This window comes from Heliconius melpomene, chromosome 3 (genome assembly GCF_056956725.1).
Source record: "Heliconius melpomene rosina isolate 202511_hmr_F chromosome 3, ASM5695672v1, whole genome shotgun sequence".
Lineage (NCBI taxonomy): Eukaryota > Metazoa > Arthropoda > Insecta > Lepidoptera > Nymphalidae > Heliconius > Heliconius melpomene.
In genome coordinates this window covers 4981736-5125914 of record NC_140391.1, presented here as the reverse complement: position 1 = coordinate 5125914, position 144179 = coordinate 4981736, and the positions used below count along the sequence as shown (strand labels likewise).

Below are 144179 nucleotides of genomic sequence, written 5' to 3'. Positions count from 1 at the left end.
GCTTACTGAAAATAAAAAATAGTTATCAATAGGTATTTAATAATATTTCATGTATATTGTCTAGTACAGAACCTATTTGTTTTTAAATAACAGCCTCACCCGCTTGAGCTACATATTTATTAATGCACTATCTCCAGAGAAAAAAAAAATTACAAAATCACTACTAATTTCAGGAAGAATAAAAAAATGTTTTTAACTAAATCGGTTAAGCCGTTCTGAGATAAGCGTGCACAAACACATTAAACAAACAAGCAAACAGACAAAAAACTTAAAAATCATTATTTTTGGTTACTTCACGTTATCAAAAGTCACTAATTATTTTTTTCATATGCCAGCATTTTTTTTTATATACATAATCTTCCTATGGTAACGTAATTATGAACTAGGCTTCATATTTTCTCAGTTCCGTTACGTAACGAAATATAACAAAATTGAGAATAAAATCTGAGAAATTTTAACCTTTTTAAATATTTGCTCATAAGCCACGTGTTGCATGTGCAAGCACTGAAGTTCTTTTTTGAGATTTTGTAAAAAGACGCAAATAACATAAACAAGAAAACGAAATTATAGAATACTTACCAAAATAAAAGCCGTTTATAACCCTGAGATGTAATTTCACGCATTCCCTCTAAAACATTTGAACCCCTCAACTGCTGCGAGAACACTACTGGTTGTAGTTACGACAGCATTGACTTTAAGAATTATGGTGCCACAATAAAAAATAATATTAAATATCATTCAAAATAATTGCGTTCATAATTTAATTGTACGTTACTAGCCCTGAGTAACAAAAAGACAATATTTTGGGACAAATTTACTTAACTAATATATACTATTTACTAAATAATATATCAATAAAAGTAGTTCTATTTAATATTATGCATAATGTAAAGTAATATAAACACATCTGAAATCAAATAAAACCATAAATATTCGTAACAAATCTATTTTTAAAAAGTAAAGTGGTGAATGGGACACGAAAAATTGTATGGAAGCATTTTGAAAGGATTTTTGCAACTAACAAAAAATACTATTATTAGCCATAATACATTTAAAATATTACAAAAATCTTTAAGTTAATAAGTAAATTTATCTTAAATGGCAAAATATTTAAGCTATCTTTAAAATTGTATTTTTAAAACGCATTCAAAGTAGCGGGACAAGAAAAGACACAAAATGGTCACTTTTTCTGATTATGACCCATATATAAATATTTTCGTTTCTTTGCTCTGGCTCCAAGGCAAATGCTCGGCGTAGAGTTTCGCCAAGCTCAAGCCGGAATGTGTCGAAAAATTCAGTGGTAAGTAGTGAACGGTGCCTTAACACAAGGTTCCCCATGCCTATCCTGGTAATTTCAGGATATAGAGTATTATCAAACAGAACTCTAATACAAATCTGTAAATTGCATATAAAATATATGTTTTATTTATTCAGTGACATGCAAAAAAGGACAGATTTCTACTATTTGGCTTACTTTCAAATGCCATGGGAACCACATGGTTGGTTGCTTTAGTTTTACAATTCAGTGAATCTTATAGTGCTATTTATAAAATATACAAGCAGAATACATCTGCAAAATATTGATACATAGTATTTATGTTTATGTCATAAAAATTTATATATAATTTTTGGTCACAAATCGAAACAAGCTTTATTACAGAAAAATTTAATAACTTTCATCGTTTATATAGAGAATAAACAGTTAAACACTGTATCCTCTCTATCTTGCTCTCCTAAATGCGGGATCCACCCATACTTCCCACCAAATTCTGGAGGCATTGCGCGTTAAGTGGTGGCTTTGCTTCGTCTCGACACCAAAGCGGAGAAGATGAAAATATTTCATTTCCTCGAATGAGAATCGAACCCATAACCTATCGCGTTTATAGTCACATGCTTATGCCTCTGCGCCACTATTGGCCTGAATATATGTAGAGACCTAACGTTTAAACATATTAAATAATACATAATCGTAAGTAGATACAGCAATATCTCTTTTAAGCAATTCGGAACACTTAAATATACAGAAATAACTTTAAATACTTACAAAACTGTTTTAAAGAACAATCAGTTTGGAAATATGCAAATTTCCCTTTAGTCACTTTATCGCCGCAAGTTTAATCTGATTCATTCAAGTTACTTCTACTTGAACAATTTTACCACGATACGGAAAAATCTTGTAATGAATGAAAGTATAGTCGATAATGGGGCCATTACGGCTCAGTGGCGATGGTTGTGAGTTCGATTCCCGCTTTGGGTAATGAACTACAGAGATTTTCTTTTCGCACCAAGAGACGATGATTTCTGTCAATCTGTACGCAATGTTTAAAAAAAGGGGACCATGTCCGGAGTGTCTTAACACTAGGTTATATTTGCCTTCTCTGGTATATGTAAAATACAAAATAAATAAATGGAGAGTTTATTTATATATAAAATTAAATTAAATATTCCTGAAATTGAAATTTGAACCTGCACAACTTTAACGGAAGCCAACACGTGAAAATTGTACTATGTAAGTATTTAATATAATGATTCTAATATAATTTAGTGTGCATATATGATATTCTACAGAAATTGCAATGTCGGGCGTGACGTCTACCACCTAGGGAACATCTCAAGTCATGTTTCTGATATTACGCTCAGTGCATACGTTTCCACTTCTACAACTGTTTCAACATTTTGAATCGTTATAAAGAAACGTAAATTTTAGAAGAAAGTTGCTTTAAATGGTTTTGACAATATTTAAAAATAAATATTGCATTTTAATAAAAAAGGATCTATATTATAAAGCGATGTGATACAAAAAATAAAAAAAATGAAGTGGAACTGGATTGGACACACTATGAGAACGAATAAAAATAAATGGACTAAAGATGTAACTTAATAGTAACCTAGAAACGGAAAGAGGCAAAAAGGACGTCAAATAAAAAGATGGGAGGACGATCTACCAAAAGGATGGAGGAGGTTAACTTGGAACAGAGAACAGTGGAATAGGATGGGAGAGGCCTATGTCGAAAGACAACCTGACCAAAAAACTGGCTGCTAGAATTAAGTACTTTTTAAATGGTTTTAATTTTTAAGTTTTGAATTTTATTGTATAGTTTATCCTGAAATGGTCAGTGAATAAAGGCTTATTTTATTTTTATTTTATATTACAAAGGATCTTTTAAAATTAAACCAAGAAAAAATAATGTATTTTTCCTACCTTATCTTATCTAAACAAATACATGAAAGAACACATATAGTTCTTATATATTAGATTTATTAAATCTAAAAAAAATTGCATATAAATTTAAAATGCATATAACATCATACTGAAGAAGTTAAATCAGTAGTTTTCTAGTACCGGTGGCCGCTTCCAATATACCGTTAAATTGTTCAATTAAAAGTTTTAAACTACCTTAAAGGCAAAATTTTAACGGATGTTAACTATAGTATACGAGCAAGAATTCAGGCACATCAAAATACTCTACTTTTGGGATTGGTTATTCAGCACTTGCATAATGTTTATAGATATATTTTTTTTTATTTTCACGCCGCACACAGCAGGGTAGGCAGAAGAAACTTAGTGTTAATACACTCAGTTCCCCATTTTCCGCTGATTCTGAAGGCATTGTGTGTTGGCGCAACCTAACGCCGCGTTTTGCCTCGACAGTGTCATAGCGAAGATCAAGCTATCGAATGGACGAACTATATACTTTTTAGTGTGTTAGGTGCAAGTGCAAAGACTAGCCTCAATCACTAGTCTTTTGATAAATAATGAATTACAATAATTAATTTTTCCATTGTAATATATTAATATAGTTGAATATCATCTATATATATAAAATCGAAAGGTCACTCTTCACGAAATCTCAGAAACTACATGTGCTAGAAATCTCAAATTTTGCATAGGAGTTATTTATAGGACGTAGGTGCTCGCTAAGACGGGAATTTGCAATATTCGACTTCTAAGGGGTTGTTTTTGTGGTTGAAAATTTGTATGAAACTTCGTTACTACAAATGCTAGGAGTCTCAAATTTCGACGTAGGTACTTATAGAGACAGAAATTAATAATAACGTAGTTCACGCAGGCGAAGCCGCGGGCGTTCTATTATAATATTTAATCCTAGTATAAAATAGACATACAGAAATGGCAATCAGATAGGAGAAATTAAATGAATCGTAAAAACAAAATACGGTCCAACCTCAAAGCTTTTCCAGTAAACATATGAATAAATGAAATCATATGGAAACTAGAACGAATATTAAATATTTGTCCTAATTTGTGCTATGAATATCGAAATTAATGATCCCGTGTAATATTTGCTATTTCGAAATGAATAAACATGGAGAACAAAAGGAGGGTACGACACTATATTATTTAAATAGTGGGTATGGCTTTTGTCATAGTGATTTTTTTTTGGTTATTATAAAAATTACTTCAATTCATTGTACTTACAGTTTATGCTTATTGTAATCATTATTTTCTTCTTTTATATATTCGTAAAATCAATTCTTCAGCCAAGTTTTACTAAAAAGAGACTTTTAGGAAAAAAAGTAAGTTATTAAAAAAATCCTTTTCCTTTTTTCCTTTTTTCCACTAGGCCATTAGCCGACATAAGCACGACAGTTTGTGGGTTCGATTCTCACTTGAAGAAATTAAATATTTAACGAGGCAAAGCGCGACGTTGAGCTCCGTTACTCCACAATCAATCCCAGGTTCCCTCTGCCTACCCTTCTATAAGCGGGCGACATAGTAAATCCCTTTCTCTATTTTACAAATACCTTCCTTCCTATAATTAAGAAATGTAGGCTAATACAGCGTAACTCGTGTAAATAACGCAATAGTTGATCCGATAGGGTGCAGATACGTAACAACTGGAAAAAAACTTCCCAACTGGAGCGGGAATGTTTATTGCAACATCACTTTTTCTGCTTCCATATTCTGAAGTATACTCGCGAATGGAATAACACTCGACCGAAGTTTTGAAGTTACAGTGTGAGTATGTAGAGAGCAAAGTTATCTTCGTGTTTGCTATTTATATTAACAACAATAAGTATGTTAAATTAGTTTTGTATGGAATTGAAAGTTTTGGAATATTTTTAATCTTTTTTTGTTATTGTATCGTATTTTCTATATGTGTGTTGTATTGAAAATCACTTATCATTTGTTCAAGTCTACAAAAGAGGTCATCGTGGCCCAGTGGAACTGAGTCTGACCCCCCTACCTACAAGAGGAGCTAGAACTACAGGCGGCCTTTGAAATGGAGATAGAAGAGTCGTCAGAGAGTGATTGGAAACACTGCCGCAGGTAAGCCATGCCACAGTTATGTTCCTACAAAAAGTTCTTACGAAACTGCACAGTAGTGGATCTCACGTATCTAGATGGTGTGAATGGTACTTGAATTTGTGAAGTACTGTACGATTGGAGAATTCAGGCGCAGGTAACAGGTCAAACAGTTCTCTAGAACCCCCCCCCCCCCCCCACCGTAAATGTGCTGGAGAACGCACAGCAATGAGACGTCTCTACGCAAAGCCAAAGTGTCAAGTTTTTCACAGACGATTAGGTCCCCAACGATTTGAATGGCTCTACGTTATATTCTTTAAATCTAAATAATTGTAAGCAACGAAGGAAATAATAGGAAAAATGTGTATAATACTAAATTACACTATTGTAACCAACAAATAAAATAGTCCCGAATTATTCTGTCCTCGTCTGTAAAGCTATTTCAAAAGCCAAACGCGGAAAGAAATTAAATAGGACGGAAACAGAAATAAGAGTGAGCTAGCAAATAAATTTCGATTCTAACTGCGGGTTTACGGTTTAAACATCTCGTTTAATGAAGTAGTTACATCTAGTTATTTAAGAAATGTATTTATTATAAGTAGGTATATCTTTATGTAAAATTTGACTGCTTGATGATGTACCGTGAAAATAAATTTTTTTTTACTGTATAGATTGTTTTTGTATATATGTACTATAAATATTAATAATATATATTAAACAAAACGAAAATAGGGTTACATATCACTATTATTTTGTTAAAATACAAGTAACGCAAAAGACCGTGCAAAGTGGAGTAGGTTGAGTAGGGAGGCAGACCCTGGTAATAGCCGGGATTAATGCCAGGAAGAAGAAGAAGAAGAAGAAGACAAGTAACGCTATCTATAACAACATATTAATTTTAAATTATAATAATTACAACTACCGTTTTAGTGTTTTTTATTTTTTTTAATCTTTACACAACTTGAATATATGTAACTGTCCTATAATAAAAGTAACTTCAATCAAAGTTTAAATAAAAGCTTCAGGTGTTTTTTATGTGAAAACTAAAATTGACATTTCCATCAGTTTTGTTGCGTCGAAAATCCCTTTGTAATGACCGTATATAATTCTGCTGCCTTTTCCACGGTAACTTTAGTATTTTTCTTTTTGAATATCTGATGCAATCACGCCTGAAACAGAATTGGTAATGTAGTCGTTCGGGTTCGGCTGCTGTTCAATGCAGTTTTAGAACTAACTGGATTCGACCAGGTATTGGAGCTTGAAGTAGAGAAAAGTTCAAAAGGGAATTATGATAACACAAATATAGGGTATAGGGTATAAATAAAGACTTAAATAAATAATCGTTAGTTTTGGTGAAATGATTAAGCTAAATTTGATTAATATAAAATATTTCATTTATAGCCTATTTTCTTCTATTTTAAACTTCTTATTTGATTCTATTTTGAGGTTAGTAAATACTGGGATTAGATTATCTTCCCAATCTTTTTTTTCAACTTGATGCTGTATACAGTATGTAGCAGGGTAGGCAGGAAACCAAGTGTTAATACACTCCACTAGCCACTATTCGCCGAATATTTAAAAATATAAAGCGAATTGAAATTAATGATTTATAAATATCTATATATCTATATATCTATATATCTATATATCTATATATCTATATATCTATATATCCTATCCTATCCTATCCTATCCTATATCTTATAAAACAAAGTCGCTTTTTGTGTCTGTCTGAACTTTCTAACTCTTCTTCTTCTAAACCACCCAACGGACTTGGATGCGGTTTTCACCATTAGGTCGAGTATTTCTCAGGGAAGGTTTATATATAGTTTATTATTTGTACATTCTTATGTAAATTAACATAAATACGATAAATGTGTCTAAAGTACTACCCGTTGAGACACTCTCGCGCATGCGCTGCTTTAATGGTAAGTACTACATGAAAAAAATGTACTGGAGTATTGTTCCTCTTAATAAGATCTACAAAAAAGTCAGCGATGGCATATTCGTATCTTTTAAGAATAACGTGTAGTGATCATATTTCTGTCTAAAAATAGTAATTTCAATATATTTTTTATTGTGAGGGATATTTTTCCATAATGGTATTAATCCTTATCCTTTAAAATACTTTATTAAATTTCTACGTTAAACGAAGATAAAATTTTCTTTTCAAACTATTTCGAAATTGCGAATAGTTTTAGAGAAAAACGCATTTAATTATTGACACATCACGCCGTTCACACATCAACTGTATCGAGTCAAGTTTCACTTATCCCTTACTCTCAGCATATAAATAAGTATATTAGTTACGTTGGCCATTCAATGTAGATCAAAACTGTCTTTTCTGTTTTTCATTTTAATAAGTACTTTAGAAGTTGTTACAATATCAAAAAATCCTTATTGAAACTACGAAAATGCGGGTTGCATTAGGGTTTAATTAATTTTCACATTATCTTAAGTGCTTTGCAAACATACATTATATGAATAATCCAGTAGTAAAAGCGGGCGAAGCCGCAATAGGGTCGCTAGTATATAATAAAACTGTAAAGGGGGTAAAATCTGTACATTGAATATAAACTAAAAAAAACACTTCAGGGGGACTCAATACAACTAATAGAAGGTAAAAATATGATTTTTGGAATTCTTGTCTGTCTGTCTGTTGTGACTCTTTAACTCAAAAACTACTGGACAGATTTAAATGAAACTTCTTTTGTTGCATAGCTATTAGTCTTCGGCAACATATAGGCTATAATTTATTTTGATAGTCCGAATACCTGATGTGAAACCCTAGCAGCCCGCCTAATCTATAAGAGATATCAATACAACGAATTAGGAAAAGTTATTCAACGTGATGAGCATTTTCTGTTGACATAAAAAAAAATTGGATCCAATGTGGAACCCCAGTCACCCAGCTAAACATATAATTCGTCAGTCGTCTTAAAATAAATTATTCTACGTAATAAACATTTGTTTTGACGTTTACGTAATACCATAATTATTATTTAAAATGGTTCAACACCAAATGATATAAATTTAAGTAAATATTTTTAATAAATATATACAAATTAAATAAAATTTAAAAAGAAAATCCATAAATCGGTAACATATATGTGTATCACGGATAAAAAAAAATAAATTCTCATAATTTTGAGGCCCGTTGTGGTGGCACAAGCACCGGACTGTATACACGACAGGTTCTGAGTTCGATTCCTACTTGAAGAAATGAAATATTTAATATTTTCATTACCTCACTCTGGAAGGAGGCAAAAGTAATTTTATAATATCAAAACAATATACGAAATATCTTCTTTTTTATAAAAATTAAGCGCAAATCTCGAGAGCAGCTGAACCGATTTCGGTAATTCTTTTTTTATAATATTCCTTGAAGTACGAGGATGGTTCTAACGGACAGAAAAAAATTAAAATTTACCAGAAAAGGTCCAAAAACATGACTTTTCTATATTCCCATACAAAAGATTCGTATTAATATCTACTTAAAAGTCAATTTGGACTTTAATACACTACTATAAAGTTTAAATGTTAGTAGCTGGATTCCTGGAAGGCAAAACAATTGAGTGACGTTAGTATCGTATAAATATTATAGCCCAAGAACCCAGAGCTGCCAGACCGACGTCATTTTAGCAAAGGTGAAATTTTGAGGACTATTAGTCTTACATGTAGTTAAGACAGTATGCTTACTCACTAACTTGAAAATGGGATCCTTTCAGAGGTAGAGAAAAATAACGGTATATCTCTTTTTGGAAAAATGATAAAGCCATCGGATTGATCTGGTTGCTTAGGGTCTGGGGCTAGAGGGGTCTTGAAATAGTCCGTAAATAATATATTATAAATTTTAGATTTACTTTAATGTAATTTGCCCCAATTTTAAAGAACCTTTATGACGTCTGGCAGAAGTAAAGGTCCACGTGAAAGAATGTGAAATATACATTTTTACTTTAAGACATATATAAAAACTCTCTTCCTTACTTAAGGGAGCGTTTTCAATTGACACTTCCAAGTGAAAGACCTGTACGCTCATGTGTAACTCTAAGAAAGCTTGAGTGCCCTATATTTAATACCTCTTTCTATGAAAAATCCTTCACAGTTCAAGCAGTGCGCTTATGGAACTCACTACCTAACTCTATACTGTCGGGCAATCCATCTCTAAATACTATTAAAATCAAATTAAAACAACATTTCTTAATCTCAATTAGAATCTTTAGTAGTCGCTTTGTCTTTTTTTTATTAATTTTCTTTTTCTGTTTCAACTCTTTTATGTCATTGTATATATTTATGTAGGTATAGTAATATTGATTAATATTATGTATATTTGTATGTCGGTTTATTATTATTATTAACATTATATTAAAATACCGCACCCGAATCATTTCTTTTAACATCCGCTACATTCAAGGGTTTCTGGTAGAGATCTCTATTAGAGATAAGTTATCCATTGTACACATTTTTTCTGTTATCATAAGTTTTCTGTACTTTCTTTATTGTGTGGTACATAAATAAATGAGAAAAAAAAGAGACTTTCTTCTTTAACGCAACTGAAAGTGTGCTTTAATTTGGCACTATCTCTGAAGGTTTTCTAAGTTAGAGAGTCTTAAGTACATATTAGACTATCAATCCTCAAAATTTCAGCTTTGTTAAAATGATGTAGGTCTGGGGGCCCTGGGATCTCAGTCTATTAATGTCAATATTTGTCAATATTTCTATGGTAAGATGTCAATTGAAATGTAAACGTCTCATTGTGCGTCTATATTACTAAATCTAAAAGCCACAAATTTTATAAAATTAATAAAGTGTTGTGTATTTGTGACTTACAAAAAATGCCTTCTATAAGGCGGTGGACAAATTTAGCCAGAAGAATCTAATCGTACCCAGAACGTGAAAATTGTAATGAACGTGACCACGATAGTTGACTGATAATGTTGCAAATTTGAATCGAGCTGCTTTTTGTTACGATATATCAATTGATGCCAGTAGTGCCTACACCTGTGTTGCTATTGGACCTATGAACTCTGCTTGCCAATATTGTAAGGTTATTGTAAAAACTCAGTTTGCCAATCAATTTGGTGGCGCAATGATTTTATTATAAGGAGGAGGATTGCCAGTGGTTCCACGTTCAATGCAAGCTGATGAACTGAATTCATGTTTAAAGTCCTCGAAATTGTGGAACATGTCAAGGTATTACATTTAAGCAAGAATATGCGTGTCATGTTGCAAAATGATCAATCTGGAGACATATTCTCTAAACAACTCATTGATATTGGTAATGGCAAACTTCCTGTAGATGCGCTGACTGGCTGCATCACCTTTCCTTATAGTTCTTGTCAGTTAACGTAATCAAAAGATGAACTCATTCATATAGTGCTTCCAAATGTTGCTGATTATTGATTCCATAATTGGTTGAGCGAAAGAGCTTTACTGGCTGCCAAACACACTGATGTAAATGAATTAAACATACATTTTCAAGATGGCATTCCTGGCAAAATAAGGACACATAAGTCAGTTGATACGGCAACTAATGAACATGATGTCGTGAACTATCCACCGGAATTTTTAAATTCACTTGATTTGCCAGGATTGCCGCCTCACAACCTTCAATTAAAGCTTGAATGTGTAGTTATAATGTTGCGAAATATTAACCAACTGAAACTTTGTAACGGCACACGGTTAGCGATAAAAAAATAATGAATAACGTAATAGAAGCAATCATATTAAAAGGAAAGTATAAAGGAGAAGACTTTTTGATGATGCGGGGCATCCCAATGATTTCGACTGACATACCATTCGAGCTTAAAAGACTACAGTTTCCAATACGGCTTGCTTTCGCAATGACTATAAACAAATCCCAGGGGCAGTTATTAAGTGTTTGTGGTATTAATATAGAAAACTCATGTTTCTCGCATGGTCTGTTGTATGTTGTCTGTTCCCGTGTTGGAAAACAATCTGCTCTGTTTGTTTACGCGCCAGATAACCAAACAAAAAATAACGTGTACCATAAAGTACTACAATGAAAATGAAACTGAATTTAGAATAAGTAAAAATAAAATAAAATATAATAAGTAGGCATCATAATAAGATATCGGAAATTGTTATTTTTATTATAATTTTTAATGAATATTGTAAGAATTAAAAATGATTTAAGTTTTTATTTTTTTTATCTTACTAGCTGACCCGGTATCGCTAATAGCAGAATAAAAAAAATCGACTGTTAGGCGATACGAAGTTCGCGGGTCTGCTAGTTATTAATAAAGGTATATAGAAATGGAAAGGAAAAAGGTAACAAGTAAAAAAACTACCATATTAACTCTAAATGCTCAAAAGCTCGATATAAATAAACATGGAGTCGTTGCTGGGCTCTGTCAGATTGTTCCTGTATGCATAGCACTAGAATGAACTTTCAGGAAAGGTGTGTGGCAAATATTTCCCGACTCATAGTATTCAAAGGTGAAAGTAACGAGAATCAATATTGTGAAGCGGTAAAATTTTATATTTCTCTTCGAAACAAAAAGAAGTTTAAAAATTCTATACTTTTTGTATTTTATCTTTTCTGTTCTCTTTTATTTTCTCAGGACTTTTCTGAATATAAGCATACATTTGTATTATTTATATACTTATTTTGGGAAAAGTGTCAAACTTTTAAACGTGACAATATACACATAAAAATACGTCATCCTACGATACCTTTAACATGTTTTTTTTTAATTTTTTTTAGCGTCACGCATGTATGCCACACATAGTTAGAGTAGGCAGATAGAACCTGGAAACCTACTTTTAAGACACTCCGTTTCCATTAAGGAAGCACGGAAGACATTGCGAGCTTAGTAGCGGAACTCAACGCCGTGCCTTGTTACTAAAGGAAGGAAATGAAATTTCCTCGAATAGGAATCAAACCCATAACCTGTTGTGTTTAAGAAGTCGCGCGCTTGTGTCCCTGCGTTACGATTGCTATTTTACCAAAAGAAACAAGCACTCCTAAAAATTTACTAAAACAAATGTTGGCGCATACATGTTTTTATTTAATTTCGAGATGAACTTTAAAGAAATAACATAAGGCAAAGTGGGAGCTAAGAGAAATTATTCATTCAAAATATAAGCTTATTTGTGAAATGTGAGGAACTTGCCTCCACAAACATTATGTCGGCTGTTTTGAATGTGTGGGAAAATTGAGTCCATTAAAACTTTTAAAAGCGCTTCTAGTTTAGATAATAATTTACGATACAAGTCATGTATTCTATAGTATCCTAATGTAAGTATCTATTTAAAATATTAAATAGGTACTTACAATAATATAATATTGTTAGCGTACAAGTGTAAAAGTGGGTAGATTAAGATGAAAAAGACAATAAAAGCTGTGGAATTGTATCAAACGGACACGTTGTTTGTAGGCGGAAGCCCTGATTGGAAGGTATCTAGTGTGTAGTGTTGTTATTGAGTGATACATGTCTCTTATTGTAATTACGTGGAACCTCTGTCCGAGTACGTTGGAAATATATAGACGGTATGTGTTTTTCTAACAATATATAATATATAGAATACAATGACTTATATCACAACACTTATAACTATATCATACAATTATAAATTCAAATCTATGAATGAAAAAAACAATATCAATATCTATATACAAAAGTAAAGTTGTAGCCAATTCAATAAAACTCTTATTTGTAGCATTTTTTCAAACAAAATTCTTTAAAATTATATAATTTTTTTACTTACAACCCTTGCCAAAATACAATAGTGTAGACTAGAAACAAAATCCGTTACGCCGTTTCTGAGATTAACGAACAACACTAAAATCACAGACAAACAAACAAACAGTCAAAAATTTTATAAATCAATGTTTTTGGTATTTAACATTTTTTTACAATATATATCTCCCATGTACTGACACCAATCCGTTACGTTTTTTATAATTATTAAAAACACACTCTTTTTAGTTCATTATTCAGGAGATACAGTGCCACAGACAGATTAAAATTATAATACCATTCCTTTCGCGTCGGGAGCTAACAACTAGCTACAAAATATTCCTCTTTCAACGTAATTTTTCGAGATGAACTTAACAATTTTTTCAGACATAGTCGTAACTGGATATAATTTTTATTTCAATACCAAATTGGTTCCATCAAAAGTTTTAATGGAGTACAAAAATACTTATGAGACAGACGATAAATTCGTAAAAGAAATGAGTTTATTAAACCTAATTTCTACACAAAGTATATTTAGAAGCTTATATACTTGCTAAATTTTTGATTCTTTATACATGATTTATTTTAAAGTGGGCAGAAAGTGCAGAAGGGAGTGCTCTATCACTCGGCTCTACATATGTATATTTGAATACTTTGGAAAGAATTAAAGATGCGACACCACAATGGCCCCTTTAATCTTTTTAAGCTTATTTAAAAAGATTAAAAGCGCGAGTGTAGCGCAGTATAACGTGTCTGTAAAAATGGACGAAGTTTAATCAATAAATTATATTAATTCCCTCGCTCTGGAAAGACTATATAAAGCCATCTAATACATAATGCTTAGAATCCAGGCGGAGAGCAGCGAGCGGAGTGTATTGACACTGGATTTCTCTGCTATGCGGGACATACATAGCTGCTTTCAAAGTAAAATATTATAAAATAAACAGTATATCAGTATTTCAATATCGACACTAGCTCCATAAAGTCTATTTGTCTCTATAAAATAACGTCCTTATAATTACCTCACATAAATTGGGGGCTAGCACCGACATTGCACCCTGAGTTATGAGCGTTGCTTAAACTTTTAAATACATTTAGTTAGCTTAGTAGCTAACGACCTGTGCATGACGCTATCTAGATGAATTAGCAGGTGTTTTATTTTATAAATACTGTAATAATACCCTATACCTTAAAACTGTAATAATACTACCTAAATACTGTAATAATAATACCTAAAAACTGAAAATATATATTTTTTTCAGATTCACGTTATATCCTAGAGAGAACCTAGTGTTTCGGCACTCTACTCATTATTTTTCACCGAATTCTAGAAGCATTGTGTGTTGAGTGGCGCACGAAAAAAATATTAGATACATATTTAATTTCCTCGAGTTGTAATTGAACCCACAACCTGCGTTTATAGTCACTTTTTTGTGCGACCGCACCACGATTGGTAACTAAAGACTATTTAGTTTTATTGCTAGTAAGAAATATATATTTTTTCAATTTTCTCTACATTTTAAAAACTATCATATGCAAAGTAAGTATAATATTTACTATATTACAATAATAAGGTCTGCAAAGTGCTGATTTAATAGATTTAGGCATTTTGTTTCTCTCTTACCGCCTAATCTACGAGACATTACGGGTCAAGTGTCAATTTTATGATGTTACCAGAGCATGAAAACAAAAATACTTCATTCCCCTGAGTGGGTATCGAACCTAGAACCGTCGTGTTCGACGACCTCAAATACATATTTAGCGTACACAAAGGGAAACTTTGAAATTTTTATCTATTAATTTAAATATCTAAGACTGTGTTTATAATAATTAGGCTAAAACTTTTATTTTTATTATTTTCTCCATCCATGTTATCACACTTTTAAAATTGCTTTCTCTATACACTGCACTAGAACAAATTTTACTCAAAGCTGAGTGGCTACCGTGTATCGTAAAAATCGACGGCTATCGATATCCGGGGCCGATGAAAGAAACATATTTTGAAAGAAAAATATTTTTTGCCAATAACTCCGTATCTACTTTTGTATAAGATTGCTTATATAATGTCTTAAAAAATATGTAAGTATTTTATTTATTTCATACATTATGAAAGATATAATACGAGTAGGTAAGGCTTTATACATTAACCCATATAGACCCGCCGTGCCCAAATGGGTACACCTACAATAGTACCCTTGTTTTTTTTATATTTTTATTTTTATGCAGTTTATGTCTAGAATTGTAAAGATAAGTAGTATATCCTTATGTTGTAGCCGTAAAATCCAATTAAAAATTTTTTACAATCGTTCATTTCGTGCCTTTTGTAAAGCTGTTTCACGAAATCTGTGAAGGCAAAATGTAAGTATATTTATTTTTAATTTTTTCTTCTAAATACATTTGTTAAGGTACAAAACATACTTAAGTACTTAGTATTCTATGTAATATAATTACATTTGATTAGAAAAGAAGAGTCGTAATAGGACAAATTCAACTTTTACGATGCTGTCCCCAATTGGGGCCAATGGGCACATCAGAGGTCAATTTTTATGTTTTTATATGCACGTCCATCCAAAGTTCATAATGACTCTTAGTATATTTAGCGGTCGCAATGAATATTAGGGTCTTCAAGAAGCAATCGCAGTTGTAATTATTGAAGAAAAAGACTTCGGAAAGGTATATTTAGTTGCGCTGCCTCTAAAACCAGATGTGGTAATCGACGAAGAAGAAGATGTAGATATACAAAGCACTGCTAATCTGCCTGCTTACTAATAGAATAAATGCTTCTAAGCTACTAAATGCTTCAACCTTTTGCTAAGAGACGTAGAGGAACCGTAATCTTGAGCAACCCCGTTGGTGTAAAAGTGATCCAACTACGACTAATATACAAGGTCATCTTGATAAATTTAAGAATTGTTAAAAGATGAAACTCATCAGTAAAGGATATGAAAAGAAAAACCGAGCCGATTTTGATTACTGCTTTTACCAAGTTAACTAAATTTTATTAGTGCGAAGGTTTTACAGTGTGGTATGGGAGGGGTTGATCAGGCTGATCAATCTTTTTACCTATATAGCAATGCTGTACGTGGCAAAAAATGGTGGTGGGTTTTATCCACACATACATAGGATCTTGCTGTTGCAAATTCGCGGCACCTGCACTTGTTAACTAATATAAACAGGATAGATTAGCTTGATTTTTTCGTTACATCGCTCGTCACGATTTAAGAGATGAAAACCTCAACGTATTTATGCGACCAGCAGCATCTGCAGTACCAAGTCTGCAGCACCACGGGGTAGACCACTACTCCTAAAAATTTTGCTAGCAACTGAGACGTGCAATGTGCCATAAAAAAAACGCGTTGATAGTGTAAAAAGTGTTATAAAACATTTCGTGCCGCAAAAATAGTTTCGAAAATTTAGATACTGCATGTGCCCATTGGCCCCGTTTAAGGACGGCATTTTTTTTATATTTAAATAAAAAAAAATTAAAAATTTTTTTACGTTTTTTATTTTCTTACATCGATATCTATCAATTATTACCGAAAAAACCTTTGATTTACTGCTAGTTTGGCTATGGGTCTAAATGGGTTAATACCATCTTAGCTTTTGTTGGCCTGTACACGTGATATTTGTATGGGAGATTTAAAATATTTTCGTTTTCTAGTTAAACGATATAAAGTTTGGCTATGTTTTCCACCATAAACAATTATATTATTAGCTTCTATTATGCTGTAGGCGAACTTCTATAGATGCTCCATGATGAAGACGTAAAATTATAAAATGTCATATTTAAATTAGCGAAAACTGATAAGAAGTTAAATTGGTTTTTTTTTTGTATAATTTCAATTGAAATCAAGACAAGAAAAAAAGAATTAGTTATTAATTTTAGTCTATAAGTAGTCTAATTGACACGTTGGTAGGTATATATCTAATACCTAAGTACCTTTGTGTGTGAAAATAATGATAAAATTATATTGACTAATTTATATTCTGTTACTTCGAGACAAATACATTGACAAATTCTTAAAATCTCACAATTTAAAATTGTTAAATTGAAAAATTTCAAATTTCAAGGAAGTAAATTTATAGTAATGTTTACATAGATCTGACCTACCTGCCTGCCTAAACGTACGGCTCATTGGGTATTTTGAATGCAAAGCCAAATTGACTCCATTAAAACTTTTGAAAGCACTCGTAGCTTAGAAAATTTACCGAACGAGTTATGCCCTGTATAAAGGCATGTATGCTGAACATACCAAATATTAAAAGTTTAAAGATTCTTGTAAACGAGCGATTATAGTTTTAAAAGGGGTAAGTACTTACCTAGTCTATATTCTAAAGTCTGACCAAGCTCATAGAATTGGTTTGAATTAAACCTCGAACTCACTCGTGGTGCAGTTGGTAAAATTTTAATTCATGATGGTCGTGAGGTGTGTATTCGATTTCCACTTGAGTTTGCACAAAGAGTAGGTTTATTTTGATCATACATGAAAATACATTCAGTATCTATTTATAAATATGGGAAGACTACTTTCCGCCCATTTAAACCGCCTTCCAGAACGAAATGTCTACGTTCTGTCTACCTATCATCTAATTATGGAAAGTGTATTAAAATCAAAAAAGATATATGTACTTACATAAATATAACTATAAAACTATTTTGTAGCTATAAGTGAGAAATTTTAATTATACTTTGAAGCACAGCTATGCTCATGCTAATAGAAATAGTTAGAAATAAAACAAATAGTTTTAAGATAATGACATATCTCTGATTGCGGAAAGTCTAACAAACAAATGATTACTTAAAAATGTTACAGATTTATTTCCACTTCCATATTACATTTGTCTAATGAAGTTATATACACTTATAAGTATTGGATACACCAGGGACCTACTTGTTTACTAGAAAATATTTTCCTATAAAGTTAAGTCACTGTTGAATTAGTCGGAAAAGTGCTCATTAAAAGGTTTGCTTTGTATTTGTTCGAACAGAAAAGATAAATAAGTAACATTTTAGAGAAAGGATGCTATCACAAACAGAATCGCAATTAAAAAAACTCGTGTAATTAAGCGCCGTGGTTGATCGCATTGACGTCTAGAAAATGTGCTCTACTTGTAGGTAATAATTACATGGTTTTTTTTAGGTAAGTAAAATGAATCCAATTAAATTGAAAAACCATGTTTATCTGTAATGAGATTGTATATCCCGCGTAACTGTGGAGGTTGAAGCTTTTTCAGTGTCTAGAAACCAAACCCACGAGCTATTATGTATCCTTAAAGTATTTTTTCTAGAGTGAGGATACGTACAAGAATGTGATAGCATTTGAAAAGGATCTTACTACTCCTGCCTTTGACAAAGAAATGTGACGTAGACTTGTTGTAGATACCTATTTATTTCTTTCAATCGCATATGGAAGGCTAGATTCACATGACTACATGGATTCAGCTTTTTTTTTATCTAGACCCAAAAATGTATGGAACCGTTTCAGTTTCCTTAGATATTTATTAATCCTATAGGTAATTATATTTTTAAAACTAATGTAAAAAACTATATATGTAAACCAGACCCTTTACTATTTATGATATGAAACTTTCAGAGATTATTCTATACTAATACTAGTAATTTTTAAAATTACACCTGGAAAAATATCACCAGTATTTTTTTTTTGGAACTTTTAGAAATAAAATTGCTTATTTAAATGTTTTTTTTTGTTTCCATGTTATTTCAAAGATTTATAAGCTGATACTTTTGAAATATTACATTTTTAAAAAGCCTACTATTGAGCTATATTGGGAAAAGAAAACCACGAGCGCAGACCCAATAGTCGGGCTATATTTGCCATTTTCTTAAAGAATCCGATTTTTTCCCAAAAATTACAAATTCTCAAATAGCTGCTGAACAACTGAAAATCGGCCAACATACATGGGGGCGAAACGGATAAGTATTGAGGTCCTCTATCCATAGACAACCGTTGATCCGTCGATCGCGTTACATCTTGTAGAAGTTTATTTAGACCGTAGAAATACTTTTCTAAAATCTGAAGTAATATTAATATATGTAAGTAGTATTTATATTTTTTGAGCACCATAATATAAACTATTAGTAATATTTTTAAGTCTGTGACATATTTATTATCTTTCCAAGTTATGTCTTCTGTCAATTTGACAATGGATGTTATCTGTGTTCACTGAGTTGAAGTTTGTGTTTAAAATTTAAACTTATAACACTGGCAGGCTCGGATAAAAAGAACAACTTTATAACAAGAAGCTAAAAATCTTTTTGTCGTTCCTTATTTAAATTTTATTTGGCAGTCATTTTAAATAAAACCATTACCAATACGCCACAATGACTTACGGTGATATTCATAGGTTTCTTTTGCGAACCATAGCAAATCATGGAGTGCTATCTATGGCAGAATCTGTAAAACTTATAAACCATTATACAGGTATTTAAAGAAAACCTCTTAGATTGTCATATACTAGATACTCAGTTCCTGTGTTTTTATTCTTTTTATGTTTTACAGGACAAAATGAAAACGATCATACTTCATTAATTCGTAAGCTAGTTGGAGAAATAAATAACGAAATAAGTCCGTTACAGCAAAGAATAAAAATTGTAAAAGATAAGAACACTGATTCCTGCGAAGAAACTTTAATTTTTATGATGATTGTCTCCGATAATGCCACAAAATCTCAGAGAATTTTTTCAGACAAGGAGCTTAATTATTTTAGAACTCTTTTAAAGGAAATAATTTCAAATGACGACAAACAATTACATTCTGTAGATGCTCTTCATTATGCTCAAATCACTAAACATGAGGCTGAGGTAAATTCATTTTTAAGTTATTTTTTTTGTTATTTAAACTTAGGCTGTAATAATGAATGAAACACCAAAACCATAATAATAATAACATTTCATCTTTAAGCCACCTGTAAAATAACAAGAAAAGAATAAATATATCTACGTATTATATATTTTTTATGGTAATATAAAAAAGTTTAAATTTGAAAGTTGAAATTGACAATGTTAATAAAGAAATTATTTTCCAAAATTAGCAAATTTTGTTTTGAAAATGCTTTCAATAAACACACTTAATGATTCTTTCCAAACATTTAAAATATTATGAAATATGCAACTTAAAATAAAGTATATATATAATTACTAGTGGGCCCGGACGCGGCTACGCCCGCGAAAATATAAGCCTAAATAATTAAAATAAGTTAAAAAATAATAATAAGTGGAGATTTATTATTAGAAAAAATATCTGAGTAACCGAAATGAACAAACAAAAGAAATAAAAGTAACTAAAGGAAATTCTTAATATTAGAAAAAGTACCTAAAGTTTGCCGTGCGCGCGTACTAAACATTTTTCTATATTAAATAATTATTAATTTTTGCGAACATTATTAAATAAAATCTCAAATGATTATAATTACGAAATTTTAAGTGTATAACATCGGTATAGATAACCGAACTGAGAGAAATTAATTATAAGCAGCAAATAATTACATAAAAAATAATAGTAATTCGAAAATATATAAAAATTTACAAAATCATCAAAGTCATCTGCCCGTTCGCGTCGGCCATTCTATACCACTCGTAGGCTAGGTCATTTGGAATCAGTGACATCTTAATTATTTATTAGAATGTTATACAGTAAACTATAATTTCCATCTAGATGAAATGCTAAAAGTGACTCTTATATTTATTTTCATAAGGATGAATATCAAATTATAGAAATCATCTAATTTTTGTTAATATACAAATCTATATCGGCGCACGCCATGTCTGCATTAAGCAAACTCACTTTGGGTGACGTTTTCTTAAAACAACAAATTTTGCAAATCGTTGCTTAGCAACGCGTAGCGATGATTGTTATTAACATGGCGGAATAAATTCCTTGTCAAATTAATTATTTTAATTTATTGGTATATATCGAAAATATTACAAATATGAGAAAAAAAAGTATCCTATGTTCATCCCGGGACCCTCAAGTATCTCTATATGAGTATTTTATCACAATTAAATTAGCGGTTTGGCCCTGATTGCGTAAAAGACAGACAGACAGACAGACAGACAGAGTTACTTTCGAATTTATAATATAGGTATGGATACATATTATGTTGCAGGTTCTGTTAGAAAGGTGGTGTAGCATGCATTATCTATATAAATTAATAGAGTTTGAAGAAAACACACAAACAAGTAGAAAAGGAAAACAATCAACAACTGCTGAAGGAACTGTTTATTATACAATAGGTCTTAGAACAATGTATGAATTTGAAACATATTTCACTGACAATTTCAAAGATTACATAGAAAAATGCAAGCAATGTAAGGAAATTGTGTTTAAAGTAAGTAATTTTTTTTATTTCATATTTATATACCATATCACATGCCAGTGGTGCAGAGGCACAAAATCTGACTGAAGCAACTGTTTGTGGGTTCAATCCCCACTAGAGAAAATATTATTTAAATTTATATTTCCATTTCTTTGCTCTGGTATCCAGGCAAAGAGCGGTGTTGAGATTGGCTACTCGACATGCAATTCCTCCACTATTCGGCGGAAAGTAGGGAAGGGAAGTTCTCTGCCTCCCTGCTGTGTGTGGGATACAGTGTGAAGCTGATTTTAATTTATCTTAGTTATATATAAAAAAATATAAATTTAGTAACTAAACTAGTATTTAGACATGCATTTCACTTTCATAGCTAAAAAAATACAAAAAGGTTTTTTTGTATTTTTATAAGTAAATATATAAGTTATAAAATTGGAAACATTACACTTTCAGGGATCTACTTGCACAATATGCAAAGAAGTATTGCATACACCATGCTTAGAAATTCATATGGAAAATCAACATGACAATATAAGGACCCCTGATACTGATAAGTAAGTAAATAAATAATAAATTATTTATAGCTAAGGTATTTTCTGTATATGAATTGACGCCGTCGAGGCAGGGGGGCGCAAACATTTGACTGTAAACTCGATGGTTGAGCTAAAATATTTAATATTTTCATTTTGTGACTCTGGTTCTGGCAACGTCAACAACAATACAATGTTCAAAAATTCGGCGGAAAGTGGGGAACGAAATTCTATTATCACAAAAAAAAATGTAATTTTTGTTTGTTTGTTTGTTATTAAGTGTTTTAAATTGAATGAGCGAGAAGATCTTAGACAATGAAGGTGAATTTACCCTAGGTCTCTAAGTTCCAGGTTCTGTTTTGAGCTCCTCACCCTATAAAAACAACCTTACACCCCACCCCAGCTGTATATAAATCCCATGCTATTTATTTAGAGAAAAAAAAGAGTCCTTAGTTTCTGGTTCTTATCAAGCATAGGCACAAAAGGTACTGCACCTTTAGTAAAGTAGTGATAAATTATTTGATGTTAAGAAAATAGAGCTTGTGACTTCTTATTTTGAATATTTTAGCAATATATATACTTTAAGCTGATGATCCAGATTTAGCCTAGTTTTTCAAAATTATTATTAGTATAATAACAAATTAATTGTCCCGTACATTAGAACATTGCTTAAGGTTTCTTTAAGTGTGACTTATGTTACTATAAAAACAGTTTTAATATATTCTTAAATGAGTCCACTTAGTCCCTTAATAGTAGTAGTTTTACTTTATGAAAAATACTTATTATCCTGAGCAATATTTTCTTCATTCTATAGCAGGGTAGGCTGGGATAGAACCTGTGTAATATTGTCTATTGAACTTGAGGCCAGTGGCGTAGTGGCAAAACGTGTGACAGTAAACGTTGTGGGTTCAATCCCTACTCGAAGAAATTAAATATTTAATATTAGGTCCTTACATATGACATTAGCGTTTCGTCGTACTGGCCACTTTAATTACAAATTTCTTTTTGGTTAGGAATTCTATATCAAATTTATATAGCTATTTACACATTTGTGTGGACCTAATATTTCCATTTTTTCGCTCTGGTGTCGATTCTCCAACGCTTCCAGTATTCGGCGGAAAGTGGAAAGCAAAGTGTTTTAACACTAGGTTCCCTCTGCATACATGTGAGATATATCGTGAAGCTGAAATAACCAGAATACATGGGAGAAAAAAACATTAAAAGACATTTAGTTTACAAAGGCGGACCTAGTACTAAGAATCCGTGGCATTGTATATTGACTAGAATAACAATAATTTATACCCACGAGCGGGAATCGACCCTACACCCGTCACATTACATTCAGACTGCATCACTGCACTATAACTGTGTTTGTATAATATTTAATCTTTTTTCGTGTTATTTTACAGGGAAAATGAATTACTCATGGGCTCTGATACTGATGGCGAAGAGATTTTACTTGGAAATAGTTCAAGAAAAAGAAAATGGTCCTCAAGCAACAGTAGTATGGAGGGAGTTTTATTTGAAGGTTAATGTATTCCATACATTATGTTACGAAAGCCTTTTGTAATGATAATAATAAATATTTAGTTTGTAGGTAAAATATTTTGTTTACACAATTTTTAGTACATATCTTATATAGTACACTAGCGGACGCGCGCAGCTTCGCTTGCGTATTTAGGATAGAATTCTAATAACCCATGAAACATGTGTTCAATGAAATATTTTTAAGAGTCTAAATTTCAAATTTTATAAAAATCGGTGCCGATTTAAAGATTTTTCCATACAAACTTTCAACCCCTTTTTTTGTACCCTTAGGGGGTGAATTCTAGAAAACCATGAAACACATGTTCAATTAAATATTTTTAAGAGTCTAAATATCAAATTTTATAAAGATCGGCGGCGATTTAAGATTTTTTTCATACAAACTTTCAACCCCTTATTTGCACCCTTAGGGAAAGAATTCTTAAAAACAATGAAACACGTGTTCAATTAAATACGTTTAAAAATCTAAATTTAAAATTTTATAAAAATCGGTGCCGATTTAAATTTTTTTCTATACAAACTTTGAACCCCTATTTCACCCTTTTAGGGTTAAAATTTTTCAAAATCCCTTCTTAGTGGATGTCCAGATTACGAAAGTAAACATCTGTGCAAGTTTCACGTTCATACCATCAGCAGTTACGGCTGTGCGTGCGTCTTACCTCAGTCAGTGAGGACAAGTCCTTTTATATATATAGATAAGTGAACAAACCATCTATAAAATTAAATCCAAAATATTTAACTTAGCTTTAAAAAATATATATAAGCTAAAATTATGTTACAAATATTTAAACACATTCAATTTGATAAAAATATTAGAACAAATAGACCAATGAATATGTCTATAGATGATAATAATTATAATCAAACATTTATTGCCATGAAATACACATTTAACAATTTAACAACAAGACATTATGGCAAAAGGTGTAACTCAGCTAAATGATGCTTGAGTTTTGACTCTCAAGCATCGCTGTTTTTCAGTTACACCTTAGATAACGGAAAAACAAACTCTCACAAAAAAATTAAAATAAAATAAAGATAAAATAAAAATAAAAAAGCTTTTATTGTTTCTTGCATACATAATAAGTACACTTATATGCAGGTGTTATATTTCTATTCTATGATATCTAATTTTTATTTTTAATTCTTATGACATAATGTTAATGGTTCTAGTATTACATTAATATTAATTAATGTAAGATAAATATCTACATGCATATATGTGTATATTTATATATTAGGAGACTAAATCTGCAAGAAACCCTCTTTGGGTGAAGGCCTCCTCCAAAAGACACCATGACTCTTTATTCTCCGTGAGGCCTCCCAATCCGTCTTTTACCTCTTGGACCTCTCCATGTGGTTATTCTTTTAGTCCATCTATCGTCTTGATTCGCCCCGCCCACCTCTATTTTATTTGTTCGTGCGTGACGCACATCTGTGACGTCCACATGCGTATGTAAGGCACGGTAGAAGACTAGAAGACATAGTCTTCGTTTTTATCTTAACTGGCAGGTGTTCCAGGTGCATACTGCGCTCAAGACCGCGCTGGCAGCTAATGGTTTTGTGTTTGATTTTGTTGGTGCACTTCCAAGTCTGACATGCGTATGTAAGGCACGGTAGAAGACTAGAAGACATAGTCTTCGTTTTTATCTTAACTGGCAGGTTGCTTTAAAAAAATTCTTTCATACTCCAGTATTTGTTCCAGGTAGTGGTGGTGGTTATTAAGGTCACATTCACACAGCTCTGGTAACACCTCCCTCCTCTGTACGTTTCGAAAGTTGGTATATTGCCCGAGTTTAGGACGTGGAGTTCCAGCTCTGTTGCGAAAGAGTGATACTCCGCTCCGCGATGATTTTCGGATTTGCTGCCCCATCAACGACTCCAAGCATTCACGTCGCCCGCCACTATCATATAGTTGGTGGGAATTCTTGTGGTGGCCTTTTTGATTTGGGATAGGTATTGGGATAAGTTCTGGTCGCCTTCAAAGTACACGAAGAGTACTCCCAACGACAGCGGTCCGGCTTTGAAATGGACGGCAGCCACGTTTTCGCTCACGATCTGGGGGTCATGGATCACCTCCAGGGTGTTTCCGAAGATTATTATGGCCGCCTTAACCGGTTTCTGGCGGTTGGTGGCAGTGCACTGGATGGTGGTTGTGCCTGGATGAGATTTCATCTCACCTGTCCTTCCTACATACGGCTCTTGGACAAGTGCGATTGAGATACCTTCCTCTACCGCCACTTTGTATATTTCCGCCGTCGCCAGTTTGGAGCGTTGTAGGTTCGCTTGAACGAACCTTAGTTCTCTCCCGGTCACTCTGCGCACCTTGCAGGCACCACGTGCTGAAGTGTTTGCAATACTTAACCCTGGAACGTGCTATACCATCCCATTTTTGTCTTTCCGGGCACTCTAAGCTATAGGCTATATGTGCCTGGTCCGCGGTTTCCCTTTTTCATTTTGCGCAATTTGCACACCGGGGGGTTTCTAGATTTTGCCGTTTTTGGCAGACCTTCCCCGCGTGGTCCTCTCCGCAGTAACTGCATAATTCCGTTCCGGCTTTGCAGAGAGTCCGGGTGTGCCCGAAGCCAAGACATTTGGCACATTGCACTAGTGGGGATTGATCCTCCACCGTGCACCTGCCAAAGCCTGTGTAGATCTTCTCGGCCTCGGTAAACCGATTATATATCACCGGGGAAACCTGAAGTACGGGATGGCATTCGTGGGGGTTCCGAGCGCGCTTCCTGTAACGAACCCGTATCCTCATGTCTGCCTCTTGGATGTTTTGGAGTAGATGTTTGTTTTGAGATGTGGTGTATTCCAAGAGTTCCTCGTTTGTGAGGCAGCTGAGGACTCCCCTCACGCACACTAACGGGTCTTGATTGGTGGGCTCTTCTATTGTGAGGTTTTGTGACTTTTCAATTTGGCTTTTTACAATGTTTTTGTCCTCTTTGGTAGGGCACCGTACCTTCTGATCCCTGGCCTTTCGGACCCGATCCACTTTTGCACCAGTAGCCCTGAGATCGAGTGCGTCTCTTATCCTCGTTATGACATTGTCACTCGTCTCTGTTGGCAATTTTGACGCGATGATAAGTGTGTGGTTCGGGTGGGGAGCCTTTGGCTTGGCAGAGACCTGTGCGAAGGTCTTCGGTCCCGCCACTGGTTGTTTCTCGCAGCTCGCGAGATCCGTTACCCCCTTCTTGATGGTGGCCAGGGTCTGTTTTACCTCCTGGACCGCCAGCTCGGTGTCTATCGACGGCCTCGGAGGACTGCTGTCACGGCGCCGCGTATCGAATGGTTCGCACCTCAGAGGACCTTATTTCTAGTTTTTCTTTTATCCCGCATATCTGGAGTTATATCTTTGGGTATGGGGGGGGTTGTGGCATGTTGATTTTTTCTTTTATTTCTGTGAGTGTCGTTTCGATCGCCTGCAGGGACTCCGTCAGCCTCGCTCTTTCCTCGGTGTCTTTGTCGTTATCGGGGGCATGTGTCTCCGATGGCCTGTGCAAGTTTTCGGACACACGGGACGCCAGGTTGTCCACGTCCCGCCGAAACATTTCAAACCGGTTAGCCAGAGGTGTCAGGTGGCTTTCTATTCTTTTTGTGGCTTGTTCCAGTTCCTCACACTGAGTGGAAGGAGTCGCCTCTGTGTTTGTTTGTGTCACGACAAGCTCCCAACAACTTTCGACAGTGATGAGTGTGTTTCTTTTATCTCCGCTATCTATAGGAGTACTAGCTATAGTAATTGGCGTTAATGTTTAGTCCTTTTGTTTCCCAATTTAATTTTCTCATTATTGACTACAAAACAGCAATAAATATTGTCGGTGATAGAGAGTCTCCCTGTCTGACGCCTCTTTTTATAGGGAAAGATGGGCCAGTTGTTTCTAGTTTCACTCTGCCTGTATTGATGTTATATATATTTTTGATAGATAGATATAAAGATATCCGGAAATGCAAATTCCGGTGTTGAGCACATTTAATGCAGAATTGTATCTCTCAAGCTCTGAAGGAGACATTTCAACATCCTGCTTCATCACTTCCATTATTGCTCCAAGATGATCTTTAAGACCATAGAATGATTTGAGATTTTCCAAATATACAGTAGGATCTAACAATTGTATAATTTTCAACACTGCCGCATTACTTTTCTCTTTTTCAGCTTGTATTCTCTTCTTTTGTTTCCTGAATGTTCTATTTGAACGCTTAGTGTACGTAAACACATTTCTTGGAGCTTCAACTATATCCATAATTAGCTTCTCATGTTCCTTGGAAAAAGTCATCTCCTCTTCTAGTTCTTCTATAAAAGGAGACTCAGGATTCATTATTCTGTAAAAATATTCTTTTTCTTCATCTGTGGTGATAAGTCTTCTTATCATCCCTATCTCACTCAAATGACAATTCACACAGTTCTAAAGATTCTTCCCTCCATCTTCTATTAATTGGACCTCTAAAGATATACCATGCCTCTGGTTAGTTCCTGTATTTTTCATTCTCCATAATCTCTTACAAGCAGCTATAACTAATCTCAGTCGGATGGAGGCCCCCATATGATTTATTGTCAAAGTTTGGATGGCTGTTGCTGTACTTTTTGCTACAAAATATAAATCATCAGAGGGATTCTTCCCTTGTGGTCGTATGCTTGGTACTTCGGTGCCATATTGGGACACAAACTTTGAATAGAAGTACCAGGAAGTATATTCTCCAATGTTTTCAGGGAAAAAGAATGTTTTGTCAGGACTCAGATTTATCCCAGCCAGGGAAAGATTTTGTTTGTTCATTATGACACATCTTTTATTGTCTTTATGGCAGGCCAGTTGCAGAACGCAATGACTAAAATTTGCGACGCTGCAATGCCGAGAGCCAGGCGGTGGTCAGCCCGTCGCAAAATGTACTGGTGGTCCCTTGAGATTGCTGCCCTGCGGTCTTCTTGCATCCGGGCCCGACGGGCGTATACAAGGTGTAGGAGAAGGGACGGTCTCGACCCTGCACTTGAGAGTCAGCTGCAGGGCATATATAAAGAAAGAAAGGCTCTGCAGCACGCTATTAGCTTAGCAAAGCGTGAGGCTTTTAAGGAGCTATTAGCAGGTCTTAACAGATCCGTGGGGGCGGCCCTATCTGGCTGCCCGTAAAAAGGTCCGTGTGCAAAGCGCTCCTCTAACGGAAACTCTGTCACCTGACTTTCTCTTACGCCTTCTGGTGGACTTATTTCCGGAGCCGCCTAGGCACATCCCCCCTAGAATGGCTCCGTCCTCTGAGCATGAGGAGGTGTCGGTTATCCCTCTCATATCTGAAGGAGAGATGAATATGGCACTCGAGAGGACTATGCCTACTGCGCAAGGAGGGTCGTCCTCTGGACTCTCCTTCCGCATATAGGCCAATAGTGCTGCTGAATGAGATGGGCAAGATCTTAGAGAAGATCATTGTTGCCCGCCTTCTTCAGCACCTAGAGGAGGTAGGTCCTGGTCTTTCAGACTCAGATTTTCGGATTTGCTGCCCCATCAACGACTCCAAGCATTCACGTCGCCCGCCACTATCATATAGTTGGTGGGAATTCTTGTGGTGGCCTTTTTGATTTGGGATAGGTATTGGGATAAGTTCTGGTCGCCTTCAAAGTACACGAAGAGTACTCCCAACGACAGCGGTCCGGCTTTGAAATGGACGGCAGCCACGTTTTCGCTCACGATCTGGGGGTCATGGATCACCTCCAGGGTGTTTCCGAAGATTATTATGGCCGCCTTAACCGGTTTCTGGCGGTTGGTGGCAGTGCACTGGATGGTGGTTGTGCCTGGATGAGATTTCATCTCACCTGTCCTTCCTACATACGGCTCTTGGACAAGTGCGATTGAGATACCTTCCTCTACCGCCACTTTGTATATTTCCGCCGTCGCCAGTTTGGAGCGTTGTAGGTTCGCTTGAACGAACCTTAGTTCTCTCCCGGTCACTCTGCGCACCTTGCAGGCGACACGTGCTGAAGTGTTTGCAATACTTAACCCTGGAACGTGCTATACCATCCCATTTTTGTCTTTCCGGGCACTCTAAGCTACAGGCTATATGTGCCTGGTCCGCGGTTTCCCTTTTTCATTTTGCGCAATTTGCACACCGGGGGGTTTCTAGATTTTGCCGTTTTTGGCAGACCTTCCCCGCGTGGTCCTCTCCGCAGTAACTGCATAATTCCGTTCCGGCTTTGCAGAGAGTCCGGGTGTGCCCGAAGCCAAGACATTTGGCACATTGCACTAGTGGGGATTGATCCTCCACCGTGCACCTGCCAAAGCCTGTGTAGATCTTCTCGGCCTCGGTAAACCGATTATATATCACCGGGGAAACCTGAAGTACGGGATGGCATTCGTGGGGGTTCCGAGCGCGCTTCCTGTAACGAACCCGTATCCTCATGTCTGCCTCTTGGATGTTTTGGAGTAGATGTTTGTTTTGAGATGTGGTGTATTCCAAGAGTTCCTCGTTTGTGAGGCAGCTGAGGACTCCCCTCACGCACACTAACGGGTCTTGATTGGTGGGCTCTTCTATTGTGAGGTTTTGTGACTTTTCAATTTGGCTTTTTACAATGTTTTTGTCCTCTTTGGTAGGGCACCGTACCTTCTGATCCCTGGCCTTTCGGACCCGATCCACTTTTGCACCAGTAGCCCTGAGATCGAGTGCGTCTCTTATCCTCGTTATGACATTGTCACTCGTCTCTGTTGGCAATTTTGACGCGATGATAAGTGTGTGGTTCGGGTGGGGAGCCTTTGGCTTGGCAGAGACCTGTGCGAAGGTCTTCGGTCCCGCCACTGGTTGTTTCTCGCAGCTCGCGAGATCCGTTACCCCCTTCTTGATGGTGGCCAGGGTCTGTTTTACCTCCTGGACCGCCAGCTCGGTGTCTATCGACGGCCTCGGAGGACTGCTGTCACGGCGCCGCGTATCTCGAATGGTTCGCACCTCAGAGGACCTTATTTCTAGTTTTTCTTTTATCCCGCATATCTGGAGTTATATCTTTGGGTATGGGGGGGGGTTGTGGCATGTTGATTTTTTCTTTTATTTCTGTGAGTGTCGTTTCGATCGCCTGCAGGGACTCCGTCAGCCTCGCTCTTTCCTCGGTGTCTTTGTCGTTATCGGGGGCATGTGTCTCCGATGGCCTGTGCAAGTTTTCGGACACACGGGACGCCAGGTTGTCCACGTCCCGCCGAAACATTTCAAACCGGTTAGCCAGAGGTGTCAGGTGGCTTTCTATTCTTTTTGTGGCTTGTTCCAGTTCCTCACACTGAGTGGAAGGAGTCGCCTCTGTGTTTGTTTGTGTCACGACAAGCTCCCAACAACTTTCGACAGTGATGAGTGTGTTTCTTTTATCTCCGCTATCTATAGGAGTACTAGCTATAGTAATTGGCGTTAATGTTTAGTCCTTTTGTTTCCCAATTTAATTTTCTCATTATTGACTACAAAACAGCAATAAATATTGTCGGTGATAGAGAGTCTCCCTGTCTGACGCCTCTTTTTATAGGGAAAGATGGGCCAGTTGTTTCTAGTTTCACTCTGCCTGTATTGATGTTATATATATTTTTGATAGATAGATATAAAGATATCCGGAAATGCAAATTCCGGTGTTGAGCACATTTAATGCAGAATTGTATCTCTCAAGCTCTGAAGGAGACATTTCAACATCCTGCTTCATCACTTCCATTATTGCTCCAAGATGATCTTTAAGACCATAGGATGATTTGAGATTTTCCAAATATACAGTAGGATCTAACAATTGTATAATTTTCAACACTGCCGCATTACTTTTCTCTTTTTCAGCTTGTATTTTCTTCTTTTGTTTCCTGAATGTTCTATTTGAACGCTTAGTGTACGTAAACACATTTCTTGGAGCTTCAACTATATCCATAATTAGCTTCTCATGTTCCTTGGAAAAAGTCATCTCCTCTTCTAGTTCTTCTATAAAAGGAGACTCAGGATTCATTATTCTGTAAAAATATTCTTTTTCTTCATCTGTGGTGATAAGTCTTCTTATCATCCCTATCTCACTCAAATGACAATTCACACAGTTCTAAAGATTCTTCCCTCCATCTTCTATTAATTGGACCTCTAAAGATATACCATGCCTCTGGTTAGTTCCTGTATTTTTCATTCTCCATAATCTCTTACAAGCAGATATAACTAATCTCAGTCGGATGGAGGCCCCCATATGATTTATTGTCAAAGTTTGGATGGCTGTTGCTGTACTTTTTGCTACAAAATATAAATCATCAGAGGGATTCTTCCCTTGTGGTCGTATGCTTGGTACTTCGGTGCCATATTGGGACACAAACTTTGAATAGAAGTACCAGGAAGTATATTCTCCAATGTTTTCAGGGAAAAAGAATGTTTTGTCAGGACTCAGATTTATCCCAGCCAGGGAAAGATTTTGTTTGTTCATTATGACACATCTTTTATTGTCTTTATGGCAGGCCAGTTGCAGAACGCAATGACTAAAATTTGCGACGCTGCAATGCCGAGAGCCAGGCGGTGGTCAGCCCGTCGCAAAATGTACTGGTGGTCCCTTGAGATTGCTGCCCTGCGGTCTTCTTGCATCCGGGCCCGACGGGCGTATACAAGGTGTAGGAGAAGGGACGGTCTCGACCCTGCACTTGAGAGTCAGCTGCAGGGCATATATAAAGAAAGAAAGGCTCTGCAGCACGCTATTAGCTTAGCAAAGCGTGAGGCTTTTCAGGAGCTATTAGCAGGTCTTAACAGATCCATGGGGGCGGCCCTATCTGGCTGCCCGTAAAAAGGTCCGTGTGCAAAGCGCTCCTCTAACGGAAACTCTGTCACCTGACTTTCTCTTACGCCTTCTGGTGGACTTATTTCCGGAGCCGCCTAGGCACATCCCCCCTAGAATGGCTCCGTCCTCTGAGCATGAGGAGGTGTCGGTTATCCCTCTCATATCTGAAGGAGAGATGAATATGGCACTCGAGAGGACTATGCCTACTGCGCAAGGAGGGTCGTCCTCTGGACTCTCCTTCCGCATATAGGCCAATAGTGCTGCTGAATGAGATGGGCAAGATCTTAGAGAAGATCATTGCTGCCCGCCTTCTTCAGCACCTAGAGGAGGTAGGTCCTGGTCTTTCAGACGCGCAGTTCGGGTTTAGGGCCGGCCGCTCGACCATTGATGCCCTGAACGCCCTGAAGACACGGTCGTTGGCCGCGACGGCAGATAAAGATGTTGATCTTGTTGGACGTGGTCAACGCCTTTAACAGTCTGCCGTTTGAGACGCTAAGAGAGGCACTTCGGTACCATGGGGTGCCTTTCTATTTCCGGCGGCTGTTAAATGACTACCTCCAAGACAGAGCAGTCTTATGGATTGGGGGAAATGGCCAGATCGGTCGACGAAGCGTCGGTTGCGGGGTTCCACAGGGGTCGGTTTTGGGCCCGATGCTTTGGAATCTCGGCTATGATTGGCTCCTGCGTGGTCGTCTTCCTACTGGAATGAGTGTCATATGTTATGCGGATGACACTCTAGTCACGGCCAGGGGAACGTCTTACCAGGAGGCGGCACACTTGGCTGAAATCGGCACCTGCCTTGTCGTCGACCGTATCGAAGCTCTTCGTCTGAGAGTCTCTATGCCCAAGACTGAGGCCCTCCTATTCCACGGCCCGCGTAGGGGTCCCCCCCGTAAGGCTACTCTGCGCATCCAGGGACAGGACGTGGAGGTTCGGACTCAGATGAAGTATCTGGGTCTGACCCTGGATGGACGGTGGTCATTCGCTTCGCACTTCGCTCAGCTTGCGCCGAAGCTAGTAAACGCTGCTGGGGCCCTCGGCTGGCTCCTGCCGAATGTCGGAGGGACAGCTTTATGTCGGCGTGTTGAGATCCATGGCTCTTTACGGTGCCCCTGTGTGGGCAGATTCTCTCACCGTTCGCAATAAGACCCAATTGCGGAAAGCGCAGCGTTTCATAGCGGTGAGAGCAATTCGGGGATACCGTACGGTGTCCTGGACGGCGGCAACTTTCTTGGCGAGCGGATCCGCCTTGGGAATTACAGGCGGAAGTGCTTGCCAGAGTTCATGCTTTCCGCACAAGCGAGCGGTCGCGAGGCGTACAACCATCGTGTGAGGATGTCGCACGGATCATGAGGAGAGCGGATGAAGCCCTGATCCGGCGATGGAGGGGGGACCTGGGGTCTCCGGCGGCAGGCCTGGCGACAGTAGAGGCAGTTCGCCCACACTTGGATCGCTGGGTTAAAAGGAGGTTTGGTGTCCTGACGTTCAGACTGGTGCAGGTTCTGACGGGGCACGGTTGTTTCGGTAAGTAAAGGTAAAAAAAAAAGGGGAAAAGATTAAGCGAGTTGTAAAAGAATAATGGACAATTGTTCAGACAATACAAATCATTGTGCCTTATGAAGCAAATTATAGTTAAGACGAAATCATCCATGATTTTAATCTGTAAATTACGTAAAATTACCAGTTATTTAATTTATCGAATTGGTATGTAATAATTGCTTTTGTTGTTTAGATATCAAACATCACAAATTGAATAGAAATGATGAAATAGTGTATGAGCGCCATCTGGTATGTATGTAAGCTAGAATTAAGTCCTAACAAAGTTATTAAGTAAATTTGTAGTATTAGGTAGGTATACGCTAAAATCATAGATGACTTTTTAAAACTAAAATTATGTTTTAGTAAACAGTATATAAAATGTTAAAAATATTTTTCGTCTTATAAATAACTAGCGGACGCGCGCAGCTTCGCTTGCGTATTTAAGAGTGAATTCTAATAACCCATGAAACATGTGTTCAATGAAATATTTTTAAGAGTCTAAATTTCAAATTTTATAATAATCGGTGGCGTTTTAAAGATTTTTCCATACAAACTTTCAACCCCTTATTTAAATCCTTAGGGGAAGAATTCTAGAAAACCATCAAACATGTGTTCAATTAAATACTTTAAAGAGTCTGAATTTCAAATTTTATAAAAATTGGTGCCGATTTAAAAAAAAATCTATACAAACTTTCAACCCCTTATTTGCACCCTTAGGGGGAGAATTCTAGAAAACGATGAAACACGTGTTCAATTAAATACTTTTAAAAATCTAAATTTAAAATTTTATAAAAATCGGTGCCGATTTAAAAATTTTTCCATACAAACTTTGAACCCCTATTTCACCCCTTTAGGGTTAAAATTTTTCAAAATCCCTTCTTAGTGGATGTCCAGATTACGAAAGTAAACTTTTGTCTAAATTCCACGTTTCCACGCACAGCGGTTACGGCTGTGCGTGCGTCTTACCTCAGTCAGTGAGGACAAGTCCTTTTATATATATAGATATTATATTTTATGTACTTGTAAACAGTGAAATTAGAGTGGCTGTGAATAAATGGTAAAGTAATTTTTACATATGGTTTTTATTGTTTTGTTTTCCCTTTCAGGGAAGTGATTTGTTTTCATATCTTCACTTTGGTAAGATACAACACTGTGTTGAGTTCCGTTACTCAACACACAGGGTCTCCAATGATTAGACAGAATGGAGTATCTCGTCACTAGACAAAGTTGCATGTATGTATTTCTTTATATTAAGGTTTAGTTTTTTATTGCAATATTTATTTAATACTGTTTGGTTTATTTCTTTAATACGAGATATCTTATAATAAAAAGAAAACAAACTACATATTTTTAAGATTTTATTGAACTATTAACGTAAAGCATTAAATGAACACTATATAGCTAGATAAGCATTTTCTACTTTTCTTCGTACGATTTTCGCAGAATGTGGATAAAAATCTAATAAATACTTCCATTCATCCAATACTAAATATACTATGTCCACAACAGTCCGAGCTCGGAATGAAAAATGATGGGTGATACCCACAAATAATCCCTGAAAATAATTTACAATCTAAATATATACTGTTAGCGTACTCGTGAAAATGTGGGTAGATTTAGGTGAAAAAGACAATAAAAGCAGTGGAAAAAAAGTGGAAAAAAGTGTCAAACAGACAGTTGCTTGTAGGCGGAAGCCCTGATTGGAAGGTATCTAGTGTGTAGTGTTGTTCTTGAGTGATACATATTACTTATTGTAATTACGTGGAACCTCTGTCCGAGTACGTTGGAAACATATAGACGGTATGTGTTTTTATCGTGTTTATTTTAAAAACGTCAACCGCTTCCATTTTCTAACAATACTTAAAAAATAATGAGAGGCCATGGTGGCTCAGTTGTACAGTGTTTGACCTTAAAGGCCATGGTTTTGGATTCGTTCCCCGAGGCTCGATCCCCACTCGGGGAATTCATTATTTACCCTTATTTGGTCTGACAAGAGAGAGCGCAAAGATGAGTACCGCAGGAGTGGCAGAATACCTTGAGTAGGTGGAAAAATAAAACGTTTTGACGCTTATTTTACTGAAAACTTTGGTTTCCTACTCATTAATTGGCATATTTATAAAATATTTACATTTTCTTAGGCGTTTAAATAAAAAAAATTGAGAGTGGAGAAAGCCAAGATAGAATTTTAACTTTAACTTTTCTAACTATTAAGCATTATACAGATCATTCAGTTTTGGGCTATAATAAAAGGAACATAGGGTAGAGTGCTTCAGAGACAGAATATGAAACTCTAAATTCAGTTTGTAATTTATAGAAATATATCGGCTTGTAAGACATGATTCTGAGTCAATTACTATTTATCTATATTTTTTATGCATTTTTTATTACTAGGTATAGAAATGGATAATAAATACCTGTGCTACACCAAAACTGTCCTCTGGTCCCAGGACATCGTAAATAGATTCGGTTAAGTTTTGATGAACTGTTAATACCTCCACCTGGATAGTTAATCATCGAATCAAATTTAAAAAAAATGTAAAAATAACATCACAATATCTTCATACCCGCTGGTATTTTAGGAGATCTTATATGTGTAGGTCTATACAAATAATATCTACTTATTTATTAAAAAAAAAATCAGCTTCTAGCCGCTTGAAAGACAAAGAGACCGTAGCTTGCTGTCTGACTAGCCTGGTAGGGGTAGACTAACGTGAAGCTTAAAAAATATCATTCCCCCAAATGGGGATTGAACTCATAACCATCACTTTTACTATTAAACATTGTCTTCTTACTTCCCCTCTATGTATGAAGTAAATGCACTGGTCGGCGTCTCCCCTCTGCACTATATAGTTGCCAGGGAAGAAAACGCAATGTTTCAGCCATTTCGTCAACATCCTTTTGAAGTCATCGTTTGTTTTACTAAATATTAAAGATTCACGTAAATGTATTCCGTACACAGCCTGCTTCACTTGAATCTGTAGTCTACATGGCAACTTGCATACAAGCTTGGGCATCTAAACCAAGAGAAAATCAAACAAATATTTGCTATAAATGTAAGTTCTATTTTTATTTATTTACATTATTTATTTTGTTTTGTAATAATGTGGTGCAAAGGCAGGCAAGGCTTGGGGGCAGCAAATTGCGTTTTTCATTGTATAATTTATAAGATTAAAATATGATGGATTAGACAAATGTCAAATAAGAAAATATACCTATGCTCGTATCTTTTGATCGCGATGACTTAAAAGCTTAATTTTTTCTACTTTAAACCTAAATATTTGATATTAACTTCAGTGTTTTACTTCTACGCGATCTGGAGATAAATTGTCTAGAGAGACGAACGCAAGGACGACAAAGCGTAGGGTAACAAGGGTTCCAATTTTACCTTTTGAGGTACAGGACTCTAAAATGTCATTGGCCATTGTAGCCCATTCAGCCTGTGCTTTATTGGCCACTATTATAGCCATTCATTTAGTTAAAAAAATTGAGAAATTGATTATAGAAATTAAAAAGCTTTCGTAGCTACCTGTTTCCCTTGTTGCCTATTCCACAATTCCCGTACGTAGTCCCACATTTTGTTCATTTGATGGTCACTCAGGTCGGTGTCTCTGAGGCCGTCTCTTAATTCATTGATTCCATAGTCATATTTGATTCTTGAAGACGAATGTGCAGTTATCATAGCCGACATTTCAGATATAAGTAGACCTTAAATTTTAAGCTTAAGATTATTATAGGCTTTTGGATAGCAGTTACAACATATAATTTAATATATATATATATATATATATATATATATATATATATATATATATATATATATATATATATATATATATATATTTTTTTTTTTTTAATTTATAAAGAAAGACTATCTTCAAAAGAAGTTTTTCAAACATTTGAAAACTTACCTGTACAGAATTTTATTATAATAGTTATGAATACGGTTTCAATAACTTCAAAATCATTTTGTGATGAAACATCGCCTGTTCCGGTAATCGTTAGTAAGTTTATCATGTACCATAACGATGCGATGTAGAGTGAAAAGAATTTTTTCTAAAATATTAAAATTTCTGAATTATTTTATCATAAAACCTACCAGTTTTATTTTTATTATTAGAATAGTTAATATAAAAATATTAATATAATTATATTTTTCAATACTTTATTAATATTGTCAATCTATATAATATATGTCGTATAGTAGGGCAGGCAGAGGGAACCTATTGTTAAGAAACTTAAAGCTTATTAAAAATTGTACCAACGTTATGAAAAATAAATATTAGGTACTTATACCTATTTTTTATTTATTGTATGAAGATAAAAAAAATATTAGCTTACTTGTACGTAACTAGCGCTCAAATTTAATTCTTCCTTAGTCATCCAATTAGCTGAAGTGCATTGTACCGGAGTGAGACAAGACATTTTGAAAAATAAACACGCGTTTACATGAGTTAATAGGGAAGCCCATATTCCGATTGTCCTTTAATATTGATATTTAATAATTAATTTGTCATTTTATTTAAATTTTTATTGCTTTTTGACTGAAAGACACTGTTTTTGAAGTAGTTTTCACGTTGTCAGGGGACTTAGTGTTACATCACTCCGTTCCAGACTTTCCAGTGATCGAGGCATTGCGCGTTAAGTGGAAGAACTCAACACTGTGCTTTGTGTTCTTATAAGATCGAAGAAACGAAAATACCATTTGCTGTTGTTAATATCGTTCGATTTTAGGATAGCCAAAAAATATATTTTTAACTTCATGCTTAATTTCGCAAGCTGGTTAAGCAAAGAAAACTTATTCTAAGTAACTTCTAGCTTATTTTAAGATAATTTTCGAATGTGGAGAAAGTTCAAGATATTCCAAAATTCAAGATATTCAATGCTGAATAGCGGAGCACAACACCACGATTTGAACCGACACCCTTCGCATGTAAATGGGATCCAATCACTGTACCATTAAGCCAATAAAATAATATTAAATAAACTTACGTCAATTTTAAAAATAAACTCGACGATCCAATATTAATTTTCCGGTGCTGTCGATATGTGAACAAATAGCTGATTCTCAATAATTGGGGTGTCCGCATGTAACAGAATAGCGCATTTTGTATTGGTTGACGCAAAGGCAAGGCAAATGCTAAATAGCAAACTAGAACATTGCTTAAAAAATCTCGTCTCCGAAGGTATACTTTCGAAAAATACCTGAAATTAATTAATTAATATATGCATTTATTGAGTTCAAATATTATTGTAAACGTACAAGATTTTGTTATATTATGTAGGTGTGGATGTAGGAACTGAATAATTTAATAAATATTCGATTTACTTAAAACAATCAAAATAGCACTTGCATTTGCTAAGATAACTTTTGTTTAAAATTTTAATATTTATCAGTAGATATCCTTATTATGTCGGAAAAAATATTATGTAATTGATCAAAATCAAGACTTTAATTAAAAAAAATAGTTTATAAAACTTTAAATAATTGTTAAATTTGATTTCTTTCAATTTAAACAGCTTTATCTTCGCAAAAACACAGTACATTTTAGTGGATCGGAATCCGAATTATAATACCATGAAACTATACCATAAAAGCTTTAAAATATTTTTCGTATAACAATATCAAAAGAACTAACAAAATGCTAATTAAAAATACAATGCATACTTACATATGGCGAACTTTTTTCGGATTCAATATGTAGTCTCCATATCTGTTCATATAACCGGTATGAAAGTCTAAGAAGTTTTTATAAAGAAAAATAACGTCCACAACAACGCATATATAAAAGAAATATGCGTTAGACAGAAAGGCCATTTGATATACGAGGATCATAAAATCCATGTATGACAGGAAGATAATCAGATAATCTGTAAAGGAAAAGAAAATTTAATTTTAAATAGTTTTTTGGTCAGCTTCGCACCGTATTCCGTACATAGCAAGGTAGGCAGAGGGAACCTTTCACTCAAGTCAACTAATAAGTATTGACTATATTAGACAAATGAACGCAAAGTAGTAATAGGAGAATTGTATCACTTAGGTTCAATGTAAGGAACGCGTGAACGGAATAATTAATCTTAATAAATTATAAAATGATTTCTAAAATATTTCGAACTTAAAAAAAATGTTTATGTATTAAAATATTTAATAAAAATTCAAAATTCAAAATTTAATAAAAAGTACCAATTAATATAACCCATAGACAATCTGGCACGACGCTGCTGCGAAACCATCTGTAATACATTTGTGTGAGTAAATATCTCAATAAGAGGTCATCGTGGTGCAGTAGGAAAGCGTAAACATGATAAATGTGGGTTCGATAACCACTGGGGGGAAAAAATATTTTTATTTACTCGCTCAACCCGCATCTCGGCAAGAACTTGAGCGGTTTTTCTGCTAGTCTTTTCTGCTTTCCTTCTAAATGCGGCTAACGGCGTAAGAAATTATATGAATGAATAGAAATACTTTTAAGCATTCGATTACACAGAGTTTTTAATATTTTAGATTAGTAGTGTAAAAAATATATATAAAATAATTGTATTTTTTTTCACTAACCTGTGTGGTTTAAATATTAACCAAACAGCAGATATATAATCAGCATTGTCAGCAGATGTAATGGATCTGGAACCATGAGATTCGGCGATACTTTTGTCAGGGCTCTATTGTGAGGAAAAAAATATTGTTAATTTGATCCAATTAAATAAATTACTATAATCAGCTTCACGATGTATCCTGCACACAGCAGTTAAGGTGAGAGAACCTAGTGTTAGACCACTCCGTTCCTTCACTGTTACGTGCGATAAAAGCTACATTAGATCTCTCCTAAAAAGCACATTTGCTGTCCTTACCTAACCAAATTTGAAATTATCCTACTAATGCCGCCTTCGCAAAACCGTTTTAGAACAAACTAAAGTAAACTTTGTTATATATATAAACAAACAAAAAAATATATATTTTCATTTCGTGGCTCTGGTAACTTAGTAAAGAGTGGCGTTAAATTCCACCACACAACACGAATTGCCTCAAGAATTCGCCGTAAAGTGGGTTCCCTCTATTCTGCTACATGCGTAAAACCTACTCACCATTTTAAAAATCTTTTGATTATATACAGTATTTAAAAAAACTCATTTATTTTTAAACTTTTATGCTTATTTTTTGTTTTATCTTTAATTTCTATATATATTTTAAATATTGTATTTACCTCTAAAAAAATGCTTGGATCAATTTCGTCATTTTCATCTTCATCTTCTTCATATGTCAGAGGATAAGGTTCTAACTAAAATAAAAATTTTAATTTAATAAACTAATAGAATATTTTTTTAAAAAGTATATAGTTATATTAAAAAAATATACTTCTAAACTAGACTTTTCGGACATCACCGTGGGAAGTACGTAATCTTTAGTTGCAGATTTAACTGAATACTTCACTTTTCTTAAAACTGAAGGATAGCTCTGAAATGAAAAAGTTCTTGGCGTATAGATGCTACAAATTATTAAAAGAAAACATTAGAAAATATATTATTTATCTGAGTTAAACGTTAACGTTTAATTGAGGAGAAGAGAGAAAAGAAAGAGAAAATATTTTATTTATTTAAGTAGTTTTATTAAAATGTTTACTGATGGTTTTAATATTATTAAAACCTATACTAATTTACATAATAAGTTTCCTAAATTAATAATTAATGTTTTTATCAAGTAAGAAAAGTTTTTCTATATACAACAACCAATATCTTACTTTTAAAAGTGCATAAAATTCTGCTCCTTTTATGTACAGCAAATCTATATTTCTAGAAGCAACTATATTTGACATAGTTAAGTACCGCGTCGCACCATGAATATTTCCAAATATACCTCCTGGTCCCATGCAAGCTTCCACTTCATTAATATTCGTTATAATGTCCACCTTAAATGCATGCATGCTGAGTATGCCAATATGGTGACCCAAAAAAAAATTTAAAATGCAATTTACATACTTTACCGCGGTAAATTATGTACATGTTGCTCACGACCTCATTAGATCTCAGAATCATATAGCCTTTTTGAAAATATCGTTCCTTAAGTTTCTTCGCGAACGCTCTAAAGAATGAATATTCTACATCTTCAAATAGCGGTATTTCCCGCAACGTTTTTTCGTACATATATAAGACGGCGTCTTCGTTTAGGTTGGCATGTAGTTTACCCAAAATCTTTTGGTGCTATAAATGGATAACGTGGTATAATTAAAGTTTTTACAGAATTACAATGCTTACAAAAATCATATCGGACACTTGAAAAATAATATACTTCTACTTAATTCGATTCGTCATTTCATGATTATTTTTTCAATGATTTGTTAGTCCTATTTTTATTTAGCTTTGGTTCACATTCGATGAATGTACTTAAATTATTTATTTTAGCCAGAAAAATGAATTAATTTTAATTATTCTGCTCTGGTAAAACAAAGTGTTGCAATGAGAGCGCATGTATTAAATCTGGAATTTTGGCAGAAATTGGAGAATAGGTTATCTTTACAATAGAATATTTTCTTCTTCCCTGCCTGCCTGTGGAACTTAAACTTAAAAAGCCTATTACGCGAGAACCTTACCGACCAACCACCAGTTCTTTTCCATTGATATTTCCAATAGTCAATAATATTCTTTTTCAAAATGTAAGGTACTCTTTCTCTGTTCAGAAATAGTTGTAAATGTTTTAAATTTTCTTGGAACATGGTAACTACTTGATCGGCCATCGCTTTTAAAGATGCTATCCGAGCATACACATAGCTGTAAATAAATACATTGCTTAAAGATAATCTAATTGCTATGGATTTCTCAAATATTTGTAGAATACCTACTTAGGTGGCATTGATTTATAGGAAATATATAAAGTTTTTATGAGTTTTTAGATAAAAGTTACCTAACAATGTCATATTGATATACAAACAGAGAAAACTCACCTAACCAGCATTTTGGCCTCATAATTTTTATTAGTGAAAAAACAACGAAATTACACATATTGTATTTTTTCTAAAACCATTTCTCGTGCAATGTCAATGAAATTTTCGTATTGTAATATAGGAACTGATAATGAAAATTGTTGTTGAGACAAGGGCAGCAAAAGTTTGACAACCTATTTATTGAACAAGTCTATGTCCGCTACTGCCTATATTAAAAGCTTTTTTACTACATATTAATAAAACAATATTTATTTTTAGAAACTTTAATTTCATGATTAAAATTTTAAAAACTTTTAAATTATTTCAAGATATGGATTAGAATACGTTAATAAATAAGCCTCATGTATTATTAGGTGATTTGTGACTGTGAGAAAAGGTCGTTACCTAATAAGGATAGGGCAACAATCTATGACGAATCAAATCACCCACCCGAAAAACAAAACTCCATGTATGTTGATGCAAATTGAAAGTATCATGTGGGCGCTGTCCTGGGCCGTGATATCTCCAAAACCAGCGCCAGTGAAGCTCGTACTTGCCCAATAATAAGCAAGTAAATAAACCTTTGTTGGGCTTAAATAAGATTCCTTGATAATTTTCCCACTGTCTATCCATGAACCTGTTTATAAGGCAAAAATATGCGAAAAATGTTTATGTATAGTATTGCAACCCCGTTTACATGTAAAATAGAAGAAGAAAGAAGTTTCGAGAAATTTTATGTCACTCATATCAATTAGTTACTCAAAGAAATTAAGTTTACCAAGCTTGCAGACCATATTTCCATCAGGATGAAACTTCGTGTCCATATAATGTCCATCCTCTGATAATTGCTGAATTTTTCTAAGAAAATCATCGTTATCGTAAGCTACGATGTATCTGCATGACATTATTATCAGTACTGAAGTGTAAAGGTTCAAGAAGAAAAGCGTAAGAAGAAGAAATTGGACTACACTCATTAGGTATGCCTATAGAAAGAAAATAAATTAAAACATAATCAATTTCTGTAAAAGTATTTAGAATGATTTATTAGTTTCTTGTGTGGATATTTCAAAATATTTCTTATATATTTTTTAAAGCTAAAAATTAAATCTGTGTAAATTATGACATGTGACATCACATCTGGAACTGGCAAGCAAGTGAAGTGGTATAAAAAATAATTTCTGTAATAAAAAAGTTATTTAAGTCTCGGACTGTGTCGTTAATGTGAAAGTAATATAATTAACAACCCTAAATGTTATTTATTTGATGTTTAATGTATATGGATAGTATGAAGCGAAATAAAAAATATGGATGTAATGAAATACCAAATATATATTTGTACGTTAAAAACAACATAAAATATTATTGTAAATAATTAAACAGTTCTGTTGAGTTCTTAGTTTATGGCGTTCCAAGCGTGCCAGTTAAACACTAATCAATTCCCCAAAGTCACGTTGTATGGAGAACACACGAAAGAGATTGTATGGTAAAAAAGAGAGAGACACAATAGGAGAATGCATGTCATAAAGAGAGATCCACTTAAAATAATTAAACCAATAACTATAAAATAGATATGACTGTGTGTGATATCGTTTGTAAATGATTTTTTAACCGACTTCTGTAAGAAAAGGAGGTTATCAATTCGTCTGTTTTTTTTTATATTTTTTTTATAGCTCTATCATGCGTGAACTCTTAGACCGTTTGTCTCAACTCAGTAGTTAGCTAACAACAGGATATTTCTAATGATCTATTGTTAAATGATTTTCCCGTAATGGTTGTATTGTTCTGTTACTTCATATTTGATTTAGATGTCATGATTTTTCAATAATTAATGTCTATATATAAATATTGTTGGATAATATTTGCATAACAATTGCCAAATAAAAATTATTAAAATCATTTTTTTTTTGCATTTTGTGTTAAAAAAACGTTTACCTAATTGTTTCATGTTATGTTATTTTAACAGTTTACTAATTCCTCTAGATACACAACAATAATCAAATAGGCTATTATATAAGTAAAATAGATATATAAAAGACATTTACAAAGTCGAAATAGTTTTTTTTAGATATGTAGGTACTTAGTTACTTCAGCTAACGTATGATGAATGAATGTGAGTTATGACTCACACTTAACTCATAAGTCTTATTTCGATTAAGTTTGGCAATTTCTATAAATAGATATGATAGCATGTATAAATAGTCGCTTCCAGTATAACATCATATGATCAAGGGCGCCCTTTACTATAAATCTAATATTGATTGACAAGGACAAAATGCTACTCTACCAATGAAGACTATTAAATACTTTCTAGGAGTCTAAGGCCCGTATTGATACATCGCTCTCAAGTCTAAAATCAATCTTGAGATACTGTAGTTGCCCTACCTACATACAAACGCCATCGATCTAGTTGAGTTACAGCAAGGGATAATCTCTACTCACTTTTTGCAGAATTCTGGAGGCATTGCCTCTTGAGTCAATGCAATCAGTGGGAAGTCAATGCCACACTTTGCCCAGATACCAGAGCAAAGAAAGGAAAATAACTCATACAAAAATACATACATAAATATAAGAAAAAGTAGAGTGGTACACTACCTTCGCTATAAAGTCTTACACGACCAAAAAAAAAAATGTAGTTATTATAACAAACTTACTCGTTTCAATGCTCCTATAGATTCCGCCCAAAAAGCAGAATATAGTTTATAGATTTGCAAAACGTTAGTCATTCTGATAATGCAGTGGTACATGTGGAAACTGATGACGTGATCTTCCTCACTGTGGTTTTCATTATGTTTTGGTACAAACAGCTTCCATATAGCATACCATGGGAAACATGTAAGGATATCAGCTGCAAATGTTCTCTGAAAAATAAACATTATTAAGCTTCGCCCATGCTCGCTTTGCTCAATGTAATGATAAAAAAAATCTAATAATTATACTAAAATTCCTCATGGTTTTATTAAAATACTGACATAGTTTTTATTTATTAAATTATTTTGTGTAAATTTAAAAGACATTTAAATCTAGATATATGAAAAGATATACTTACTACTTACATAAGTATGTTAGCAAATTATTTAGCATAGCATAAACATGTGCTGGATACAAGCACTCTAGATTTCGAACATACTACATTTTATACTAATTTTTAAAATCTAAATGTATAAATAAAACAATTATGTATATTAATAGAACTCAATGTCAAAACACTCTGTTATCCATTTTTCGTAAAATTTTCGAGATATTACATGTTGGATGCCGCAACTCAACGCCGCACAGTCTACCAGGGCGGAGAAATGAAAATAGCTTAGTTTAAATATAATTTTCATATATTTACACATACTGTTAGATAATTTTTTGCAGTTAAATATGGATGATAAATAAGCTGGTTCTTGGGGCCATAAAATGCTACATGCAACATTACATATAAATCCACGTAACATATAGATTCTAATACAACGATTGCTGTATTAAATTGTTTACACGTAGGCGCCATTGATACCACAATCTGTAAAAGGTGAATGCGGAAACAAATTAAAATCAATAAATCTTGTATTAATTAAACGACGGAATAAAAATTAGAATAATGCTTATATAGATAATAGTTAATTGAATGTGTGGGCTATAAATTGATTTCTATCTTAGGGCATAATATAAGTCCTGCTCCTCTCATACATGTCTCTCTCTCTCTCTCAGCTTCATATCCTGGACCGGCATATAGCTGGACCGGCAGAGAGAACCTAGTGTAAAGAATTGTTGTTCCATTCCCCACTTTCAACCGAATTTTCAAGGCATTGCGTGTTGACTGGTGGAACTAAAACTACACTAAGACAACAAAATTACTCACTGGTATAAGAAGGCTCAATACATAAGCAGTACAAACTCTGAGAATCGCCCAAGTTTTCAAAAATATTCCATTAGGTCTTATAATAATAGGAACCAATAAATACGGCGATAATGTATTAAAAATGTTGAATTGTTTATAAGATTTTATGTAATTTTCATTTTTTTTCTTATAGTCCTCTAAAACGTTTATAAATGAATCTACAAATCATTATATTATATTATAGTTGATTATAATTATATGTAAATCAATAATTATAATATTACATATGAAAATAAGGCCAGTCCAGCTAGGTCCAGTGGCGCAGGGGCACAAGTGTTCGACTGCAATCGCAACAGGTAGGGGGTTCTATTTTTTTTAAAAGATAAACAAGATTAATATATTCCACCTACTATTAAAGAAGTCTTGTAGAATACTTGTAATATGTTTTCGCTGACTCGCCATAAGACGATTGTAATGTTTCAAGTAGCCATCAGTATTTTTAGTTTTAGCGAGAACTTCAATTTGGTTTAATTCCTCTTTTGTCAACAATCCTTCATGTTCTCTCATATCGGGGAAGAGGTTCAGGGCAGACGTATATGCAAAATGATTAATGCTGATCAGCTGAAATGAATTTCATATTAATTGAATTAAATAATCGCAAAGTTTTTGGGGAAAGAAATTGAATATTATTAAATATATTCAATTTCGTCGAGTGGGAATCGAAGCCACAACCTGTTGCGATTACATTCACAGGCTTGTCCTGGCGCCTCGACTGGCCTCAGAAGAACTTTAACATTTAAATTAAAACAATTAAAAGCAATACTTATCGAGAGTTCCTTTAAGAATTATATTTTAGCTTCGAACCTTTATTAAAGCAAATATTTATTTAATCTATAACCTCAAAAGCGAAATACTTGAAAGAGCACGCTCACTCTTCCATACGATCTTCCTTAAGAAAGGATCATTTGTTCACTTCCCATAATCCGTAACAGATGTTAATTCACTGTAAAACAACTTACTTTGCAATGCGTTAGAGTAATTACAGTACTGACAGCCGGCACGCCGTACAACAATACTAATAAACCCAGATGGTTGCCGCGGCCAATGACTCGCTCGGTCTTCGTTTCTCTCATCTCCTTACTGGTCACCAGGCAGTAACCGCTTTCGATGATGTAGAGCTCACGGGTGACGGTTGCTCCGTAGTAAACGATTTCTCCAGGTGGAAGGATTATGTCTCGTGCAGCTTGAAAAATGTTTTTTTTGTTATAATTTTCAAGGAAATTTGTTTTGTTAGTATTATTTAGAATACAATTTTTCTTATAAATTTAATAAACTCTAAATTGAGGTCAGTCGTGGCGCAAGAGCACAAGCGTGTAAACGTAAACGCGACAGGTTGTGGGTTCGATTCCCAATTGTATTTGAGGAAATGAAATATTTTCGTTTTTAATTCTTCGCTGTGATGCTTCCAGAATTCGGCGGTAAGTGGCGAACGGAGTGTCTTAACACTAACTTCCCTCAGCAGGATAGTGCTTTGCGGGATACAGCGTGAAACTGAAAAAAAATCTTAATAAAAATCTCAACTAATTTTACGAGCACACGATTATGAAAACGTAACGTTTGATCCATTTTGGAACCGGCAGTAATTAGCTTGGCAGACGCCAGTTTTATTGACACAACTAGGTCGGGCGAGAAATGTTTTACACCCCAATAATTACATTACTCAAGATAGCAGTGCCATTCATAAATACGTACTTTCTGTTAGCGTATGAATAAAAGCTTTGTTCTTCACTTGAAAGAACTTTATTGAAGTTAGCGTTTTGAATCTGGCCTGGTGAAGAACTTTCTTGCGAAGCTCCGAAGGCACCACGGTTTTTTCGAGCCAATTTTCTCCAGTTAATTCCACGCCCTTTAATTAGTAATCAGATGCGTGATTTTGATGTTTATAATTTATATTTTTAACGGTTTATTTGAGGACGTTGTGGCTCAGGGGCAGAAGCATGAGACTGTAGCGCGATGGTTGTGGGTTCGATATATTTTAGTTTTTTGCTCTGGTCTCAAAGCAAAAGCACAGGTTTGAGTTCCCCCCTCAACGCGGAATGCCTCGTAAATTCTCCGGAGACTGGGAAAAAGAGTGCTTTAACACCAGGTTCCCTCTGCTTACCTTGCCAAATCCGGAATACAGCGTGAAAATGAAAAAAAGGCTATTTTAGAAATATAATCTTACCGAATTATATTGCCATTGTAATTCATAAAAAGCCATTATTCTAGATTTAATAGCCGGATGGATGTTATTTTCTTTTATAAATCTATCTATAGTTATAATCACTTCTAAGAAAGCTGTTTTCGTACTGAAATAATTGAAGAAAATCTATATTATTATAATTTAATGAAATTTGGATTGTTATTGCAAAAATTGGTATTATAATAATATTTTTATAGAACAAATGTCTTCTTAATACTAGGTTCATTCTACCCCCTAACCTTCTGTGTGCTAATAAATGCGCTGATTCAAATTCAAATTCAAATTCAAAATATTCTTTATTCAAATAGGCAATTATTATAAGCACTTTTGAATCGTCGAATGAACATATGAACAAAAAGCTACCACCGGTTCGGAAGGCAGTTCTGCTGAGAAGAGCCGGCAAGAAACTCAACAGTTGCTCTTTTCAAAATCAATGGTACAATCTATTACATTAGCTGGCAGCTATCCTGCATTACATTCAATAGACATTAATTCCATACATGCTTATCCTCTAGATATTCTTGAACAGTGTAATACGCTTTACTTGTTAGAATTTTTTTTACAGATATTTTAAATTTTTGTAGTGGCAAACTAAGAATACACATTCATTCATGTATTCATTCATTCATGTATCATGTCTTTTTCAATAATTTTTAGTAGGTAAGTAGTGAAAATCTCCCTACAGAGATGCTAACAGAGATGTTAATGATTGTGGTTGAAACCGTTGGACGATTGTCAAGAAGTGCGGGCATAAGTGTCATGTTTCAATTCAATTTTCTAAAATGAAATTTTCTGATTTTGTAATTATTTAATATAGAATTTAATTTCAATCTATTCAGCAGTAAAATGTAAGATTAAATTAAAGATCAGTCAATCTTTTGTTTTTTTCTTCTTTTATATATTTAGACTTCAAAATCAATTTACCGTGACCAATGGGTGACGACTGCTGAAAATTCAGAGACGCAGTAACCTATAAGCAACACTCCGTATAAACTCAGGAATCCAACGAACGCCATGTCGAATTGATCTCCTGGTGCGAAATCTCCGAAGCCAACCGACAACAGCGTGGTTGTTGCGAAATATATAGCTGCTAGAATATTATACTTCGTCCTAGAACAATATGTAAGTATAATTAGTGATTGAACTGTTTTCAATAGTTATAGATTAATAGTTAAAACAGTCGTTTCAAGTGCTATTCTAGCGGAATCTAACGCCTACATTTCCTTCCAAATTTTCGAGACAAAATGTCGAATTGTCAGAGCTAAACGTCGTACTTTGTCTACCATAGCGAGGAAATGAAATCAAAAGTGAGAATGATTAAATTAAATATAATCACTCTAAGTGGGGAACGAATCCGCAATTTTGTTTATAGACAGACGCTGTTGCACTTCGCTACGACGGTTTCTAGTTAAATGGTTAAATATTTAATTAACTTTATTTAACACTTGAATATTTGATATTAAATTTCTATTATTAGTAATTATACTTAGTATTAACAAATGTAATACACACTTATTTGATGTCAAACTGCTTCTTTGATCTTCCCACGTCATAGCTCTCGCGAACCACGAATTTTGAGAGCATCTATTCACGAAACAAGATTCCATGTATAAAATAACGCCAGCCCAATAACCTATGAATCCTATGTAGATGCAATATTTTATAACCTAAAAGCATATAATCTTTATTTAGCTCTTGTAAAGTGTAAATGCTATGAGATATTTATTTAAATAACAATACTTAACCTTAATTATAATGGAATTAGATAATAATTTTCTTTCTAATTCATCGAAAAAGTTCGACAATCTCCAAACAAGACACAGCTTTGTGCCTTTACACAAGTAAAATAGATGATTTCTGTAATTATCTAAATAGGAAGCGTCTGTGTGAATCGTAACAATATATTCGAATGGAACAATTGAGAGCACGTCCAAATAAAAGCCAAGAGTATTCATTCGATAGTTTAAAATACCCACAAAATTGTTTATATAAGATTTCTTTGTTTTAACAGCCGTTACAATTGATATCAAAACATTTAATGTTAGAGAAACTGTAATTACAATCTCAACGTAAAAGAAAGCTCCACCTGGAAACTCTCTATTAAAACCAATAAAGTATGGATATACTATACAAATGTAGAAAACAATACAAAGCATATATAGTTCCCAAAATTTCACCAATTGACAATTCGATTCCAAAATCCAGGGAAATTTGGAATTTAAACAAGTAAAACTATTACTTGGCTTTTTTATATGTTCAGATAATATATAAAGATCTAAGTACGTCTCATCTAGTTGGTCGTCTTTGCTTAAATTTTCAGTTTCCGAAGAACCTAAAATAAATCAAAATAAATTTAAATATTGAAAGTTAATAATAATAAAACTTAAATATAGTAAATATTTCTAAAAATGTTACTACCACCTTGTAAATATCGCAATTTTTCTTTCAGACATTTTATGCTGCTCTTTTTCTTGTCCTTACTAGCATATATATTTAAGGACAAATGATTTTGAAATTTTTGATTTGTCTTCTTGACACGGCTTCCAGAAATTCTGTCCTGGACTTCCTTTCTTATTTGATCCATTAAATCCGGATAAGTTATCATCAATTTTATAAAATCCGTTTTATCCAAAACTTGGCACTCAACATATGCTGCTGCTTTTACTGTACATCTTGCTATAAACAGATATTTTTTTTAATTATGCACACGACTTATCTAATATAGTATTAAAAATATGTGAATATATTTAACACACCAGGTATATTATAAATAAGTGATATTTCTCCAAAACACGTTCCTTTTGCAAAAGAAATCATTGGACTTTCATCATCTTCATCAGATAGTAGTTCTAAGACGCCGCTTGTGATGCATATCTTAAATAAAAACAAAGAAACATAATATTTACATTATTCCTTGCTTGCATTTCTGAGCAAATAATAATTGATTGAACGTATTGTAAATATTTAGCAATGCAGAAATATATTATTACCATAATTGTTTTGTTTTGATTATGATTATATACAATGTCACCAGGTAAATAAAATCGGTGAGTCATTGTAACTGATAATCTTCTAAGGAATGCTTCCGGAAGCTTTCTGAATATTAAAGAACTGTAGAGAGGTACTGCGTTAAGGTCATAGCTTATTTCCATTTGTAATGGAAATGGTAGTAGCCTCATATACTTAGGTTTGAATACTCCGGACTTTTGATACCATAGATCTTCATAATACCTTAGAGTGATGTAATTGTTTAATAAATTTTTTTGTTAAGAACTTTTTATAATTAAACAAGATAAAAACTCAACACTCAATGCCTCCAGAATTCGGCGAAAAATGGGGAATGATGTGTCCTAAGTAATGTCTTAACACTAGGTTCCCTCTGCCTACCCTGCTGTGTGCGGGATACAGCGTGACACTGATTTTTTTAAAACATGAAACGTATAACTATAATAAAAGATTATTTAAAATTACCTAAACAACGACTATTATTATTAAAATACTTAATGCTTACCTAATTATACGTTTAGTTGTATCACTATCCATATTTATTAAAGATAAATGATTTTGTATTTTCTTCAATTGCCGCACATAATTTGCTCGTCTTGTGGTAATCGTTATAAAGAGAGACGTTAAAGAACCAACGAATACAACTGTAGTTAGAAGAAACCCTAATAACACGCCTATTGCTGCCGTAATTCTTTCAATTGTGGTCACCGGATAAATATCTCCAAGTGAATTTGTAGTGAAGAACATAACCGACCAGTACGCTCCCACAAAATACCAGTCGAAGGTGGTTTCCGTTGGTAAATTTACTGCTGAAATTGCCCAGGAGGAACGTATGTGATGAATATTGAAATCCCTATAAGCGAATAAGTACCATATACAAGTCCATGTATGTACCGACAATAAAAACAGTATTAGATACTGAGCGAGGAAGGTTGTCCATTGATTTGTACCAGCTTGGAACGACTTGGAATAGGAATATTCAATTATTCTGTATACACGTGCTGTGGCCATAATTGGTGCAATAGCATATATACTAAACGAAGAATGGTCTTCTGCGTGAATCAAATAAAGAAACGAGTACGGCATCGCTAATATAGCATCTATTACGACTCGTTTCGTTCCCGGCTCTACTATATTTAGTATTTTTCGCCATTTTTCGAAAAATTTTAATCCAAAAATCACAAAAACATCCATAGTAAATATGCAATTTAACAAAAATATGAGTATAATAATCCAGATAGACCTTTCTGAGGGTTTAGTGAATGTATATAAACATGTTTCTAGAAAATAAGCAATTAAAATCGCTGAAAGATTAATGAGGTTCCATATGTGATTTGTATAAATAAGTAAGACATGTCGTAACTTGTTGTTCGAGAACTCTGATCTAGGTTCCTGTAACAATGCGTAAGTTTTTTGGCGTTTTTGTTCATCGATTTCAATTAAAACATTATGGGACTGGTCGCCTGAAAGCCCTACTGATGGGGCGTTTATAAAAACATTTAAATTGTCTTTCCTACGTCTGTATTTGTATACAGTTAGACTTGAGCTATCGTTATTCATTTTATCTGTAAACAAACGAACGAAAGAATTTTTAACAGATAGATATGTAGAATAAAGTTATTATAATAAACAAAGGAAAAAAGAAATAGAATAACATTCTAATTTTACAATAAATTAATGTACCTATGTACGGCGCTTACAATTATTAGATTAAAACATTTAATAATAAATTACTATTGGATTACTTACATCTCAGTTATATTAAAACTAAATTATATTATAATACGAGCTAATGCCCAACCTTAGAAAATCTAGTGGGCGTATATCTAATTATTTAAACCTACTAGTTTCAATGACAAACAAACATATATCAATCCTACGCACTATAAAAAAAGTAGAGGCTTTCGATTGAGTATGACATAAAAAGGTTTAAAGATTACTTTCGAATAATCAAGTTCTGATGGCATTACCAAAGATGTAGCATTTTGCAGTAAAGGTGACGCAATGTTTTCCTCGTTCAACTCGTAGGCAGAAAGCCGGACATGTCGACTACTACGCAGTACGAGTACGTGCACACGGCACTCCAACCTACATAAAGAAACATAAAAATTTTGATTTCAGACTTCTCGTTCTTTAAATTTACATGTTCTATGCTTAATGATGCAGCTAGATCCATTTGACTCATTTTTTAGTGACTCATTTTTTAGTTTGTCTAGCCATGTTATATTATTTGGATAAAAGACCAATTATAGATATGCAGGATGCTAGGAGAACATTTTTTTAGTTTCAAGCTGTATTCCGCACATAGCAGGGTAGGTAGAGGGAACCTGAATACCTAGTGTTAGGTTCCCCTTTTTCCGCTAAATTCTGGAGGCATTGTGTGTTGAGTAGCGGAAGTCGCGTAACAACGTCACAACGCTTTTCTTCGTTACCAGAGCAAGGACATAAAAATATTAAATATTAAATTTCCTCGAGTAGAAATCGAGCCTATGACCTATCGCGTTTATAGTCGCACGCTTTTGCACCTGCGCCATAACTGGCTTCACTATTATTATGTTAATATTTGTAACTCTTTCTTTGTTATCAATAAAAATAAACAAAATCTTGGTGAAAGTGTAATTTCCGACCACACTAAGTCGTTCTGCCGATCAGGACCTAGGTAGTACCGGCGCCATTTTATTGCCATCTTCGTATAATCAAGTTCTAAACGCTTGGATAATTAAGCTTAGAGCGGGTTACCTTAGGAGGCTCGGGGCCGCGTATCGCCGGTACATTTATGGTAGCCAACGGCGTTTATTTGTGAAAAATGTTGTCATAAAACGATCTCAAACGCCTCCGCTATGTATCAGCTCTTTGGATTACGTTAAAATTGATAGAATAAGGCAGGTGTACCTCGAAGTTTAGCAAAATATTCAGATCAAATATATTTAGAGTAACATAAATTAATTGCTATGTTTTTAATATTACAAATTAATGGGACATTTAGAATGTGAGACAACTTACTAGTTATGAATTTCAAACACATTTCATGTTTATCAAATAATAACAGAATATCAAATTCTTTCTAAACTAAAATATTAAAAAGAAAGAAAGCTACTTAAAATATCCAATTGGTAAATTCCAACACTATCAAAATATATGATATCTATTCTTTATAAGAAGAAACATAAATATGCAATAAGAAAACTGGACAAGCGCGAGTCGGGTTTGCCCACTGAGGGTTCCATACAAACAAACTCCGTGTAACAATACAGAGTGTCTTAACACTATATTCCCTCTGCCTATTATGAAGTGAAGCTATTTTGTAGTAATCTTTTATATTTCTTTTTCATAAGCGGAATAGTCTGTTGAATCATAATATTATATGATTCATGATGATGCAATGAGTTAATGATGTAAATATTATATGCATTTTCTTCTGAAAGACATTCACAACAATTGTTTTTTTTTGTTCAAGAACGGGAAAATACGATAATAGACGTAGATAACGCTATTAAATTGAAATAAAAATATAAATATTTTTATATAGGTAATATTTTATCTTTTAATTTTAAAATGAACTTATCTTATACAATTAATAGTTTGAAAATACTTTTTTTTTGTTTAACTCAGTTTCTAGCTATGGCAAATTGTATCTTTAAATAATAGATACTAGTATTAGTTGAATTCATAAGTTTTATGGATAAACACTATTATTTAATGTATTTCTAATCATCAAGTTTTAAATAACAATTTTAAATATAGAAAAATATTATAGTTAAAAATAATATCAATAAATATGAATAATAATAAATTGCTGATTTTTAATGCTTATTGCTTAGCCCTTGAAGTGTGTTCGTACTATGTTTTACAATAAAATATTCTTGCTATTTGCAAACGCCCGACTGAAGAATCGCTAAAAAAACGCAGAATAATTTACAATAATCAATATAACTTGTGCATAAAGTAAACAAGATTTTTAATCACCTTGTTTACCATCACGTTTCACATAAAGTACTAGATTTGTAGTGCTTTGTAAAGCTGTCTCGCAAGACTAGGTTAACAACTAAAGTTTGAATATTATATACACTCAGAATGCTTACACAGATTATTTATATATAGATTAAATTATATTATTAGCATTCCACTTTATTGAAAGAAAATATATTTAAAAAAAAAAAAAATTCACGCTGTATCCCGCACACAGCAGAGTAGGCAGAGGAACCTATTGTAAAGACAATACGAATAATCAACAAGATTTAATAGGTAAGTATTTGAACCCGTCGTGGCGCAGGAGCCCAAGCGTAAGACTGTAAATACGATGTTTGTGGGTTCGATTCCCACTCGGGGAATGAATTATTTAATATTTTCATTTCCTCACTTTCTAAACGCGGCAAAGCTTGGTTGTGTTCTACCACTAGACACATAATGTCCTAAGAATTAGGAACGGTGTTTTCAGAGTTCTAAACATTTTTATTTTATTTGTTTGTAAAAACTAATATAAATGAAACAATCAATTAACATGAATTTAAATCCCCATAAGATTAATCTATGTAATTACTCAAGCATTTTGTAAACTAAGGAAGATAAAACTAACACAGGAACTTATCTACAACATTTTAATACAATTAAGAAAGAAATTGTGCTTGATAAAAATTTTATCAAATAAAAAAAGCTTATCAACACAAGAATAATTTTAATGATAAGGACCAGCCAGTATTTTGGAAATAGAGCGTGGAACTCGGTTTAATCCGTTTAATTCGATAGATCCCAGGGCATCGGATAGGGGTCAATTGTCCATTTATCCTTTTAACGAAATTGATAAAACGAACGCTCGGGTGGTTTTAATTGATCGTATATAGTCAGTTAAAAACGAATTTGGCTGTACGGTGTACAGTTTTTAAGTGAGCCAATTGCCTTGCTTGAATAGTGTATATGTTTTTTCTATACATTTAGGTATGTTTCTTTTTGGTATAGTGTATTTATTTTTTTTATTCTAGCGTTGTCTATATTCTACTGTAGGTGCTATTCCTATTTTGGGTGTTATTAATATTTAGCATATTTACTTGTGTTTATTAAGTAGATGTAAAGATCTTATAAGGATACGCATTGTACTGTGACCCTACAATCAAGACAAAAATAGTAGTTTCTCTTTAATGCAACTTTTGTAATATCTTCGTTATCAATCAATTACGAACGAGAACTGTGCGATTATTTGACCCTACAACATCTCGCATATAATAGCTGATCCTAGGCATGTTTACGTTTAACCCCCTTAGTCATTTCATACATATTGCATAATATGTATTACATATATACAATTTTTCTCAGCCTCACAATTTTTCTCACAAGATAGAGAATTTTTTTGTTGAATGACGGAACTCAGTAAGTTGGAAATTAATATAAGACTTTACCTCGACATAGAATCGATCTTAAAATCATCGAATCTACAGTCAGACACCACGCAACGGTGGCACAGATAAGCAAAGACTCAAACAGATGTATCTAGTGGTTTAACACATATACCTTTATCTATCTTTTTAATATATGTCACTCATAGCACGGTATGATCATCTAATGTCTAACCACTAACGGAAATGTATGTAACGAAAACAAAGGAACATAATGCAATTGCGTAATCGAGCGAGGCTCCGCCTTTCGTAAATTGTCAGACCATAACGCTATGGAAACCAATTCTACGTTCGCCCACTACGTCCTCTTTTATGGAAGGTAAAAAATAAATTATTTTCTTCTAAGCACGTTGGTGGCATAAAATATATATAGTGTTTATTTAATTCAGTCTAATGTTATTTTAAAAAAATAATTAAATATTTTATTAATCATGAAAATAAATTTAAAATATTGATTATTGTGATTTACGCGCTTTTCCCTATGTTTACGTATAACTATAAATGACAATCCGGAAATAAAAGTAAATTTATTAGATATTTCCAAGACAAAAAATATTGAATTGACATGATAGTAATAGATACCAAAAGAATTCTAAAGCTAAATTACAAAACTGTATTTATTATAACTTAATCTATTTGTCACGGCCGTAAAAAAATAATCTAACAGGATGATAAAAAAATATTATTCCCTAAAAATTATTTAATTAAATGTCTTAATAATGATGCTTATTCAAAATGTCTTAATAATGTTAAATGAAATGTCTTAATAATGAAGCTTATTCAGAAATAATTTTGCAATAAATATCGAGTATGGAAATTTAATAGTGAATTTATATTGAAATTTACGTAGGTACGCTAAAGGTCGTATGGCTTAGTGAGATGTCAAATAGGCTACCTTTAATGATGCTAGCCTGCGGCTAGAATGTACTTTTAAGGAAATTGATTTTTAATAACTACTTACTCATCACTCACGTTTTGTATGAGGCAGGTTCTTTACAGTAATACTTGATGTCATTTTAAAAGGAATATATTTATAATTATTACTATTTGTATATTTATTTTTGTTTTTTTTTATCAGTAATATATTTAACATGTGAGATTAATATGTAAATTTAACATAATTATGTTACAATAGGATAAATAAAATTAGAGTACGAATTAAAGATAAATCTTTGTTAATTCTTTTGATATGAAATTTGATATTATTTTATTAAATACTATTATTTATTATTATTGCAGTTCAGTATTACGAGGTAGCATGTACTATTAACCTAATATTTTTTATCTATGCTATTCAACGAATACCTACAGATGAAATTGTTACTTGTACATAGCTACATATTAAATGTGAAGTTATGATAATTGTATTTACATAATACAACAGATTTAAGATTTAGATTGTACGTCATCGGTATAATAAGCGGTTGTTGTTATAGTTGTAAGTAGGTTAACTAGATGGCGCCTCCTTGATCACAGTGATCAATCCTCTTTTAGACGAGAGGGACGGCGATACGTCACCGCGTGAGCGCGAGCGGGACGACCATAGGTTATTATTACGCCTACATGCGGACAGAAGGCGCACGCGCTTACAAAAAATCCATTCGACGATAGCGCAAGCGCAGCTCTCCATTCGCCCACAACTTCAGTTCGGTCAACTTCGTCATTCAGTGGTGACCGAGACTTTGATGTGTGTGGTTGTGAAGTTAACTTTTCTAACATAGATCATCTCACTAAATAAAATAACCAATTACTAAAGTACAGTTTCGCATTGAACGTGTTCATTAAGACATTTAACGTGTCTCTAGTTATATAAATAGTATTCAAAATGTGTGACAATACCAATCCTTCGACACAAAGTATAGCGGACTACTTAGCACAGTTGCTCAAAGACAGGAAGCAACTGGCTGCGTTCCCGAATGTTTTCATGCACATGGAGCGACTTCTGGACGAAGGTAGGCGTAATTTGTATTCGCTTATCGATAATTCTAATAAAGTTGGCCGCCAGCATGACTGCATTTCCATTTCGAATCGCTGTTTCTTGTCACCGGCGCTGCCACAAATCGGATGCGTCGTCAAACGCACACGATATTAAGTTTATTTTTGTCTTCGCCCCGCCGAGTTATGGTCCAGTGGTGTTTGTAACGCGATCCTGCATTTCGGAGAGTGAAGTAAAGCAGAACGTCGCCGCGGTGGCGATATGCGGTCAGCATCTGTCGCCGTGGAAAGAGATCAGCGAAACGAATGTTGCATAGCAGCTAGTTGTTAGCTAATTGACATACAATCCATCTGGTTAGTCTCTATCGTTGGTAATTAACAGCGAGTACGAAATGAGGGCGTACAAAAGAGAAGGATCTCAAGTCCTGAGCTTAACCTGTTTGTAGGGCCGTGTTACATTCCGCGCGAGTGGTGGAATGTCGCCACTTGGTGTACCGTCCGCCGTTTTCAGTCATACGAGTCAGAATTGTACTCAGCAACGCAGGCGCAGCTTTACTCGCCATAGCCTCGTTATAGCCGCACCTCGCTTTGATGTACTCATGTGCTCATGCCTTATCTGCTACTAAATGTATTAACTATTTGTAGGTTTATCTTTATTTTATTTATATTTGCAATCTTTTTTACTTTTACTATGATATAATCAAAACAGTTATCTTTTTTTTTCTGTTTGTAGCAGTATATTTAATTAGTCATCGAAATGTTAATTAATGGGTCGTTGAATAAATATTATAGCATCAAGCGCATTTTTGTGCTATTTTAAATATTTTACATGATTTATTTTTATTTTTTAATATGAAAACTGTATAAAAAATATAAATATTATTGACGATAATTGAGGAAAATATATGAGAATATACGTATTTATATAAAAAAAACACTAATCAATGCGTTTTAATTATCCATATGTGACAGCTTGTTAGGAAATAAATCCGGTTTGGAATAGCAGAAAACTTTATTCGTAATTCTTGGCACACCTGATTTGAATTTGAATAATAATTTTCTTACATCTTATTTAAATTAAGTACGAGAAGGAATGAAGGGTTAGGCATAAAATACATATAGACTAACCTATGTCTACCTGTATATACTCACTAAAGTACTTATTATTAGAGGCCAGTTGTGACGCAGGGGCTCAAAGTGAGATTGTAAGTGTAAACGCGAAAGGTTGTGGGATCGATTCCAACTCGAGAAATATGAAAATATTTCCGTTTTCTTCGCTCTGGTGTCGAGGCACACTCAACACGCAATTCCTCCAGAGTTCAGCGGAAAATGGAGAACGAAGTATCTCAACACAAGGTTCCAGGACAGAGCCTCCCCTGCTGAGTGCGGGATACACGTGTTATAAAAAAATATTTATAGTCAGTTCCTAGTACAAGCAAAAAATACAAAGTTGTATATGAAAATATTATAGAATTTGTGCCAGATGAATAGACTCATTGAAAGCAAGCAAAGTACCTATATGACGAAAATTATTAACTCTAGTCACGTCTCAAGCTGAAGCAAGGCCTGTTGGCGTGACACCTAAATACAACATGTCATAATACCGTGACAATTTACGGTCAGCTTTGACGGCGTGCTAGAGCTAGACGAATTTTAAATTATTTTTGATACTTTAATTTATGAGAGAAAATTAGAAAATATCTTTTTTTGCTCAGGTTATTTTCACTTTGTAACTTTTTTCTTTTCTTAATTTATTAATTTATGGATATGCAACTTTAGTACTTACTTGAAAAAATAACCTAACTTTATTTAATTAGCCTATTGTATACAAAATAGTTACTGATGAGAGAATGGTGATAATAACGTAAATAAACAAAAATATTATCAAATAAAACATAATAAAGTCATCAATCAAAAACGACAGAAATTGCCCAATTGAAGATAATGTATCAATAAGTTGTAGTTGTATAATTTTAAGACGATTTTGTAGTAAAGAGTATCTGTAGTGGAGTATCCGATTTTCTGATAAGCATTATCTATGAAATGCCACTACATACATACTTGTGGTACATTTTTCATTGCGATAAAAGATAACGAGTTTAATAGCCTTTAGACATCTGTTTCTTGCTAAACGAGCAGTTATTAACTTATATAACTTACATAAGATGACAATTACATTATAATTTCGAAAAATTTTTACCATATGTATTATCAGATACAATTATACCAAAAAAAAACTGACCAGATGTTCTCACGTCAAATTTCGATTGTGACATAATTATATTTAAATCAATTTCAGAATAACAATATTGTAACCAGTAAGAGATGCGTAGGCGCAGCTTAACTTTGATATTGAACGTTCTGCAACCCTGTCGTTAGAATAACTCTTAGCAGGGTCATTATAAGGTTGCTTAGTTCGTGATTAGGTGTTTGCGCCCACATGAATGACCAAATGAGGGTAGCCGTGGGCAGCATGGAGGTGTAGAAGCCAAGGCTGTTCCAGTCGCTCCACGTAACATGATGTGGGTGCTTAATTAATACATCTCGTATAATAGTCATCGGGCTATAATAATAACATGATATGTTAATTGGTCAGCACTATTGCGAAGTTAAGAAAATTAAATCCTATTAAAATTAAATCAGCTTCTAGCTGTGTCATAGCAGCTAGGCTGAGGAAACCTAGTGTTAAGACACTTTGTTCTCCATGTTTCGGCTATTCTTTCAAAACATGGCGTGTTGAGTGGCAGAACTTAACGCTGGAATTGCCTGAGCGAAGAAATAAAAAAAAATTGTCACACCTTTTTGCCCTTGCACCACGGTGGCCTCTATAATAAAGATTTTCGTAAAAATAGTTTACTTTGAAGTGTCTTTGTTGCGTGAATACATGAAGGAGCAAATATTGACTTGCGATTCATTATCTGCCGACCTCGATAAGGTTGCACTACATATCTTGGAAACTGGTTAAACTAAGACACCCATTCTTCACTATTCCCACGGCACCGCTTTATGTATCTACTCTTGATCTTTACCTACGTGGTAGTTCAGTTAATGAGAAAGTTTTGTTTTTATAATATAATGCTACTATTTTTGAAAAGGATCGGAACGAGGTAAATGATAGCAAATACAAGTATCTGATAAAAATGCTGAAGTTTCAAAAATTGATGATTGCAATGATTTTTGTAGAACTAATAACCTTTCTCAATTTAATTGAAATAACAAAACAAAGTATATATTATCTAAAAATATACTAAATGGAAATATATATATATATATATATATATATATAGCTCGCTAGCTAGCATTTATGAAATATAATTAGGACCTAACGAGAAATAATAAATGTGTGATGAATTGAATTTAAATAGAATTTTTATTAGGTACTTACAGAAGAAGAAATATATCCAGATAAATAAGATTATACAATTTTAAAATTATAATAAATCTAATACTAGAATAAAGAAATGACTACTTTACTTACTAGTACTTAGTAATATTGAAAGTAAGCGACCATCGATGCCTACTTTGAACGACTTAGAATGCGTACAAGAAGCGTGGGTAGCTTCAATTTGTGATGAAAATCGAACGTTTCAGACCACCGAGGGAACCTGTCTTGTGGGTGTAAGGCCTACGCTTAACTCACTAAAACGCGTATTTAGATATAACCTTTTCATACTGCAATATTTGGAAACCTACGCAACTTTTATGATTTATTGAAAAGAAAACAACTTCTTGTCTTTGAGGCCAGTCGTGGTGCAGGGGCACAAGCGTGGGACTGTCAGTGCGATTGGTTGTGGGTTTGATTCCTACTCGAGAAAATAAAATATTTAATATTTTAATTTCTTCGCTCTGCTGTGGAGGTTTCTGTCATTCAATGCCTCCAGAATCGGGTGAAAAGTGGGCACCAGAATGTGTCAGCACTAAGCTCCATTTGCCTATCCTGCTACATGCGGGATTCAGAGTGAAGCTGAAAAAAAACCTTGTCTAAATTTATTCATTGTTTAAAGAACTCTGCTCTTGTGTGAAATAGAAAGTAAGCAATAAACATATTGAATCAACAAATCTTAGCTATATACTAAAACGTGCTAATGGAAATGCGTGCCGAACATATTCCGTCCGATGAATTTTAATTGATGACAGCCACCTTTAAATGTTTGAAGAGTGTTAAGAAAATGTAAACTCGAATTATATTGAAAACAAAAGATGTCGAACCAACATTTTCTGTGTTCAAATACACCAGAAAAAAATTATAAAAGATCTAAATTCATATCTAGATTAAGCAAATGTATGGCTTAAAAGTAACTAAATTTAGAGAGAATTTGAAAACTAAAATGAAGTTATAAAAATTTTAGATAAGTAAACATATAGTGCAAGTCCCTGTTACCAATAATTTATATTTATACTTTAATTTATACGTCTACTAATGATTCATATAATACAAATCTACTTCGAAAGGAAGTTATTATAGTCAATTCCTCTATAAAATCATTAAATTGTGCAACATTTATGCATATAATTTATTAAATATCTTAGCTTAAAGGTCGAAGCTGAAGCGTGGGAGCCCACAGCCCACCACCAGAGGTGACATACGCATTGGGTGGACTGGATTTGATAGATTACTTTATATGAATTTTAACTATTGTTATAATTGTTATAGATTTGAAATTTTTATTGCTTCTCTATTGTTTTTTGGATTTTAATGTTTCTGATAAAAAATATATAAATGCCTATTTACTGCCGTTCAAAAGAAGAGCAGTAACCTGCACTCTGTGAGCAATACGTCTAAATTCGTCGAAAGTATCGAGCCCGGGTATCCCCCTTCTCGTTATCACACGGTTTTTTCCACTTTAAAATATATTTATAGAAAAAAAGTGCATTTGAGCTTGACCGTACATATTATATTAAAAAACGAAATTAAAAACTAAGAAAGAACTAAGTCTTTTAGGACGGAAGTCTCGAGTACTTTATCTTAGCTAGGAAAACAGTCATGGGTGCGTTGAAGCGGACGTTTGTATACCTCGTCTTTATGAGCGAAAAACTGTGAAGGGAAGAGTATATTTATGATAACCATAATAAGCATGCATATGGGCGTATCTAGAGATATTTTCTAAGGGGAGCCTAGACTTTACCTTTGAACAGATATTATGTTCATGAAATATTGTTTTTTTTTATTGTCGCAATTCTTTTGCTTGTAAAATTTCTGGGATGGCCACCAGACCATTCTGGGGTGGGCACGGACTATCCGGCCACCCCCTATTCCTAGAGCATGCATTGAATGAAAAATAGTATTATTTTTTTATAAATGTTTATTATTATCCTTTTAATATTAATATTAATAAAAGATAGCGTATTTAGATTATTTGTCATTTTACAATTTTACATACTGTAAACTAAAGCTAAATCAATTTCCTCCACAATGAAATCCCTTACGAAAACAAGACTTCCAGGTAATTCAATATATTTCTAATAAAAATATTTTATATTCAATTCAATTCTAAATAGTACTGACTCATCATGGGAGATAAATTGTATGTATGTAGTAAACGCAATAAACGAACGCGCGGGCTAAACTAACGATGTAAAACTGTTGACCCACATAGAACAAAAGGTAAATAAATCTGACTTTAGACAAAAACTAATTTATTTTATTGATGACGAGCATTGATATTGGACACCAGTTTCTACTTGATAGATTTACGTACTAATCTTCATCTGACAGAGAGTTAAGTTACAATTTTATTGTGTAATATACTCGAATGTTGTGTTTTTACATTCTAATTCTGGTAAGAATTTGAAAGAAAATGGGAAACGGAAGTGAACACTATGTTCCCAGGTTCCCTCAGGCCACCCTGTTGTAAATCAAAAAACACTGAATGTGACTTACATCATGAATTACGTCTTAAGTTTTTTTTTTTAATATTGCATCGATTTATTTGAAAAGTCTCATGAAGCGGAACTCATAACGTATTAAATATACTTAAGATATCTTTCGATATTCAAGGATTATATTTGTCTAAACCGACAAAGCTATTAAATATCACATTGCTTTGCGGCGCCAACATTTTTTTTTATAGAAACAATATACTTAATTCTTTAAAAGTAATAAATATTTTTGATATAAATGTAAAATACAATAGAAACAGATATTTATTATTATTCTTATCCTGTTGCATTCTTTCATGATTCTGTGACAAGGTCTTAGATGCTCTCAAGACCAAATTACTAATGCACAGTTACTTAAGGACTTTGAAAATATAATTTAGTGTTAATAAAATGTAAATATCTATTTGCCTTTTATTATTTATTTTAATAATTGTATCAAAACAAAAATTAATGATTTTCTTAATTATATTTATAATAATTTTCCATTGAAATAACATTTCTATTACTAAATCCATTAAATATGCATTAAATGGTGATTTCGTAAAATGCCTTTTTATAACTCACTCAGTATATTGCATATAAAATTCAAGCTAACATAACTGCAGGATAAAAGGACATAAATAAACGGATTCGATTGAAATTATATTAGCCGTGCACCTTTTAATTGGAATGATATCTGACGCATTCTAAATCAGTTCTATATTGGAAATAACTTGGATATTTTAATTAGATTCATGCCGTATCCCGCACACAGTTTCCTATACAAAGGGAACCTAATGTTAAGTCATTCTGTTCATTTTGTTCCTCATTTTCCCCTGAACATTATGTGTTGAGTGGCGGAATCAACGCCACGCTTTGCCTCTTGGGAATCGAACCCATAACCTGTCGCCTCATGTCACACTTTGAGCCTCTGCGTCACGACTGCAGGATAAAAGGATAAAAATAAACGGATTCAATTTTAATTGGAATGATGTCTGACGCAGTCAATCAGTTTTATATTGGAAATAGCTTGGATGTTTGGAACGAATTATTCCACGACCTATTAATTTCTTATAATAAATCTAGAGGTATTTCGTTCATCTATATATTAGCTTCAACGACGTGATATTTCAAGAATTAAATAGCTATTGTCGCATTAGTAGGTGATATGTGAATATTGGATATTATTTTATTTATATTGTTTACCTTAGTGCCACCGATATCGCATCGGCCTTCATGCTTTAAACTAATCGCGATCCACGCACTGCTCGGACGTGGTTCGACTTGTTGGATACGAGTGTGTTTGTATGAAAATTATGTATATTATTATTTATATATAAACCTGTTTACTATATTAATATAATAATGCTAAATAAAACACTGTTTCCCACTTTCCACCAAATTTTTGAGGTGTAGCGTGTTGGCGGAACTCAACACTTCTATTTGCCTCGAAGCAAGAGCGAGGAAATGAAAATATTAAATAATTAATTTCGTCGAGAGATAATCGAACCCATAGCCTTGTAGCCTTAATGCCGCTGCGCCACGAATAACCTAATGTAATTATGCTTTATTTTCATATCAATATTGTCATTTTTCTGGTTTTAATTTGTCATAAAACCGCTAGTAATTAGCAATACTGTTATAATCAATTCCTTATTAAAAAAATCAATAAATATATAGTAAATATATTACATCTGAGATAAGTTTTTTTATATGAACTAAATTAAGTTAAAATAATAATTTACAAAAATAGTATTATAAAATTTGCATATTCGCTTTTTGCACGTCTTGGTCATTGACCGCGGCCCGTTCTTGAAGCTTTAGCTTTCTTTCCACATGTATGTATAACTTCCGCTAAGTGAAAATCAAAACAGTTCGAACGATGTCGTTATCGACCAATCTGGGCCAGTCTAGTTCTTCAACTTTCTACCAACATGTAGGTGGCGGTGTTATAACTTCTGTTGATTCTATTCATATCTTTAAAATTATAATAGATGCTTACGGATTTTGTGTTGATGCTAAAAAATATGATGATGATTTTTTTTTTAGATGATTTTTACAACTCTGAGATCATTTTGACCATTAAGTACGTATATAGGTACTACAAAAATCAAGATAAATACAGGACACAGCATCCATAGATGACGTTATCTTTACAAAATAACCTTATGATTTATATCTTAACAATGCTTTTTTTTCACACTTCTCAGAAGATTGTGAGTTCGATCCCTCGGGGAAATTAATTATTATTTATGAATATTATCAATTTTTCGCTTTGGCGTCAGGCTCGGCGTTAAGTTCCGCCACTCAAGACGCAATGCCTATAGAATTCGGCGAAAAATGGGGTACGGAGTGTTTTAACACAAAGTTCCCTCTGCTTAATGCTTTTGTTATCACACATCTCCGAGATTCGCTTTCAATAATCGCTAGAGCAAGTTTTACTAACGACCAGTTCAAACAGTAAATGTTGAAAGTGCCTCTGTTGCGACACATGTGTGGGATGCAGCGGCGCCGGTCGGCGGTCAGTCCACACCGCTATGCTTATAGACTTAAGGGTCCCATTACTTCCATTCATTTGAAGTTAAGCAATTTGGTGAACGCACAACGTTTACCGATTCATTCATGCGATTGCGAAACCGAACTCGAATTTAACTAAGCGTCGTAAATTTGTCAATTTGGGAGTTAATATTTACTTATTTCTTAAATATCTTGTCGTTTTACGATGTCCATATTACGTTATTTTAATTTTTATATGTATTTTAGCCTAAGCATGTCAAAACATAGTCAAAATTTTGTTCACGTTTAATATATTCGTTATAATATTATCCAATAGATGTCTTTTTTAGACCGTGACTAAAAATGCCATGCGTGAGTCAGTGAGTCACCGGAGAGAAGTTAGCCGTATGTGTCTCCTCTGTATGGGGCTAATTAACTCTTATCATCTCACTCGTACATACCAAATCCAGATGCTGCTATCACCTTCTAACATGTCTTGTACATCAAACGTTTACTTACTCGCCCACGTCGCGACGACATGTGTTAATTTAATTATTTCTACCTACTTTGCATCATTTGTAAATACACAACTGTACTTAAGAAATGTTAGATAAATATATCTTGATTACATATATTTGTTATTATTGTACAAATTCCTTCTAGAGGTGAGTGTAATTGTAAACGTGACTGGTTGTGGATTCGATTCCCATTCGATGAAATTAAATATTTATTTGAATTTATATTTCGATTTACCCTGCTTTGTGAGGGATAAAGCATGAAGTTGATTTAATTATTTTTTTAAATCTATCAATCAACCATTAAAATTTAAAACTAACTGTAATTTAGTTAACGACGGAGTTTACACATATTTTTTGTGAGAATGTAGAAAAACCCCCCGCATAGAGACAAAAGTTGGTACGAACAAGTTCAGTGTGGTATGTTATTTTAAAAGTTAAATTTAAATATACACCGACTTCTGCCAAAATTATAATAATTTACGCTATAATAAAATCGTGACATATTAAAATGCTAACAAGAAATAGAATAGATTGTACAGTCGTACTAGTAAGTAGTGGATATACAGTAGTGTATATGAACTAATGGAAAAATATATGTAAAAATTGGTTATGAATCTAAATAGCATAAGTAATTTTTATATTCCAAAGAATTAAATATCAAAATTTATACCAATCTAATAAGATTTTTTTCAATTGGACAGACGCCAAAACGGAAACCGCGGCAAAATTAGAAAAATTTTAAAACTTCACTCTCCTAGCACAGAATACATTATTTTATAGTACAGAATTCAATTTTAATTTGATAATTCGTTTTATATTGCTTTAAAAAGCGAAGTAATAACCCGCATTATATTATCGACCGAATGCAGGAGCATTTCATTTATTGAGCGGTGCTGCGGTGCGCTCCATTGACTATTGTGAGAACAGCATTCCCCTATTCAATATTATTTACATAAATAAATGAAAATATTTAGTAATTGTAAAGTGTTTACAATAAACAATTGTTTATGTTGTATTTTATAATTATCTGTAAGTTTTGTCGTATAAGTATTATTTTCAATTATCAATTTTTATACGTTTTTAAAGAATATTTCACGCAGGACCATTGTAGCTCTATTGTATTGTATTAAAGTTAAACAATAAAACCTTTATATTGAAAAGAGTAACTTGTGTTTCTTGCCAACTTATTTCAGCAGAATTGTCTTCTGATTGGCAATAATTTTGTGTCAATTTGACGATTCAAAGTACTTGTAGAAGTATATTTGAATAAAGATTGTTTCGCTATTTTTATACACGACCACAGTTCTCTAATATCTTTGCTTTCTCATCTTCTGTCTTGTAAGAAAAATAAAATTCCAAATCTTCCAGCGTCGGTATTCAAAGAGCCATTTAAATTTAAACCCTATTCTTCTATTCTTAATAAAACGTAAATCTACTTTGTTTCTTAAAAAAACGTAAAATCTACTTTGGTTTGGTCTGATATATATGTAAGATTACACCCGAATTAATCTAACATTTTTCATAAGTGATAGATATTTTTAAAACATCTGGAGCTTGCGGATGATACAGAAATAGAAACTGAACATGTTTCTGTTTGAATTCAGTAGAATATTATACATTTATATAAGAACATTCAATAAAACTTGTTTTTATTATTGCAGGTACGTTTCAACAATCAGGGCTTACTGTATATACAAGCAATCTGTGTCGTGCTCGTGAGTAATTAAAATATCATTAATTTATGTAAGTATTTCCTTGAACGTAATTATTGTAGGAATACATCTAATAATTTTCTCAGATATTTAGCCATTGTTAGACAAAAAACTATTCTTTTATCTCGATTGATGCTTCCTCTAAGAACATGGACAGTTACTTAACTCATTAGGGTCTATAACAATAACAGGCGCGGTTGTCGTAACATATTACAAGATGTCCAGGATGGGAGTGTCTAAGTGCTTACCCACTAAGTCATTGAACCAGCCATTGAATAGGTAATCTACGAGCATTTGTGTCACGTACAGACGTACAATAATTCTAGTAATTCTTTGTTATTTACAGCCGTTTTAATGTTATATACGCTATGCCAAAAGAACATGTTGACCTAATTTAGAATTCGGAATCTTGTCTAAAATTAGATAGTTCGTACGCTTCCAACCTAACGTATGAAATCAGTGGAAGTTTTGATTAGTAAATGTTTATGTTTATTTTAATCATTAAGGTTCAATCCTTATCTTGATAATACAAATAACAAACTGATTATACCTGAGTATGAATGAAGCGTCACGATCGTAGCCAACTTTTAAAATAATTAGGGTTGTCGGTTATTGGTTTTATTTTATAGCATTAACTAGGAAAAGCATTGATTACAATTGTAAAACTATTGTAACGTCGTCTTTTATTAATTCTATCAAAGAATAACAATTGAATTGTTTGTCTATAATAGTCTATATTTATCTATAATTTGAACGTTTCCATGTCGAGTTCTGTACAGGTGACACCCCTGCCGTACACGAGCCAATGACGCGAGGTTCCGGTGCTTCCGCCGCGCCCGTACCGCACTCGCACGTAAACAATTCAGATTTGTGTCGAATGTCCCGCTTTAGGCCTGTAGAGGAAATATACCACTAATTCTAACATGGTTGATAACTCACTCACTCACTGTGTCACGGAATTTTGGTGGTCAGGTTTCCTTATAAAGTATGGAGGTTCATACGTAGATTGTTTTCTGTATGGTCGAATATGATTTAAATATCAATGTTAATTATATTTTAGTTAATGATTACATATAGTTATTATATTGGTTATTATTTTTCCTTAATTTTTCATTTCAAGACTAATCTTTGTTTATTTGTTATTGGAATCGTATTTAAACCTAACCTTTAATTATACATTATTTGGAAGAATCGATCTAGTTCAGGTTAGCTTTACTTAAAAATATTTCAACCGGCTGTAGCTGTTTTCTTAAATAACACTGTAGAACATCAAATGCCGTTTTTTCCTGGATACGAATTCGGAAACGTCTGCACAATTTCGTCACCGCGGAAAACGCGCTGGCCCATTAAATTGTTTTATTATGAACTCGTCGCCATCTTGTATATTTTTGGCTGGAGTTAGCTGTTTATCTGCTGGGACTGCGTCCAAAGAGTAATTAGTAAGCTTAGATATTTTGGGATAATATATGAATGTTTACGAAAAAAACAATAATACTTGCAAACTTTTGGTAGAATAACATATTTTTTTAATAACGTCGATGGATTGCTGGCAAATAATGCACGATTTACTTTACAAATGTCGTCGGGACGTTTTGACAACTTGGTGACATAGCTATTCGTGAAGCAAATCGACGTGAAAAATAATATTGAAATTAGGTTACGCGTACTCGAATTCGTTCGTATTACACGAAATTTATAAAGTTCAACGGCCATACCGCGTTCGTGATGCCAGTCTTGCAAGAATGTCTGTCATCTATTTCACCTGATTTATTTTACACTGCTGCAGCCGACGAAAATAAAGGTTATTTTTATTCGAAACTCAGGATTATGAATGAAACATCATCGCGGCCGTTTTCATTAAATATCATTTGAATGTAACGAATAAATATAATATGCTTTTTCTTTTATTCAAACTCTACAGTAGATGATTTCTTTTTAATACTATAATAGGCATTACAAAAGTACAGCTTTATAAAGAAAACGATAATTTAAATTTAATGTAAGTATTTTCGTTTTCGTATTTAAAATTATGCAAACATGGAGAGCTATAAAAACTTGATCGAAGTCAAAGAATTTGTAGTAATTTACATACATAGAACGTAAGTTCTTAAATACTGAAATTAAATATATATTTGTTATCAAAGAATTAAAAATTTTCACACTGTCCAATTTCATTAATAATAGACATGGGTTTTTTATTATACAACTATAATGACAAGACGAAACTACAGGCATATAATTCCATAGAAGTCGTGTGTTGTCGTTAAAATTAACACAATGGTAAAACTTAAATATTTATTAGCATATAAAATAATCACATAATTTACCCATATGGGGAGTAAATACAATGATTTTTAGATCAATATGAATAATTTACATATTAATAATGTTTCGTAAATTGTGTAAAACCACTGGCAACACACGTGGTGCAGTACGACAGTGTCTCAAAGTAAACGTTATGATTTTAGGTTCGATAGGCCGTCGGAGTAATAACTTGTTTCATCTCTGCTCTGGTAGTCAGTGCGGCAGTCTTGAATTAGATTAGATATTAGAACGTGAAGATCGGAGAGTATTTACACTGGGTTCCTTCTGCCTATTCTGCTATACGAGCAAACAGCGAGAAGCTAGCGAAGCGAAGCGAAAATAAGTTTATATATAAGTTCGTTTATTAAATATATACTATATCTACTGTATGTTGTATAACCTACTTTTTGGACAAGGGTCGCAGAACGCACAGCCATGTCCATAATAGGCGTTGCACGAATCGTCGTTTTATTAGCGGACCCACTTACCACGTTTCCAATTCGTCTTACTTACGCATAATATAGCTTAATTTAGCTTTTTATTAAACTTTATTTTAAATATAATTATAATTTAAATAGTGTTTTAAATAAAGTTTATGTCTTTTAGTGATAATTAATTTTTGCAACAGACTTCTTTTTTAAATTGATATAATATTATTTCTGTAATAATGTCTTGTTTAATTCATAAACATTCATCATTGATGCCAGTCCAGAAATAGAAACTGTAGAATGAGGAGCGGAGTGTTTTAACACTAGTTTCCTTTTACACTCGTTCAAGGGCTCAAAAATATTTTTATTTCTTCGTCGTATTTTTGCCTTGTATCAACATAATGTCAATAAGGATAATTCGTTAATTAAACCTTAACAATTGATTAGTCTTCTTCTGTTTAAAGGTCGTTTGTATTAGTGACCCCTAATATTGAGTATGAATACTGTAAGCTTATCTAATCTATTCTGTAAATTTACGCTAAAATGAACGGAATTTGAGAAAAACGGGAAACGGTGTATTTTAAAACTAGGTTCCCTCTACCTATCCTGCTGTGTGCGGGATAGAGCGCGAAGATAAAAAAAATATATAAATTGTCCTCCTAGTTTGTTATACTATGTTAGTCATATTAAGTATTGTCTTTAAGTTTTATTTAAGATCTACATTGTGCAAAAATAACATTTATCTAGTGACAATTAAGTTTAGAAATCTTGTTGCCCTTGGACTGAATTGACATGACGTAAAGTTTAATATTGTACTAAATCAACACATAATTTTGTGTAAAATTATTCATAGGAAATGCATTTTTAATATTACAACTAAATACATAAAAATATATAATTAGTTTTATATGTCAGAAGTCACATTTTCCAAGGCTTTTTCAAATAACACGTAGTATTTCATTTATGAATGACAGAATACAATAATATATATATATATATATATATATATATATATATATATATATGTGTATGTATATATTCAATTGTTATTATATAATAATAGTATTTTCAATACTTAATTTACAAATAATTTATAATTAGGTATCGAAATTTATGAGATTTAATTCACTATTTTAACTAATCTATCATGCCTAATCATTATTTAACTTTTTCTATTATATACATATTTATATTATTATTTTATTTATTAAATAAATAATTCCGAAGTAACAATTCTACCAACATTTACACATCAGTTTTTCTTTTATAACCAACAAAGAGAAAGAAAGAAGAAAAGAAATTCCTAAATGTGAAGCTTTTACTTTGAAAATAAAAATTCTAAGTTTTTAAGGTAATATGAAATATTTAAAAATTATTTGAAAATATGAATAAATTTGTTACTAAAACATTTATTATTTATTATACGATTATTATATGTTACTCAAACGTTTATTATATGAATGAATTTTACAACAAAATAATGCACACCATTATCTATGTTAAACTATTCAGAAAATTTGCATTATAACAAAAATATTCCATATTACGTACACGTTTCACATATTAATAAAATATAAATGTGAAAAAAAAAAACATTTATATAAAGTTTTAGTACATTTAATTCACGATTATTATCTTAAATAATTTATCAAATTAAGCCTTAGCGCTCCATACACTCACGTCATTTAATTGTCGATATATATATACATATAATATTATTAAAAATCAGGAATAAAATAAATAAAATTAGTAAGTTATAACACTAGATTAGCAAGTCTTCGCGGCGTGGGATATACGAGCGTCGACCCCGCGTGCAACTATAAATATATCTAATCTACGCATCGGGAACTCCCTACCCCGCTATTTGTGGCTTTCAGGCTTAAATACAGTTTCACTTTCTATTACATTGACATTATTATTTTATTGTCTCTCTGTCATTCCATTGTGATCGTCCATTGCGTTTATTGATCTGCGAATGGCATTCAATTAGCAATATGTAAATATTTTACATTCTAGATATATGTGTGGAGACTTCTCGTGAAAATTCATTGATGATGACCTTTTGTTTTTGATATAGTAGAGAGGTGGGCAGAGATAATCTGTGTTAATAGTGTCAAGACACTAATTTCTCCGCTTTCTGCCTGAGTTCTAGATGTTGTGCGTTGATTGACTGAACTTTTTAAGCCTACTAAATATACGATACTTTGAAAATTGTCATCAAACTAAGCGTGATACACTAAAGTTAAGGATTATAAATAAATAAATAAAAATCTAAGGCTAAATCCAAATTGCATTTGTAGCAAAACCTCTGTAAATGATCTTTAATATTTCGTAAATATATATATATATATATTCCATATATCTACTAAAATAATAAAAATAAACAGTTATGCAGTTAGAAAATTCTTCGGTTTTCGAGATTATATGAAAAAAAAAGTATTTTAATTGTATAGGTAGATGACTAATTCAGTCAAAGGTTAATGAATATTCTTATATTCATGTTATCATAATTACTTTATCTTCCTCATATTGTCAAAAACGAATATAGTGTAAAAGATATATTTCTGATACAAATTGTTTCGACAAAGGTCATTGCCATCTGTTAATGGTGATAGCAATTGAATCTGTTCCACTTGCAACAAATTAATGTTCATTAACAAGAAATAATTTGACACGCTCCAGGAGAAGAAGTCTTAAGAAATATCAAGCAGTCGGTACTTCTATTATAGTTCAACGTTCATTAGGACATCCTGTTCTATTCTTATGAATGACATAATTTTGATTTGCAAGTGATTTTATCGTCATTTGATGACCCGTTGCATTAAGCAGTTGTTCTACAACGAGCTCTTATTAAGGAAGTCAATATAAAACGGTGGGATACTTTACAGAGTTATAAAACGGAACTCGGCCGTCCCTGATAACTTTCCCGGCACTAGGTCAGTTCTGCGCGTCTCAGTTAACGGTACAATCAGGTTGTTGCCGTCCACCGCTACGTAACAATTTGTGATTGCAGTTTTGAAACGTTTATTGTAGCGATGCGGAATTGGTGATGCGAATGAATTTAGACTTTATATCGTCGATGGTTGATTCAAAAGGGGGAGCGCCATATTGGTGCCTTCTCAGATATTGCCTTGAACTTGCTATGGTGACAAGTTGGCGTGCTTGCAACGTGTTATAATGTATGAAACTCTTTAATATCATTGGGTTTTAATCACGAATTCGTTCTGCAGTATGAAATGTTGCTATAACTGTATGTTCCCCCTCCCTAGGCTCCCCCCCACTCTGGGTGCAGTTTCAATTAAAACATTTAAAAATGTAGTTAAGGTTGTTGTTGTAGATGTTATAAAAATTATATTTCTTAATATTTTTTTTAAGATGGCCATGGATAAATAAGAGACGGTTATAATAACTTTGAGTGGCCTATACAATTTTTTTACCTGGACAGATATATAAATTGAAAACTTGTTAGTACAAATATGACATCACATTGCGCCTAAGATTAGTAATAAAGTAAACATTACGTAAATCATCATTATTGATCATCAAGTTAATATTTATTTTATATATTTTTAATATCTTCATTATTAAATACTTCATGTTGATAATATTACCACGTAGTTTTATGAATCGACATCGCTTGCAACTGTGTTTGTGTAAAAGATGTAAAATGGAAAATTCTTTCATCTCTTCTTATTTCTTTTGCATCTATTTATTTATATTTTTAGTATTTACTGACACTATGACAAAAATAAAAAAATCCTGGTGATAATATACAATAATCAGATATATTATAAGAGCATTCAAAATACTTTTTAAATTTTTATTGTTAGTTTTTGTACTCGTATGCCACACAACAGGTCGACTTTTATATTCTATGGGTCCCTTCTTTTCTTTTTTTTTTGGACGAATACCTGAACAGGTGAATCTATTGATGAGGGTTATAGTGTATAATACAATTCTTTTAAAAGGAGTTTATTTCAATCTCTTACATCTTTAACAACAGCGAGGTTACAAGGTTAATATTGCTTGTACAGAGACGTTTAATATTTCAATACTACATTTAAAGGTATTTTAATACATAAATCACTTTTTTTTTTGCTTCACGTTTTATCCCGCACACAACAGGATAGGCAGAAGGAGTGTTAAGACACTCCGTTCTCCTGTTTTCGCCGAATTATAGAAGCATTGAGAGTATTGAGTGGCGGAACCGATATCGTTACAAAAGCTAACAAATTAAATTATTAAATATTTCATTTCCTCGAATGGGAATCGAACCCACGTCCCGTCGCGTTTACAGTCACAGGATTGTGCCTTTGCGATTGGATATATTTTTGTGTTTTCATTACAAATTTATTTTTATCACTACACATTAACCCTCATTTACCCTTGCAGCTCGCAAAACGTCTTTAAGAATTAAAAATAATTACCACTATTGTGTTATGCAAGTAATTCTTCAGCGACTAGACAAAAGGACGCCCGTTACTTGTTTCTTTTTACCATTCGTTTTTCTCATGCGATGCATACACCTTGTAATTATTTCCGTATTTTCTTTGGTTTTACCATTATTTATGTCTTTATTGTCTATTCTAACGGATCGATTTCTTTAAATATGGTTGCTCTTTCAATTTCCAATATGCCGTTCTTATGGGATTTTATCATGTTGTTTGTGGTATTCAATTAACTTGTTTGTATAGAGGCCAGTCGTGGCGCAGATTGTAGGTTCGATACCCGCTTGAGGACATTAAATATTTAATATTTTCAATTTCCTCGCTCTGGCAACGAGCCAAAGCTTGGCGTTGAGTTCCTCCACTCACCACGCAATATCTCCAGAATTTGGCGAAAGGTGGAGAAGGAAAGTGTCTTAATGGGAACGGAGTTCTGAATACTAGGTTCTCAAGCTCCCTCTGCATAGGTAGGCTAGGTTATATAATAAAAATTGTACGTAAATGGTAAAATAATTTTGATTCTCTAAATATTATAATACAATACGCTGCATCTGTCTGCATAGTCGTATCTGTCTCTTAATTTATTCCTTTAGAACTGCGCAATAGATTTCCATAAATGTTTTAGTGTCATTTAGTAAAGCGTGGAAAATTTATATTTATAATTTTCTTAAATAGTAAGTATATAATAAAAAAATATATATTTTTAATGATGTAGTGTAGATTAAACTATTATTTTTTTTCAAAAAACCTATTTTGCCATCAAAGTGCTATAAATTAAATAAATTGTAAATTTAATTTACGCATTAAACAGGTACTTACGGAATCTTCAATTTTATTTCAGGTAAATTATCTTGTAGTTGTATAAATCTAAAAATAAACGAAAATCTAATGGCACACAACCAAGAGTTCATGTTTTAGGAAAAACATAATAGATATAATACAGAAATCGCATGAGACGCGAAAATCCGTGTACTTTGCAAAAAATGTAGGTACAGTAAAATAAATCTTATAACTTATTCGGTCTTAAAATCAAAATATTTGGTTATATATATGTGTATAACAGTATTTACAGTTTGTGTTTGTCTAATTGAACGCCCTAATCTCAGGAACTAATGGTGTGAACTCTTTTTGCCTTTGATCCATTAATCCTTATTAATCTATTCATGACTCAGGCGATGAATATAACATAATATACTAAGAGTTAACTCTAGCTCTTAGAATATGTCATATACTTTAAACAACGTTAAGTTATTTTCATTTGACCGTGCCATAACGTTTAACAACTCTGTTGATTACTTTTATCTGCAGAAACATTGTAAAAAATATTTTAAGAAAACATTACACACAAATTTCATAGATGTACCATAAGTTTTCTAATTAAGATTCATATTTCCACATAATCATTGGATTTTATCCTAATATTTTAATCATTGTTCCGACATTAAATTGGCTTTCATGTTAAAATCTATATTTGGAATTCCGTTTCTAAATAGCTACTCTCGAGTGCGTAGTTAAAGTGGTTGCATCAAATTCCAGAAGCATGGTATGTGTTTTAAGATCCATCTGCTTTGTATGGAAAATTAAAAAATATATTTAAATTATTTATATCATTCAAAAGTATTATATTGCTTGTATGAAGATTTTCTTTCTTTTATATAAATTAATATTATAATTTTAGATAGGACAAGATTATTATACAACTACTTAGTACTTAGTAATTATATCTACTAAAGGAATATTTAATAGATTAATCAAAGTTCAAACTTTTCCGCAACTTATCGAGCGGTAAATCCCACTTTTCTAAGAATTTACCATAATAATCAATAATATTTTACTTGGCACCTAAATTAATATTTATTTTTCAAACCAAAAGCAATAAGTATTTAGATCATGCTATATTGACATTTGTATCCATGTTTACATTTATCACGGCTGACAAAACCTGGCCTCGTGTTGTCATTACTGATCCCTTTATCTTCATCGTACAGCAGTGACATAATCTTTAAGGTATTTCGCTCTGAAAACAATGCGAAGCTTATTATAATTGAGGGTCTGGAGGCGAGCTGGGCTGTTAAGACAACAATCTGACTAGTTTATGAGATTGTATTATATTTTTAGGTCAACGATGTATGCAATGCTATCTGAGCCATTTAAGATTCCTGCTACGTTTGATGATGGATGAATATTAGATTTAAGTTTTAATATTGTTGAATATTCTAATAAATCAAATCAAAATCAACTCAGCTTCACGCTGTATCCCGCACAACTCAGTGTTAAGACACTCTGTTACCCACTTTCCGCAGAATTCTGGAAGCATTGGGTGACGAGTGGCGGAACTTAACGCCGCGCTTTGCCTCGATACCAGAGCGAAGAAATGGGAATATGAGTTTAAATAAATATTTCTTTGCCTCTAGTGGGGATCGAACCCACATTTTGTGCCCCTGCGCCACGACTGGCCCCATAAATAAAAAAAAATCTAATAAATTATACATCTAAAATTGATTTTATTTTGGTGGTTACTTATTAACTTTGTAACATTTTTTTTCTTCAAAAATATAAATTATAGTTATATTTAAAAAATATTTTAACATAGAATTAGGTTTACAAGACGTACTCTAGTATTATCCAAATAGATATTGTTAGTATAATTTGTCACAGAGCAACCAACATACAATAAGCCATATTGCGTGAAATATAGCCTTTTGCGGCGACACACCGTTAGTCCGTATCGTCGTTTCATATGATTTCATTGTGCTATACGAAATCATAATATCTTCATCTTATTTATATATGAATACTAGCGGCTCGCCCGCGGCTTTGCCTGCGTGAACTAAGTTATTATTAATTTTTGATGTCTCCATGAGTACCTACGTCCTATAAGTGACGTCCATGCAAAATTTGACACTCCTAGCATTTGTAGTAACGAAGTTTCATACAAACTTTCAACTCCAAAAACAACCCCTTAGAAGTCGAATATTGCAAATTCCCGTCTTAGCGAGCACTTCCTAGCACTTACAGTTTCTGAGATTTCGTGATGAGTGAGTGAGTGACCTTTCGATTTTATATATATAGATGAGAATGTGCAATCAAAATGAATAACTTAAATATGAAAGTTTTGGATATAATTTTGTAAGACAAAAAGAACTAAATATGCACCTTAGTTTTCTATAGTTCTATATTTTTCACAATTTCTTTTGTCTATGTATATATATAGAGAAGCATATATTTTTATTAGCTATCTATCATTAAGATAGCTTACTAAATATAGATTGAAGTTAAGCATTTTGTTAAAGGAATATACAGGGTGGAATTGTCAGCACCACTTTAAATTAAACCACAGTTTTAACTACTCTATAAAAGCCTAATATAATTCAGAAAAAAAATAATTCCCAATAATGAAAAAGTTATTTTTTCAAACAAAATAAATAATAAAATTATCGTTTTAAAATAAAACGCCATTTGTAAAGTATAACATAGGCACGCACACACTTACCTGTCAAAGCGGCAACGTCGCATACGTATGTGTGCGTGACACGAAATACAGGTATGGATAAAAATCGTGAAATGAAACAAAAATCCTACGTCTAAACTGTTGAGGTACTTTGATTATTTTTTTTTATTCTGGGTTTGAAATATTTTACCCTATATGCAGTTTCAGTAAAAGAAGCGCTGCCTCTTCCACCCTGTATATGTACATTGATATCTACTAAGAATATAATTATTTTATAAACTGCCGTCATAATATTACAAAAGTAAAACCTAAAATTATATTTCTAACTTTAAACAACATAATTGACATTCAAGTATTAATTTTATCTAAGCATCAGCCACTTGTGCCTTCAGAACAAAGAACTTAGGTATCTCTGGCCATATAAAGTGATGGGCCTGGGCTGGCCGGCGCCTCCTACACTTGCAGTGTTTAAATGTCCATATTAGTTATTATGGGCGTACCGACAACATAACGACGAATCGGATACTTTTATTAGAATAGGTATCGATGACTAGTTTTTGCTTTCACGTGGGCGATTAATTTACCTTTGATTTTATTATAAATGTAGATGTAGATGGTGGTGTACTTATTTTTGAACTTAGCTAAGAATTGGAAGAACTGCTTTTAAATTGTAGGATATAATTGTCTCCAATGATATTATAAAAACATCAATTTAAAGTAATTATAACGTCACTATGTCATAATTGTGGTGACTACAAAGAAATCATAATAGAGTACGAGTATAGTAATCAGTTTTAAATAAAAATTTGTACTGATAATATTTGCATATTTAAAAATAATTTATTTGGAGTAATATTTCATATTAATTCGATTCGAAAAACTGACATTCGTAGAATAATTTATAACAATATATGACCTGATTAGACAATCATAAATCTTTTATTAAGAAACTTCCTGCGGATTTGATTGAAATAACGAATAATTAATTTATTACTTCATCAAAATAATGTATTCTCATGACCTATGAGGGTTATGACAAAAACTGAGAAGTCATACGTTCTAGCCTTTGACCTTTCCTGTCTATCGAACAAGCATGATCAATTAATACGTTCTAGGCTCGTGGGAGGTCTTATTCGTTCAGCCCTTTATTATAAATTACCATTTACATTAATTAAATTATTTAATGTGTATGGAAATTTAGAAAAAAATAGATATGGCTTCCGCCTTCGTTCCATGTTTTTATGTCTCAAAGAAAAGTGTGCAAAATATGAAGAATATGATAAGATAAAATCTGAACTATTTCCAAATTTAATGTTTTCTTCTATTTTAAAATAACGCCATCAATATTATATATATAACCTCTTCAGAAATATATAAATAAAATAAGATGTCCACACCATAACTACACCTATAATAGTTACATTACATTGAAGCCATCATAGATGACATTTACAAGAAGTACCTCAGCTAGTTATTAGGCAAACGGGATGACAATACTATAATAAAACTCGCAAGTGAATACGTCTTAAGATTATTCGTCATCTGTCCCAAGATGATCTTCGAAGGAGACGAACGATGATGTAATTCTAACATAGGTTCCATTTGATAAATTGAAATGTTTTAGCATATTGAAATAAGTTAATAAAGCGTAAAATTGATCTTTGATTTATATTATTGTCAAGCGTGAACAGATATTATAAAATGTACATAAGTATTTAATCGTATATAGATATATTTTACCAGATATATCAAGGAAGGCAGAGGGAACCTAGTGTTAACACACCGTTCCCCACTTTCCGCCAAATTTAAGGCATTGAGTGTTTAATGGCAGAACTCGACGCTGAGCCTTACCTTGTTACTAGAGTGAATAAATAATATTAATATTATCATCATATTAATATTATGATGTGATGAATTGTTCATCACCCGATTGAGAATCGAACACACAACCCTCGCGTTACACTCACTCACCACATCGCTACGGCAATGTCGACATTTTGTCGTATATTTAACTACTATAAATCCTACGAAGGCAAAACTTACCGAGATCCAATTAAAAATGCATTAAATACGATCAACAAACGCCATATTCTATAAAAAAGATCTCCATATATCTGGTTTAGCAGAAAATATTTCTGCCAAGGATAACGTTTACATTAACATAATTTACATTCGTAAGTAAACGCTTAGTAAATGAATTCAGCTAGCATTTAATGAACACGACAAAATGGGTTCCAAGATGTGTCTCGTTGAATTATAATAGCCGGGATGCTGGCCAGCGTCACCCGTGGTAATATATGCTGGTGTTAATGCCAATATAAATAAACTTTTACATTTCTAAATAAATCTCGAGAATTTGATGTTTTTTTTATATTTCTGCTAAAGATTCTTTAGATATTCTTAATAATTTTCTTACTAATGTCCCTTCTGACTTATTTGTCATTTTGTGGGTGACGTAGAGAGAACCTAATGTTGTCACATCGATTCCACCATTTCACCTATGTAGAAATTATGTTATAGGTATTGCAATAGCAGCGTACGAACTAAATGGTGAAATTTATCTAAATAGAATAGTAAAATAATATAAATATTTTTCTGGATGTAATTTATGTTTAGAACTACCGCATTCAATCAGACACACCTCAAAGCACTACGGCAGTAGCGTCAGTATAATTCTGTAATTATGCGTGATTACTTTAAAAAATATATACGTCTAAATAACCTCCTATGGTTTTGTGGTCAGCTTTCGTTCGTTCGATATTATGAAATTTCACATAAATATTATAAAATATCAGCAACTAAAATAAATTTTCTATTAATCCGACAGTTAAATGATATTAAAACTAGCATAATAACAGGTTTTAACACTACGCGATTGAAACGCAATTGCTCATCTAAGAATAATGATTCACAGAGGCGGCAGTTAAAAGCAATATGGTGACCCATTAAAATAACTGACGGAGTGAATACTTACAAGTATTGTCACAACATCTACGTAGGAGTGTACTGAGATAAACATCTGGACCACCTTCGCATATATTAAGTGAGACAACACTATATTATACATTCATCAACAGTAAACCTGACATCTCTTAGATAGGCGTCGCTGGTTGATAGTTGTTATTAATGTTTAGGTCGACAGGCATTTGATCGTTTGGACGTGCCAAACGGTTGGGTTGTTTTAGTTTGTACTAAGTAACTAATTATTAATATTATAATGAGCTAATTATTATTTATATTTTAATACATTTTATTTGTTATCAACATTAAAATTGCCGTCATGGCGTAGTGACACGGGTGTGACTGTAACGCTACGTTGGGGGTTCGATCCTCACTCGAGGAAATCGAATATTATAATATATTTTAATAGGAATCGGCAGAAAGTGGGGAACTGAGTGTCTTAACACTAGGTTCCCTCTGCCTACCTTGCTGTGTGCCGGATATAGCTCGAACCTGATAAAAAAATAATAATATAATTGCCTTTCACGATAAGTAACTTACGCTAATAGTTCCTAAACTAAAAGAATATTTATAATATTTTCAATATTTATTCAAAGCAATGACCCAAAAAATTGATTTATATACCGTCCAACTAAAATATTCCGAATTTACACTGGATGCCATATATTTTCTATTGTCAATAAAACACGCGTTTATAAAACCGCCTGAAACTTATTAAAAACATTAACGACCGTCGTTAAAAACTAGGTAACGAAAATTTGCTACCGTGAACTCTAAGTTATTATCATTTGTTTTACAAGTAAACCGTGAAAATAGATACTAGCCTATAAAATCGGTGAAAATTACAGATTTACTCTAGCGATTTTATAGCTATAATAAAAGAAGCGTTATGTTCGAGGAATATATAATATAGTGTGTGACCTGCATACTGGTTACACCACCCATAACGTACGCCTATTACTTTGTCTTCAAATTCGACACATTTAACACTTCAAACATAAACAGTAAATATATCAACAGGAATATATATTCGGCCGTAAATATGTATATTTTTTGAGGCCAGTCGTGGCCCTGGTGAACAAGCGCGTGCCCTCAAGCCCGACAGGTTGAAGGTTCGATTCCCAGTCGAGGAAATCATTTTTTTTACATTTTCTTTTCTTTGCTCTCTGCCAATGTCTCCAGAATTAGGCGGAAACTGGGGAACGGAAGTGTCTTAGGGAGAATGCAGAGTTTGCCAGGTTCCCTTTACCTATCCTGCTATGTGCGGGATACAGCGTGAACCTAAAAAAAACATGTACCTATTTTATCTAGACTATAATATTATAGCAATTCTCTTTTTAATTGCATATGTGAACATAAACACACAATGCTTATATAACATTAAAAACTTAGATTTTATTATTATTGTTTGCTATTAATTTATTGATTTACATTAATAGTTTTTGTGATATTTAATTATCAATTCATTGTATCGGAGATTAATACAGGCTGCCACGTGTTTTGAATAAAGTGTCATACTAACAGACTATTAGATAAAGTCGTTTATTGATTTTACAAATTCTAAGAGAAAAAAATCATTCTATATTGTTAATATGTACAAAACAACTTTAATTACTTCTTTGATAATAGTTATTAAATAATGTCCATAATATATTGTCACGCAATCGGGAAATGTCTATCTTAGATTTTATTTAAAAAAAAAACCACTTTTTTATTAATTAAAATCCAAGCAAGGATTGAATTTTGTTTTTAGTTTAAGGAAAGATAGCGACAGTCATAAAACTAGATTGTATCCTCGTTATCCACTATATAAAGGAGAGAGATCCTTGATTTTTTTTTTAAATTTTGCTCCATAAACATAAAACTTATGTTTAAGTTAAGCTTAAACATAAGTTTTATGTTTACTCATTATAAAAATATGTTTTAACCAACATTCTCAGAAATTTCTGACTTGCATTTTGCAGTATATAATACAGCTTATATTGTTACGCTTCAATTTTCTCTTTATTAATTAGTAATTCTCAAAAATCGTTATTATTATTGCGACATACAATTTTAGCTTTATTTATTGTTATCAAATTATGGACGTTATTTTATAGTCCATTAGTACTTTAATTTACTTTATTTATAAATATCAAAAAGAAACATATCTAACATAAAAGAAACAAAGTAATATAAGATATTTGTAATAATAATTGAACTATAAATCTATACAGAAATTAATTATTTATACCTAGCGAGTAATTCAAACGATTTTTCTTTAAACCTTCCTGGTCATTGTCAATTGCATTTAAATGTAATGCATAATTCATCCTAACAAGTCTACTTCTGTTGACTGATAGCGACTCGTGTTGGAATAACTAAAGAGAAAAAAAGTTATTAGAATTCAAAATGGGGGTGTATAATTATAAGATTTTATTATTTCTAATCCTATTCAATTCTAAGAAAATGCTGATTTCGTATTTATTTTACATATATTCTGTGTAGATGTTGTATTGCAAAGATTTAATCAGAATTAATAAAATAAGAAAAATATTTATACAAGCAACAGTTACATATATACATTAGGGCCGTTTATCTCACCGTTAGTTGATAAATAATTAAATAAAATAAATACTTATATAGATAGAAGATAAATGTACTTAAAACAACTTACTGTCTGTCTAATAGCTATCCTGTTCTCATTCATCACTCCGCTTCTAAAGTGCAGTGCTTTCTATTTATTTTTAGTTGCTGTATCTATTGCTCCCATATTAAGTTGATATGTGATTATTTTAAATTATAAGATAATTTATATATAGACAGTATTTATAAATCATTTAATATTTTTATATATACTTATAAATAATTAGCGAACCCGCTTGTGGCTTCGCCCGCTTCGACTACATAATTATTTGTATTAAATTAGTGTTAATTACGATATCATTTTGAAGTCAATGACAATACATTGATATTGATAGATATCACCATCATATCAGCAGATATCACCAGATTTCTCACATATCTTCCATATTCACGTGCCATCCAGCGATCCACAGTGGTTCCACATTTTGGTCTGATTAGTCAAAAGGGCGGCCTTAGTACACAAGTTTTCCAAATTAGCGGAAATCTGATAAAAAGAAATGAATGGATGAATGTGGATTCTAATTTTTTATTTATAACTAATTGGATATTAACATTTGTAATTTGCTGCACTACAATTTGCACATTTAATGATGCAAAAACGTGGACTAGTGTGTCATTAATTATGGATCTATCGAATAATTTGATTATATGAATTGTAATTCAAATGATACACTTAAAAAAGTTGTCGCCAGATGGAAATGTTCATTATAATGAGATCTAGCATAGCATATTGCTATAGGTATGTAGAGGGAATATAGTGCTAAGACATTCCGTTTTCCACTTTCCACCAAATTTTTCAAGGCATTGCGGCAAAGCAAGCGGAATTCAACGCCACTCTTTGCCTTCTTCGAGGTGTTGAATTTCGCTACTCAAGACACAATGCCTTCAGAATTCGGCGGAAAATGAGGAACGGAGTGTTCACTTTCGTTACCCTGCGGTGTGCCAGATGTAACATGTAACATGGCATAGCAACTTGAAGCTGCTATGCCATGTTACCGGAGCGAAGAAATGAAAATATTACAAAATAATAATTCATTCCCCCGAGTGGGGGATTGAACCCACAACCGTCGCGTCTACACTCACACGCTTATGTTCATTATGAAAAAATAAATAGAATTTCAATTAAAAAACGTAACTTTATAGCTATAATACTAGCATTACGTATCAAAGTTTGCGTGATACAAGCCACGGTGCCAGTCTGCAAGTAAACTGACCGTAGCGGTGCGTTAACGCGTCGCTGCCTGACGTGAGAAAATTCCTTTTACATCCTCATTGTTCTTATCTGTACCCTTGTATGTGCTTTGGACCTAAATTTTAGTTGTACCCACTTTCATTAACAAGTTTCTAAGTGACAGCGGTATTTCGTTTTATTGAAACTGTTGTTTACAGCTTTTGATAAAATAATAGAGTTAGTTAAATTTCTGTTTTTAGGATTGCGTACACTTAAAAGAACCCTTATAGGATCACTTTTGTCCATCTGTCGCGTAGAGGTATCAAGTTAAAATAATATCATTACCATATTTAGGTTTATTGTCTCTAAGAGCACAGAAAACATCAAGCTTCTAAGTCAACGCAATCAAAAGATACGAGCAATTATGCGTAGTTTTAATGCGTTTTGTATGAAAGCTTTCTTACTTGTACTAGCAAATTTCATAACGGGTCGGCCGTTATGAAATTTGCCACGAACTACCAACTTACAATACAAATAAAGGAAAAAAACCGAAATGTGTAAATTTTTAGGTGTTTCATAAAACGAATCATTACAAACTTATATTTATAGTCATTTTTTTATGCAGTAGGATAGGTATTCCTACTGCATACCTACTTAATCTATCCTATATATAATAAGAAATTAAAATTATTAATTAGAATTTTGAATATTTACTACTTAACCGTCTTAAACAGTCAGTAATTTAAACACGTTTTGCCCACACTTTCATAACAGTATGTAAAACACCATTACTCATTTCTATGACAAATGCATTACATTTTCTGGTATGTGAACAAATATATTTTACTCATTTCTGCTCCAATTGTCACCGTCATGTATAATTAAAGCATATTGTATAATTTCACTGTCTAGACTTCACCTTCGCTTACTAAATCTAGGCTTCGTGTAAACGATTCTAATGAATAAACACGAGTAATTAAATTTTCCTAACAGAGATTCTAAAAACAAAAGTGATTTTGAGACTGAGTGTTATGGCTTTCGCCGTATTATATGTCTATATGTATTGTATAAATTAATGTGGGTATTATAATAGATTTTACGTTCATAATTAGGTACATATATAAAATTGTCTATATACTTGATAATAGATTTTTATTATTTTAAAATAATAAAAATCTATATTTGTTAGTATCAACTTTGCATATACAGAGTGGAAGAGGCAGCGCTCCTATTACTGAAACTGCATATAGGGTAAAATATTTCAAACCCAGAACTAAAGAAATTAATCTAGATACCTCAACAGTTTGGACGTAGGATTTTTTTTTCATTTCACGATTTTTATCCATACCTGTATTTCGTGTGACGCACACATACGTATGCGACGTTGCCGCTTTGACAGGTAAGTGTGTGCGTGCTTATGTTATACGTTACAAATGGCGTTTTATTTTAAAACGATAATTTTATTATTTATTTTGTTTGAAAAAATATTTTTTTCCATTTTAGGAATTATTTTTTTTCTGAATTATATTAGGCTTTTATAGAGTAGTTAAAACTGTGGTTTCATTTAAAGTGGTGCTGACAATTCCACCATGTATATGTAAAAAAAATGTTTTTTAAATCTAGCGGGCGAAGCCGCGTGCGCGTCGCTAATTATTAATATAATTTCGATCGAGACTGCCTACTATATGACTAAGGAGGAGTTCGCAAGGTTAGAATTACCGGCACAGAGTGAACGTCGTTGTGGTTATTGTAATTCAAGTAATCAGAAAACTAAACTGTACTGATTGTGGTTTTCAACTAGTTTGTGGAAAAGAATGAAGAAACTATATAATAAATAGAATTAAGATTATGAATTTTAAACATATTTTAGAAATACGAAGTGATACTCGTATTTTATATTATTTCCTTAATCACTTTAGATATAAATGTTATGAACTATAATATAATAAGCAATTTAAAACAAATAAATACTAAGTTATTATATTTCAATATAATTTATTTTATATACTCCTTGAAATATTAACCTATTCTATTAAAACAGCTATAAAGTTCACAATTACATCACATTACAAGACATATTTAGATCTCACTATTACATTACAGTAATTACATTTTTTATTACCGTGCCATGGTCAGTTCTTATTCTTTTAAGGTCTCTTAATAAAACTCTTAAGTTTCTATAACCATAAAATAATATATAAGATTACATAATCTCAAAGAACAATCTTAAACTAGTTTAGTTACTTCTAAATATTAATCATAGTCCATACACGGCGTCAAACAGACAGACTGACAAACTGACTTAAGATCACCTGCCTCTATTATAATATACCTTTTGTTTATGTTTTCATGTCGCATTTGTTAACAAAAGAGGTTCTATTCTTTAGATTGTTACAAGAGTTTCGACAGCCGTCAGTGTTGAGACTTGAGTTCTCTGTGACAAGTTTCAAAGATTTTTTACCATTTTCGACCTTGTCATGTCATTAAAGCGTAGTTTATAAGTAATGTTTCTACGATTTTTATTAGAGAATATTTTTATTGTACTAGTACTATAAATGTTATAGTTTTTGATGATGTTTTTTCACTTTCACGCAAAAACTACTGAACGGATTTTGATGAAACTCTAATAGTAATATAGCGTATATATCAGAATAATACATAGGCTACAATTTATGTAACCATTTTGTATAATTTGTATATAATATAACTTTAAGCGGGCGAAGCCTCGTGTAGGCTGCTAGGCATTTCAATATGTCAGCAAGCATTGAAGCTGGATGTATCATATTGTAAACGCAACAGGTTGTGGGTTCGATTCCTACTCAAGAAAATAGGTTCCCTCTGCCTACCCTGCTGTGTACGGGATACATCTTGAAGCAAAAAAAAGAAAAAAGAAACACATTATAATCCAGTATTGAATATACAATTCTGTAGCGGTTAATGGCTTGCTTATTCACTTAACTGACCTTATATGGCGTGAAAGCTCCGCTACATTGTCGCCAGTAGACGATCAACTTAATATGGACAAGCGTACGCCTTGTATAACATTTGATCTCTAAAAATATGTTTATATTATACTAGCGGCCCGCCCGCGGCTTCGCCTGCGTGAACTACGTTATTATTAATTTCTGTCTCCATGAGTACCTATGTCCTATACCTAAGTGACGTCCATGCAAAATTTGAGACTCCTAGAATTTGTAGGAACGAAGTTTCATACAAACTTCAACCCCCTAAACAACCCCTTAGAAGTCAAATATAGCAAATTCTCGTCTTAGCAAGCACCTACGTCATATAAATAACTCCTTTGCAAAATTTGAGATTCCTAGCACATGTAGTTTCTGAGATTTCGTGATGAGTGACCTTTCGATTTTATATATATAGATGGTGGTTCTAATTTATGTGTGTTGATAAATTACTATACTATACTACAATTCTTCGTTTAATAGAAGCTTTACATGTTTTATAAGAGTCTTTTGTACTGAAAATTATTTTATTTATTATTACGTTTAATTAAGAAAATGCTAACTGGAGCGCCCAAGGTACATCAATGAATTTTTTGAACTATATTTACAGACTAAATATTCCATTGAGACGTACTTACATAGTATTAATGTGCTGTTATATGTGTGTTTTTTTATTAACAATTTCATTCCCCGGAGTGGAAATCGGACCCATAACAGTCGCCCTCTGGTGCCCCATGCACTACGACTGCCTTATACGTGTCAAAGTAAATATGCTGAAAAACTTTAAAATATTTATCTTATATAACATTTCATAATATGTACAATTATATTATAAGTGAATTATAAATAATAATTTCCTATTCAATTAAGTAATTATAAAAAGTCATATCCCTATAAGGATTAACTGGAATCAACTTTTCAAGATTTTGAATCATAATATGCATGATTTCTGTTATGTAACATTCTCGACAAATAAAACACTGGACAAGTGCGAGCCGGTCTCACTTCTGCATTCTCAACTTCGACACCAGAGCGCAAAAATTAAAATCTTAATTATTGAAATTTTATTTTATTAGTAAATATTGATATTCTTTTTGATTTCCTCAAGCGGGAATTAAACTCACAACCTATCGCGCTTACAGAACGCTTGTACCCCAGCGCGACGACTGACCTCAATAATGATAAATCATATTAAATTAAACAACAATAAAAATTTTGCAACTTGGCTCGTATAAATATAACTCTCTATTTGATTTTCTGCACACCCAGCTTTGTAGGTATATAGTCGATCGTGAATATGCATTAGAACCTGACATACTTTTTATGCAAGCGGTGTTGCAAAACCATATGGTGGAAAATTGTGTACTCAGGATGTGATACAATGAGTAATCAGCTCTTTTATCTTTACCTGTTTAAGGAAGATAAAGGAAGATAAAGATAGGAATTTAGTCCCACTCTTACGATATTAGTTTTGTATAAGCACATTTTTTTTCAACATGTTATAGAGGTAGTAATTATAACGCTGTATTCTGTGGGCATTGTTTGTTGAGTCGCGGTACTCAACGCCGCGCTCTCGAATAGGTATATAGCATTCCGATATAAGCACCGGGAATAGCGGTGTTTAAATTTATTGTTCTCACATTTTGTCGTCTTGACTTTTATTGTTTTGGCAGTGATTTTAAATTCAAAGCTCGATTGTCCCGAATATTTGGGTAATTGACAAATTTTGAACACATGCAAATTTAAATCTGCAATTTTACTTGTGTGCTGAAATAGAATAACGCTTACAAGAAAAATGCAAAATACATTAAGTTCTTTTTTTATTACTTTTGTTAAGTTGCAATTTATTTTTATAAGTATGACATAAAAACTCGAAGGCTTCAAAGCTCATCCGCTTTGTCATTATTGACGTACCTACTAGCATCATCAATAATACCAAATGGATTAAATGATGTCATAAATATACCTAAGCTGACACAAAATGGAAACTAACTAAAATATAATTAGAAAACACACAAACAAACTGGAGCATATTGGCAGGAAGGAATTTCGTGTGTTTTCCCGAAGCCGTAATAAAATTCTCGTAAATGTAAATTTTCAACGGCACATTAGCTTTTATCTTTCCTAGTAAACGTTTGGGCGAAGATCTAAAATTATCGTCACTAATATGACAAGCTTAATCTACGAAATTTATAGAGCCAGGCGTTTGTGCTGATGAAATATTTTTTTGGTTACAGAAATAGCAAAAGTTCGAGCCAGCTTATTCCAAATAAATGGAGTGAAAAAGGAACCACTCATCCTACCAGAGCCAGAAGGCATGGTCACCACACTCACAGAAAAAGTATATGTACCTGTAAAAGAACATCCAGATGTAAGTCTTTTTACTTTTCTTTGGCACTAAGATAGGTATTTTATTCTAATATATATTTGTGTCCCACATATGTTATTTAATGTTAATTCTAACAATAGTTCAATATAATTAACTATTGTTTGTCGGTTTCAAGTTAAAGATTTTCCTTTATACCAATGTCGTTCTATTGACATAAATTTTAATTTTATAAATATTAATTATCTGTTCAGCTATTTTTTATATGTTTTCACTATAATACAATACTACTTTGATATTTCTCTCTTTTCGTATCTTTCTATCCTGAGATAGACAGAACCACTGAGATAACATAAACGTGTTATATTTCTTTTTATATTAAATCTGAATTTAATATAAAAAGAAATATAACACGTTTATGTTCATTACAATACTAGTGTGCGCTATTGGAAACCGTCCAAGAGGCGCGAGTTCAAATCCCGCTACGTTCAATTTTTTATAAGTTTTCTACAAAAGTCTTTTTAATGTTAAAAATCATAAAATTAACAGAAATTTTTAAAAGTTACAATTAAAGTCAAATATACATTTGTCAACACAACTGGAACCTACCCGGAAGGTTTATGAAATAACAATAAATTACTGCACTACATACTTATATATAATGAATGGACTCTAATGAATGAAACGTAGCCGAGCCTTGGAAATAATAATAAGATAATTTCGACATCAGTGGAGCATACTGTACTTTTAATGGATGACAAAAAGAAAAAACCTCTTGTCAGACCTGTCGCGCACACCCAGTCCGTGTAGAACTATCTGACAAAGGCGTACCTACTTGAGCTATTACGTATAAAAATTTGAACATAGCGAGATTTGAACTTGTCCAAGAGGCGCGGATTCAAATTCCATATTCTTCTTTCCTAAGTATGAAATAACATTTTAAAAAAGTCAAAAATAGTTATTTTTATATAGGTTTAGTCAATTATGACATAAATAGAGATAAAGAAACACAGGTTTTAAGTTTTATTGAATGTTGTTCATATAAATAGAAATACAAGGTTGGCAGCTTGCTGCATTTGGTGACTTGTGTCAGGGCGATCTCGTGTGTCGAACTCGGTGACAGAGTGAGGTCCACCACCTCACCTATGCCGTCCATTCATTAGAACTAACATTATACATTTTCTATTAGAAGCAAAGGCCATTGACTCGAATGATTCAGTTTTAAAAGTTCTCTATATTAGCCAATATCAGATGTTAATATAATATGCCAGTCGTGGCGCAGGTATAGGTTGTAGGTTCGATTCCCACTCGAGGAAATTAAATATTAAATGTTAATATTTTTGCGCCTTGGAGTCGATACAAAACGAGGGGTTGAATTCTGCCACACAATGTCCGCAGAATTCAAAGGAAAATGGAAAATGGAGTGTTTAAACACTATGTTCTCCCTGCTTTGTGCTGGACACAGTGTGACGGTAAAAAATATTTATATATGTGAACAATATAGATTCGATGATGAAAGTTTCTTGTATATAAATTGATAGAACATTTTAGTTGGCAATAAACAAATTGAATATCAACTATTGATAGTCTAATATTGCTTTTTAAGTCTTCTTTATTTCTTTAGAAAGGCAATGACCTGAATAATGTTTTAAATATATATGTACCAATAATATTTGGATTTACTGGTGTTCTAAGCGTAATATATATTTAATAGTACCCTATAGTAATGTAGATTTAATCAAAATGGATTATTATTAAAATTAATGACATGCTATTAAAGAAAAAAAAATAACAAAAGTTAGATATATGCTTTAAATAATATTTTTAAATACAAATTATGACTAAAGAGGGCTACTGAGTTCTCATTAGTGATCGATTGTTGGCGCCATTCAATGGTAGTTTCCTAATATGGCATTGTAAGTTTGTAGATCTTCTGAATTATTAAATTTATTCGCGAGATTAAATAATTCTACATATATTTTACGTGAAGCCTCTAAATGTTTTTTTCAGATTCTATAATATTTATGATTAGTCTAAAAAGAATAAGGAAATAAATACGAAAAATAAATATTTTCCATACGTAGAATTGCACAATGCGCTTATAAATCGCGGCTTAAATTGCATAATATGGTAATTCATTGTAGATCAAAAGAAGCGTTCCGAGATATAATTTTATATGCAATCATTAATATATACTATATACATACATACATACATAAATATACTTAATGATCCTAGAACATTGACGTCATTACGGTTTTCTACACTTGCAATTTTTATAAATATTTTTTTTTAACTTCACGCTGTATCCCGCATATAGCAGGGTAGGTAGAGATAATCTAGTGTTAGAACACCGCCTGATTCATGTAGAGTGGTGGTCAAGGCTACGCTTGCCTCGACAACAGAGCTAAGAAATGAAAATTATAATATTTAATTTCCTCGACTGGGAATCGAACCTACAACCTATTGCGACTGGCCTGGCCTGGCCTGGACTGGCGAATGTTTATAGGTAAAAATAAATAGATAAGTAAAATTTAAAATGTACATACAAACGTTAACTAAAACAGAAATAGGATTGGCGTGCCATTCATATGTCGAACACACTGTCGAAACAATGCTACAAAATTTTAGAGCCTCGCTTACAGGAGACCATGACGAATGCACCAAAATATTTTTCAGTAACGACACCACTTCTTACATGCTATTTACATTTCTCAACGTTCCATATAGTTTATTTAATGTTTTCTAAATATTAGTGGAATATTTTTTTACGTTTACATTTCGCTATGCGATTTCTCAACACTTTGAAACAATTTTAATCTCACATTTTTTTCATCTTCACTCTGTATGTGTATGTTCCCGCAAATAGTATGGTAGGAACCTAGTGTTAACACACTCCGTTCCCTATTTTCCACTGAATTTTCAAGGCATTGCGTGTTGAGTGTTAGAGCTCAATGGCTTTTGCCATGGTACCTGAACCAAGGAATGAAAATAATAATAAATAATAATTCATTGCTCGGAGTGGGAATCGAACCCATAACCATCGCGTTAGTTACATGCATGTACCCTTGCGTCATAACGGTTTCAAATAATCTTATTTCAATTTGTAATGATTGGATATTTGTTATATATAAATTGCGTTTATAACATTCTTTCGTATGTACGCTTCCCTAATTCTGTTTTAATGACTTGTTTGTACTGGCAGCTTAACTTGCGTACGTACTCTAATGTACGATCTCGTTTGTCCTATATTTATTGTTAATGGTTGTATGATGTTCATATAAAATAAAAATATTATAGTGTAATACTACGCTATAAAACCAAAGTTCTAGATATTTTTGTTAAAAACCATTCTTCTTACTGTCAATGTCATCTTTAGTTTTTTAATGTGTTGTAAAATCTTTATTATTTTATTATTCTAATATTACTCTGTTCTCTACTTAATATTCATTTTAGTGATATAGTGATTTGCGTGACGAAACTTAACTTATAAAAAAACAAAGAAGAAAAGAATATTCTTCCCGTCGGAGATCTAATTTATTGTGATATATCCAAACCCTGATACAGTCAGTCAATATTGAACTGAACGACTAAAAATAAATATATGTATTTTCTACATAACTTGGAAAAGAAATGTATTAAATTCAAATTCTAATTCAAAATATTATCTATTCAAATAGACGAGATATATTGTAAGCACTTTTAAGTCGTCGAATGAACGTACAAAAAAAGCTACCACTGGCTTGGAAGGCTCTGCTGAAAACACCAGCTCGGAAGAATTAGAGATCCATAAAATAAATAATGTTAGTATAAAAAACCTGAGAAATCTGTAATAGAAATATAATGCACCTAATAAAGATCATAATTCCGCATAGATTACATTACCTCTATATTACATGTACGTTGGGGACAGGCTCAATCATTTCAACTAGTTGAGATGTTGCAAGTACTTAACCCGTCTCACTGGTTTCTCTTGTTGATACCTACTGGAGTCAATGGTTTTGTGGTATGTTTCATATATTTTCCTTATTTTTTGCTATATATATATATATGTTTTTTTTATATTAATAATTGTTCTCTGAAAAATATTAAAAATCTGTAAACATTTTCAATTGTATTGACTTAATAAAATGTAAACTTTTCCACTTTAACCGTTTATCCCGCGTGTATAAAGCTAGACATAGAGTCTGGTCTCTACTTTCCGCCCGAATCTCTAGGGTTAGTTCGGCATTCATTTATTTAGGCCAGATTTATTTTGAAAATTCCTGCCGAATTGGATCCTTTACAAGAATTGCGCCCTTTCTGCCAGCCAGTCAAGGCATGAATTAAACATTTAGTACTGAACACTGCGGACTGCTCTCCACCTTCCGCCCGAATTTGAGAAATTGCATAGTGAGTGGTGGATATCAACGTCCTACCAGAGAGAAAAAATGAAAAAAACAAAGACAAACAAACAAACAACAAACTGTAGATGTAAAACGACTGGTTGTGGGTTCGATCCCCACTCGAGGAAACGAAATATTTATTTAAATTTATATTTCCATTTCTTCTGTCTGATGTAGAGGCGAAGCACGATGTTGAATTCCGGCATTCAACACTGCTTCCAGAATTTTGTGGAAAGTGGGGAACAGAGTGTCTTAACACTAGGTTCACTCTGCCTACCCTGCTTTGCGGGTATAGCGAGTACAGCGGGATACAGCGGGTACAGCGGGATACAGCGGGTACAGCGGGATACAGTGTGAACCTGATTTTGATTTATGTGACTAAATATAATAAATATCCAACAGTATCTAATGATCTCAATTCCCCCCAGTACGTACCTACCATCAGCATCGATCAATATCCCGTTCCATGTCCTTATAGGGTCGCGTTATTAAATCTCACCATACCGGTATGCTCCGTTACGAAGTTTTTCTTGTGTCGTTAAGATTCTCGTTGATGCACTTCTGCTTTAAGACCAGTTGATGCAATAAAATGTTAAGAAAAATATTTTTTGCTTGCACCCAAGAGTTTTTATTATTATGCCCTTTTCGCTAACTAGTATGGCAAAGAGAAGTAATGTATGAAATTATAATAATCATGAGACAATCCATACCTATATTATAAATTCGAAAGTAACTCTGTCTGTCCGTCTGTCTTTTACGCAATCAGGGCCAAACCGCTAATTTAATTGTGATAAAATACTCATATAGAGATACTTGAGGGTCTCGGGATGAACATAGGATACTTTTTTTCTTATATTTGTAATATTTTCGATATATATCAATATATTAAAATACTTATTAATTTGACATGCAATTAATTCGGCCATGTTAATAACAACCCACCGTTGCTAAGCAACGATTTGCAAAGTTTGTTGTTAGAAAACGTCACCCAAAATGATCTTGCTTAACGCATCTCTCTATTGAAAACTGAAAATAATTTCATAAATATTCGTATAGTTCAAGCGGGCGTAGCCGCGTTCGGGTCCACTAGTATATCTATATTTAGTATGCATTATATATGTAAATATTCATAAAGCAGATTTAAATCCACATTTATCGTTTATATTTCAGGCACTCTTTAAAATTTAAATTAAACTAAGTTTCATTTTGCAATGTTTTTGTATGCACTTTAATATTTAATTAGCATTTTCTATTCCTCTTCTCCATATTTATGAGGGAAACTGCTACTCACTACGCAAAAACGTGATTGAACTCGTATAATTATTACAAACTACAGCGACTGTTGTCAATTTTACAACGCGATGATCATAAAAATAAAAATATAAAATAAAACATAAAATCTCCTGTTTTCTTATGCAAATCATAAATTTTAATTATAATTAGTAAATTTGTATACTGCGTTCTACATTTTTATTAAGAAAAAACAAGTTATATCTATGCTTTTCATAATTATTTTTATATTTATCGGAAACGCATAAAAGATTAAACTATGAATATATTAGATACCATTGTAGCGCAGTGGCACACTCTATTATTTTTATTTCTCTGCTCCAAGAAAACAGGATAAACATAGTGTATTGACACTAGATTCTACCTTATCTTGTTATGCGGAACAAACCACCACCTTATTCTGGAGTTAATGCATGTTGAGTGGCGGAACTCACCGCCGCGGTGCCTCAACACCAGAGCAAAGAAATAGAAATATAAATTTAAATAAATAGAAAAAAACCTGTGTGTGTGTGTGAAGCTGTTTTTTTTTATCTATTAAACCATGTTAATGTTAATACAAGCAATATGTGCTATATCATTCACGAGAGGGAAATCAATAGCCAAGTAGTTGAATATAGAACAGTTTAGACTACAAGGAAATCTAGAAACAAGCAATAATAATTTATGTTGGATGTATAAGCGTAAATAAACATTTTGAATACTATTTTTAGATTGTTTATTTTGCTTATTCTCAGTTTTAAGTCTAATAACATTTATTACATTAAATACTTAATGATTAAAGTGTTTTTTTTTGTCAATATCTACCGAGATTTAGCATTTTGAAACTTTTTGACAATTGAAAGCTAAATTAAATGGTTAAAAGTACATAGTGTATTTGTAAGTTTGTCTATTTGTTCGGATTAGCCATAGATTCCGAAATATTATTATTCATACAGTCAAATATCTTTAAATTTAGTTATATTCTTCAGTACCAATTCCAGTAATATGATATTTAAAATATTTTATACTTTTGTCTTATTTATTTTTAATTTTAGGTTAACCTTTTCACATTAACGAATACCGCGTTAACGAACTTTCATAAAGTCTGATGTGAGCCATTAACTTTGCAATAAACTTTGAATATGCGTAGGTGTGTCTAATTTCCGTCCTATTTATTATATACAGTACAGTATGATCTAGATGAAATGGCAAGTCTTGAGTCATCCGTACTATTTTCATATGTCTTGATTCCTAGATCTAAACTCGTTTTATTACATCTTATGTTTATGTAACATTTAAAATGCTCAAAATGATATAAAGTTTACAAGTTTCTTATTTGAAATGTTAGTGTTATTTTTGTAATAGGCGGCTGTCACGCTCCTCTCACAGTTCACTCACCTACCGTGAGACATCTCAGAGAGCCATAAGGGAAATTGGTTGGTGTAGAATTTAAAAATGTAGAATCGAAGGTTGAATGAAACACGTGTAAATGAAAACGAAAATAAATATAGTAATTTTCACATCATTGACAGCTTTAATTAAAATCGTTAAAATAGTGGATAGCTCGCAAAAAAACCCGTTACTCGTATTCTTTTTACCAGCTGTATAAAATTTTGTTATATTTCTGGATGAAACTAGCAAAATTAATTAATTGGTACTGAAATTTGTGTTATTAACAAATTAATAATAATAGGTTCTTATGTACGGTGTTGAGTTCACTCAACACGCAATGCCTCCAGAATTCGGTGAAAAGTGGAAAACGGGAGTGTCTGTACACTAAGTTTCTAGATACCCAACTTAAAGCTGAAAAAAATACGGACGGATCATCCCCCGTGTAAAAGTTAATAATTTTGTCCGTCTTAGTTTAGCCTATTAGCGTTATTTACATTTCTTTTTTCTTTACATTATTTACATTTCTCTTTACTTTCTTCGCGAAGTTAGGTAACCAAAAATTGTTTTTATAACAATAACAATTGTTATTATAAGCAATATTGTAAATGTTTGAGGTAACTTTAACCGCACCGCCGGTACAGTAAAACAATTAACATGTTATAAGCCTCAGCTTTCCTCGATAAATATACTATCCAAAATAAAAAAAAAAACATTTTTTTTCGATCCAGGAGTTTCTGAGATTAGTGCATTCGTCCAAACAAATTCTTCAGATTTATAATAATAGTAGGTACTCATCTATTACCTACATATATAATATTTATCCTGATAAATAACAAATACAGTAAGTACGATTAGATTGCACTTGACAGGTCATGGACCATAGCACCGTGACAGTAATTCTATACTATCATAAATAAATAAAATTACACGATCGCCTTTGTTGCGTAAATCACGTTTGTATATGATTTTCTTATATAAAACATAATATTCTTCTATGGTCATATAATAATAACATACTATTAAGTAGATCTTAGGAAACGAAGAAATAATAAAATGGAAAAACCATACTTAGGAAAAAGGTAAAAAGCCCTATGGTGATAATATGTATGTCCGAATACTATACTATAACTATAAACTGTATATTTTAAAAAAAAATCTCGATTAAATGCAAAGCGCGGCGTTCAGTTTTGCGACTCAACACGCAATGTCTCCAGAATTCGGCAGAAATTGGGGAACTGAGTGTTTTAACATTAGGTTCCCTCTGCCTACCCTGCTGTGTGCGGGATACAGCGTGAAGCTGATTTATTCTCGATTAAAACATCGTGGGTGCCTTTTTTAATAATCTGTTATAGATTTAAAGATATTGCGGTTATAATTGAGTCTACCGCTAGCTGATTCTACCACGCAAATGCATATGTACTTCTAGTGTAGAGAGTTCGAGATTGTTTTAAGTGTTGTATAGTGCTTATTTTATGTGTTCCACTGATTGCGTTATAATTTATATAATCAAAAGTTATCAATTACTTATTTTTTTTAATAAAAAGTGTCCTATGTCCTTTTAAATACCTGTCAGAATAGATATACAAAGTTTCATCATAATCAGTTTAGTAGTTTTGGCGTGAAAACATAACAAACTTATATTCACATTTATGATATTAAAATTGTTAATAAGCATTAATATGCATTTATTTTAAACTTTTTTATTTTTTCTATTTTCTTTGAAATTATCCAATAGTTTTAATGTTTATAAACTAATTTAAACATAGCTATAGTGTAGACAGGAAATGTTGTGGATATATTATTTTCCCTCACAGGTTAAAGATGAAAGGTTAAACATTGGACCTGGGTTACTCTAGAAGTGTGGCATTTCTCATGATGTACTCAATTCTTAAGTTCTTTTGTGAGGAGGAAGATTATATATAAAATATATTAATGTACACGTTTATAATCAATTAATCTTTCTTTAAACAAATTAGTAAATTCAATAAATATCATTATAGGTTCATCAGTTTCAGTTACTCAATACAAATATAAGCATATTTTTTGTTAGAGATTAAATTTTACATAAATATAAACAAAAAAACAATAAAATTATATTAACTATTTAAAAAAAAACGTTAGTTCTATCAACAAATTTGGTAATGAAGTATTAAAATAGTCAACCGTCTATTATTTATAATATCTCTAGATTTACAAGATAAATATAATATAAGATGTGCCAACATCGTCTTAAAAGGTTACTTTATGAAGTCATAACGTTCAATAGCACATTCCTAATAGCAAATTATTTTCGACATTACAGCAGTTAATAGTCAAAATATATCAATCTTCGTTTTAACGACTTTAACACTTACATAAAACTATGTAACTGTACGTTTCTTCATCAAAACCATCTGGTGATGGTGATTATCACAGAGGACCTCTTAAGATGGCTATAAAAAAGCAATTTCTGATAAATTAAAAGACCTCGTTTCTATATATTGTACCGAAATAGAGACATGTGCTATGTACTGCCTGTAACTTTAGACGTAAATTTAGTTTTAACGCAACCATAGAGTAAATTTTAGGTTTTTTTTCCATTTGAAATTGACAAAGAATTAGTTATAAACTAAATTTATTGAATCTTTATATGCTTGTTTATATGTATTAGTTTATATCCTTGAAGTATTGAAGTTTTATATCCTTGTATACTATAGTAGTAATGCTTTTACATAATGTCTAAGTAACATGAGGTTTTCTCGTTAATATGACAATAAGAAAACGATTTACATAATGATTTATTTATTTTCATCTAAAATTTCTATTTTTTTAAATAAAGTTCTAATAGGTTGGACTTACAGACTAATTTAATATTTTTATACCTAGTTGTTTTCAATTTTATTTATACAATTAAAACTGTCAGTAAAAAAAAGGCACCGACAACATTTTTTGAAAGATGGCAAAGTCCATTTAATATATTTTTCTATTATTATAAAAACATTAAAACGTGCCAGTAATTAGGTTAGCAAATACAGACGCCGCGGCGGGCACACGTGGGGTTCGTTAGTGTGAATGAACAGTATTGGTGCCAAAGGAGCAATCAAAGACGCGAGAGTACCGTCACTACTTTTTACAGCTTCGTAGTTTATTTTCGGACACTATGTTTATGACTGCCACGCTATGTGTATTAAATAACAGTGATTGACGCCAAAACGACGTTAGATGTTTAGATGGCCTTATGTTTTCATAACTATTTTTCACAAGTAAAATATTATAAAAACTCAGTTTTTCTTCAAATATATAAGTAATTGTTGAAAAGTTACGCAATTTCAATTGCTTTAATATTAAATTTACTTTATTAGATATTAAATTTATCAATTTTCTTTCATTGGTATGCTTTAGAGCCATAAACAAGAGAATCTAATTATAAATTACTGCTATTAAATGCTATTGGCTAGAGGATGGAACTTAAAACAATATTAATTCGTAATTTTACTACCTTTAATTTCATTTCAATACAAATATTTCCATAGATTCATCTTGAATATACTATAGGTAGGTATTCTAAAAACAAATACGAATCTAATATATAAGATATATCTAATATATCTAAATATATTAAATCAACTCAAACTACAATCACTTTAGAGACATCAACGTAATGACATTAAGCCAGATCGTGACAGGCGCCAGGACAAATATCTTATTGTACTTGTACCATTAAAAATGATTTATCCCAAGAAATGTTTATGACGTAATGCCATTTTGTAGTTTCACGCTTTATCCCGCACATAGCAGAGTAGGCCTAGAACCTAGTGTTAAAACACTCAGTTCCCCATTTTCTGCCGAAATCAGGAGGCGAATTGAGTGGTATTTCCTCGAGTGGTAATCGAACCCCTAACCAGTCGTGTTTATATTCACCAAGTAAACATTAAAAAACGTGTTATTTGTACAGTTCTATCGTTAAAGCCTAACATTATATGGATTATGTATGTGTGGTACATAAATAAATAAATTATAATAAATATTAGCAGACACACCTAAGTTAGTCAATTACAGATATTATCGAGAGATATACGAGTATTTACATATAAACAGTGGTGATAAAAGAATTAATTATCACTTATTTGTTTGCAGCTATATGAACTTGAAGGTACAGAACCTACTAGTTATTGAACCTACTAGCAATTAGCTATTAGCTATTGTCTATTTATATTTTTTAAGTTAACATTTTAGAGGACAGTCGTGGCTCAAGGACAATCAGCGACAAGTTGGGGATTTGATTCCAAATCGAGGAAATGAGTGAGAAAGAGAAAAGAAAATGAGGAGCGGAGTGTCTTATCGCTAGGCTCCCTCTGCGTATCCTGCTATATGCGGGATACAGCGTGAAAACTAATCTAAACCTCATTTCCAAAACATTTTCATTAGAGACACCAATTGCATACAATACATGTACACTCAGTACAAAATTAACAGAAACAACTTCTATCGCCACCGGCAACTATCGGTAACGCACGTCGTGACCAATCTATACATTCCTGAACTACTAAACAATAGAACAACCTATTTGGGGGTAAAACATGCTTTATTACAATACTATAAAGTTTAAATTAAGTTGTAATTTCTTGCTGGCGTGACAGATCATAGGACAATTATGTTGGATTTAGCCCATCAAGAATTGCTGTACGAGCTCGTATAGATTTGAAATGCAGGTGTATTCATATGGTACAAGTAAAGTAATAGCTTGTAATCAATAGCGGTCAATAGTTCACACAGTAAGCCTTTGATCTACAGTAAGTGGATAGTTGGTTTACAAAGCAGATGATTCTCTTAGCAGCAAGTAGTAAAACTGACATAGTTTAAAAGATTTCATTAAATTAAACCAGATTCACGCTGTATCCCGCACACAGCAGGGTAGGCAGAGGGAACCTAGTGTTAAGACACTCCGTTTCCCACTTTCTGTCGAATTCTGGAGGCATTGCCTGTTGAGGAGCAGAACTCAACGCCGCGCTATGCCTCGACGCCAGAACGAAGAAATTCAAACATAAACGTAAATAGATATTTCACTTCCTCGATCCTATTATAAAATTAAACAACGTGGAATACAATAAACGTTTAGGCCAGTCGTCTCGAGGAAATTAAATTTTTGACGAGACAAAAACGAGAAAAAAATTTAATATTTCTTTTTCTCGACACGCAGTGCCTCCAGAATTCGGGGGAAAGTTTAGAACGGAATATGTCTTAACCTTTAACTATGGACGTGATTTTTTTATAACATACATATGGACGTCGGGTCTGTCAGACCAGTGTATTTATTGGTCATATTCCGGCTGTTTTTTAAAGGAAGAAGACAATTTTATGTTTTAGTTTACATGAATAGCCTCAAATCAAGCAAAATCAATATAAATAAAATCGCTTTTTATTAAAGTTTACGCATCACAACGATTTAAGTAACTTAAAGTCACAATTTCAGTCTTTGGCCACATGGGATGACTCTTAAGAAAATAATACTATAAAAAAAAGACAGATAATAAAATAAATATTTTTTTAACAAAATATAAAGTCTAACAAATAAAAAAAATAAAGAAATTACATCTTATGTTATAAAATAAAAATTTTGACAACACCTCAAGATAAGGTATTATTGAACATCGATACACAATGGCTTTCAACATTGTAGGCTAACAGGACGATTGCAGTCAACATAAGTATGTGTTGTCTTTCTATATATCTTTTGGGGGCAAAGTATACATGTTTTTCAAGAACCCAAAACTATTTTTTTAGCTTCATGTTCAATAAATGATAGATCAGATCGCGAAACGCGAGTCAAAGTCATTCTCAATTCTTAGAGTAGTTTAGTATACGAAACGCGTCTTTTTATTTGATAAAGTGCTATTTTCTTCATAAAATGTCGTCGTCCAATTCTTTTGTTTGATGTTGATTATAAAGTACCGATATTTTTGTCCCTGACGTGCTAGGTCGATCATTTTTTTCCATTTTATCATAAAAACTAAAAAAAAATAATCTTTTTTAGGTAAATAATATTTATATTACTAAAATATATAACAAACAATGCCAAATAATATATTATATAAAACAATAAAAACATTTGAATACAAATAATACAATTAAAATATTAAAGTATATTTTGTAATATTATAAAAATATATGGCGTTTTGAAATCATTCATGTATGGGAAACATGGACGTCGGGTCTGACAGACCCAGGCTTCGTTTAGAAAGTTAAATACTCACGTGTTTTGAACCCAGAGACACAACCACTGCTATCTTCATTCATTTTGTCATTAACACGAAAGGTACTGAGAGACTCAGTGGCGGAGATCACCGAGAAGTGGCCGATTTGTAGAATTCGTAGAACTGTCTGGTCTGTCAGACCCGACGTCCATACTTAAAGGTTAATGAGAAAGGAGTATTTTACTCTTGGTTCCTCAGTTCTCTCTGCCTACCTTGATATATGCGGTATACAGCGTGAAGTTGAAGAAACCATCTAAGAAAACAAGTGTTTTAAATGTTTATTTTTTTAATATTGTTTTTATATTCAATAATAATATAAACGGAATATTCACATGCGATTCTTCCTTGCGCTTCATCCTAACTGCGGTAGGTGATGCCATAAATTGAAATAAATCACCACATAAATTTAAATCTGTTTTCTTTTCAAAACATAACTTTGCAGAAGATCCAATCTGAGAAATCAAAACAGGCTGAGTAAGTGCATTGCATGTGTGGAGATAAGAATAACTGAAAAAACAAAGAGCTTTTAAGTCGCTTCAAACAATTATGGCATTAAGATATAGGATGAAATGTTTACAGAAATAATATAATGTACGTTTATTATTACAATTTTAGTTATAATTAATAGGGAATCGTCATTGATAAGAATTTCTTTTGATATGCCGATGAAAAGAAAAGGATGTTATTAATTAAAAAGAAATATTTTCATTTTTTTTGTGTGATTTGAAGAATTCGGTGAGAAAAATCTTTTTTAGAAAACATAAAATAATTAATATTAATAAGTTATGCCAAATTTAATTTTAATGTTTCGACACAGCTTGATGAGAACGTACAACTTAGTGGTAAGAGCGCTTGTACAGGTTTTCGAGAGGCGCGAGTTCATATACTGCTACGTTCAAATTTATATACCTTTTCTTAGTAAGTAAAAACAAATATTATTTACTTTTCTGATACGTTAGTCCAGGTTAAGAATATTAATTGAAAAAAATATCCAATGCGAGTGCGTTATCAATGGCGGCTTTGTATGTTATTAAGGTACAAAAGTACTAATTTAGTACAAACTATGAATCTCTATTGAACTATTATGCCAATGTTATACTGTTGTGATAATTTTACCTCATACATCCGGTGCCTAATAACATAATATTACGCGACCACGTTATCTCACCATATATAGTATATAAAATATTATTCTAATTGTTATGGTTAATGATATTTTACTTCAAGCTTTATTATTTAAACATATAGGTCTTGTCACCTTCAACTCTATCTCATTTCTTTAATTTGAAATCATTTTTCGTAATTAGGTACTACAAATTTTTTTTCACCTGTATCCCTCTTGTAAAAATCTCTCTCTATCTCTCTTAAAAATCTCTCCTTCCCATTTTCGGCCGACGTCTTGAGGCATTACGTGTTGATTCATGGAACTGAACGCTGCGCTTTGCCTCGACAATAGAGCGAAGAAATGAAAATATTAAATACTAGCGGCCCGCTCGCGGTTACACCCGCGTGAACTATGTTATTATTAATTTCTGTCTCCATGACTACGTCCTAGTGACGTCTATGCAAAATTTGAGACTCGTAGCATTTGTAGAAACGAAGTTTCATACAAACTTTCGACCCCAAAAACAACCCCTTAGAAGTCGAATATTGCAAATTCCCGTCTTAGCGAGCACCTACGTCCTATAAGTAACTCCTATGCAAAATTTGAGATTCCTAGCACTTGTAGTTTCTGAGATTTCGTGATGAGTGAGTGACCTTTCGATTTTATATATATAGATAAACCATATTAAAATTATAAAATCTGAGTGCAGCTATAGAGCAGTGAGTGTAATATATATTCAGCTACAAAATAGTACCGGCTTGTGCAATTGCAATTGATGTTTATCGATTAGATGCACCGACAGCGAGGGCGTTCCCGCCCAAGAAGTCATTATTCATGTTCGTATACAATATACGAGTATATGTACTTAGATAATATGAATAAGTTGTTTTTGTTAAATTAACCAGACGTGTAATTATAGACGCAACCGTTGCGTTTGGGTGGTTGCTAGTTGTGTAGATATGATGGTGGTGGGTTTGTTTTTTTTTTGAAACATTTACTTCTATTCTTTGTATTTTCCATTCTTAAATATAGATCTAAATTATTTTTTTTATAACCTTAAAAAAACTGGATTGACAAACAAATATATTTTGGGGAAACTTAAGCTTTTAATTTACATGTACGTCGTTTCCTCCATAGCCAAGTCCATAGCTTGTGCTTCTGAAGTACATCAGGAATAACATGCAACTACTTCCAACTAACTGCATCATCGTAACTCAGATTGAGTTATGATCGGCTAGGAAGCATTTAGAATGTCTAACCTACATTCTGTTGCGACCAGTGTGTTAATTGGTACGAGCACTCAGCGTTGACCGTGGCGACCCCTTTGCAGGAACATAATTTATTATAATATCAAAGAAATCGTCTTAATATTATTTTTTTATATTAATTTTAGTTGTTCCTATTCTTAAATATAATAAAATTAAATCAGCTTCACGCTGTATCCCGCACATAGCAAAATAAGTAGAGGGAACCTAGAGTTAAGACACTCCGTGGCCTCAAAACTTCCAATTCTTTATTTCGATTTTATTTAAATCTAAACTTTTTAAAGCTTAAATTTAGATAAATTCGGTCAAACATTTCATTCGGTCAAACATTTCATTCGGTCTGACATTTTTCTGGGATAATCTAATATAAGTATTTATAATAATCACGCAATAGCTACAGCAATTGTTTTTGTACGTGAAACATTGTTCATTTTTGAAAATACTGTAATCACTTTTGTCATGAAAATATTAACGACTAGTGGGAAAACGAATGTGGGCAGTACGCCAACTAGTGCGACGTTATTTCAACATGGCGGTGCGTCCGGCCGAGCTTCGTTCGCACTTGGGAAAAATAAAATCGCATTATTATTGACGCCTGACCGACCGCTGAAGAAATCCAAGCATTTAAAATGTGTACGTACATTTTGGATTCCCATGATATTTTTAAAAGTGAACGAGAATTCTCGAAGAATTGTAAAGCTTTTAATGTTATTTAAGTTCAACTCTTCAAATTTGATGATTTCATGTCTATAAATCTGCCTTAGCAGGCAGAGGGAACCTGGTTGTAAGACACTCCGTTCCTCACTTTTCAATTCGGAAAGCATTGTGTGTTGAGTGGCGGAACTTAACGCCGCACTTTTATCTCGATACCACAGCGAAGTTTCGAGCCACGACTGGCCTCTGTCTATAGGTACCTTTGAAATAAATTGTAAAAGGCTATGAATGCTAAAGTAAATAAACATTGTTTTAAGTAATACTATAAAAACAATTGTAGTGTTCCTGCCATGGACGAAAGTAGCTGGACTGAGACGAAAAACAACTATATAGAATTTTAGACGAAACACCGAAATGTATTGTTCTGTCGTTACCACGTCTCATATTTCTTCCTAAATTCATATAAGAATCGTATTTCTTTATGGATTAATTTACATATTATATCAACATATTTGAAACTGATATAATTTAGTTTTTATTTTAACATCAGTAAATCTCTATGACATTAATAATTAAAATGGACATGCGAGACAAATGTGTAGGTAAAATTTCATGCATCATTTATTAAAACGAAATTAGTTTTTATTCAAGCGATATAAGCTCGTCTAAGAGTATAAAAGAAAATAGTTGTTATGATTTACTGTTAATATTTTAGTTGGCGTTCTTCCAATCATTTCATTTCTCACTTTGTACGTAGAATGATTCCCGTTCAACGTACCTACATGCGATAGAGCTATAAAATGTTGTTAGAATTTTTGGTAATTGTATTGCAGTGAAATTTCCAGATTTTACGTTTTGTGTTCGTTGTAAATCGTATTTACATTTTACATCCTTCTTTATTACTCCGAAATTGGTATGAAATCCATACAAAAACATTAAACAATATTATTAATATATATTGGAGCTCTTAAAGCACTTGTTTGTACATTTTGAACTAAGCTTGTTTTGAATTATTATAATAATATTCCATACTAAAATAATATTTTACTTATTTTACAGTTCAACTTCGTGGGACGAATTTTAGGACCCAGAGGTATGACTGCTAAGCAGTTGGAACAGGAAACCGGATGCAAAATTATGGTCAGAGGCAAAGGGTCAATGAGAGACAAGAAAAAGGTAAATTTTGTATATTATATCGTTATTAGAAGAATTAAATAACTATAGATTGAGCTTTTTGTTATTTGTTTCATGCAGCTCTTCGTGGAAAATAAATCAGGTTTACTTTATATAATACTCTTTCTAAGACAATTCTTATGAATCGTGCGTCAACTAATTCCATGAAAATTACTATACATCCTTGTGTGAATGTGAAGAATTTGTAAAACTTAAGTAATATATTTTATAACTAAATCTAATTTTAAGTTGTATTTTACTTTTAATTTTCATAAGTATTTCACATTTACGAGCGTATTCTAGACTGTAGACATTCTTGGCACTGGTCTTCCTTTTTCTATCCCAATAGTTGTTCATATAAATTGGGATAAAGCTTCTCCTAAGTATTACGTGTCCAGTGATTTATTGCTTGGGTATATTCCAGGAGGATGCGAACAGGGGTAAGCCAAATTGGGAGCATCTGGCTGACGACTTGCATGTACTGCTCACAGTAGAAGATACAGACAACCGAGCAAAGCTAAAGCTCGCTAGAGCTGTTGAAGAAGTAAAACGTTTGCTGGTGCCCGTAAGTTTCCAATTTCAATATTCCTGCCTTTTCCATATTTTTAAGATAGGAAGAACTCAATTTTGAAACACGCTGTTCTCCTACTGCGCCTTAAGCAACGTTGGTAAAAATTAGGTATACTCATCTTATAAGCTAAAACAAAAGTCATCACAGTCAGTCAGACATATCACAACTGCGCCTCGTTGGCGTCTAGTTTATTATTAAACTTTTGGCAATGTTTGAAACATGGTTTTAAGAAAATCTTTGGTTATTTTGTATACAATGTATGGTTCTTATTCTAAATTATTTAGTAAACAATAAAAAAGATTTTAAATTAATATGTTACTAGTTTTTAGCACTTATATAATAAGTATCTAGAGGCAACATACAAAAGAATGATCTCAGTTTGAAACATCTTTGATCTGGGAAACTTATGTTTTGAAATACCCGACTAATATTTTTAAACAAGCTTCACGAATATATCATAGAGAAAAGAATACAAATTATAAGCATTCAGGTCAACAATTAAATAATTTACCGACATAAATATTTTTTAGACAGAACTGTTTAATCGTTTAAATTATAACTGCGATTTGTTATTTAGAAGTAAATGTTTCTTTTATCTCTTGTAATATTGAAATAAACCATAGTGTACAATTGAATAGGTTTATATAACAATTATTTAATTCCGAAATCTGGAATTAAATAACAAATAGTGTCTGAACACTAGAAGAGAGGAAAAAATATAGTAATTAAAATTGTTAGTGTAAATCAAAATTCTTGTTAGTTGGCTGGAAATTTATTTATTTAACAACCAATGCATTCAGATTTCAGCAGAAATCTGCTGTGCGCGAAGCTGTCTTTGTTAATTTAGTTCATATTTTACCAACAATTGTATTTTGTCTTCACAGCAAGCAGATGGGGAAGACGAACTGAAGAAGCGTCAGCTTATGGAACTCGCCATTATAAACGGCACCTATCGCGACTCTAGCACGAAAGCCGTCGTGCCCGTCAACGGTCAGTGCCTAATAAGTATGGTCGCATTCATGTTTTGTCACTAACACTAACATACAATTAAGTAATTATATTTTATAAGTGGAAAAGGAATGGAAAAAGCGGTATGCCATTGAAGTTGATCTCAGAAGCAACCATTTGGTCTTTCTTCTTCTTTTTTATAAATATGTCTGTTTATTTATATATAAAGAGTTGGAAGATTTTTAATATTTTCTTATATATTTAACTTTATAAAGCAACACTGAACACGTTTTCTTTGTTTATCTTCTAACCATTTTCAAATTTTACTAGTTTTTCATTTGTGTGTAACCTTTTTGATCAGAAATGGGGTTTTGTCTGATGTAATAGTGTATATATTTATATTTTTCTAACTAATATTGAATCTTTAATGGAAATGGAGTTTCTTAACACTAGGCTCCCAAGTTCTCTCTGCCTACAATGCTATAGTGCGGGATACAGCGTGAAGATGGAAAAATAATAAAAAAGTTTTTTTGTTATGCAATGTGTAATTAATAATTTTTTTAATGATTCTTATTGGGATGGAGATATTTTTTAATATTTAAATGAGATTGAAATCAATCATCATCAATCTATTATATGTAATGTATATAATCATGTCTCTCACACCTTCGAATTATTTCATGTGTTTGTTATTTAACGATCATTTCTGTCTTTTGTCCGCAAACATGAGTCATCTAACTTGAGATGACTAACTTAATTGATTTGTGGCATGCTACGGTCGTTAACTATTAACATGGGTGACTTCATTGCGACCAACACCATAATATTTCGTTTTAATTTTGATTTTAATTTATATTTTTTGTGTAAAGTAAAATTTTGAAAATATATCCCTATTCTGTTTCTCTATTAAATTAAATGCTGAAATAAAATTAATTTATTCACATTAAATTGTAAATTTAAGGAAATTTCATCTGAATCAGTCCAACCAAATTATTAGTATGCCCTCAAAACCATCAATGTGCTATGTAAACTTAAAATAACAAACAAACTTTAAAATCCAATCAAAAACATAATCTGGGAAAGGCTAGTATGATAATATAACCATTGATAATAAAGGTGACTCCACAGCGGACGAAGAGTGGCGTCGCGTTGCAGCTGAGACCCAGCGACTGTTGGCACCAACTGCAGGAGTTACCGGTGTCGGGAGTGTCTTACGTACTTCCGCGCCTTTGGGAGCTCCCTTGATTCTATCCCCACGTATACAAGCGAGTGGGGCTCAAGCCGGGCTTATTAATGGTAATGGAGCTGCTGCAGGATTGATGTCTCCAGGGGAACCAGCACATCAACTTATATATTCTCCATATGCTGAATATGCCAACTACGCTGCGCTGGCAAACCCACTGTTGACTGCTGAGTACGCGGCTGCTGACCATACGGGTGGGTTATTCGCCCGTTGATTTTATAGTATTTGATAACATCTATACTTTAGGTACCGATAGCCAAGATTTTTTTAATGTATAAATAATATTTTTAAAGGAAAATATTTATGCAATTGTATTGGTTATATATATTTTTTCAATCGTATTTTTTAATTATATGTAGTTGAAGTAAATTAATTTATTGGAAAAATATATAATTAGTTAACAATTTCAAAATAGATGTTATCAATTATATTGATATACTAACGCTAAAAGGTATCGGGTTTTTGCATACAAAACGTCCAGTAGACTCAAATGTAGTCAATATCGTTATAATTAGGTTAATATTAGAGAAATTTCAATATGAGATTTAATTTTTGTTATCGTAAGTGAACTAACCGCACGTTTTTGAGTTTATTTGATAAAAATTATTCAGTTTCTAAGCATGCTTATTGTTTTATACAGAATTTGGCTTTTCTTGCCTTTAACCTCTACTTACAATGTTACCCCATTAAATATATACCAGAATACTCTTATTATTAGATTCTTAGCTGAAATAAAAATTAGTTACGGGCTACATATAAAATACGGTACGTGTTGTTTAAATATGAGCTGTTCTTGAAAAAACCACTGTGTTAATTTAAAGCACTGTCAGTACTGAGCTAAATTTGAAGAAAAAATATAATTAACATTATTAGCATTCAGAAAAGAAAATATTTATAAATTAATGAAATAAAGAATATAATAATATTTAAGCTCTCTTTTAGACCAATTAAAAAAAAACGAGATATTTAAAACAACAATGTACCATATAACATCGACATATTTGAATAAACTAACAGACTAATAAAAATGAATAACAAGTTAAAATTGTATTTTAAATTTTTTAATGGGGTTGCAGCGTCGAGATATCTACTCGCTGGCTTTTGACATTGGCCACAATTGCCGACCGCAATAAGATACGACAGTTCAACTACATCGTTTCGGCCATCGCATCATTATTAGAAGCTGTCAAATACCTTACCCCCCTTATTACAGACCAGTAATACATCACAGATAAATAATATATCACAGACAACTAGCAAAAAGGTGTATTTAATAATTATTAGGAATAATTATTAGGAATAATTATGTTTTAAGATTTTTAAAATTATGAAAAAAAGATATAAAAATGGCATTATTTATTAAATATACCTTTTTGTATTTGAAACGCTAAGTCTGTTCGAAGGTTGTTTAGACACGGATTACCGTCCTTGACAATTTGTCTTTAATGATCACTTCTGAAGTCATAGGAGCCATTAACAACGTAGATTAAGTTTAAATTAAGGTCGATTTAGCTTAGTTACTTGCGTATTGTACCTACGTTATGTTTTTAATTTTAAACCAACTTTGTTTTCTTTAACGTTTTGTACAGTCAAACGAGAGTATATTTTATATCTGAACAATCAAAGAATAATATTTTTATTTATTATATAGATATATAAATAAATTATTTACATAAAGTAATATAAAGAGAATAACTATTTATTTAAATTACATTTTCGTATGAAACATCTAAAGGCAGTGATTTCGAACAAAAACTGTTATTGTAGTTTTACATTATCGAAACTGCCACTAGAGCTGTTTAAGTTACCGACTCTATATACAAAGATATACATTTAATATATTTATTATGCATATTTTAATTTCTAGTTGCACACAAGTTTCAATTCATTCAGTATAGTTTTTGTGATAACCCTCGCTTGTAATATAACTAATCTATTAACAAGATGTACACTTTAATCTTTAACTTTTTTGGATAGACTCATGCATGTCAAACTTCGAAACTTAGTTTTTTCCGAATGTGATTAACATTTTTTTTTTAATTAACTACCAAAATCTCTGAATGGCGATAAAATAAACAAATGATTCAGTGATTACAAGCAAAAGGGACCAAATACAAATTTAATTGAAATTATATTATTACAAACAAACACAAACGTAATATTTTAATTATTAACAAAACTGACAACTAAATTTTCTATGAACAAACATTTTAGATTGATGATTTAAAATTCCCATTTTATAATAATATAGCAACATTTGTAAAATGGCGAATTGATTGTTATTATTATTATAACGATGTCGTATTTTATTAAATTATTAGCCATATTTTATACATTATTATTATTTATAAACATACCATAGTTTTAAGTATAATTTTTATCTTTTAAAGATTTTTTAGCTAGTTTAGAAATGAGTGAGCTTTATGAAAAATATATAAAACGACCGTATTTATGAGTATAGGTTATTCATTTATTTGCAGTTTATGTTGTCGAGTCAGATTATTTATTATGTTTAAGCCATCTCTCACCTGTACCTTGATCGGGTAAGATCCCCTGAGATTTTTGTTTTACTTTTCCAAAGCAATAATATATGTTATAGATAAAATATAGGCGTAGGTAAGCATAATACAAATTTAGTAAAACTGCCAAAAGTTAAACTTGGCAGTATTGTAAAACTACAGCTTAAAAATATTTATAAGCATGAGTTAATTAATGAGATTAAATTTCTTTTCAGCACATAGTTTTGTATCGACTCCATGGATTTTATAGAAATGTTAATTGTACTTTGACAATACTTTAGATTTTAATGTCATTCCAAAAAAGTGAACATAATAAGATTCTTACTGTTTTGGAAATATCGGAGTTTTGGTTTGGTGACCACAAATTATTGGAGGCTGACTTTTCAGATTTACAAATAAAAAATTTTAAAATAAAAAAAATATATGACTTACAGATTAAAATACAAAATTATACAATTACTTTTATTTTAAAAAAATGTGAAGAATCAGCCAAAAATATAATATTGGGTCCAAACACAGATAATCAATGTGGTATGCCGCTAGGTATGGTGCGGAGGGCGAGTCGGCTGACGCAGGTGAGGGAGCACCCTTACCAGCGCACTGCCTTACCAGCGCCTTAATTCCCGCCAAAACGCTCTCACGCCGCCATTTTGTCCAAGGTGAGATGCGCGTGCACGCCCTTTCATGAATGTGCTTGCTATAAACAAACAGATTTCATCGTATTTTCTATTACACAATTTTATAAGCATAATATTTTAATAGTGTTATTACTATATTTTTTTCCAATATTACGATGAAAGCTGTCGCTGTCAGTAAAACGAACAATTGTCTTAAAATTGAATCTCATCAACGGAAACTAACGGTAGTTGTTCGTTTTACAACCTTAAAAAACGTAGCAATCACATTCGTTTGTAAGAATGCGTGAATGAGTGCTTATTCGTCTCTCTGTGTCCTTTTCTATGTACTTATTAGTTATGTTTTCGAATGTTATGAGGAAATGTGCCCATCACTACTTCGTACCGGATCTGAAGTGACACTGCATAATTTAAACTGTGATTTTTTCTTTTTTTTTTTTATAGATTTTTAAACCTGTTAGATGTTGTGATGCGAGGCATTACGGTTTTATATTTTATAATATTTTCAATTTAGATAGTGTTACCAAATTGTTCATTTCTATAAATGCTTCAGTTATTTATCGCAACATGTTCTAAGAGTCACGTAAGCCTTCTCTATATGAACAATTTTTCAAGTATTGTTTAGTGTGAAAGGAAAGGAGGATTGGAATAATAACTTTAAACTAGATACCTCGTTTTATTATAATTCAGTACCTTTATTATTATTTAGCGGTTCCCGTTGTTACGACGTCTCTGCTGGTGCTAGATTCGGGTTGTGAGATCCTTCTTTCCTCATTTTCGCCCAGTATTAGTCAAAGGGATGTGCATTTTCAGAATTTGTGCCATCGCTCCAGTATTAATCAAAATGCCCCACTCTTTGACTTAACAATTTATTCATCACAAGATTTTTAGTCAATATAAGGTTTTTTATATGAAATTTTTAAGCTAGTTGATTCTATTTTGCCTTAGGTATTATTATATTTACTTTCTTATTTGAAAGTTTTTTATCGTAAGATTTTTGCACTTGTGTCCTTGTGGATTTTAAAGGCACTCAGATGCCGATTACGTATTTTCACGCTTTATATGAACCTTGAATCTGAACGCTATCCATAATATTATGAAGATAGTTATGTAAAATGATGATGTTTGTGTAAAATATGATTTCGATTGTTGAATGTAAATATTAAATGCATTTTCAGAAGGTATACCTAAATAAAATAAATTGTCTGAAATTTTCAATAGGAGTTTTTTATTTATTAGCTGGAATAGGTTCGCGTATTGGGTAAATATAATAAGATTTAATATTGATATGAGCAAAAACAAAAAAGTTAATAAAGTTGATGACGTGACGTCGTTCTGGACAAGTGTAGCCTCACACGACTAACCTGCAACTCCACAAGGCCAAGTTCCCGAATATTGACATATATAATATTTACGAAATGCACTGTCATAACTGCTACTGTCACTACAGATTTATTAGCAACTATTTATTTATATTATATGAGTCACTAACATGCAAATATGTAAAACATTGTCGATCACAGATTATTAACAACTTAAAAATGAATGCTGCCATATAAAATATATATAATAATTGAATTACTGCAATGTGTTGAATAACTTACATACTTGCATTGGGGTGCTATGGTTATATATAAGTGATAAATTTATTATACCTATGCTTGTTTGTTTGGGCAGTGTCTGAAGTCTCCGCCTACAGTGCTTCAGGCACTGCTCTCTGGGAACTATTGGGCATTTAATCCTATAGTAGATTATCATTATCATACTAAATTAATTTAACATTTTCAACCATTAACTAAGTAAACTAATTTAAGTATACGTTGTATAATTTATTAACAGGACCATAGCAAAAATCTAATGTCGCGGCACGAATGCCTGATAGCCTCCCTCGATATTATTTTAATTAATTTTATATATTTTTTTTTATTTGAATCCGTACACCATAGACATCGATCCGAGATCCAGTTTGATCGCTTTTATTAGCTGCATGTGTTGCCGGTTCCCATACATGGTTTCATATGATTAATTTTTTACTGTCCCTTTGAATTTTTGATCCGTGGTTTTAATTGTTTCATACCCGTCGAAAAAAGTCTTGGCTTAAAATCATATAAATATATTTATTTTGTATATGTTTCTTTATTAGAATGTTCTAACACTTGAGAACGCGGCGCGAGCAGCGTAAAGGCGTTGAAGCGTTCGATCTCGCGATTGAGGCTACGTGTAGTCGGACCATGACATTTTGATATACTAACATTCTGTTTTTCTCTCTTCTTGATAACTCGGCTAGGTGAGTGCTAATGGCGTCGAAGCACTAACAGAAGAAGCGGTGCCCGCCTCGGACCCTAGGTCGCCGTAACATATTCACCGGAACATCGTCCACCATGTAGCTATATTGGGCCTTTCACGATAACATGTAATATGTATTTTAATAGTCTAACTATTAACATTATATGCCTGTTATGTTTATAACAATATGAACTCTATTAACATATTTTTTTGGCACACGCCATCGACTATATTTACTGTATTGTAACTTTGTACTGTTGTCGCTTGAACGTGTTGTTGATGGAGCACGAGTGTTGCTAGGTTACCCCTCCCTAATTATTTATTAGCTCTAGATTATTATCTCGAAATATATTTTTTTATCTAAATCAAATTTGGCGCCGTTGAATTTTATGTTGCTAGTTAAAAAAAATCAAGTTTACAAATTTAAATCAATAACTTATATGTAGTGAGCGACGAATTGAAGAATTATATTTTTTTGCTCTTTGGATGCATGTTATTTATATAATTTTATTTTTACATAAAGTAAAAGATATTTTTTAAGTATAGTACAAATTACATAAATATTTGAAATCTGGAGACATGAAGCTATCGTCACTCCACTAAGCAAATGAGGCAGGATAGCGGTAACGCAGGTGTAAGTATCAGGAATCTTATTTTTCCAAAATTATATAAAAACACAGTATTGGACTGATGAAATTGTAGTCTAATGTGTTAAATTTCATTTACTTATTGACTCATATATGTATGTAGTTTGGCAATACCTTCAAACTAAAAACCAAAGAATAATATAAAATCGTTATCATAAAAATTTTTGAAAGCGCTTTTATTGATCAAAATTTAATGATGTCTTCCTTCCAGAGTAAAACAGTTGATGAGTAAATGAATCAATATTTTTCGTGTTACATTTATAAATATTTTACAATATGTAGTGCTTAATATTTATATATATATAAATAACAAATGAAATATTATGCACCGTAAGTGCCTTATTCGTACAATGTTTTCATTTTTGTGGTTCTATAAATCTGTTACATTGATTATTCTATATAATAATAAAGTTAGAAGAGATTAAATTATTGTTAACTATGCTAATGTTAATGTTTATATTACTTTTTTAAATATTAATTTCAGCTTGGAGGGCTAATATTTCGCTTGTAAACATATTTACATAAATATCTTTTTTTATTTTTACAATTTTTTACTGTTTCATCTTTTCAATTATATAATTACTTAATTTAGATAAATTGTTGTAATTATTTAGTTATTTTATGTATAGTTTATAATTTACTAACAGATCAAACTCATCAGTTTTGCTATAAGGCGCTTTATATTAGCCCTCATTATTATATGTAATTGTAATTTTGAATAGTTTTGAAATGGATATTTTATAGTTTTAAGTATTCGTTGCAATCTCCCGCAAGAATCTCTAGTAAAATGATGAACAGATCATATTTTATTTTCACAATTTTTAACAATATAAAATAACTAAATCTCGAAATTTTAAATTTGCGGCAAATATTTTGACGTAGTTAATTGTTATGTATATAGCTATCTTAGATTTGTTAAAGCAATAATTTACAATGTTTCAGTAATACTTATTCTATATTAAAGCTAGTGCAATAGAAGTTATTACAAATCTATATTTTATAGAGAATTCTCAACTATTTTCGATCGTATTTGAGTTTAAGATCTGATGTTGAGATTAACGATATATTATAAAAGAAAATATAATCATGTTACTTTGGAAACGGAAATGTATGATAATACATTATTTTATTTAGAAATAAGCGTAAATATATCTTCGTGTAGTTTTGTTTAACAATTTCATTCATTTTGGTTAATTCTATATAAAATATACAAAAATATTGTAATATGGAAATCTCACGTAAATTCAGAATAATTTTGCTTTTTCATTAAGTTTTATTAATCTTTGAAGTTGTTAACACACTCCGTCCATGATTACTTCATTATATAAGTACTTAATGAGTTGGTCTCTCGCTACAGACAACTGAAATATCATATAATTTTATTTCTGTGTTAACTTTTCAATTTTATTAACAAAATATATTTTGTACGCCAAAAATTATAAAAGCCACATGATAATAGTTCCAAAATTAAATAGGTATAATAATAATTTTATCTATTTATATGATTTTTCTTTTAAACTATTTAAAACGTAATTGTTAATTTTATCTGTAAAAACAAGTTTGTAAATTATCTATGTTCAAATGATTTAATTTTCATGCAAACTCCATAGAATGGTGCTGTAAACAAATTTACTTATCTTTGTCCAATTAATGAAGTAAAAAAAACTGCTGTGGCATACTTTCGTACAAAAATAGCATTTAAAATAGATGCCATAATGAATGAATTCAACACAAAATCTATATATATTATAGTATCAATAATAGATTTAAATATAATAACGTACAAAATTTTTTTGAAGGTCTGTTAAAAATAGTTATTTATAATGTTTCTTATACAATATTTATATTGTTTTTAGAAACATTTCTGTGCCATCATCAGACGGACTTTCGTTTTTTTTTTTTAATATTATATTTGTACTTATTAAACCTACGGCAAATCACAGAAGTGCCTTAAAATAAAACGTGTAAATATTTATATACTATAATTTTTCAATGAAGTATTATAAAGGAGAATAAATTCATAAAATTGTTTTCCAAAAACAAAATAGGTAGAGTATATACACTTTATAACTTAGTTAAGTGAGATTGTGCATATTACTTATGTCTGTTTTGATGTGTGTTTAAGATTGATTTAATATTAGTAAATATATTATTTGGAAAAATTGTACTTTTTTTTCTTTTATTCGTTCTATTTTTTTAGATTCACGCTAAATCCCGCACATAGCAGGGCAGACAGAGTAAGTGTCTTAATGGGAACGGAGTGTCCGTTCCCATTAAGACACTTCCCACCCCCACCTTACGCCGTATTGTGGAGGCATTGCATATTGAGTAGCTGAACTCAATTCCTCGCTTTGCCGTTTATTAAAGTTCCTTACTATATCTTCTAATCTATCTAGTCACATTGAATGGCAATAGAAGTAACTGTTAGGCATTTGAGTTATTTGGGTAATTAAAATGCTATGTGTAATTAAAGATGTGAAGAATTTCATGTAGGATTTCTTCGACATAGCTTACTTGTGAGTCCTAAAATCTTAATAATTTGAATATATTTGGATGGATAATCAAAAATAAGTAAATAATAATAATAAGTCCAAAAACATAACAATATTTTTTTAACTGAGCGAACTTTTATACCGCATGTAACATGGTAGGCAGAGGTCGACAGTGGTCTCCACCGTCGAGTTCTGGAAGCATAGAGCTATCTCAACGCTTTGCAACACACCAGAGCGAAGAAATGAAAATATGAAATGTTTAATTTCCTCGAGTGAGAATCGAACTCACAACCTGACACATTGTTATTGTGCAATAATATTTTCAAATGTCTTTCTATTATAATAAAAAAATATAAGAAATCTTAAAAACTCCTATATTTTTTTATACAATGCCATCTATTATCATAAATTGGTAACACAGAGATAGGAACTGGTAGGCTTTCAGAAACAAAGATCTCACATGGATATTAAAGTAGAATGTAAATATTTACATAGAGAACTTAACATAAACATGAATTAAATAAAAAAAGTTTCAAAAATTTTTCCAAAGACGAAGAAAGAGATTAGATACAGTTCCTAATATTTTTATTGTTATGTAAATTCGGATTTTTCGTACAATATCTATTTTTTTCACTGTTTTATTATTATTTTTTCTGACATATTGTATATGAAATTTATTTCTATAAGCAAGTCAGAGAGCAACGCAGATTCGTGGTGAGTAAACGTAGCATTTTTTTCGACACCAGACTAAAATGTAGTGACATCTTGTAGTTTTTCAAAGAACTAAATTAGTTCTACAGTCATAATATGAGTACATAGCACCATTAATAGATGACGCTTTTCAGGAATTTTTAAAAACTACCGGTGTAAAATATGCTATTCTCGGAAATAAAATATAAGATACAAATTGGGATGAGAATAAAAAAAATTGAAAAAACATTGACCTGCCCACGTATACGCACAGCTTATAGATTCTTTCCTAAAGAATATATAGAGATCACAAGCCAGTTATGGCACAGTGGCACAAGTGTTTGACTGTAAACGCTACAGGTTGGGCGTTTGATTCCCACTCGAAGAAATGAAATATTTAATTTACTTAATCATTTTTTTGCCCTGGTGTCGTGATAAAGCGCGGCGTTGAGTTCCACAACTCAACAGTGTGAAGTTGAAAAAAAATGTCATTAAATGATAAAATTGGAATTAATAAAGGTACATATTTAACAATAATGTAAGAGAATGTGCTCATAAATTTTCATTACAACGTGTAATTATTAGGTACATGATCTTTGAATCCATTGTTTTAAGTTTAAAAATGCTTACACAAATTTACTTTACTGCAAGAATAAATGTAAAAAGATAGTAAAGTAATTTTAAAAATATTAATAATATAATAAACAATTTTTTTTTATTATTATTATTAAAATGTTTTTTTATTATATAATTAATATTTTTAAAATTTCTAGATTTGAATTAAGTAGGTATAACGACCTAACCAATAGGTATCTTAGACAGAACAAAAGATAATTTTAAAAAATATAATTACGTATTTATACTTGTCACACAGTATAATATGATAAACATATATTTTTATTTAATAAGCACTTTTAAAAAAAGTCAGAGTTCAAAATGTCAGTACTTTCAGTAGTCTAAAGGGATTTGCCAACTTAGAGAGTAATTTTACTGAAAAAAAAATAACAAACAATAATAAAATTACTTAAACTTGCATCCCTTTACTATCAAACTAAAGCTTTCTAACTTTAACAGTGAAACCGGAATATTTCTTTTTCGTACAAGCGACAGTAGGCAATGGATGAATTTAACAGCAATTTGAACTTTTCACAAATGGAAATAGCGGAAAATGGAATTTTAAATTCGCCATCGCCAGAGCCCGGAGGCACGTGGGAATGACCAGCTGGGTATTTGAGTTCCACATTTGTCCATGCTTTGCTACCCTACAAACATTGTCGGAACGTTCGTGCACAGTAGAATTTTGAAACTTAGTTATACATAAATTTATTGTATAACTGAGTTTTACAATTTTTTACAATATTTATTTTGATGTCTTTTGGATAAGCCGTTCAAGTATTTTAGACAATTACAATTATAGGAAAGTAAAATACATATATCTAAACATGTGACTTCTATGGCCGTCATAGCACAGACACTAGTGCTCGACTGTTATGGGTTATGGGTTCGATTCCCACGAAATATTTAATATTTTGATGTCCTCGTTCGTAACGTGTCAAAACGCGGCGTTGAATTACACCACACGGCACGTTAGAGTCTCGAGAATTGTTAGTTATATTTACATAAATGCTAGATATAGATATCTATAATAAATATCCTTTCTAGCTTAGATTATCCACATCACTGTCTAGTGTCGCTAGTCACGTCCACGTCGGCCTACCGCCCTCTCATTATAAAACGTAGAGACGTTATTATTACTTTGATTTATATGCAGGAGCTCCAATAAATGATGCATAATTGACTCGATATTTTTATCGTTTATAGGCCGTCGCATAATAAATCTTCGTCACGGAACCCATAAACCCTAAATGATGAATGGGTATACGTATTTAGGCGTATTTAGTAAAGATTTTATGCAGATAACCTTAAGATACGTGGGATTCTTGTTTCGCAAGAATCTCAAAATAACTTAGGCTGTAAATCAGTTTTTAGTTGTGACATAAAACGCCCACGTGGCATTCCTTCTTTACTACTTAGTTGGAAAATTTTATACGGTACTTCGCCTGTTCTTATATTGTTATAGGTGGTACCGAATGTTATTAGATATTTATGAAAGTACTTATGAAATGATATAAAAATGTGGCAAACTACTACTCTATTATACTTATTAATTTACTACAAGCATTTATATTCTATTTTTATATAAAACTAGCGACCCCCTTGCGGCTTCGCCCGCTTTTACTACTGGATTATTCATATAATGTATGTTTGCAAAGCACTTAAGATAATGTGAAAATTAATTAAACCCTAATGCAACCCGCATTTTCGTAGTTTCAATAAGGATTTTCCAAATGTTTTACACAGCAAGGATTTTTTAGTAGTTCTATTAAAATATTTTTAAATGACTATTTTTAGATAGTTAAATGACTATTTTTAAACGGAAGAAATTATAAACAAAAGCCTACCCCTACACTACAAAAAATATGAAACCAAATATATCGCGCTGAAATAATACATTCAACTCCAATTATCCAATACGTGCAAACGCATCTAAATCTTCGTTGCTATAAAGGCAGGCGGGTTTTTTGTTCGAGCTTGTGGTTAATGCTGAAGAGGGTATTCTGTCCCTGATGAAAAGCAAGCACTACGTGGCTGCCTGTTAGGAAAATTAAATAGAATGCATTGGCCGGGAATCGAACCCGGGCCGCCCGCGTGGCAGGCGAGCATTCTACCACTGAACCACCGATGACTGCTCATGACGCGCTTGTATAAGCAAAACGTCGCGGGGCGCGTTTCGCAGCAAGGATGTTTTGATATTGTAACAACTTCTAAAGTACTTATTAAAATGAAAAAACAGTAAAAGAAAGTTTTGATTTACATTAAATGGCCAACGTAACTAATATACTTATTTATATGCTGAGAGTAAGGGATAAGTAAAACTTGAGTCGGCACAGCTGATGTGTCAACGGCGGGATGTGTCAACAATTAAATGCGTTTTTCTCTAATACTATTCGCAATTTCGAAATAGTTTAAAAAGCAAATTTTATCTTCGTTTAACGTAGAAAATTAATAAAGTATTTTAAAGGATAAGGATTAATACCATTATGGAAAAATATCCCTCACAATAAAAAATATATTGAAATTACTATTTTTAGACAGAAATATGATCACTACACGTTATTCTTAAAAGATAAAAATATGCTCTCGCGGACTTTTTTTTAGATCTTATTAAGAGGAACAATATTCCAGTACATTATTTTCATGTAGTACTTACCATTAAAGCAGCGCATGCGCGAAAGTGTCTCAACGGGTAGGACTTTAGACACATTTATCGTATTTATGTTAATTTACATAAGAATGTACAAATAATAAACTATATATAAACCTTCCCTGAGAAATACTCGACCTAATGGTGAAAACCGCATTTAAATCCGTTGGGTGGTTTAGAAGAAGAAGAGTTAGAAAGTTCAGACAGACACAAAAAGTGACTTTGTTTTATAAGATATATAGGATTAAAATAAATCATATTTAAGAAAAATTAATAAAATTGATTAAAAATAAAAAGCTTTGAAAAAAAGACTAAAGCTATATTTTCTTAAAAATATACAGAAAAAAAATCACGTTATTACAAAATAATCGTTGAATCCAGGCGAAAATAAGTCACCAGAGGTGGAAACTTAATATGTCGGCATTGTTTTTGTTGTACGCACGCACGACTGACGTAAGGGAGTCCTAGATGGCTAGGGGCAACCGGTCGTAAAATTGCACCGAAGCTTGGGGGGACGTCTCAAGACGGTCGTGCATTCTTATTTATATAGTATACTTAGAAATTAGGATGCAGCTAATAATTTAAATGTATGAGACCAATCTTGGCGCAGACAGACAGGTGTGACTATAAACGGCAATGGTTGTGGGTTCGATTCCCACCACAGAAAATTAAATATTAACACGCAAAGCATCTAGAATTTAGCAGAAAATGGGTAACGAAGCATCTTAACACTAGGTTCCCTCTGATTACCTTGCTGTGTGCGGAATACAGCATTAAGCTGATTTTTTTATTAGTACTATTTATTTAAAATATTGTTACTTTAAAGAACTTACAAAATATCATAACGTTAAGACATTACACGTGGAATAAGTCCCACTTTCCATATAAAAAAGCTTCATCTCAAATATAACACAGTACTGCGTTATCAAAGAATCAACCCGGACTAACCTAACAAAGTCGAGGGCGCGGGGTCGTAAACTACTTCCCCTTAGACTTATTGCACGCCGACACTCACTCTCTTACTTTTACACACTCAAATTCAATGCGAACGCGGTGCGGTATAAGAAAAATTGTATCACTACGTCAGAGATTTTAAATGTATCTACTGTTTTTATAGTTTTATTTTTCTTTTTAGAATTCTTATAAGATTATTTTAGATATTTACATGGGTTATCTCGTTTTATGTTGTTTAAATATTTCTAAGTACTTCATCTTTCACTAGTTATAATGTCAAAAGACAAACAAAAAAGTATTTAATAAATCTTTTAAATATTATTATTAAATAATGATTATTTAAAACTAATTAATAATAAAATTTAACAGAGTGACATATTTAAACCAATTCATTTAATTTTTAACTAATTGATTAAAATGGTTTTTACTGAAGTAAATTTTCAAGCATGTATGTGTAAATACAGAATAAACTCATTCGTCGTTCAAAGTTAACTACAATATATAGCCAATATACGTTCTCGTTTGTTCTTCACATAAAATTTAATTTAAACCATGGTAATATCCAGACGTGATAAATGTCTTCCCAGTTCGCCTACTTTAATTTCAATGAAAATTTGAAAAATTTCCCAAGCGGCCGCTGTCAGATATTTCAGCACAGGACAAAAGTTTTCACACAGGGGATTTTTATTCTTACTTTTTATTATTAAGGGGAATTCTAAAACAAATATTTTTAGCTATGTCTAATTTTAGTTAGATTTGATTTCCATCCATCCATCCTGATGCATAAAGTGTGGACCTTAAAAGGATGATGCCTTTCCATCCATCCTGATGCATAAAGTGTGGACCTTAAAAGGCTGATGCCTTTTAAGGATGCCTGCTGGACATAGGCCTCCCCACTCTGTCCGGTCCTGCGCCCTTTGAATCCAGCGGGTTCCCGCTGTCTTCTTGAGGTCGTCGGTCCACCTGATTGGAGGGCGACCTGTACTTCTTTTGCCGACACGTGGTCGCCATTCGAGGACGACCACGACGAGACGAATGTCGAGACGAAATTTGATTTACAGTTTTGTAATACAAATTGGACTTTGAAATTATCAGTACCTAGCTATAATTCTTAATGGTTTGTCAGCGATCCGTAAATTATAGAAGCGTTGCATTTTAAGTAAACTTAATACAGTTTTAGGTGCAGCATGATGAGCATTTTCCATTGACATCCAAAAATTGCTGATCTGTCCAGCTAAACTATAAGAAATAATGAACCGTAACATAGATTTCCAGGTGGTTCTTCAAGCATGATAGAAATTTCACGTTGTGTGGTAGAAATTTTATTTCTGTTGATAAATAGTTGAGAAATCACGCTCTAGTCTAAATTCTCACTTAATTGACCTATTTAAATATTGGTATAATAATCAGACAAATATAGTTAAGTGGGATAATGCGTTTAGTGACCCGTACAAATTGAAGTGTGGGGTAAAACAGGGGGACCTTACATCACCTAGGCTATTTAATTTGTACATAGACCCACTAATTGAGAAACTGAACAGAGCTGGAGTAGGGTGTTCAGTCGATAGCATTTCCATGAACAATATAAGTTATGCAGATGATATGGTTTTATTGAGTCCGTCAGTCAGTGGGCTTAAAAAATTACTGAAAATTTGTGAAGAATGGGCGGAGGTGAATGGGCTCAGGTACAATAGTAAAAAGAGCGTCTTTCTTTTGTTTAGAGGAAATATAAAAAATACTAATTATAAGCCAAATTTCGAATTAAATGGTGTTCCGCTTAAGCAAGTACCTGAGTACAAATACCTCGGCCACATTGTAACCGAACGTCTGATTGACGATAATGATATGGAGCGGGAGCGCAGGGCGTTGTCAGTTAGAGGAAACATGTTAGCGCGTAGATTCGCACATTGTACGTTACAAGTAAAGTTAGCCCTATTTCGAGCCTACTGCCAATCTTTTTACACTTGCAGCCTGTGGTCTAACTTTACTCGGCGAAGCTACAACGCCTTGCGTGTCCAGTACAACAATGTGCTGAGGGCGGTGCTAGGGAGGCCTCGTCATTGTAGTGCGTCAACGATGTTTGCAGAGGCAGGTGTTGATGATTTTTACGCAATCATTCGGAAGCGGGTCGCTTCTGTAATAGGTAGATTCACGAGCAGCACTAACACTCTCTTCAGCACATTGGCATGTAAAATGGAAGGCCCGCTATGGAGGCACTGGAATATCCATGTTAATACAAACAAAACTATAAATAATAAATAATATCAATTACTAACGTAGATTAAGCAAATGTATACTAACAAAATTTTATATGGATTATGGATGTCCGAAATAAAGATTTATTATTATTATTATTATTTTTATTCTACTTCGTAGTCTCGGTAAGTTAATACCGGCATATTGACAGTCACGGACCTAAGTCAAGTGAAAGCCAAATATATAAATATATATATACATATAAATAATGATTAACTGTTTGTGATGCTTAAAAATTTCCTAACAATCCTGCACGTATTTAAAATCGCTGCTTTTTGTAGAAGGGCATAAGTATATGGGGGCAAATCTAGTGTTTTAATGGATTGGTGAAGATTTTTGGGAATGACACCTGTGCTAGAAATAACTACTGGTACTATTGTTACTTTTTTCAATTTCCACATTCTAATGATTTCGTCTTTTAATTCTTCATATTTAGTAAGTTTTTCTGAAAAATGTTTTGTAAATTATGAGAATTCGGTATTGCAATGTCTATAATTTGTGCAGTTTTATTAATTTTATCTATGAATGTGATGTCCGGTCTATTGTATGGTACAGTTTTATCAGTCAATATAGCTCTATCAAAATATAACCGATAAAATTCGTTTTCCAATACACATTCTGGGGTGTATTTGTAATATGGTACTGGTAATGCAGAACTCAGTTTGTATTTTAGTGCTAATTTCTGATGAATTATATGTGCAACTTGATCGTGCCGGTGTTTGTAATCAGTCTGAGCGATTGACATACAAGCACCGGTTATATGTTGTATCGTTTCAGAAGCCCTATTGCATCGTCTACATATATCGGTATTTAAATTGGACTTTTTTATAATATATTTTTGGTAGTTTTTTGTTTCTATCACCTGGTCTTGGATCGCCATCATGAACCCTTCGGTCTCAGGGAAGAGTTCACCGCGTCTAAGCCATTCGTTCGACGCTGTTTTGTCGACGTAATTCTGACTTAGTTCGCTCAAATGTCTTCCATGAAGAGATTTCCGGGCCCATTCCTGAATTTTAGTGCGTCTTTCTGTGTTTGGATCATTTTCTACTAAATTCTTATCCTTAAGATTAAGTGTACTGAGCTTCAAATCATTTTCTACTATAGATTCATGAAATGTGGATGTGTTACTTTTAAAATGGAAATATTTTCTTAGGTTTGTTATCTGCTTGTTGTGTAAGTTTACTATATCTATTAGCCCTCTGCCGCCATCAATCCGCTGTAATGTCATTCTCTGCACACACGACCTTGGGTGATATTTACGATTTTTAGTCAAAGTTGTATTAATAATGCGTTGCAGATTTTTTAATTCGGTCTTGTTCCAAGATATGATTCCAAATGAATACGTAAGAATGGGGACTGCATAACTATTAATCGCTTTTATAGTATTTTTTGAATTAAGTTTCGATTTAAGTATAGAATTAAGTCTATGCTTGAACTGTCTAGTTAAATTTGCTTTGACTTCTTTATGATGGGTTAATTTTGACTGAATATACCCCAGATATTTGTATGTTTCATTTTCCATTAATGATTCTATATGTTCCCCATTCCTCAGTAAATACTCGTGCATATAATTTTGTCCTGCTTTACATGAATTAATTTTACATTTGTCTATTCCAAATTCCATACAAATATCTTCAGAAAATGTTTCCGTTAAATTTACTAGATTATTTAGGTCTTCTTTCGTTTCAGCGTATAACTTAATATCGTCCATATATAGTAAGTGATTTATTATCTTATATTTAGTTTTGTTTAAATGATTATTGAATTTTAGTTTATATCCAGCTTGCACCGAATTTAAAATATTGGACAAAGGATTCAAAGCAAGGCAGAACCATAAAGGGCTCAATGCGTCGCCTTGAAATATACCGCGTTTGATTTTAATTGGAACAGCATCTATCGTGTTATCTAAATTTGTTAATTTTAATTTTGTTGTCCATTGGCTTATAGTATTTTTTAAAAACTGTTGTATAGTTGGATGTATTTTATATATATCTAACACTTGTAATAACCAAGAATGTGGAATTGAATCATAAGCTTTCCTGTAGTCAATATACATAGTAAAAATGTCTTTTTTCTTTTGTTGAGCTTGTTTTAATATTACAGAATCTACTATTAATTGTTCTTTACAACCCTGGCTAAACTTTTTGCAACCTTTTTGTTCTTCTGCAAGGATCTTATTATCTTCTAAATAATTATAAATTATTTTTGCAAGGCAAGATGTAACTATTTTGTATATTGATTGCAAACAAGTGATGGGTCTATACTTTGAGGGATCATTAAGGGTATTTGAATCTTTCGGGATCATATAAGTGATTCCAACTGTAATATATTCAGGCATATCATGTGGATTTTGAATGAAGTGATTAATGTGCTTAAGAAGTGTTTATGTATATATATGTTTATGTATATATGTAAATTTCTTGTACCAAAAATTGTGGATAAAGTCGGATCCAGGTGCCTTCCAATTACTTAATTTTTCTATTGTTAATTGCAACATACCAAGAGTTATTTTATCGAATTTCATATCTGTTTTAATCTGATTTTGCTTTAGTTCATAATTAATCCAATCTGCACTGAAATTATGCTCAACGGGATTTTCCCAGATTGAGGTCCAATACTTATGAAAATCATCTGCTGTAGGTGTAGTTTGTACTGAATTTTCAATATCATTTTTCGTTGAATTTTTTAGATTCCTGTAAAACTGTTTCTCATTAGATGAAAACTGATTATTTTGGGTTTTACGCAATGTACATGTTTTGTATCTTTGTAATCTACTATTTGTTAGTGTAAGTTTTTGTTTAAGGGTGTCGAGAAAATGGAATAGTTCTGTATTTGGTTCTTCGTGCGTAGAATGGATTTTGTAATTACTTTTTATTAAATTTACATGATGAATTAATTTATTACTTCTATTACCTTTTATGAATTGTGTTAATCGAGCTATTTTAGTTCTCAAATCTTTTACTTTTTTCTCGAGTCGGGTCTGCCATTTTGGTTTCTTTACTTTAGATTTTGTAACAATAACATTTGGTGTAGTTCTTAGTTTTGCACCATTCATTTTTGCTGCTGTCCACGCAGCACAATATATCGTGGTTTGAAATGATTCAAAAGTTGTATCATTATTAATATATTCTGGTAACAATATTGTGTTTATATATTCTATTATTCGCGCCAATTTTTTGGATGATCTCTGCCTAGGTATATGGTTTCTTTTAGTGGGTTCAGTATTCGTAAAGTACGCCAAACATTCATTAAATGTGTTGTCTATTTCTATAATTCTTTCTAAATTTGGTTGATCTGGATTGCAGTTATTTGTATTATTTAGTAATTCATCAGTGTAGTTATCAAAGTAATTTAATTCCTCATTGTTGGTATTATTTGTATTAACAACATTAATCTCTGATTGATAATTTTGAACATCTATTTGTAATTCTTCAGCTATTTGAATTCTAATATCTTCTATTTTTTCGGTGGATAAAAGTTTATTTTTGACAATAGATCTCCTCTGGTCTGCTATTCTTTGCTCTGAAATGTGGGGGATAAATGCGGAAATCTGGTAATAAAGTCTTGGTGAAGATATTTTCTGTAGGCAGTCTTATTCGTTTCTAAACGTGTTATTTTAAAGTACGCTCTCAGTATAGCTTCGTTGTATTGTTCATTCCATTTCATTCTTTGCCCATTTTGCGAATTTAACATGTTATTATTTGTTTGAATCTGTTGTTCTGTACTAATTATATTTTCTAGTTCTTTTTTTACTTCTTGATAAATTTTGTCTATTATATTTTGTGGCAATAATTTATTACGTACTATAGCCCTTCTTTGATCTCCAACACGTTGACGTGTTACTTTCATATGAGGATATTTTTCTATGAATTTGGTAAATAACGGCAAAAGGTAGGTGTTAGTATGAGTTTCTAGTAATGTAAGATGTAAATATGTACGCAGGATAAATTCGTTCATTTCTCTACTCCATTTATTGCGTACTTTAGGGATCATGAAGGTGGGTACAGATATATTGGCATTAGCCTCCTATACAACATCCTCCAAAATCATATTACGTTCTGAATGAGAAGATGAAGATGTAGGTGAAGATGTGTATGAATAATTTGATGAAGAAGGCGATGAGAAAGGATGAAGAGATGAAATTGGTGACAATGATGATGATTGTTCGGCTGTCATATTTTCGGGATCTAGCCCGATGAGGGCCCGCCTGCTCAGCTCCTCATCGCCGACGGCCCGTAAGCTGAGACACCCAGCGTCGGCTCCGGGTGCGCCCCGACGAACTCCGGGAAGCGGCCGTAAATTATATCTGTGATTACTTTTCTTCATAGTACAAAAAGGGGTTTGGGATCGTTGGTTTGGATATGGTTAGCCAAGTTCTTAGTGGCCTTCTTTAGTGATTACATAGCATAGTTAGATGTTATAACATTAAATATTAACCTGTACCTAATATCCGTAAGCCCCCCCACCACGACAAGGTGATCCCTTGGGGGGGTTATTATTATTATTATTATTAAATAAAAATAGAAGATCTGGAACATCTGATATATGCACTTAATTATTGACAAGATACCTTAGTATAAACATAAACAAGTTTAAAGTTTTTATCTATTTTTTTCTATCTAATGTTTTCTTTATCAAATTTTTCTATTAAAACTACGATTCATGCAAACAAAATCAAATACTTAGAATTGAAATACGAGTAAATCCAAATTATGATGTAATACATGTAGATGACCATACTAAAATAACCAATTGATTCTTTGTAAATACAAAATCAAAATTAAATAATAAAACCCTTCAAAAACTAAGAAATTAAAAATGATTAAATTGTATATGTAAATATTGGACTCGATGGTTTCTTAATCCAATTTTATCAACCAAAATTGATATTTTCATACTGTAATTAAAATGTTTAAGCTTCAAACAGCACTTACATATTGAATATAGCTATTTTATCCAATACCGCCATTTACCGAGAGATTCATGTTTATTACGAAACATGGAATATATTTCTTGATTATATTATTAATTAAAAGCCCGTAAAAGCCACCCGAAGTGGTACACGGCCCGTCCTTAATTAAACTCTAAATAGGCCTATTAAATGGATGCTTGCTAATTACTTTAGTAACATAGTATTTGCCGTGTCTTTGCGATAATCTAATACAATTAATTATTATTTTAATTATAATACTATCATATTTTCTAAAATATGTAAATTTTCAGCTTTACACTATACCCCACATACAGCAGGCAGAGGACGGAGTCATTTAAGGTTCCCTCTGTTAACAGGTTCCCTCTGTCTACATTGTTTCTCTTAAAAAAAAACAAATGTAATAAAAACTGTTGTATATTAAAAAGTCGGCACTTCATACACAGGTACAATGGGGCCAGGTTCGTGCTTGTTAAGTTAATTGTCAGCTTTTTGGTAGAAAAGTGACAAGAAAGGTAGAAAGGTGACAAGAAAGTTCTTAAAAGCAATTTCGAGCTTCCTTGCCGCAGCCCGCAAGGCCTTACAGTTTCAAGTACGAACATGATTCGATTCTCGTGTTAAAGTTTAAAGAGTATATGTTAGACTCCGAGATAACTTCAAATATACAATATTAAACAAAAAAAAATATCTATAGTTATTTAAGTACGGTAAATTACTTAGAAAATATGTGTACAGAACCTTGCCCCCTTCATTGCGAATCCAAGACATTATTTATTAAATAACGTAACTCAACGCTGCGTTTTATTTTATCAAAGCGAAGAAATGAAAATAATTAATTCCTGAGGATCAAACCCACGACCCTGTGCCACTATGCCACGATCAGCTCGAATATGTACAAATTATAACTGTGAAAATAACTTGCTCAAAAGCAATAATCTCGTCGCGTGGGTGTTTATTAATAACGTTAGTCTCGTAGAATTAAGAAATTACGTAATTTCCGTGTTCCGAAAAGTTGACATTAATTATACTTATTCACATCCGTACAGATTTCAATATAAGTATAATAAACGAAATAGTTTAGAATTGTAGATTAGATTACCCCAAAATACACAAAAACTAGGTATATGGATATAAAAATAATTGTATTATTTTGAAATCATCTTATATTTCTTTGTAATATCTCAATTATACAATTAATTGCGGTTAAGTTACGTAAATAACTAGTTAAAGGTGTTTTTATGACTTCACGCTGTATCCCGCATTTAGCAGTGTAGACAGAGAGAACATGGAACCTTGTATTAAGCCACTCCATACCCATTAAGATACTTTCGATGTCCAGATTCCAGAATTCTGAAGTCATTGCGTGTTGAGTGGCACCACTCAACGTCGGGCTTTGCCTCGTGGCACTAATCTGGTGACTCTACTCTGGTAGAGTGAGAAGTGAGGAATCGAACATAAACTCTATTGAGATTTGTGCTTTTGCCCTTGCACCATGACTAGCCTTGAATGTTTCTTCATTTTTGTATTTTAATAAAAGTACTTCTGGTTATTAATGAAAATTCAAAATAATCTAATTTAGCGATATATAAAACTACGACTTATAAAAGTTGTTTCTTTAAATTTCTATACAATTAAGCCTAAATAAATGTAAGAACACATATATTTTTTATTTTTATCTTAGGAACTGCTTTTTTAATATTTCCATACATTTACGCTTGACAATTCTTAAAGTATATCGTTTAATGCGCTATCACGCACGTTTCGTCTAGACGTCTAATAAACGAGCGTTTAGTGGATATTATAATGAAAGGAGATTTTTTTTTCAATTATTAAACATGTCAAGATTAATATTTAATTATATAAATTTATTCTGCAACTAAAGAGTTAGGGTTATAATCTATATCTTTACATTTAAAAAAATTGTTCCTGTTCCGTTTGGGGAACGGAGTGTCTTAACACTAGGTTCCCTCTGCCTACCCTGCTGTGTGCGGGATACAGCGTGAAGCTGATTTAAAAAAAATTTGAATAATCACTTTCTATACAATATTAGAGGTATTTATCAGCAGTAATAGTAATAGAACCAAAAATAATTAATTTCAAAATTTCAAGAAAGGGCTTAACCGATTTAAATGCTGTTTTCATATTTATATCAAACTTAGACACGATCAGACTACCAGTTAGCCCTTTAAGTTACAAATTTCATTTTAAAATATATAACCAAAAATAGCTAAATAACACATATAAAGTTAAAATAACTCATAACGTCGTATATTTAGTTAATTTCTTCCTAAACAAATACCGATGAAACTTTCCAATAATCTTGATCAAAGTATTCTCGTTTTCTATACGATACATATCTAATAACTTATTAATATTCGTTTCAACAGATTCTATTCTCGTGCGTGCAATTATAAAAATGTCATTCCTAATTAGAAACGCTTTAGATGCTGTTACAGCTGCCACTCATCTTTTTCTGGCTATCACTTGTTTTTTATGGTCACGAGTTATGGGTGGTGTTAAAATATGTTGTTATGGTTTTTTATATAATGTCAGACGAAGATATTAATTTTTTTAAGGTAATATTAATAGATATATGTATTTTTGGTTGTTTTTGTGTTTGGTTTTGAGTAGGGCAGTATAGATATTCTGTATTGATTTCAATAATAATAATAATAATATTTTTAAAAGGTGTTTTTATAATTTTAAATGTATTTTTTATAATAATTTATATTTAAAAATGTAATATTTATTCTCTAATTTAATAAAAGTATGATATATAGTGATAATTCAATGAAAAATAGAAAAAATCCCCTTCGAAAAAGTGTAATAATTTATTTAGGTGCGTTTATACTTCCAGTTCCATTTCTTCGCTCTGGTGTCGAGGCAAAAATCATTCAATTTTAGTAATTCAATAAAAAATTGTTTAGCTTTGTTAGTCGTCATACATTTCTAGGAAAGTAGTTAGAAATCATTACTCGCGGGTTTCCCTGGTCAACGTCCCTGTAATACGATTGCGAACTTAAAAGGTTTATTTTATCAGCTTAAACGTAGACAAACGGAATGTTTTACCCAGTTGTGTATAATAATAAATTTAATTTGTACCTTTTTGTGAACCTGGGAACCTAGTGTGAAGACAGTCCGAGAAGCACTTCTGTTTCTCACTTGCCGCTGAATTTTCGAGGCATTGAAAATCAAAAGTTGAGGGAAGTGTCTTCTTGGCTAAGGAGTGTCTTATCACAAGATTCTTCTGCTTATCCTGCTATGTAAGGCAGCTTGAAGCTTAATGAAAAAAAGTTTGAGATTTATTGCCGACAAAAACAAATACACTTCAAATGGTAATTAGTGAAATATATTGCTTACTTTTGCTATTATTTTTTTTTTATATTTAACGACTCATATTTTTCACCAAACTTTCGGCATAACGATATTTTATTTTCCACAAGAACACGTTTCATAAATGTTAACACATTTCCCTGACCAGGCGAGCTTAAGATCGTTTTTCTTCACTCATATAAATCATTGTAAGCCGTTTCCTTCGAACATATTCTCACCTTTTTGTTGCGAAGTAAGAAATAGTGTGGTTATTTGGTCCTGTCTACACTATGATGGAAATTGATTGCGAGAAGTTCTAAACGTAAGCTTGTGTTGTTTGTAATTAACATTTTTTAATTGAAAGCAAGTTTATTTTTCACTTAAGTGTTTAGTTAATCTTAGTTGAATAATATTTAAAATTATAGTTATTAAGTAAATTTTAATGATTCATGTTTTGCTAACAGTAAATATATTAAAGTTTATTTTTAGATTCACGCCGTATCCTAAATATAATGAGATAAGAGGAGAACCTGGGAACATATTGTTAAGATACTCCGTTCTCATTAAGACACTTCCGTTCTCCACTTTCTCCCGAATTCTTGAGGATAGCGGACCTTAACGCCGTGCTTTGTCTCGTTACCAGAGCAATTTGAATTGATTACCTACTTATTATTAATTTATCTATAGTATAAGTTAATAAAAGAAAGTAATTTAATAATAACTATTATTAATTACTTATACCATAACTATTATTAAAATTCCATTAAAATATGTCGCTTAAATTCGTACCCGTTGTTTTTGGACAGTATACAAGTACCTACCGCTACTTTCAAAATATTAAATATTTAAATAATACCACAAAGAATTACAAACTCTACCTACTATGGCTTGTTTACGTTGGACAACAAATTTTCCTTAAGAAATAAATTTCGAATATTTTCTATAAGTTATACATGCCGTTTGCCGTCATTTGTATGTAGGGGAGGCATTCGTTACTGGGGTACATTCCCCCAGCAAAAAGCCTTCGTCAAGTTTCATAGAGTGCTCCGTGATCGTACTGCAAATGTGCTCAGCATCTTCCTAAATTATAATAATTACATTTTGGTCAGAATATTTACCGTTTTTCATAAATTTTGCTATTTGAAGTATAAAAATATTATTTTTTATCTTTATGTTACATATCAGTAGTTAGATAAATAAACTTATATAATGTTAAAATAAAAGATGAGGCCATTTGGTTATAGGGTGACAGGTTGTGAGTTCGATTCCCACTTGAGGAAATTATATATTTAATATTTTCATTTCTTCGTTTCATTTGTTACTGTTCTCGTCTGAATTTTCATTTTCACCACTTAATAAGCAATACTTCCAGAATTAGGCGAAAAGTGGAGAGCGGAATGTCTTAACAGTAGACTCCATTTGCCTACCATGAAGGATGCCTGATATTACCTAAAGCTGAAAAATAAAATATTATATATCAGAAATGAAAAATTAATGATGAAAAACATAATTTTAAAATGTTGAAATAAACTTTTAAAATATTAAAAATAAAAGTCCTAAACAGTAAAAACTTACAGGTACAATAGTAAGTGCATAAAGACGTCTTGATGTCAGACACATACAATCAAGTAGAGCTCGGGTGTCGCTCGTGTTCCCTTTTAACCAAATTTCACTTTTGTTTGCGAGCAAAAAGCTTTTTATAATGAGAGCCGGAGTGCCTCTAACTACGTTCATGTTTTACGATACGAAATGAAATTATGTAGAACCTTCGTTTTTTATTTTGGTAATAATTTAGGATTTTACTGTGTAAAACTGCTTTTTTTTTCTCTTTTTATATATATTTTTTGTTTATCTTATGTAGATATGTATGTGTATTAAAAAGTGCATTAGATTTAGCTAAGTAATTAAAAAAACTAATCAACCCAATCTTATAATTAAAAAACACCCTTATAAAAAAATCTTGCCAAACACCCCTAATGAATATTTGCATAATACAACGAGTTTTATATTTTCGCCTCCAATGAGCGAGTGTAAACATCTTAATCCCGGAAGATTTACGCGCGTTGTTTCTCGACCATTCGTTTGTAGTAAAAGTGGAAGAGTTTTTTCTAAAAACAAATACTTGCTTGTACTGGTACTTCTGAAGTGCAGAGGCCCGCCCAAAGATTCGGCCATAACAGTTTTATTACTTTTCAACCCGAAAGAAACTCGCCGAAGAGTTTTTATTACTTTTTATACATTTTCCTTTGACTACTTTTTTTTTGGAAGCTAATTTCTTGGGGAAGAAAATTACTTTGATATTTATGTTGGACCTGTAATTTTCTTTGTAAGATTTTGGTAATTTTGCTGTGATATTAAAATAATTTTAATTTTAATATTCATTAGCTTTACTTTGTAAAATTTTGTTTAACAAAAGTAAATTAAGTTTATCACAAGATTGTGATTAAATTTAAAAAGTTAACTTTAAGTAATATTGTATTTATTTATAGAAAGTAGAAATTGCGTCTTGTCATCAATTCAACAAGTGATGTTTCGAAAAATTCAGTGAAAAGTGGGGAGCAGAGTGTCTGAACACTAGGTTCCCTTTGAATACCTTCCTATACAACGTGAATATAATACAAATCTCCATATTAAATGTAAATATATTAATCTTCTATTTATAGTAATATCAGATGATATAATATGTTAACAGGCTATAATGGCCTTTGAACATCACTTCCTGTATTACGCAAAACTTTTGTGACTACTAAAAACGTACAAAATAGGCTAGGCTTCTTACATAAACATGCTTACAATTACTTAAACGGTATTAATTTTATTACAATCGTAATTGTATAATAATAGTAGATTCATATTACATATATTATTTTCAAATATTGCATTTACATTTATGCAGCAAGGCTATGGGATCAAATTAAAATTTTTAGGTATTGAAATTTACAGTCTTTGGGTACGCAGAGTAGAATAGAATAGAATAGAATATACACACATAAAAGAAATATATAGAAAGAACAACACAAATAAAATTTAAAGAAAAAAGAGTATTCTCTTCTTTCTCGTTTTTTTTTTACAAAATGAAGTATGAATCTCCCTGCTCTGGGAAAACAAACGAAAACGACGGACGGACTGGGCGGAAAGTGGGGAAAGAAGTGCCTCGATCCTAAATTCTATTTCTCTAAAAACTGGAAAACATGAAAAAAAAAATGATTCTACTTTTAAATGTCATTAATAACCTATCGATAACGTCACAGTTATCTACAGCTAAAAGGGTAAATTCATTGCAAATAGGCATGGATTTTGTCGGAAGTTAATTGCGTAAGACTTTAGCTCATCCATCAATCAGGCTCTGTCGGATCGGCAGAGACTAATTTGCTCGTTTGTTTTACCGCTAACCCTATGCGGCTTGTTCTGGTAAATGTATCGTACAAATACGTTTATATCGACCCTTTATGGTAATTATGTTGTCGTTTATACGGTAGGCTGTTTTGCATAATTAAAAGGAAATTACTGACCTACTTGCGCTTATACAGGGTGTTAGTGACGTATTTCTCTTGTCTGAAGCTATACAGTTGATTGATATGATTCACAATGGTTACGTTTTTTTTATCTTGCAGGAAGCAATTAAGTATATATTCTGAACCTAATTGAAAGACAACATTTTTAGGTGGTTATTTAAATACTGGTATAGTTTACCTAAATTTAAGATCTAAAAATATATGACATATCTAAATGTTAAATAAAAAAACATTATTTATTTATGTAATTAATTATATCAAGCAAATATAATGTTAAGCAAACTAAATTAATATCTCATTTAGTATCACGATGGTATTTACTTACTCGTATATTAGAGAAGAATAATATTTGTTCTTGCAAAGCACATTCTAATTTCTACGTTGTTTGTTTACGTACAAAGTTCACTGAACCTCTGTTGGAGCACTGACGTTGCTAAAAATATGCCAAAAGTAGGTTAATGACGGGTTTTTCATGTCATCCCTTTGACTACACGAAAAGCTTAGCGAAATAGCATTACTTAGGCTTTTTAATTAAGGCCTCCTCGATTTTTGTGTTTGCCTCATTTATAAGACGGTTTTATTAGGGTAATTGTATTGCTGTTTAAAATATTAGGTTTTATTCTGCTTCACACTGTATATGATATATAGGTAGTAGGATAGACAGAGCAAGCCTAATGCTAAGAATAAGATGAAGAAGAAGGCATTGCGTGTTGAATTGCGGAACTTTGCCTCAACACTAGAGCGACGAAAAGAAATTAATAAATATTTAATTTTCTTAAATGGGAATCGAACCCACAAACTGTCACGTTAACAATTACACGCTTGTGTCCCTGTGCCACGACTGGTGATACTGAAAATATTAAGAGAATTTTATAATTACATATTAAATATTTACATGTTATTATTTTCAATTATTATTTTATATATAGATATTAGGCATTAAATAATACTACTTCAAAAAAATCAATTTACTTTTAGTTTAAAAAAATCACTTATTCTCAACGTCAACTCGTAACCTTAGAGTCTTTTTATCAGTTTTCCTTAGAAAAGTATCGTTTATCGAAGCAATATCGTTTCATTGCCCATGTTACTTTAACAAAGTAGGCGCTCGACGTTGGAAACTCTTTGGAATTTACCTTTATATGTACGAAACTTGAGTCAACTTATGTGATTCCTCCGTAAAAATAAATTCAAAGAAATATCACTCTTAAAACTTTAGTTTTAAAGTATATTTTGATCTGATCACATTTTATTGTAGGTACTTGAAAATAGGATTGTATTATTGGAAATTCCTGAAAGTCCAGAGCGATCAGCTGATACTGTACGTCGACGACAGTTCGAGTAGCAATTGCATGAGTCTAAATACAATCGTATGAGCTTTTCTCTAACTTGACTTCCGAATTTTTTGTTAAATAAATTGATGGCTTTTTAAAAGAGCTAAAGGAATGCTTTCTAATATATTTAATTTTAAAGTTTAATAGTCGAATTTTAATTTTTTTTTTTAGCTTCACGTTGTATCACGCAGCAGGTTAGGCAGAGGTACCTATTCACCACTCCGTTCTCCATTTTCCGTCGAATTCTGTAAGCATTGCGGGTTAAGCGGCGGAACCATTTTATCTACAGTAAAAAAAATTACATCGCGATTGCGATTATACCAAGGCGTCATATTTAATGAGTATTGATAATTAATTCTTAAGTAAAAAATAAATTTCTTATCGAATTACCTAATTCTTAGCTACTTATTTTTCTTAAATAAGTAGCTAAGAATTAAGTCTAAACTTATTCAACTACTTCATTTGGAAAGGTGACATTTTTTTTTGTTTATTTGTTCTGTTCTGTTCTGTTCTGTCCTGTTCTGTTCTGTTTTTTTTATTATGGCGTTCCGAGCGTGCCAGTTGAGTACAAAATCACTTCGCCATTGTCACATTGAATGAAGAACTCACGAAAGAGGTTGTACGGTTTTTGTTTATTTGATAATAACACTTTCCAAAGGTAGTTTCTGTAGGTAGATACTTTAATGAAATACACCAATAGATAAATCAAATATCTCATACATGCGAATATTAATCTTTTATCATATATGTTGAAATAAATTATTACCTGTACCACGTGACTTATGTTCGATATGAATTCATATGAACGGAGTACAATTTGTCATTTTGATAACGGTTATTGCATTTGCACTGCTATATGTATGTCTTCTATCGATAGATATTTATTAGATGATGGAGGATGTTGTTTTCAAATATATTTGTTATAGATATTGGTTGTAAATTTACTTTTATTTTATAAAAAAAGAAAGATATAACCCAACAAAGCTATTTAACTAAATTTAATAATGAAATTAGTAGGTACTAATCGTTCCACTTTCGCTATCAACACACTATATAAAAATTGGTCGGAACGTGGAGAACGAAGTCTATCAACACTAGGTTTTCTTCAACTATTTTGATAAACGGGTAGAAGCGTAAGAGTGACTGCATTCTACGCTTTTTTTTCAATATGAAAAATATTACATAGATACGTCTTATGTTTGAAGCAACATTTTAAAAGTTTTTTTATCTTTTAGAGTATATAATAAAAAAAATGTTCTTCAAATATTTTTTCTTGAGAGAGAATCTACTGAAAAAGTACGGTTATCGTTAATTTTTTCATATTTAGAATTGATGCTTGAACCTAAACTACACAAGAAAAATCAAAGAACTTTAAAAATTATAATCACCCAGAAATCGAACCTGAAACTATATCGTATATATATATAAGTCAGTGTTAATATACAATATTAAAATAAACACACTTATATAACGTAAACAATATGTAAGCTTTGTAAAATTCATACACCATAAAACATTTCAGCGGCTGATAGGCGCGTAGTAAACAAACTAGTGAGTGGGAACTCTCATAAAACAAAGTGTCAGTTATTACATTAATAACGAAGGGACGCAAAAACCCAACCCTTTTTGTTTATCCCTTAGGATCGTTGGAACTTTCGCCTTCAGTAAAACAAGGATGTATAAATATGGCATATCGCGTTTACTGTATACTATAAGTACAGTACGGTTGACGAGTCTTGGCCAACCTGAAATTGTTTTGCGACAGACCTACTTACTAATTTAGGCCTTATGATTTTTTGGGCATGGTTCACCGGGAAAGAAAATTCCACTCAACTCGCAACAATAATTCCTGGCGATAGGTATATTTAAAATCTAATAACTTAAATAATGTCAAAGTAAATATTATTCTACTTCTCTCTCTCTCTTTTCTCTTGATCGTACTGACGTATCCAATTTTCTCGTTCAACAAAGTGACCGACGTCGGTTTGTCTGATTTATTACGGGCGCCTTCCGCAAAAACCTGGCATCGTAAGCCGTTTCTGCTTTGTACGTCCAAATGTATTTCGCCACTACCATTAATACTATTTGTAGTCTTTGCAAAGAATTCATATCATTTTAGCAAGGTTTATGGAAAAGTTTTTTTTAGTTTCACTCTGTATCCCGTTCTGATCAGGGTAGGTAAAAGGAGAATGGGAATTTAGTGTTAAGACACTCCTTTCTCGTTACACTTTGACAAAGTGTCTAAACTGGGTGAATGAAATTATTTTAAATAGTTTTATGTTTCATATTCAGAAATATTGATATATGTAGGTATAAAAAGACGTAGGTATATATAAGAAAAATAAAAGTACAAATAGCCAAATTATTTTTATTTAATTTCTCGAATAATATACAACAATTTTTAAAATTTTAATCAGATCTTATTTAACTCACTCATTACATTACAATTTACAGATTATTACTACAAATTATTACAATTTATATTCTAGGAATATATACAAATCTAATTATAAAAAGAAAATTGAACATTTAAAATTATACCACGAAGTAATTTTCCATACCTAAATAAAAGGAAATTAAAAATCTTGAATAATATAAACAATAGAATAGAATAACAGTTTTCAACATAACACGGAAATGCGGTGACCATTTAAACAACATGTGCTAACAAATGTATGTAGTTATAGAAGAGAATAATGAAATAAATTGCTTGAGCTTCACCGCAACCTAACACTGTCTCTTATTACACCTATAAATATAATTTACGCATTCAATTTAATTATAACATTAATAATATATTAGAAAAAAATCACAGTTGTTTGAATTACTAATAAAACAATTTTATGTGTTATAGTTTTTAGTTTAATAGTACTTATTATTTA

General features: G+C 32.3%; 4 protein-coding genes across 11 annotated transcripts; 3 read left to right on the top strand and 1 right to left on the bottom strand.

Annotated features, from left to right (window-relative positions):
• The first annotated feature begins 19127 nt into the window (after positions 1–19127).
• On the top strand, positions 19128–34075 carry Nse1 (SMC5-SMC6 complex component Non-SMC element 1). Its single transcript, XM_085207575.1, has 6 exons — positions 19128–19412; positions 19491–19792; positions 21097–21318; positions 21754–21854; positions 23240–23358; positions 33854–34075. Exons 1-6 carry the CDS (start codon positions 19313–19315, stop codon positions 33919–33921), a joined length of 912 nt encoding a protein of 303 aa, XP_085063701.1. The 5' UTR covers positions 19128–19312; the 3' UTR covers positions 33922–34075.
• A 930-nt stretch (positions 34076–35005) lies between these two features.
• LOC146539931 (uncharacterized) lies at positions 35006–53203 on the bottom strand. Its single transcript, XM_085207949.1, has 31 exons — positions 52149–53203; positions 51628–51868; positions 51394–51511; positions 51059–51313; positions 50383–50969; positions 50150–50304; positions 49562–49747; positions 48620–48743; positions 48148–48301; positions 47415–47638; positions 46806–47016; positions 46417–46613; positions 45913–46077; positions 45224–45430; positions 43351–43555; positions 43023–43209; positions 42243–42420; positions 41632–41853; positions 41394–41561; positions 41012–41110; positions 40860–40934; positions 40214–40317; positions 39842–39891; positions 39330–39528; positions 38650–38862; positions 37999–38140; positions 37569–37713; positions 37187–37365; positions 36453–36674; positions 36075–36158; positions 35006–35215 (listed from the first exon to the last, which is right to left on the bottom strand). Exons 1-31 carry the CDS (start codon positions 53201–53203, stop codon positions 35054–35056), a joined length of 6513 nt encoding a protein of 2170 aa, XP_085064075.1. The 3' UTR covers positions 35006–35053.
• A 5461-nt stretch (positions 53204–58664) lies between these two features.
• Positions 58665–120713, top strand: how (protein held out wings). 8 transcript variants are annotated; one of them, XM_085207390.1, is made up of 8 exons: positions 58665–58985; positions 92136–92269; positions 109587–109703; positions 110125–110265; positions 111156–111261; positions 112336–112656; positions 115525–115640; positions 117904–120713. In XM_085207390.1, exons 1-7 carry the CDS (start codon positions 58859–58861, stop codon positions 115599–115601), a joined length of 1023 nt encoding a protein of 340 aa, XP_085063516.1. In that variant the 5' UTR covers positions 58665–58858; the 3' UTR covers positions 115602–115640; positions 117904–120713. The 8 variants fall into 8 exon arrangements, 7 of the variants coding, with proteins under 7 accessions (XP_085063516.1, XP_085063513.1, XP_085063514.1 ...); XM_085207387.1 differs by having other exon boundaries at positions 111156–111276; XR_014879447.1 differs by having other exon boundaries at positions 58666–58985; positions 111156–111276; positions 113539–115640.
• Positions 120714–127491: 6778 nt separating this feature from the next.
• Positions 127492–128235, top strand: LOC146539929 (uncharacterized). The gene has a single exon (XM_085207801.1). The coding sequence runs from the start codon at positions 127526–127528 to the stop codon at positions 128210–128212; it is 687 nt and encodes a 228-aa protein (XP_085063927.1). The 5' UTR covers positions 127492–127525; the 3' UTR covers positions 128213–128235.
• The last annotated feature ends 15944 nt before the right edge of the window (positions 128236–144179 follow it).

Coding starts and splice junctions, on each gene's coding strand:
- Nse1 (XM_085207575.1), top strand. CDS start 19,313: ATGACTTACGGTGATATTCATAGGTTTCTTTTGCGAACCATAGCAAAT. Junction 19,413..19,490: donor ACTTATAAACCATTATACAG/GTATTTAAAGAA, acceptor TATGTTTTACAG/GACAAAATGAAAACGATCAT. Junction 23,359..33,853: donor GGAGGGAGTTTTATTTGAAG/GTTAATGTATTC, acceptor TTTGTTGTTTAG/ATATCAAACATCACAAATTG.
- LOC146539931 (XM_085207949.1), bottom strand. CDS start 53,203: ATGAATAACGATAGCTCAAGTCTAACTGTATACAAATACAGACGTAGG. Junction 47,639..48,147: donor TATTCATACGCTAACAGAAA/GTACGTATTTAT, acceptor ACATTTTTCAAG/CTGCACGAGACATAATCCTT. Junction 41,111..41,393: donor AATTTTATGCACTTTTAAAA/GTAAGATATTGG, acceptor TTTTCATTTCAG/AGCTATCCTTCAGTTTTAAG.
- how (XM_085207387.1), top strand. CDS start 58,859: ATGTGTGACAATACCAATCCTTCGACACAAAGTATAGCGGACTACTTA. Junction 58,986..92,135: donor GGAGCGACTTCTGGACGAAG/GTAGGCGTAATT, acceptor TTTTGGTTACAG/AAATAGCAAAAGTTCGAGCC. Junction 109,704..110,124: donor CAATGAGAGACAAGAAAAAG/GTAAATTTTGTA, acceptor GGTATATTCCAG/GAGGATGCGAACAGGGGTAA.
- LOC146539929 (XM_085207801.1), top strand. CDS start 127,526: ATGAACAATATAAGTTATGCAGATGATATGGTTTTATTGAGTCCGTCA.